Source organism: Diceros bicornis, chromosome 6, assembly GCF_020826845.1.
Source record: "Diceros bicornis minor isolate mBicDic1 chromosome 6, mDicBic1.mat.cur, whole genome shotgun sequence".
Lineage (NCBI taxonomy): Eukaryota > Metazoa > Chordata > Mammalia > Perissodactyla > Rhinocerotidae > Diceros > Diceros bicornis.
Window position 1 is genome coordinate 34,153,284 of NC_080745.1, and position 126,091 is coordinate 34,279,374.

The window sequence follows — 126,091 nt, forward strand, 5'->3', positions numbered from 1 at the left end:
ATTGTAACCACCAACTATTCGTTTTTTTCCATTCCTACTACCAGGTTGCTAGAAGCTGCTGGTGTACTTCCTCAAAGATTGGTGCCATTGCAAATTCAAGGACTCTAACTGCAACTGGTCCTAAATGTGCTTGGCAATCGTCTGACCCTGGTCAGCTCTCTCCCATTCTTCAAAGGAACTGTTCCCACTTCCTCCTGCCCCTTACCACAGGCAGTGGACCAACTTCCCTCCTCCTTCACAGAGAAAATAGAAGACATCTGATGGAACTCCCTCAACTTCCTGCCACCTTACCTTCACATTTACCCACATCAGCATTATCCTTTTTGCCCTCCCTCCAAGAGTAATCACTCCAACTGGGCTCTGGATCCCATCCCCTCCCACTTCCTCAGGGGCCCTACACCCTCAGTTATCGTCTTTCTCTTTGACCTCTCCCATCATAAAGGAAAAAACAAATGTCTTGTCTGTGTGTCTTCCTTTAACTGCCATCCTCTCTGTCCCTCATTGTTGCCTCCCCTTTCTGTTGAACTTCTTAAAAGTGTTGCCTAGGGGCTGGCCCGGTGGCACAAGCAGTTAAGTGCACGCTCTCCGCTGCGGGGCCGCCGGTTCAGATCCCGGGCGCGCACCGACGCACCGCTTGTCAAGCCATGCTGTGGCAGCGTCCCATATAAAGTAGAGGAAGACAGGCATGAATGTTAGCCCAGGGCCAGTCTTCCTCAGCAAAAAGAGGAGGATTGGCAGATGTTAGCTCAGGGCCGATCTTCCTCACAAAAAAAAAAAAGTGTTGCCTAGATTTCGCCCCACGTTTTCACCTTCCTCTCTCTCCCACCCACAGCAGTCTGGCTCTGTCTCCACTACACCACTAAGACGGCTGCTCTTGAGACAAGGTCACCAGCACTCTCCTTGGTAAAATCCAAAGGCCTTCTCCATCCCTTACTTCACTTAATTGCTTGGCTACCCCAGATACTGCTGTTTGCAGCCTCCTCAAACTGTCCTTTCCCCTTGGTTTCCATGATGCCACACTCTGGTTTTCTGGCTCTCTCTCTGGTGACTTCCTGCCAGTTGCTTGCGTGGGCTCCTCCTCCTATGCCTGTCCCTTACATGTTAGGGTTCCTCAGGGATCCCTTCTTGGTCCAATTCTCTTCTCACTCCATGGGCTCTTTCCTTGGCAATTCCATCCATACCCCACCTTTGGTTTCATAAACATCTCTAGGCTGGTGAGGCCCAAATCTAACTCCAGCCCAGCTCACTCTCCTGAGCTATAGAACCATAGAGTCATCCGCCTATTGGACATCTCCTTGAGCTTGCTCCTCTTTCTGTACCCCTGTCTCAGTGAATAGTACCACCAAGCCCTCAGCTACTGACACAAGAAACCTGAGTATTCTCCCTGAGTTCTCCAAGTTTGACCAGTTGCCAAGTCTTGTATATACTTCTTTTTTTTTTTTGTGAGGAAGACCAGCCCTGAGCTAACATCCGATGCCAGTCCTCCTCTTTTTTGCTGAGCAAGACTGGCCCTGGGCTAACATCCGAGCCCATCTTCCTCTACTTTATATGGGACGCCGCCACAGCATGGCTTGACAAGTGGTGCGTCGGTGTGCGCCTGGGATCCAAACCGGCGAACCCTGTGCCGCTGCAGCAGAGCATGTGCACTTAACCACTTGCGCCACTGGGCCAGCCCCTTCGTATATCCTTCTTAAGTAACTCTCAAATCCATTCTCTTATCTCCATATCTTTAATTCAGGTTGCAGTCATCTCTCACCTGGATTTCCACAACAGCTTCCTAAAGGATCTGGATCTTACTGCCACTGATTCGCCACCATTCCAACTAAAATTTCTGAAGTGAAACCAGATCTTGTCGTTCTCCTACTTCAAACCCTTTAGTGGTTCCCCACCGTCCTCTGGTTGAAGTTCAAATTCCTTAGCAAAACCCATCAGGTCCAATCCTCCGTCTCAACTCTTGCCCTTATGCTCTATGAACTAGCCATAACAAAGCACCAGCAGCCCTACAAAAGCATGATGCCCTTTCTCACCCTTGGGCCTTTGCATATTTTATTCCCTCCACCTAGAAAGTCCTTCCTTCCCACCCCACCTACTTGTTCTTCAGGTCTCAGCCTAAAGACCATCCTCCTAGGAAGCCTTCTCTGACCCCTTGCTCAGCTGGATTAGTTGTCTCTGATTTTACAGTATCTCATGCTTTCTCCTATCAGACAGTTTTTACACTTAAAATTACCCTTTTGTCTCTCTTAATATATTTATAACTCAAGGTTGCTGTGTCTTGTTTGACAGCACATCCTCAGCGTCTAGCACATGCTAGACACATAGTAAATGCTCAATAAACGTATGTCTAATGAATGAACGACATTTGGAAACGAACATTCCCTCTACTCTTGCTGGTAATAAACTGTATGTCGTTTCATTACCTGCCCTAAAGAGCTTATATTATGAAAATAAAATAAGCTGATTCTGGAAAACTCCTCTAGGGAAACTTGACTGGAGAAATTGAAGTATCTGGAGAGGTGGAGACTAGCTTGTGGATGCTGACACGTGGCACTGCCACCAGCCCATGTGCAGGAGCCCATGAGGAGGGGCAGGGAGCCACCAGCATCAGTCACCTTCATTCACGTGGATGGGATCATGGGAGACACGGCTGCTTTAGCACACACTTCCATTTGTCCCACAGCTTCCACCTGTCAGGGTAGCATTACAGAGAGCTCTGGGCTTAGATCTGGGTTATAGTCTTGGCTCTGCCCATGACCTATCTCAACTACCTTAGGCATTACTCCACTATGGATGTTGCACTGTAAATAGCACAGCTTCCAAAACAAAGTAAACATACAACAAATTAATACATTCATTCACTCAGTAAATACCTATAATATACCTACTGTGCGCTAGGTAGTGTTCTAAGTACTGAGTATATGGCAGTGAGTGAAACAGATGAGGTCTCAATGTCCTACTTGTAAACCAGGGGCATGAACTAGATGATCTCTAAGGTCTCTTGTAGCTCTAAAGTTCTGAGACTCCTTCTTTGACCAGATGCAAATAAATAAGGCAGGCTGGCGGCCAAGCATCATGCTCCAGCCTCCTTCCCCTGTTCTTCACCCTTGGTGTCACTTCCATCCCAAACTCAGCCCTGGGAAACAGGAAAAGGTCTGTACTTCAGGTAAAGTACATGTGTACTTTGCCTGCAACCCAAGCTTTAACTTTCCCAAGTATCTGTTATTTAAGGCTTTTCTCTCTTTTGTGGAAAGGTTTTGTCTTGGCTGGAACTTCAGGCAATTACAAGGAGGCCTGGCAAGATATTTTAGGCAGAGTTAGTTAGGTGCTTTGGCAAAAGGACAGGGAGAGGCACAGTAGCCTTCTCTTCCAAGTGTAGTATCTCTTAGGTTTGCCTGAAAGGGCACCACGTCCTTGGGCAGGTTCCTCCACTTCCTTCTGGATGACAGGCATCTCTTGGTCCTATCTGCTTTCTTCTACCTCTGACTTGGCCTCAAAGTCTGAAGTTTCTACCACTTCAGTATCTGGTGTTCTTATTGGGAACAAAGGATTCCAGGACTCCCAACCATGTTGGGGAAGGGAAGCCACAGGCTGCAAGTAAACAGAGAGCCAAGAGAGGTCCTTGACTCAGGAACCTGAGTTCCTGACCACTGTCATTCCAGGTGAGTTATCAGGCATGGGATGGCACTAATAAATAACACATTTAAATCTATCAGTGAAGGCCGGCCCCGTGGCTTAGCGGTTAAGTGCACGCGCTCCGCTGCTGGCGACCTGGGTTCAGATCCTGGGCGCGCACCAATGCACTGCTTCTCCGGCCATGCTGAGGCCACGTCCCACATACAGCAACTAGAAGGATGTGCAACTATGACATACAACTATCTACTGGGGCTTTGGGGGTAAAAATAAATAAATAAAACTCTGTGAGTCAGTGTGAAAAAAAAAAAAATAAATAAATAAATCTATCAGTGAAAACGCAGGATTTTAATGCTGACCCTGGATAATTAAATGTGAAGTCAAAAAATAAAATTTTTTACTATGTAGAAGTAAAACCAGCTTTATTTAAGTTTACTATGTCTCATTACCATGAGACAAAATAGTTATATGTAATTATGTATCAGATCAACATGAACGATTCTTTAACAGCAAATTCTGCCTTCAGATTTTCTAGTATATGATAAACTAGAAGGCATAGAGACACAGATTTGAAAGACCTAGCTCCCTTGCTTATTAACTATAATCTTGGTACCTTACCTTCTCTGTGCCTGTTGCCTCAACTGTGAAATAATACTTGCCTCATTTATCTCACAGGGTTGATGTGAGAATCAAGACATGACATATGTGAAAATGCTTTGTGTTTTATGCACAGAGGCACCATTACCATCAGCTTTCTTCAGATGGCTGTCTGTGCAGTCCTGGTCATTAGCTGCCATCTGCCCTCTTGCTTTCCTCCTTGCTCACTTAGGTGTGCCTCAAGCATCTAACTACATTTTCACCATACTGAACCTTAAAAGGCTATGTAGACACTAACGTATAGCTAATTCCTATCAGTTCCTAAAGAGGACGCTGTTCCTTCATTGTGCTTGAGACCCCTTGTCACCAAGCACTGGGAGGGAGAAGGGAGGGTAGTGACGAGGCTTATTTCCTCCAGGTAGTTAATTCATTTTATCATTAAAAAAATAAGGTTTTAGGATTTTTCTTTGTACAAGGCAGTGGGTTGGGCTCAGGGGGATGCAGCATGGTGCATCTAAAATAATCTCAGCTTTGGAGTCTGGCAGACTTGGAGTTAATATCCAGACTTGGCCATTTCCTTAGCTATGCAGGCTTGGCAAGTAATGTTTGCTCTAAGCTTCAAGTTCCTCTTCTGTTTTAGGGGGTATTACATATCTTGCAGCATTATTGAAAGGATTATAATTAATGCCTGTGAGTGACTGGCACATAAGTGCAGAGGAGATGACAGATGAGCAACAAGGTCCATCGTTAAGCCCAAAGCACGGTAACAGGAATTGTGGATGCTAAGACATAATGACCAACAGAAAGGTACAGAGAGGGAAGGGCTGTCTTCAAAAACAGTGGTCTTGTTCCTGGTAGCACTTAAGGAGCAGCTGATTGATCACTGTGAAAGGTGCTTCAGAAAGCACTTCTGTTCAGCCCTAGGATTTCTTCAACTTCTAAGACCATAAAAAGAAATGTCCAACTTAAAGAGAAAAATAGTCTACAAGTTCAAATACCAAAGGGTAAAGATGAAGGGATACAGTGTCTGTGTTGTACAGTTATACAAATGAAATGAATGAAAGTTAGTGATTGCTTCTAAACTGTCACTGAAAATATGATTTAAAGGTTTACTGCAGTCTAGGTATTTTTAATTTTTCCTTTGGTAATCATCAAGATGGTTGATGCTAAAAAATACAATGTTAGGAAACTCAATGGCTTTCAAATATGGAACTTGTTTGGGTTCGAGAAATATTAATGTGGAAATAGGTGAGTTTGCTTGTGGAAATAGGTGGTAATTTTTGTGCTCTGATGTGCTTTAGAGGCAACAATAGTGGGCTGAATTATCAACTGCAATCTATTCCAAGTTCCAAGATTTTCTTCTGCCTGGGCTATGTGACCATGAGCAGGTCTTTAACTTTCTTGTGCTCAGAATCCTTAATGACTCAATGAGGTCACCACCTCCCTCTCTGTCAGGTAGTACGTGTTAAATATTTTGAACTCCTGAGATTAAGGTCAACTGCTACTGGGATTATATTTATTCATAATTAAGCAACCCTAAGCACGTCAGGTAACAAGTTATTGCTGAGGAGAGAGGCAAATGTCATCTAAGGCAAAATTTGCATACAATCTAATAAAGGATTCTCCTAATTGTGCAGTGTGGACCCTGGGGTCCCATGAGAAAGAACGAAGGACACCTCTTAGCTTTTCAGGTTTTTCCCTATTATGGTATTAAAACCTACTCAGATATTGATAAGATAAATTCACATATTTCTGTAAGGACAAATATCCCTGAGATAAAAACAAATCTACCATTTGCTTAGGGGAAATGGTTTTTAGATTCCCTTCTTATAAAAAGTAATTTGACCTCTTCCCCCTATCCTAAATCCCTGAGACTTTGAAAGGATAAAGAAACTAATCTGGAGCTCTTTCAAAGGATTTATTTGCTATAGAATTGCTTGAGCCCACCAACAAGGTGAACTCAGGATTTCTGTTTAAAAGGATTTTGCTCACTGCTTTATTTTTACAAGTGCTTCAACATTCAAAAAGCAATTCTTTTTGCCAGCACTTGGCATGTCTGGAAGAGGTTAGAAAAAGTTAGAATCTATAGAATGTCTAAAAATAGAAAAAACCCCGAACATTTCAAAATTCCTCATTTGGACAGATCCTGAGTTGAAATCACATTCATCTGCAAAAAAGAACTGTTTTAGGTCAGAAATGCTGTATTTTATAAATCCAGGTGCTGACCTTGGACTTAACTGTGAGGATTCCAGGCACTGCATGAATGGCAAGAGAGACGCCATTCAGTTGGCCAATTCGGGTAGGTGTCCTCCCTGGCTTGTGAAGTATTATAAATATCTCTTAAACCCAAACCTCCTGGTTCTCTTATGCCGATTGTCTTAATATGATTCTCAATATTTTTTTTAACAAATAAAAAAAAATTTTCCCTGCAAGATCATACATAAGTATTTGTTGCTTTAGATACAGAGAAACCAAGTATGGATGTGAATTAACAATTCAGCAATGGAGCTGTGAATCTCTGGATGGCTATGTAAGCTGTAAGAAAAGTCCCTTGCTGGCCCTGCACTTGCTGTGCACCAGAGGCGACCATCCAGGCAAGGTCAACCTGAAGAGGGTGTGAACCCAAGCAGCTGCTCGATGGGTTTAAACCGCCACTCATCTGCCTCCAGCTCTTCTACCAAACCAGCTAGTTTTTCCATCCGAGCAACTTGCTGATCTGTAAAGAGTCAAGGAGGTAATATATAATACATGAGATATTCACCAACCACCAACATAATGATTGGTTTAAAAATAATTTCTAGAAGAATTTTTTCCCTCAATATTCTAGTAGTAATGGAGTCTTATTGTATGTTGGTCAGAAGACTTAATCTTAAAAAAAAACAAACGTAGTACTTATCCACCATGCCACAGTGATTTGTGTACTAAAATCCTATGGTTACAGGTAATTGTAGCCTTTCCCCCCATATTACGCTTTCAATGGAGAAATGGTCTGATGGGGGAACATAGTTCCCTGACGCATAAATGAAGGCCTGGTGAGGCATGATGGATGAGAAAAGGTGATATCAGGATATTAGAGTCGAGGCTTCTCAGAGTTCAGATAGACCATGAAGTATTACATAAATATTTGAAGATGAAGATGATGATGGTAAAACCAGTAGAGGAAAATAGTAAAAGAAGGTTTCAGAAAGGAGAGGAAAAAGTAACATAAGAGTAGGAAGCATTAACTCCCCTAGAAAACTAACCCTCTTGACTCAACTTTAAATCTCAATGTGGACATTATATCTGGATTAAGATCATAGAATGTTCTTGTTTGCAGGTAATTTAGAAAGTCCACTTAAATAGTTGAATTTCGGGAGTTTTTGTCACAGAGCACACTCACCTTTCTGAGTCCCCGTCTCCCACCTCCCCAGTAAACTTATTCTCATAGTTAAATACACAACACTCATGTGCTTACCATGTTTCACCTGTTTAAGGGTAGATGCCACTTGATAGCTGAAAACGGATTCGCAGAGGAATCTCTCAGATCCATCTACAAATAGAACAGGAAAAGTTTTAATCTGCTCTAAGGGTTTTATGGCTTCTGATAAACCAAGCAAATTTGTCTATTCTTTTCCCTGCTTTTACATTCAGGGTCTAGTTTTTAGTGTTTACAAAGAGGGCTTCTGTTTCATTTAGAACTAAACTGCTCTGTTATAAAAGCTATTTCTTCTATACCTAGAATATTAAAATAGTTCCTCTACTTATTTAAGAGGTTAAAAATAGTGTTTAAAAAAACAAAAACAAGAAACCTCAGTTTGACGTCCTGGTTAACATTTCCCCCCTCCCAACCTGACAGTTTCTTAATGTTCTCCTGTTCTGTATATCAGGCAAACACTGACAGCTGACGCATTTGGCTAGGTGGCCCCTGTGCTATCAACATACAAAGGTACACCAAAACTCTAAGTCATTTTCATTCTAAAAAGTAAAACTGAGGGAAAAATAGCTGTTGTTGATTTTTAATATATCAAATTACATCATACAACCATCACAAAACACTGCAGGGAAATTTCATTCTGTAAACGCAAACTGTAACCTTGATATTCCAACTGAACCAAAACACTGCAATTTGGATGGCGATAAAAGTATGGTGCAATTGCAGAACCTAGCATTGTACTGGTGCCAAGAACTGGCAACAAGAAGGTAGCTAACTCAGTCACCACAGTACTTGGAAGATGATTGTGAAACAGAAGCTAGTTCATGTTATGCCTTGTCAGGCAAGGTCTGATACAGCAAAACATACCCCAAGAGAGCTCATGTAGGAAAGTGTGACTTTTAGAAGGGTAACAGAAGCCATTTGGGGAAGGTATCTTATTGCAAAAATCCTAAAACAAATGGAGGGAGAGGACATGCTGTCTTTTTTTAGGCGGTGGTTCGTGCCAGCACTACTAGGTGTCAAGCACTCACCCATCAATCATGGGTTGGTGTGTCAGCCAGGTATTAAGTGACAAGGAGACAAGACTAATGCATTCTGGCTTCATGCTGAGTTTCACACAAGGCAGGCCTCATTTCAGAAGTCATGGTAAACAATAAGAAAAACTATAGATATTGTATCTAAATGGCTTGAATACACAACCAAGAAGGCTTCTAATATTATCTTCAAAACTGATGCAAAAAATGAAAATATTATTTTCATACATAATATATATCGACATATATATTATGTATTATTTTGAAATATAATTTATTTCATTTATAGTGTTACATAAAAAGGAGAGTGTTACATCCTTTAAATTCAACCTCTTTTGTACATATTGTGCTATATGGGATATGAGCCTATCCCCTCCTCCCACCCCAACTCCTCTGGCTGACTGTAAGTCATTTGTGAGCAGATTATCCAAACTGAGCAAAAAAAAATTTTATTTTCAATTAACTAAGTATTATACTGACTGTCCAGTTTAAAGATCTAGGTAAGCTAATGCTATCACTGAGTTTTTTAGATAAGGGCAAAGGGCAGCAAATAACTATGACTCCCACTATGGGAAGAGGAACTGTGTGAACATTTGACACCAATGACGCAATTTATTATGGCTCTTCTGCGTAAATATGCCAGTGTTCATTATCCTATTCATACTCTTGCTTAAAGAGTCAAATTGTAACTCAAGTTTTATTTTAGCAAGAGCAAAGCACAGAGAATTAGAGCTCACTTCTCAGGTGGTTTGATCCTGAACTTTAGGATCTCACACAAGGCAGCGTGGATTATAGGCCATAAGGATCAGGCCAAGACGTACCTGGAAGCTCTTGGAAGTGCTACCTCCCACTTACATTTAATCACGAGTGCTATTAGGATAAAATGCTTCAGTTATAACATTTGCATATTTCCCTTGGTAATGAACTTCAAAGCAAAAGCGTGTAAGATAATCTTTCAAAAAGGCACCTGCATATCACTTTGCCACTCTATATGCCTATGGAACACACTTTTGCTGATTTGCAGCTCTGTATTAACCACAAGTCCACTGCTTCTTAGCCACATCCTATTAGATGTAATATGTGTACTAATCTAAAGACTGGAATTTCTCCAGAGAGGAGTCAGCCTGGGGCAATCTGTCTTCCATTTAGAAATTGTAATCAATTGTAACACACCAAGTAGCAATGTATCAGCTTTCCTTTTAAGGGACAAGCAAAGGTTATAAATAGTGAAAAGTTCAGTAAATTGCCCAAATTTAACACCATTGCCAACTCCAATAAATAGGATGCTAACAAATTCATTTAAAAGAATATTACCTCACAGCAGGAAATTAGACAATGCCAGATAATTTAAGTTCAGTGGCCTACAATGTCACTAAAATTCAGCCACTTATGGGCTGGAAGGCAGTCTCTAATTTGCTCACTAATAACTAGGTGAGGACAATCTTAGCTAAGGGCAAGAGAACGCTGAAAACTGCTGTATACTGCTTATGTGAGGTGTCTGTTACCCGAGAGCAAATGCACGAAAAAGTTAATTCACAAGGTTAACTGTAAGTTATTTGGGTTTATTATCCTAGACTTAGGAGGATGCAAGATCAAGTTGAACCTGTTAAGATTATAAAGAGCATCCAACCTTGATCCCTGATCGCTTTTGTTCCTTACTCTGAACAGGCAACTCTTCCTACTGTACTTTTGTATTTGATTAAACTATGTACTGTATGGGCCGCCCCGGTGGCACAAGGGGTTAAGTGCGCGCACTCCACTGCGGCGGCCCGGGGTTCGCCGATTCGGATCCCGGGCACGCACTGACGCACTGCTTGGCAAGCCATGCTGTGGCAGCATGCCATATAAAGTTGAGGCAGATGGGCACAGATGTTAGCCTAGGGCCAGTCTTCCGCAGCAAAAAAGAGGAGGATTGGCACATGTGAGCACAGAGCTGATCTTCCTCACAAAAAAAAAAAACCTACGTACTGTAAGAAAAATGGTCAGGTACATGTGCATTAGATTAATTGCATAATAGTATCACCTATAAACATGGTAGAAGATGCTTCCAAATCTAACATCCTTATTAACTTACACTTAGGAGTATTCTCTTCAATTTAACATTCCTGATTTGACCAGGATAGCTCAGGCATTGCCAGCTCTAATTTTAGTCTGTCCTTAAGTGTAAGCAGCTTTAAAACATAGGTGACACTTTAAACCTAAGAAAGAGAATCAAAACTGTGCACTATGAATTTAAACTTAATAAATAAATTTATTCTACAATAGAAAGTGAACCCATTCCTCCATGAAGCACACTGGATGGAATAAAAATGGACAGAACTGTAACTTGTTAGAACATCAACATTCAGACTAATCTCAGAAGCCTTTCTTCTTTAATGTTCCCAAGTAGTCTGGTGTATACTGACCAAGAATGCTGACAGCTTTGAGATTAAGGAGGTACCTCCTGTATTAAATTCCTCCTGTAGCTAGAATTTAAATGACTTCAATCTTAAGAGTCCATTGTTAAACACTGATTCCTCTTCTGCTGCTATAAAATTCATTAAGCAATTTAAGTGCCTCCAACTTTTGATTTGTTTTGTGGGAAACTTCCTTAATACCAGGTCTCTGTTGCATATAATTCAAGTTATAATATATTTTTAGTGCCAAATATGGTAAACAAGGCCCCATTGTTCACTACCTCCAGACTCAGTGATACCAACTCCAGTATTGTCAACGCAAATGAAGCAAACAAAAAGGCAAAGACAGAAGTACACACACCTCAGATGTATCACTAACTATACTACCTGAGTCAACTTCACGAATCATGATTTGAACCAATTCTAGAGAGCCTTATGGTCCCAATCTTCCCATGTTTTCCTGTCACAAATGATTCTTCTGTTTGTCCCGGCTTAACCCCAAACTCTGCTTTTTATTATACCTGATATAAATGAATAAAGATCACCCAAAAAGCTGACTCCTAACTATAGCTTGTACATTTCTCAGAGACATTTCCAGATTAATTTTTAAATATACTTCCTGAAATTTGTAATATTTAAAGCCAAAAAGATCAATATACTATAATTAAACAGAAAAGTGCTAGAATCAAGTAGATATTGAATCATTAATAGGTTCTTTGTTGATTTTTTTTTTCAAAGTATGATGAATAGTTTAATAGTTAAAGACCACTTTCATGAGAATCCCCTGGATGTTAGTCAAAATGAAAATTCCTGTGCTGCACCCTAGACTAATTCAGAATCTCTAAGGTGGGCCAGAAATGTGCATTTTAAATAAGCTCTTCAGGTGATTTTTATGCTCCCTATTAAGAATTTATTGGTCTAGCTCCTAAAGTGACAAAAATCTGATGAATTCCAGGTACCAATGTTATTTCATGCTTACAGCCTGTGCCCTGATCTTGGCCAGTCAGTTTGCAAATGTGTACTGAATGATTTCATGCAAATCTAGCTCCAGTGCCAGAAAAACCACCCAGCACTCTCCTGCAGTAGGCCAGGAGAGTCATCTCCACATATAAGAGTAGTATATTAGTGCAGCTTTTATTTCTTCTTAGAACCTCTTTGATGAGGTTAATCTATCTGTAGATTAATTACATTAGAAAAATACATCAAACCTACTAACCATAGGGAGGCAGACTGGTGCCGGGATCAAGCAAACTGGAGCAGGAGAGCAAAAGAATTCCTGGTTCCAGTGCTGATTTTGTCTTTAATATGGTCAAATCACTTTTCTAGGTCTACATAACTCTAGATGACCTTCTTGATTTCCAAAGTCTTTTTCAGCTCCAAAATTCTGGTTCTGGAGAAAGATTTGTGTTTTAAAGACATTATTTTGAAATGGGGACAAGAGATGAAATGTGGAGCTGAAATCAGGGCAAATTTGTCTCTAATCCACTTAATAGCTTCTTTACAATTAATATTCATTGCAGGTCTGAATCCAATTATTCAGCACAAAGCAGCATGAGATCACCTTCTAACATCTCTCCAGCTCCTTTGGGGTAGGTGAAAAGGGCTTTCCGTGGCGGGGCAAGGTCTGAGACACTGAAACCAGATCCAGTGACAGAACTTCCACTGACCCCACCAGCTGAGGATGATGATGAAGAGGCAGCCATTTCCTCTCTAGTAGAATTCTCACTTCACTACAGAAAAAGAAAAACAGCAATTGGCAAGTTTATGGAAGTGAGATTGACAACATTTCATTCTAGCTGCCATAAAAGCCAGCATACAGTTTAGTCAAGAATTAGCTCCCCTTTTTTCTATCCTCTCTACTCCCACAATCTTTTATTGATGCCTCAGGCCAAAAAGTCACTCAGGATTTTAAGTGAAAATATGTTTATTCTTAGTTTTTCTACTTAAAATACTACTTCCTACCATTAGCAAACTGTTTATGTCACTTGGGATTGACGGTGGGTGATTTATGGGTTATGAAGAGGTGGTAAGGCAGTGCCAAGGTAGCAATTTGACTGAGGAAATAAATTATATGAGGATAAAACAACCATGCCTTATAGGACAGTTTGTCTTGGATACATCCTGACCAAGCCACACCAAGAAATTCACTTATAAAATTTTCCAAATAAAATTCCAGAATAACACTGTGTTCTGTTCCCAAGGAAGAGGAATTGGTTAGGAAATACATATTGGCCCTTTCATTAAAAATTTTTAAAAAATTTTTCATCCAAATGTAATACCCAAATTGATCACTTGGTGGCGTCCCAAGACTAGAACAAAATAGCTCAGGAAATGATCTTAGAATTCATGGTCTATTAGGAAGAGAGCAGCTGCCAGTGTTTAATCTTATGTCATATCAAAAAAATCCAAATGTAAATGAGAAAATCTGTACTGAATACATGTTCCTTACAAAAGTTCAAAACAAAAACACTACTTTTGCTATAGAAGCTTACACCACACATTTACAAAAGATTCAAAAAGTGTATGTTATCTAAAAAGACTGGTTTAGTACTGTGCTAATAGAACTTTCTGCCATTATGGAAATGTTCTAATGTTCTGTTTCTGTGCTGTCCAATATGGTAGCCACTAGCCTCATGTGACTATTAAATTAGTGTGGCTGAAGAACTGTATTTTTAATTTTACTTAACGTTAATTAAAATTTAAATAGTCACATGTGCCTAGTGATTACTGTATTGGAAAGTGCAGCTGTAGCATTTAGACAAAAAAATGACTTTACACTGAATTATACACTTTAAAATGGCTAAAGGTTACTTTTATGTTATGTGAATTTTAGCTCAATTTTAAAAAAAAGAAAAAAAATGACCTTACGAGGATTTTTACAATGAATTTCCCTCTTTAATGGCCAGAGAGAATTTTAGTTGAATTGTTTTTTTCTTGCTAGTTGCAAAATGAAAACATTTGTTATAAAAAGTTGAAACATTTTTGAATTTTAAAAATAGAAAAGATGAGGGAATGCTATGCAGATATAAATCCTATATATACATAATCCAGTTTCCTAGCAAGGAAAATGATACACTGTACATTTCTGAAATGCTGGCTGTTCTGTTTCCTTAATTTAGTGATGATGATTTAAGGCTGTCAGGGAAGCAGAGTTTAGTTTCTGATTTCATTATATGTCTATAAGTAATACTGATTAATACTGAAGTGGGATATGGTAACAGTAAGGCAACTGCTATAATTAGAATGTCAGCCTATTTAAAAATGCAAATTAATGACATTTTGAATCTTGCTATTATATCACTTTTTGTTTTTTCTCTGAGCTCTATAACTTTCCAAATTGTATTCATATTCATAGAGGCAACAACTTTTCAAGTTAGATTCATATCCAATCCTTTGGACTACACTAGCTTAAAATACAGCTTGACAAGTGTTTTTTTTTTTTTGAGGAAGATTAGCCCAGAGCTAACATCCGATGCTAATCCTCCTCTTTTTGCTGAGGAAGACTGGCCCTGGGCTAACATCTGTGCCCAGCTTCCTCTACTTTATATGGGACACCGCCACGGCATGGCTTGACAAGTGGTGCGTCGGTGTGCGCCCGGGAACCGAACCTGCCAACCCTGGGCCGCTGAAGTGGAGCACGGACACTTAACTGCTATGCCACCAGGTCGGCCCTTGACAAGTTTTTAAATCCTCTTTTAAAAAGAAAGTAAGCAGGGGCCAGTCTGGTGGCATAGTTGTTAAGTTCACATGCTCTGCTTCTGCGGCCCGGGGTTCCTGGGTTCGGATCCCAGGTGCAGACCTACATACGGCTTATCAAGCTATGCTGTGGTGGTGCTGCATATACAAAAGAGAGGAAGCCTGGCACAGATGTTAGCTCAGGGACAATCTTCCTTACCAAAAAATAAATAGATAAAATAAAATAAATAAATTAAGCAGTAATGGACCAGGTCCAAATTTCTAAGTGGACTCCTGTTGGGATTAAAATAAAGTATACAGCAACTTAGCTAGCTTTTGGAGTAGCTCAGTCTTATTTCCCATCAGTTCAGAGCAGAACCTACTGTGAACTGTTTATCTCACCTATGACTTAAAACTTGAATCTTTTCCCTTGATATATGCTCTACTCAGTTGCAAATGCAAGGAATACTTTATATTTTGAAATCAGTTGCTCAGCAGAGCACTCAAGCAACTGCCAGAGTGAGGACAGCTTCAAACGCTAGACACAATGCGACTTCTAAACCAAATAAAATCAAAGGAATTCCCTTTCATCCTATTTTCTTTCAAACTCAGAACTACTATCATTCAAAACACAAAACAGCCAGGGTTGAAAACTGGAGTGCAGAATTAGCACAAAGCTAACTTGAACATAAATAAGCAGTTTTCTGCTAAGGTGGAAAGATACACCTAAGTAATTTCTAGCTTTAAAGCTTTTAGGTTAAATTTTGAATGCTATCAAGAATTAAAGTGAAACTAACAATAAACTCCAGTTTGTAACTGCTCTAAGAAGGCAGGCATTCTGATCACCAGAACCAAACATAATGCTTGGCCTATATTAAGTAGCTGTTGATTTAAATAAACGTTTGCTAAATGAATTAAACGTTTCATAGTAATTAGAGGATTCCTTAAAGGTCATCTAATCCAACTCCCTCATTTTATAGATGACAAAACCAAACTGAAGTGTAGAGACTTGAGCTTATTTGCTGTGACTTTTTTCAAGCAATGGCTTTGTTGGCATGTCATGTGCCATGGGAAAGGTGACACAGCATAGTGGTTAAGAGCTCAGACTCTGAAGCCTCTCGGCCTGCGTTCATGTCCTAGTTTTGCTACTTAACTTGCTGTGTAACTTTGGACAAATCACTTAACCTCTCTGTTCCTCAGTTGCCTCACATTACCTACCTCATAGAAGTGTCACAAAGGTTAATATAACTAAAGCATTTGGAACAGTTACAGGCACAGTAAACACTTAATATTAGCTATCCAAAATCACTGATGGATATAAACTCCTGACTCTTTTTTTTCCTATGCAGATCCCAGTTTTCATACTTCTTATGTCCCAACACACTCATGGAGAAAGTTCTAATTCTCTCCATTTGACAAAGAGTCTGCTCAGGGAGAGGGAAAACGCTCTCCATTAATGCACTTCACACTTTCATTTTAAGGTTCATGATCTCAGGAAGAATCCTGAGATCTAGGAAAGAGAGAAGGCGTTGTCTTCCTACCCTCAAGGCCTCGCACACAACCTGGATCACAAGGTTTCCTGAATGAATGATGAACAAATGACAGCGCAGGGCTAGCAGCTCAGCAAAGGTTACGCAGAGGTTAGAGAAACTTGGCGTCATGAGGGTTAGTCCATTACTGTTTCCTCCCTCATTCTGCAGATCTATTTACACAACTCTCTCTCCCACTAGGCTGCCAGGCCCAAGGTAGGTGCTCAGTAAAATTTTGCTGCATGAATAAATATTGACGACGAAGTAACCTGGGGCTTGGCCCTCTCAGGGAAGCGGGGACTGCTGGCGGCAGAGATCCTCATAGGAGAGCAATGCTCTTTTGCGGCACACAGCATGGCTGTGTCCGCACTATGATGATTAAACATTTACTTCATTAAGACAGGGATGACCTAGTATTCATACTTTCCTTCCTAGCAGATATGTGCCTATTTTCTTAAAAAGAATTCTTCCTTTTGAAAAAGTCTCCTTATCAAAAAGACGCTGAAAGCAGCACCCTGGCACAATAGCGCCTTATTACAAGCAATCATTAAATTCCATCATCAACAAATCGTCCCACTGTGTTCCACTTAAATAGCTGATTACCACCCAAACAGATGCTGCAGCTAAAACGAGGTGGGGTGGAGAAAAGGGGCTGGAGACGGGAGGGGTCAGAAGGCCAGGATTCCCAACCTAACTCCAAGCCACATCTCCCCCACCTCCCCGCCCAGTCCCAAGGGGGCGACGCCACCGGCGCCGTCACACTGCGCAGGCGCCATCCCCCGGTCCGCATGCGCACTCAGTCCGGCGCGGCCTGAGGAAATTTCTTCTGACACGCCTTCTTCGGCAGGCTCCTGTCTCTCCTCCTACCTTCTGCATTTTACTAGTTCCTACAGGTAGGATCCCAGGGATCGACTCCCTGTTCATCAAGCTCCCGAGGGTCCCTGAGCCCTGGGCCACTTACCTCAATGGTTTTGGCACTTTCCCCTACAGCCCCGCCCTCCAGGGCCAGCCGGAGCGGCCGCGCTTCCAACGACCAGGACGGTGGCGTGCTCGCGCCCGTGCGGAGGGAGCCTGCGGCGGCGTGCGCGCGTCCGTGCTGTGGTCGGCGTGGCCGGGGCGGAGAGACGCGGAGGGCGCGCTCCCCGGGAGCACTTCCGGGTCCTTGGCCCCCTCGCGGTACCGTGGGTTATCGGCAGCAGAGGAGCGCTTTTCTCTTTCTTTGGCGTAGTGGTTTTTTGGTTCGCTTTTAAGATTCAGGGCTTCAGCTTCCTGCACGGCATTGCAGGCCTTCTGCTCTCCTCTCCCTCTCCAAACCACCACGAAGGAGGGTTAGATTGGCTATGCCCCCTTCCTTCTGAGTGGTCTCGCAGCCCAGGGCCGTGTAGGAAAGGCAGATGAAGAGTTTGCGGTTTCTGAGGCAGCTCTGCCTCCAGAACCTGTGGTCTGAAGGCCGTATGTTAACGCTGAAGTCTACTTTTGTGGAGAGCCTTGGTGCTTTTTTTTGAGAGGTCCTGGGGGAATAAGGCACTAGGATGTAATATCATTAAACTATTGCTAATTATGCCCCCTTTTTGTCCATTCAAGTCTGTTTACCTTCTATGTTGTTATTTCTCACAACGCGAAACCTCTCCTTGGTCTGTAAGCAAACTACCAATTAAAGTGACTTATTTGCGGAGGGTTGGATTGAACATCAGTGTATGTAGTAAGGATTGATCTGTTTTCTTTGGGACTTTTCACGTATTTTGGGCCTCAACACTATCCAGCCTATGTGGTAGGAACACTGGTTGAATTTAAACACAGCCAGCCGATAGGGAACCTTTGTTTCCCGAATTGCTGATTTATTATGTGGTGACTAGAAGCTTGGCTTCTCAGTGAGTCATGTACAGTTTGTTGGACAGTGGCGTATAGAAATTGGGTTCCTCCCCTCAGCAATGTATTGGTTTGAAGAACCATGTTGGTCAAGTCATATTTTAACTGTGTTTTCATAGGCAACTGGATCTAATCCTTGGCTGTCTATTTCAAGCACCTCTAAAAGTACTTAGGGCCTTTTTTTTCCCTTGAAGGATAAGTGTATTAAATATTCCTAATTCTCTTAAGTATTATGCTGCATAGAAAGGGTGAAACACTTTGCAAATGGTTAGATGAACACAGAAGGTTGTATTTTATTCCTTTTAGATTCAAGTAATAAACAGACCTATTCTCTCTTACAGAGTCGTGGACAGGCTGTATATAAAGGGCTCAGTATTTTTTAATCACCTTTTTTGGAGGACTGAATAGTTTATAAATTACTGTCTAGAGTGAGCCAGGAATGGAATAGTGTAGTGGAAAATGCAGCAATTGGCTTAAAACAGCTTACAGATGTTAGATTAGGGGAAATCTAATGGAGACAGTGCTGGTTTTGCTTAGGATGTACTATGAACAGATGTGCAATTATGTCTTTTCAGGCCTGCATAATGATCCATATAATAGAGATAGGGTTTTTATTTCTGATTAAAACAAAAGGTAGGATGGTCATTTATTTTTCAGGATTCCACAGGAATATTATTTGGAAGACATATGGAAGTTCTTCGCCCACAGCTTATAAAAATTGGTGGACGGATTTACAGGAAGAATCCCATCCAAGAACAGACTTATCAACATGAAGAAGAAGATGAAGACTTTTATCAAGGTAATCCTAGTTGCTCGTTGGTCAGATTAGAAGTAAAATGTTCTCTGTATTGTAAAAGCAATTCTTTGTTTTGTTTCGGTGTGTTTCTGTGTGAGTGCTGAAATTTGAGATGTTTGGTCTCTCATAGCTCCATTTGTGTTGATGTCTTGGGGACTGTTGAGTTTGGGTTTGATGGGGTGTTCTCACTTGCAGTTCATAACTCAGGTTATGTTTCTTCTTTGTGTAGAGGCTTAAATGTAATAGAGGTGATTTTAGTTAACTGTTAATATTAACCATTAATATTTTGTGACAATTAAGTTCTTTTATCTGAAAGTTGTGAATTAATATATATAAATTATTGAAATAAATTAACATATGTAAAGTATTTTCTCCAGTGCCCAATAATGTTAGTTGTTACTATTATTGTCGTGTTATTTTTTTCTTCTTTGCAGTTATGTACAGGCAGTTCCAAATACACAACTAACATAACTTTATTATTATGTAGGGATAATTTTTTTTTTTTTTTGCTTGAAGATTCACCGTGAGCTAACATCTGTGCCAGTCTTTCTCTATTTTGTATGTGGGTGGCTGCCACAGCATGGCTACCGATGAGTGGTGTAGGTCCGAAGGGGTTAGTCTTAGAGGGGTAGCGGTGGGGGTTGGTCTTCCCTGTGGTCCTCCGCATTGTTTCTGTTCCGCTTTGGGGCCTTGAGTTCCTTTATTTCACCTCTTCTTTTCTCTTTGTCTCGGCTATATGGAGTAAGTTCTCCTAGTATCGCTCCTACCTCATTCACTGAAGCAATTTTGTGTCTTAATACTAAAAAGCGCTGAGTTGTACATTTTAAGAGGATGAATTTTATGTTATGTGAATTATATCTCCATAAAAAAGTAGTAAAAAAATTTTTATTGTATCTTAGCTTCTGGGAGAAAACAGTTAAATAGTGGTACATATATACTACTTTTCCAAGGTTCCAAGACTCGGAGATTTAAAATAGTCATGTGTTTTTTATTGTTCTAAGAGCAGGTCAGATGGAATGTCAGAGCAGTGTTCTGCAATGTGAAGTGTTGGGCTGTTCTTTTTGTTTGTGTATTGCTTTTTTTGTGGGGAGGAAGATTTGCCCTGAGCTAACATCTGTGCCAGTCTTCCTCTATTTTGTATGTGGGTCACTGCCATAGCATGGCTTGATGAATGGTGTAGGTCCGTGCCTGGGACCTGAACCCGTGAACCTGGGCCACCGAAGCAGAGCATGCCTGACTTAACTACTATGCCATGGGGTCAGCGCCTGTATTCCTTTTTTTAAACCTTGAGACTGATTGACAGCTGGAGAGAAGACTATTTGTCCACAGAGCAGCAGCTCTGAGTGGGATGTTTTGGTTTCTGTGCAGGCTTCATGGAGTGTGCAGAAGAGCCCTGTGATGCCTACGAGGTGGTGCAGACCCAGCAAGGCTTCCGGTGTACCGTAAAGGCCCCCAGCCTGCTCTACAAGTGAGTGAGGCCCTTGGCAGCTTCCCGGGGAGGAACTTCCAGGAAGCTCAGTGGGAAGCTGACTCTTCTCTTTTCCACACTTTTTGCAATGCTTGATTACTAATGACAAAGTAGTTTAGTGTTTTATGTCCTAGAATTTCTAAGGACAGATTGCAGGTTAGTTTCATCATTCCACATGTATCACCAAGTTCTGTTGATTTTACCTCTTAAATATCTTATGAATCCAACACTTCTCTTTCTTTACTGCCACTCCGCTGTCTCTTCTGTAGCTTACTTCCAATAGCCTACTTACTGGTCTCTCCACATTGATTCTTGCTGTGCTCCCAGTCAGTTCTTCACATTGAGGGTGGAATGATATAGTTTTTTTTTTTGGTGAGGAAGATCAGCCCTGATTTAATATCCATTGCCAATCTTCCTCTTTTTGCTGAGGAAGATTAGCGCTGAGCTAACATCTTTGCCCGTCTTCTTCCGCTTTGTATATGGGATGCCACCACAGCATGGCCCAATGAGCAGTGCACAGGTCTGTGCCTGGAATCCGAACCTGCAAACCCTGTGCTGCTGAAGTGGAGCATGCAAACTTAACCACTACACCACCGGGCCACCCCTGGAATTATTTTTTTAAGAGGCAAATCTGGTTATTTTACTACCTCTCCTTAAAATCCGTTAATGTCTTTCCATTGAAGATGGAATTCTATTCCATTAGTAATGACCAAACTCTTGAACATGACTTAGCCAGCCTTGTGTTTTTCAGTCTCAGCTAACACCACCCTTCCCCGGCTTTGCACTTAAGCCCAACTGGGCTTTTCTTCAGTTCCTCAAATATGCTGTGCTCCTTCCTGCCTTAGAGCTTTGGCATATACTGTTCCCTTTGCCGTATCATCTCTCCTCTTCCTTACGTAGTTATATTCTTCTTCCTCAGGGAAGCTTGCTTAGATACCATCATACCCAACACCCACATTGATTACCCTACTATATGTTTCCATAATACCCTCTGCTTTTCCTTTGTAGGATTACTCAGTTTTGTGTTTATATTTATTTGTGTGCTATTTGATATTTCCTTCATTGGATGGGAAGCTTCTTGAAGGCAGGAATGTGTCTGTTCTATTAATCTTCAATGCGTGTCAAAGACTGATATGCTTTTTCCAGTGTCATCTTTATGAATTGCTTGGAAACTTGGATCACTTCAATCTGTTCTTGCTTGCGTAATTGCCCACATTCTGTCCCATATTAACCACTAATGTGATTAGCTTCTGTGGCTAACTGGCTTCTGCCTTTGAAGACAGGCTGGTCTAGGAAGTCCATAAATTGTTTTCTGTATTGTACTGAATTAAGTCTGTCCAAGCTCCTCTATGAGAGGAGATCTACAAATATGGAATCATATACCTTGAAGCTCCAAGAGGCAAATAGTTTCATTTTCATCAACCTTGAGAGTATTGTGAAACGCCTATTATTGATGAAATCCTTCTCCTGGAATGTGGCCAAATGGGAAATCAAAGGCTAACCCTGACAGCTCACTTTCCTCTCAGGCTCCAGTGACATTTTCTTCTAAGAAACATGATTTTAGGAAGTCATGGCTTTGTTTCCTGGTAAAATCAATGTAACTTGTCTTCCTTGATGTGTAATTTGCTACTGCTAAGGTGTGTAAAAATTCCTTAGACGTCTGAGTCTAACTTGATGATCTTTTGAATTCTATATATTCTAAGTACTTATTATGTTCCAGATGACTTGCATGTTAGATTAGGTATTAGTTCTGCTAAATTCTAATTAATAGACGGTATTTACTAGAAAGATTGATTTCTTGTGAATCATTTCTGTAGGCTTATTTGGATCAAGGAAGAAATTATTTGGCCAAACTAATTTACAGTCAAAGCCTAATAGTGGTAACACCTGTCCGTGGACAAGATCTAATACTGTGGTTCTCAACCTCATGTGCACATTAGAGTCACCTGGGAGGCTTTTAAAACTTCTGATTCCTGGGTGCACCCCAGACCAATAAATCAGAATCTCTGAGAGCTGGACCCAGGCATCTTTAGTTTTTGAAGCCCCTCGGGTGATTCCAACGTGTAGCCAAGATTGAGAACCACTCGATCTGGTAGGAATTTCCACTCAGAAATTCAATAAGGAAGTCACCCTTTCACTATGTATCTGTATTATTGTAGTGGATGTTTTAGACTTCCCATGTAAACCTCTTTTGAGTCTGCCTCACTCTTAACTGGAAGGATGCCATCATGGGCTTAATGAGAATAGCATGGACTGTACTGAGTTATGTGCCAGTCACTGGGAAGCCCTTTTATATATGAGCACATTTAATCCTTAAGAACAACCTTATGATACTTAGTTATTATTCACTCCATTTTTATAAGTAAGGAAGTAGGCTTAGAGTGGTTAAATGACTTGCCCAAGGTTTGTTTGATTCTAAAGACTCTTTAACCTCAACCACTTCCTTTTCTAAGGTGCCTAGACTATTGATGACACTTTGAGCCCACTACTTTTTGTGATAGGCTTGTCCACTAGCCACATACTAACAGGCCAGAGGCTGGTTGAAAGCACCGCTTACTGATAAGGCCTGGAAAGACAAAGGCCTGACAGAGTTGGTGTGATAGAATCTCTAGCCCAACACGGAGGAAAACCACATGGAAATTGTGGACTTCTAATCCTCTTCTAAACATCTTTTTTAAAAAAAACTGGCTTACTACAATAGATCTTAATGGAAATAATCAGGCTTGGTAATCCCATAAAAAACCAAATGCACAATTTAAGACATAGTCATCCATGCTATTGGGTACTGTAATTGAAATCATAGAAGCCAAAATATTGTTGATGATGGGGAAGTTTATTCTCTTAACTTTATAGTCTTGTGATGGTCTCTTAGTGGTTTTTGGATTCTGAAACTTCTCTCCTGGAATCCGGTAGTCTCATTTACTTACACATCTAATTACTATGGGTTCCAGAAGATAACCTTGGATTGTCAGAATTGTTTATACTAGGAGGCATAGGCAAGTAATGTAAATGAGTCAATAGATGATTGAAGTGGAGCAGATGAAAGACAGTAGGGAGTGATGGGGACTGTGGTGAACTCTTGTTCCATTTTTAGAGATGAGAATAGGCTCTAGCCTATTGTTGCCATGAGTTGTCAGATCTTCTAATTTTTCTAAAGAACCTACAGATCTATATTTTTAGGTGAAATTTCCCAATTTTTAGGTGAAATCTTCCAAATAAAACATGTCTAAGTGCTGAATCCAGCCTGAGGGTTACTTGTTTACTTGCTGTGCTTTTGAATCTATCCTGAATAGTGGACCCTGCTCTTTGCTAAGCTCTTCAGTCTTATTGATCAAGGATAATTCCCTTAGGACGAACTCATTATATAGTTAATTTGCTCTCCAAAGGACAAGGTGTTCCCTCCTCGTACTGTAGACCCATTGGTTGCTGGAAGTGCCCTTTGAGAGCATGCCAGTTTTCCTTTTACTGAACTGCAGACCCAGATTTTGAATCTAATTTTGAGAAGCAAACAGGTGTTGGACATAGTTACCCTATCTATATATTGAAGTGGCTGTAGGGCGTCATTTTGCCAGTGAGTGTAATGCAGCATGTTTTATAAAGCTGTATGACTTGTAATTTCCTCTGCAAAAATTGAGCTTTTACTGAAGCGCTTTTCTGTAAGGGAGTATCTCTGGCCGCATATGATTTAAATAGAATTCTTTATTCTGGTACGTTTTGACTTAACATCCTTCCATTAATTAATTTTTCTTTATATTATAGGCATATAGTTGGAAAGAGAGGGGACACTAGGAAGAAACTAGAAGTGGAGACCAAAACTTCTATTAGCATTCCTAAGCCTGGACAAGAAGGAGAAATTGGTAAGACTCAGTATATATATAAGTTGTATTTGCAAACACTTTTGCATGTGTATGGAATAATGTGACCCAGCTGAGGTGTTGAGTGACTGTATTCTTTATGGGGTTCTACAGCTATTGGCCTTTTTATAATATATCAGTATCAACCTCCCAAATGAGGGAAGATGTAGTTAGACAACCTTATCTTGATTGAGTACCTGGGCCTTCATTTTATGCTTCACCATGCGCTGATGGAATAAAGCTTCCAGATCTCATTGAGCACTAGCAGATTTCTTTTATGCTTTAGTAGCTTGAAATAGAGTTTGTGAGTTATTTCAAGTTAGAATTAGAGAAAATCAATGAGATCAGCGAATTCGAAATAAAGTTTAGCCCTTTCCATAAGTGTTCTCTTGTTTTTACCTTGCTTTGTAGACTGGAAAGAAAATTATGAGAGTAATGATTAAAATAACCTGCTTCAAATAACTGCTCAGGTGAGGAAAAATAGTTTAGCAATGTAAATCAAGTCAGAAATTGTCTGTCCCAAGCATCAGTGTGAACCAAGGGCACAGGCTTGTGTTGTAAAATGGCTTTGAGTGAGGGGCACTGTAGGGATAAAATTTTTAAAAACCCATTCTAAAATGATAGGACTTTTTCAAAGTCAAATAAGTGCAGCAGCCTCCAATAATTCATTTTCCATAAACACCCAAAGATTGTATTAAGTTTTAGGAGAAAAAAGTTACAAGTACTCTTCTCATTTTGTGCTGTGTAAGAATAATCACTGTGACAGATAAGCAGCAGTGGACTTTAGAGCGGTGCTGTCCAAAAGGACTTTCTGTGATAATGGGAATGTTCTGTATCTGCACTGTCTGGTACGGGAGCCAACAACCACGTGTGACTATGAGTGCTTGAAATGTAGCTAGCGTGACTGAGAAACTGAATTTTTAATTCTGTTTAATTCTAATTTATTTTACTTTTAATGTAACTAGCTACATGTGGGCTCCTATATTGGACAGCAAAGTGTTCGAGTTTTCCCCAGCCCTTTGGTAACTTCAGCAAACTCTAGCATATGAACTTTAATGACATTTTTGAAGGACTTTCGTTAAAATAAATATTCAGTTCGTTAAAATTACAGATACAAAAACTTGGGTCTTTCCTTAAGTTTAAAGGTTCAAGTTACAAATATTGAAGTAATTTTATAATTGTATTAAAGGTTATTTCTTTATCTAGTTTTTTTCTGATGATAAAATTAATACATGCTTTCAAAAAACGAAAGCTTGCAGAAATTGTATATAAAGTGTAAAGGGATGTCTCTCTCTCTCTCTCTTTTTTTTTTTTGTGAGGAAGATCAGCCCTGAGCTAACATCCATGCCAAGTCTCCTTTTTTTGCTGAGGAAGACCAGCCCTGAGCTAACATCTATTGCCAATCCTCCTCCTTTTTTTTTTTTCCCCTTTTTCTCCCCAAAGCCCCAGTAGATAGTTGTATGTCATAGTTGCACATCCTTCTAGTTGCTGTATGTGGGACGAGGCCTCAGCATGGCTGGAGAAGCAGTGCGTCGGTGCGCACCCAGGATCCGAACCTGGGCCGCCAGTAGTGGAGCGCGCGCACTTAACCACTAAGCCACGGGGCAGGCCCAAGGGATGTCTCTTGTAATATAACCTCAGACATAATCACTATTAACAGTTGAATGTGTTCCCCATTTTTTCTATCCATATAGTAACATAATTTTTATTGCAGTAAAAAGTATGACATGGTATAAATGTGGAGACCTTAGCCATTTTACAATACTGGAGTCATTCCAAAGTTTATCCAGAAAAGGGGAGGCAGGTTGTAAATTCCATTTTGACTTAGCACATATATTTCAATGTGAAAAACGAGTGTGTCTAATTGTTAAAAGTAAGAATTTATTGGAACTAATTTAATTGAAAAACAAGAAGATAAACTGGCTTATTGATCTTGTAGGGAAGTAAAGTATATAGGAAAATCAGATTTACTGGTTAGAGTAAATTGAGTTGTGATGTGAAATCAAAACTGCAGTTGCATTGGTGTGGTATTTGCTGTCATTTATTCATTTTCTTTTGCCTCTCCTAAATTAGACTAGAGAAGGAAATGATTTAGTAGGTTTTAATTTGTCCTCTAGTCAAGGATCTGGTCTACTCTGTTTTGAAGTCTCAGGCAATGGGGTAGAAAAAGATGCTTTTAAAATGGTACTGTCATTGTAGTTAGGGAATTGGTTTTTTAAAATTTAACATCAGTGCCTTTAATAATTTTCTTCCTATATTTTCCTTGTAGTCCTTAGACCCATGCCACGTAAGTTCTGGTCTCAGATATTTGTAGTTGTAGAATATTTCTAACCTCATCATATTTGCTCTTTAGTCATTGTTTAATGAGCTTGGAATCTTTTTTTGAAATCAGTCTGTCTGAGCACCTTTCAAGTGCCCTTTTCAATTTTCTGTGTTACAAAAATGAAAACATCTTATTAGTCTTATTCTTTACCAAACCACCTCCTGAATGAAAAAGAACAGATTTAGCATTTTGTACCAAACTTTTACAGATATAAAACATAAACGTGAGTTTTAAGCTTCCCTTCCCTCCACCCCTTTTTCTTTTAGTTTCTCACTGTATTTTTGATCTCTGGCAGAGATAATTATAATTTCTACTTTCCTTCAATTTTGCCCCAGTTTGCCTTTGAACCCTCCTATATCAGTACTTCTCTAGCACAATATTTGGGTGCCTGCTATGGATACTTCCTTTCACTGGGCATTTGAGTCTTTTGGATTCTTAAAATATTCTATTTGATAGTATAAATAATGTCATTAGAAAACACTGTCTCTCTACTTCTTACATTTTTAGGTTATTATTTATGTCAATTTTTTACTTAGGCAAACAGTTCTCAGGCTTTCTGTTCATTCATTCATTCACAATTTACTTCTTTTCCTAGAAATTTCCATCTTGTTTCTCTACAACAAAATGGATATGATATCTTCATTCTTATTAAGAAGTAGAAAGGTTGTTCTTATAGCAAATTTCAAGTGCTTTAATGGAAAATATTAGGACAAATAAATGGGATTATTTCTTTAACTTCTGCAGTTGCCTGGAAGGAACAAGCTTTGTGCTCTTTAAAGTACGTAGCACATATTGCTGCTATTGCAGCTAATACGTCAATATTTTATGTCATATTCAGAAGTCTGTCTTTTACTCTTTAATAAATAGTCTGTTGAAATGCCAGTTTTGTTCATTGTTCATATCTTCTGCACCTTTCCTTAGTTTCTGTTTTGAAACAAGCCTTGCCAGTTCTGGAACCTAGAAGTTCAATACCTGCTTAAACAGAGATTGTATAATCCCTAAACGGTTTTGTTTTTTGCAGACAATGGTCTATGCTTTGTGGCTTTTTTCCCCCTACTGTCATTTATGTATGCTTAAAGACATAGTCCAGATCAAAGAAGGCCAAATTACACCAAAATGTAGAAATTTGGTATCCATCCATGCAATATAGATGTAGATAAACATTTTTACTTTGTTTTTGTTTTCATACTTATAGAATAGGATTGTATATGTTGTAGTAGACTTGCCTTTGTTCTTTTACTATCATGGAGCACTAATAATTTTTGCCACAGTGTTTTTTTTAATTGAGGTAAAATTTATGACAGAAAATTCTATTTTTTTGTTCTTAATTTTTTATCGTTATTTGAATTTTTGTGTGTGGTATTGTTCTTACTTTTTTTGTTGTTGTGGTAAAATATACACAACATACAATTCACCATTTTGACCATTTTGAAGTGTTGAATTCATTTAGCACATTTACAATGTTGTGCAACCATCACCATTATCTAGTTCCAGAACATTTTTTTAAATTATTATTTTATTGAGGTCATATTGGCTTATAACAGAATATTTTTATTATCTTAAAAGGAAACCCCATACCCATTAAGCAGTTACTCCCCATTCCTCCCTACCCCTAGTCCTTGGCTACCACTAATCTTCTTTCTGTCTCTATGAATTTGCCAGTTCTGGATATTTCCTATAAATGGAAACATACAGTATGTGGCTTTTTGTGTCTGGCATCTTTCCCTTAGCATAATGTTTTCAAGATTCATCCATATTTTTGCATGTATCAGTACTTCATTCCTTTTTTTTGGCTGAATAATATTCCATTGTATGGAGATACTACATTTTGTTTATCTGTTTATCAGTTGATGGACATTTGTGTTGTTTCTACCTTTTGGTATTGTGACTAGAGCTGCTATGAAGATTTGTCTACAAGTTTTTTTTTTGATCACCTTTTTTACTTCTTGTGGCTTTCTATCTAGGAGTGGAATTGCTGGGTCATATGGTAATTCTCTCTTTAATTCTTTAAGGAATTGCCAGACTTTTCCATAGCAGCTGCACCATTTTACATTCCCACCAACAAGCTATGAGGGTTTGCTTTGTAGCTTTTGAACTAATTTTTCTCTTCATCAGCTGGTCTTAAGGATATTCTGTTTTTAGATCTTATTCTGCTTACAATTGAATTCATTGGTAACTTTCTTACCCCTGGTACTGTCCCCTGTTCAGAATTATGTACCCGTTCAGGATTGCTTTAGCTCCCCAGAGATGACGGTATTAGGAGGTCCCTATCTTATAAGCACTTGATGATCCTTGAACATGTTAACTCTTTTTTTTTTTTTTTGCTTACAGTAATCACTGGCCAGCATCGAAGTGGTGTAATTTCAGCCCGAACTCGGATTGATGTTCTTTTGCTCACTTTTAGAAGAAAGCAGCCCTTCACTCACTTCCTTGCCTTTTTCCTCAATGAAGTTGAAGTTCAGGAGCGATTCCTGAAGTTCCAGGAAGAGGTACTGGAGAAATGCTCCATGGTAAGCAGCAAACAAAACAAAAAGCTAAAAAGGAAAATGAAGAGTACAAAAATGATTCGTAATTCAAACAGTAGATACAAATCTCTCCTCCTACCAAAATAGGTAATCATTTGTGGTGGTTTCTTTTAATTCTGAATTGACATAAGTCTCTATATATTATTGAGATATTCTTTAAAAATTTCAAGACACAAAAGGATCATCCTAATGGGCACACTATTCTGCACCTCGTGGGTGGCAATGTTAATGAGATGCCATTATCTGTAGGTCTTCTGCCTCTGGGTAGTCATGGCTTATTTGGGGTTAGTAACTAAAAGACAAATTTGCATATAGAATTGTCATACTTATGTAAGAGTGAAATGCTTGTGACTAGGGTAATAGCAGATGAGTTTAGTTTTCAAACTCCTTTTGGATATAACTTTAGGTGATTTAAAGAAATATTTATTGATTTTTTAAAATATTTATGAAGGTAATATATATTTATTATAGAAAATTTAGAAAATACAGAAAAGATTAATAAAAAGTCACCCATCATCTCACCACTGAGAGATAATGATGTGGCTTATTTGTGTGTGTGTACACACACATACATTTAAAAAATAAAATGTGACTTGTATATGGTTTTATATCTTGCTTTCTTTGAAATTTAGCATTATACCTTGATCATTGTTTTGTCATTGAACAAAAACGTTAAGTCTTTTTACCTTTGCTTTGGAGACCAGAAAGGAAATTATAGCAGTGATGACTGAAATAGCATAATCTGTTTCAGTAAATCTTCAAGTGACTTAATTTTTAATGGCTGCTTACTATTCAGTCATATGGATATATAATTATTTAACCTTTTTTTCTGTTTTTTCATTATTATAACTAATGATGTTATGAGTATTCTTCTGCATATATTTTTCTGCACTACTCTAATTAGTTTCTTACTCAGTAAATTGCTGAAAGTGGAAAGAGAGTATTTGTGTGTTTGAGGTTTTTGATATATATATATCCAAATTACCTTCAGGAAATGTTATAGCACTTTATATTCCAAATTGTAGGTTTCTTTAAGTTTCTTTTCCTACCCTTGCCAGTATTAGGTGTTATCATTCTTTTAAGTTTTTTTTGTAGTCCAATTGATAAAAAATACTAGCTCATTGCTTTACTGTTCATTTATTTGATTATTGGTGAGGTAAGACTTTTTCATATGTTTAACTCTTGTTTCTTCATGTCTTGGCTGATTTTTCTCTGAGAGTGTTAATTTTTTAATTTATTTGTAAGAACCTCATGTATATTAAGAAGATCAATATTACTTCATAATTTACATTTAACTTTTTAGTTCATTTGGAATGTATTGGATATATAGTCAGTGGTAAGACTGTAACATTTTTTTTAAACTCCTATTTAGTTAACCAGTTATCCCCAGGAGAATTAAAATTTTTTATTTTACCTTAAAAATTATCGTACAGTAAAATGGACTTTTTTGGGCGTACATTTCTATGAATTTTAACATGTGTAGAGTTGTGTAACCACCTACCACACCAAAATAAAGAACAATTCTACCACTCGAGAAACTCCCTCATGCTGTCCCTCTATAGTCACCTCTTCCCCACCTCAAACCCTGGCAATCACTGATCTCTTCTTGGTTAGTATAGTTTTGTCTTTCTGAGACTGCCATATAAATGGGATCAACAGTATGTAACCTTTTGAGACTGGCTTTTTTCACTCAGCATAATGCCTTTGAGATTCATCCATGTCGTTCTATGTATCAGTGGTTTCTTTGTATTGCTGAGTAGTATTCCACTATATAGATGCACCAGAGTTTGTTTATCCATCCCCCCATTGGAGGACATTTGAATTGTTTCCAGTTTTTGGCAATTATGAATAGAACTGCTATAAACATTTGTGTACAGGTTTTTTATGTGAACGTAATTTCCATTTCTTTAAATACCCAGGAGTGGGATTGCTGGAATATATGGTGGGTGTATGTTAACTTTATAAGAAACTGCCCAACTGTTTTTCAGAGTGCCTGTACCGTTTTGCATTCCCACCAGAAACATAAGAGAATTCCACTTGCTCTACATCCTTGTCACCATTTGGTGTTGTTGGCATTTTTATTTTAGCCATTCTAATAGGTGTATAGTGGTATCTTATTGTGGTTTTAATTTACATTTCTCTAATAGCTGATGATGATAAACATCTTTTTATGTGCTTTTTTGCCATCCTTATATCTTCTTTGGTGAGGTGTCCACATCTTTTGCTCATTTAAAAATTGATTGTTTTCTTACTGTTGAGTTTTGAGGGTTCTTTTATATCTATTCTGGATACAAGTCCTTTCAAGGATATGTGATTTCCAAATCTTTTCTCCCAGGCTGTAGCTTGTCTTCTCATTCTCTTATCAGTGTCTTTTGCAGAGCAAAGTTTTTAAATTTTGATGAAGTCCAAAATTATTAATTTTTCTTTTACAGATTGTACTATTTTTTTTTTGCTGTGAAAGATTTGCCCTGAGATAACATCTGTTGCCAATCTTCTTCTCTTTTTTTTTCCCCTCTCCAAAGCCCCAGTACATATTTGTATATTCTAGTTGTAAGTCCTTCTAGTTCTTCTATGTGAGCTGCTGCCACAGCATGGCTACTGACAGATGAGTAGTGTGGTTTTGCACCCGGGAACTTTAACTGCTAGGCCATTTTACTTTTGATGTCATGTTTGAGAACTCTTTGCCTAACCCTAAGTCATGAAGATTTTCTCTTAGAATTTTTATAGTTCTGCTTTTTTATATTTAGATCTGTGATCCAGTTAATTTTTTTATTGATGTCTTAATAATTTATAACATTGTGAAATTTTGGTTGTACATTATTGTTTGTCAGTCACCATATACATGTCTCCCTTGACCCCCTGTGCCCTCCCCCCACCCCCTTGCCCCTGGTAAACACTATACAGTTCTCTCTGTCTGTGTGTTGGTTTATATTCCAGATATGAGTGAGATCATGTGGTGTTTGTCTTTCTCTCTGGCTTATTTCACTTAACATAATACCCTCCAGGTCCATCCATGTTGTTGCAAATGGGACAATTTTGTCTTTTTTATGGCTAAGTAGTATTCCATTGTATATATATACCACAACTTCTTTATCTAATCATCAGTCAAGGGACGTTTGTGTTGCTTCCACTTCTTGGCTATAATGGATAATGCTGCAGTGAACTTAGGGGTGCATAAGCCTCTTGGGATTGTTGATTTCAATTTCGTTGGATAGATTCCCAGTAGTGGGATAGCTGTGATCCAGTTAATTTTTGTATAAGGTGTAAAGTTTAGGTTGAGGTTCTTTTTTTTTGCTTATGGATGTCCATACTGTGTTTTCTCAGTCTTGTAGCAAAGAGAGGAATAAAAGCATGTGGAATAAAATAGAACAATGGTTAATATCTTTGGTTCTTGAAACAGATGGACCTAGGTCTGATTCTGGGTTCCTCGATCTGTGTAGACTTGGGCGAGTGAACATCTCCAAATCTTTACAGCTTGCTTTGGAGAGTTGCAGGAAGGATTAAATGAGATAACATAAAGTACTCAGCATGGTGCTTGATACATAATAAGCATTTAATAAGTGGTAGCAGCTACTTCTGCTATTTTTACGGCTGGTTAGGTTAAAGTTATTACAATTACTTGGAGTATTAGGAGTAGATGAGAGCTGTCTTTGATAGTCGTGGGCAAGGTCAGGGAAAACGTTTTGGGTGAAAATATTTACAAGATCCTTCCTCCTCTCCTTTTCCCTTTTTCTTTTTGCTTTCTCCTGTCCTGCCCATATTGTGCAAGCTGGTTCTTAGGTGTTAGAATATGATGATAAAGATATGCAGATATAGAAATATTAGAATCCAAGAACGTTTTGGGGCCGGGGGTGAGAATTGATTATTTAAGAAGGAGGCTGTGAAGGTGAACAGAGTCATACTGTCTATTCTGTATGAATAGACAGTGTAGAATTGTATAACCCATTTTTAAGTGACATTGTAACTTGGCATTTATGTACCTGAATGAGGGCACATCTATAAGTCAAATACTCAAATACTATATATATATATTGTATGTAAAATTAGTTAACCATGAGAATATCTTTTTTTCCCTTAACATTTCGTAGCAAGATGATTTCATTCTCACTGGGAGTGGAGGTGGGGTAGGAGAAGATCAGGAACGCTGAAGTTTCCATATGGGCTGGTAAATTTTTTTGGTGGAGGAGGGGCTGCTAAGTTTTGAAGTTATTTTACCTTGTAAATACCATACCAACTTACTGAAGCTTAGTGATTATTTATTTTTTGGAGTGTTACTAATACTTGGTATGGGACAAGCAGATTGTAATAAATTAGCCTTTTTTTCTCTTTGTGTGTGTATACATTGTCTCACTTTTCTTTTGGCTCCTGACATGGGCTGACAGGAAACAAATATTGGAATGATTACTTTAACTCTGCCAGAACGAGGTTGGCTGCTATGAATGTCATGCTGGCCTTAATCAGTCCGAAGTACTTCCTTCCTGCTTTCAGGGAGACTCCATACTGATATTGCCTTCTTCCTGCTTTTAAATCAGGTCCTGATAACAACAGGGAGATAAGCACAGCATAAAAGAGTAAATAAGTAAGGGACCATTATCTACCTATCATATGGAAGAAATTTTTAGTGAATTTCATTCTGATGTTAGAACAACGGATGGGCAGATGGCTATAAAAGCCTGTAAGCGTTTTCCGGTAGTACTCTGCATTTGTTACCCCAACTTAGGTGAGTTCCCTTCTAGGAACTTTAAAGAACATATACGTGTTCACTGATATAGCAGTTGTTCCCTGAAAGACTGTGGCATTCAGTCTTTTGGTTTCTCTGAGACTCAGTTGACATCTCTGATAGAATTTCTTCATCTCCAAAATAGGAATGATCTCAACATTCTCTTACAGGAAAAAGATGACAGCTTTTTATATAATGTTGGCTTATAAATTTTTTAAATTTATATATGTATTTGTTATATACATTTATTAAAATAAAATTATGGTATACACACTGTTTTGTAACTATGTTTTTGATTTAACAACATATTTCAGGTCAATACATATAAGTGTAATTACTGTTTTTAATTGCTTTGAAGTATTCTATTCTGTGAATGTACCTTAACATATTTAATCAATCTCCTATTGATGGAACAATAAAGGAAATTATTTCTATTAAATAATGCTGTAATGAACATTTTTGTACATGTGTCTTTATGTCCTTGGCTGATGGTTTGTTTGGGATACATTTTGGGGTAAATTCTTAGAAGTAGAATACGTGGGTTAAGGGAATGTAAACTTTAAATTTTTGATAGTTTTTTTCCATTTTATTTAAAAAATCAACTTTATTCTGTTACAACTTACATACAATGTAATGCACCTGTTTTAAGAGTACACTTTGATGAGTTTTGACAAACGTATACAACAGTTTAACAACCATCACAAACAAGACATAGAACATTTCCATCACCCCACAAAGTTCCCTTGTACCTCTTTGTGGTCAGTCCCCCTGCCATCTCATCTCCAACCAGCGATTCCAGGCAACCACTTATCTGCTGCTTGTTACTATTAGATTTCCCCTTACTAGAATTTCATATAAATGGAATTATACAGTATATAGTTTAGTTTTATAGGCAACTGTCAGAACTATTACCAAAGTGGTTGTGCCTCTTCTACTGCAAATAATACATGAGAGTTTAGGATGTTCCACATTCTTGTCAACATTTGGTGTCTGTCTTGTTTTGATTTTGGCCCCCCTGGTAGGCATGCTGTGGTGTCTTGTGGGTTTAGAATACATTTCCCTGATGGCTAATGCTGCTGAGCATCTTTTCATGTGCTTTCTGGCCTTTTATGTATGTGCCTTTGCGAAGTGTCAGTTCAAATCTTTTGTCCATTTTGGTGGTTGTTGGTGGTGGTGCTTTAACTTTTCTCTTTATTTTTTTATTGTGGTAAAGTGTACATAACATAAAATTTACCATTTTAACCATTTTTAAGTGTACACGTTTGCCTATTTTTAAGTGTTTTTTTGTTTGTTTCTTACTACTGAGTTGTAAGAGTTCTTGCATGTTGTAGAAACACATCCTTTATCAGATACATGTTTTACATCTATTTTGTCCCAGTCTGTGGTTTGTCTTTTCATTTTGTTAGTGTTTTTTAAAAAGCAGAAATTTTTAATATGATAGTCTAATTTTTTTATAGTTTATGCTTTTTGTGTTGTCTCTAAAAATCGCTGCCTACCCCAAGATGTCAAAGTTTTCTTCTATAAACTACAAACTATAAAACTATGTTTTATATTTTAGCTTTTATGTTTAGGTCAGTGATTCATTTTGAGTTAATTTTTATGTACAGTGAGAGGTAAGGATTGAGATTCATTTTTTCTCATATAGATATCTAGTTGTTCAAGCACCATTTGTTGAAAAGATTATCCTTTTCCTGTTGAATGACCTTGATACCTTTGTGAAAAGTCAAATGACTGTATACGTCTGGGTCTGTTTCTGGACTATGTTCTGTGCGTTTATCTATATGTCTATTCTTGCACCAATACTATACAGTCTTGGTTACTATAGCTTTATAATCAGTCGTGTAACAGATAGTGTAAGTTCTCCAACTTTGTTCGTTTTCAAGATTGTTTTGTCTATTCACAATGCTTTGTATTTCCATATAAATTTTAGAATCATCTTGTAATTGATACCATAATGCCTGCTGGGATTTTGATTAGAATTGTATTGAATCTATAGATCAGTTTGGGGAGAATTATCGTCTTAACAATATTGAGTTTTCTAATCCATAAACATGGTATATGTTTATTGTTTAGGTCTTCTTTAATTTCTCTTAGTAATGTCTTATAGTTTTCAGTGTACAGGTTGCACATATCGCTTGTTAAAGTTTATTCCTAATTTTTATTTTTTGATGCTATTATAAATGAAACTGCTTTTTAATTTCATTTTCTAATTGTATGCTGCTTGTGTTATTATTATTATTATTTTTTAGCTTTGTAATATAGTTTATTTATTGTGGTAACATTGGTTTATAACATTGTATAAATTTCAGGTGTACATCATTATACTTCTATTTCTGCATAGATTATATCATGTTCTCATGTTCACCACCCAAATACTAATTACAATCCATCACCCCACACATGTGCCTAATTATCCCTTTCACCCTCCTCCCTCCCTTCTTCCCCTCTGGTAACCACCAATCCAGTCTCTGTCTCTATGTGTTTGTTGTTTTTATCTACTACTTAATGAGTGAGATCATACGGTATTTGACCTTCTCCCTCTGACTTATTTTGCTTAGCGTAATACCCTCAATGTCCATCCATGTTGTCACAAATGGCTGGATTTCATCGTTTCTTATGGCTGAGTAGTATTCCATTGTGTATATATATCACATCTTCTTCATCCATTCATCCCTTGATGGGCACTTAGGCTGCTTCCAAATCTTGGCTATTGTGAATAATGCTGCAGTGAACACAGGGGTGCATGTATCTTTACGCATTGGTGTTTTCGTGTTCTTTGGATAAATATATGCTGCTTGTATTAAAATTGCCCTAGGTTTTTCATGTTTGGGGATGGTACTGTAAATGGTATCTTTTATTTTCAGCTTTCAGGGGTGCATTATTACTTTATAGAAATACAGTTGATTTTTGTATGTTGACCTTGTATCCTGTGACCTTGCTAAATTCACTTATTAGTCCTAGTAATTGTGTATTAGTTTGCTAGGGCTGCTATAACAAAGTACCACAGACTGGGTGGCTTAAACAATAAAAATTTATTTTCTCACAATTCTGGAGGCTAGAAGTCCAAGATCTAGATATTAACAGGGTTGGTTTCTTCCAAGTCCTCTCTCCTTGGCTTGTAGATGGCCATCTTCTTCTGGTATTGTCAATTGGTCTTCCCTATGTGTGTGTCTGTGTCCTAGTCTCCTCTTTTTATAAGAACACCAGTCATACTGGATTAGGGCCCACCTCTTTGACCTCATTTTACCTTAATTACCTCTTTAAAGACCTTTGTGCAGTCCAGTCACATTCTGAGTTAATGGGGGTTAGGACTTCAACATGTGAATTTTGGGGAGACAAAATTCAGCCCATAACAAATTGTTCTGTAGTTTACTTATAACTTTCTACTTATATAATCATTTCATCTGTGAATAAAGATAGTTTTATTTCTTTCATTTCAATCTGTGTGCCTAGTATTTCTTTTTCTTGCCTTATTGCATTCAATAGGACCGCCAATACAGTGTTGAATAGAAAAGATGAGAGAGGACATTCTTTCCTTGTTCTTGATCACAGGAGGAAAGAATTCAGTCTTTTATTATTATTATTATTTTTTTATACTTTTATTTATTTATTTTTCCCCCAAAGCCCCAGTGATAGTTGTATGTCATAGCTGCACATCCTTCTAGTTGCTGTATGTGGGACGTGGCCTCAGCATGGCCGGAGAAGCGGTGCGTCGGTGCGCGCCCGGGATCCGAACCCGGGTCGCCAGTAGCAGAGTGCGCACACTTAACCGCTAAGCCACGGGGCCGGCCCCAGTCTTTTATTATTAAGTTTAATGTAAGCTGTAGGTTTTTTCACAGACGCCCTTCGTCTGGTTGAGGAAATTCCATTCTGTTCCTAGTTTGCTAAGAATTTTTTAAAAACATCATGACTGTTAAACTTTGTCAGTTACTTTTTCAATATCTATAAGATTTACATATTTTTTTCTTCATAGTGTAAATATGCTTTATTACATTAATTGGTTTTTTAATTTTAAACCAGTCTTGCTCCTTAGATAACCTCACTTGGTTTTGATGTATTATCATTTTATATATTGTTAGATTTGATTTACTAGAGCTTATTAAGGAGTTTTATATCTATGTTCATGAGAAGTTATTGGTTTTAGTTTTCTTTTCTTGTGATGTCTTCATCTGGTTTTGATATTAGGGTAATACTGACTATCTAATTCAAAACCAGAGAGTAAAATGAGTTGGGAAGTGTTCTCTTCTTTATTTTCTGAGTTCGTGTAGATATTATTTCTTCCTTAAAGGTTTAGTAGAATTCACCAGTGAAGCCATCTAGATTGGGAGTTTTCTGAGAAAGTTTTACGTTATGAATTCTGTTTCTTTAGCCAAGTTAGGACTATTTAGGTTTATCTACTTCTTCTTGAGTGTGTTTCGGTGTTTTGTGTCTTTCAAGGAATTTGTGTATTTCATCTTATGTTTTTGAATTTTATTGGAATAAAAGTGTTGATATATTTTATTTTTTTAATGGCTGCAAGTTCTGTAGTGATATTCCCTCTTTTATTGCTGATATTGATAATTTGTGCCTTTTCTGTTTTATTTCTGATCTGTCTAGCCAGAGGTTTATCAATTGTATTGGTCCTTTTAAAAAAAACCTAGCTTTTGGTTCCATTGATTTTTCTCTATTGTCTATTTTCTATTTCATTGATTTCTGCTTTTATCTTTATTATTGTATTTCTTATGCATAGCTTTGGGTTTAATTTCATCTTTCCTTTTTTGGCTTCTTAATGTAGAAACTTATATCTTTGATATGAGACTTTTCTAAGAAAGAAGCACTTAAAGATGTTAATTTCCCTCTACACATTACTTTATCTGCATCCCCTCAAACTTGATATGTGTACTTTCATTTTCATTTAGTTCAAAATATTTTCTTATTTCCCGTGTGATTTTTTTTTTAGTATTTTAATTAAACTTTTTATTTTAAGATAATTATAGATTCACATGCATTGTAAGCCTCATGATTTCTTATTTGACCCATATGTTACTTAGAAGTATGTTGTTTACTTTTCTACATTTGAGGATTTTCCAAATATCTTTTTATTACTGATTTCTAATTTAATTCTTTTGGTCAGATAACATATTCAGTATGATTCCAGTTCTTTTAAATGCATTTATACCTGTTTTCTGTTCCAGAATTTGGTCTATCTTGGTAAATGTTCTATGTACAGTTGAAAAAGGTGTGTATTCCGATGTTTTGTGGTTGATTGTTTTATAAATGTTTTATGTCATCTGGTCATTAGTGATCTTTATGTCTTCTATATCCATACTGATGTTCTATCTACTTGTACTGTTAATTACTGAGAGAGGACTGTTGAAATCTCCAACTATAATTGTGGATTCACCTCTTTCTCCTTTCAGTTCTGTCATTGTTTTCATATCTTCTTTTTTTTGTTTGGAGTATGGAAAATTTATGATTAGCCAGCATAATCAGAAGGTGATAGACTAGTGTCCTAAAAAACCATCTTAAAATCATACAGAATCTTGAGGCAGTTATATAGGGGAAATGAGCAGGAAAGGAGGGAATTTAGGGACGTCGACCATCTGGTGTGATGCAATTCAAAGGTGCCATATTATCTCTTTCTTCTGTCATTCATGATGGGTACCAACGTAGAGTTTTTCTTTCTGGAGGTCATCATGTTCCTTGGGAATTCAGAGAACAAAATTATCGTCTTATCACAGCTGGGAGATATACGTAAGCAAGAGTCATAGAACTAGCAGATCGTGTATTTTGCAGAAGTGAAAGGTGCTTAGTCATCTAGGCTATGTACAGGCTAGAGTGCATTCTCAGTGACTAGTGAGTCAGGATCACAGTTACAATATTGCTTCCTTTCCCTAAGGTGGCTTCCCTCATGCTAACTTAAAATGTAGCTGTTACACCAGTGCTTCAGATCAGACTTACTGTTCAGCTTTTAAGGGCTGATCACATGGGCCCATCTGAATAATTCAACATCGTGTCACTATTTTTTTTTTACTTTTAAAAATTTTATTGTGGTCACATTGGTTTATACCATTGTATAAATTTAAGGTGTACATCATTATACTTCTGTTTATGCATAGATTACATCATGTTCACCACCCAAAGACTAATTACAGTCCATCACCACACACATGTGCCTAATCATGCCTTTTGCCCTCCTCCCTCCCCCCCTTCCTCTCTGGTAACCTTCAATCCAATCTCTGTCTCTGTGTGTTTGTTTGTTGTTGTTATCTTCTACTTATGAGTGAGATCGTACGGTATTTGACCTTCTCCCTCTGACTTATTTTGCTTAGCATAATACCCTCAATGTCCATCTTGTTGTCACAAATGGCTGGATTTCATCATTTCTTATGGCTGAGTAGTATTCCATTGTGTATATATCGTATCTTCTTGATGAATTGATCCCTTTATAATTATGAAATGTCCCTTTTTATCCCTAATAGCATTCCTTGTTCTGAGATCTACTTTTTCTGATGTTAATATAGTCATTCTGGTTTTCTTTTGATTAGTATTTGCATTGTATATCTATTTCCATCCTTTCACTTTTAGCATATTTGTATCTTTATATTCAAAATAAGTTTCTTAAAGGCAGCATATAGTTGGATATTGTTTTTTATTTTATTTTTATTTTTTAATTTTTTTAATTTTTATTTTTTTTCCCCCAAAGCCCCAGTAGATAATTGTATGTCATAGTTGCACAGCCTTCTAGTTGCTGTATGTGGGATGCGGCCTCAGCATGGCCGGAGAAGCGGTGCGTCGGTGCACGCCCGGGATCCGAACCTGGGCCACTAGCAGCGGAGCGCGCGCACCTAACTGCCAAGCCATGGGGCCAGCCCAGGATATTGTTTTTTTTAATCTGGTCTGACATCTCTGCCTTTTAACTGGAGTGATTAGGCCATTTACTTTTAATGTAATTATAGATATGGGTGAGTTTAAATCTACCATTTTGCAGTTTTTTTGGCCCCATCTTTTGTTTGTTTTTTTTTTCTTACTATTTTTTGGATCGAGGATTTTTTTAAAATTTCATTTTATCCACACTAGTGGCTTATTAGCTACACCTGTTGGTTTTATTTTTTAAGTAAAAGCTCTAAGGCTTACAAAAATGTCTTTAATTCATCACCTTCGAATAATAATATACCACTTTATTTATAAGAACCTTACAATATATCGTCTGTTTTCTTCCTCCTATCCTTTGTCTAGTTGTCATTAATTTTGCTTCTATATATAAATAACTTTCTGTAAGATTTCTTATAGTTCAGGTTTGCTGGAAACACTTTCTCTGAGCTCTTATTTGTCTGAAAAAAATCTTTAATTCATCTTCTTTTTTGAAAGATAATTTTTACTGGTTTTAGGATTCTAAGTTGATAGTTTTTTCTTTCAGCATTAGAAAGACATCATTCTGTTGTCTTTTGCTTGTATAATTTCTAATAAGAAATCTGTTGTAATTCCTTGTTCCTTTATGTGTAATATGTTTAGCTGCCTTTTTTTTCTCTTATGGGAAATAATTTTAAATTTATAAAAATTGTGAAAAAAATAATACAAGGAATACCTATATGCTCTAATGCTATATGATCTAATAATGTTCTTTGTAACATTTGCAATACAAGTTCCAGGGTAAGGTCAGGAATTGCATTTAACTTTCACTCCTTTAACCTCTTTTAATTGGAACATTTCATAGTCTTTCTGACTTTTATGTCATTGACATATTTGAAGTAGAGCGTTCTTTTTTGCGTTTGTCTTATGTTTCCTCATGGTTAGCTTGGTGTTACGCTTTCTCCGAGTGTTGCATAGGTGGTGGTGTGTCCTTCTGAGGATATCACATCTAGGGACATATATTGTTCATCTGTCTTTCATAGGTGATGTTATATTCAGTCAAGATGTTGCCCAATTTCTCCTAAGTATAATAACTATATTTTATATTTCCCTTGTGACTAATAAGCAACCTGTGGGGAGATACTCTAGGATTGTGCAAGTATCCTGCTCCTCATCAACATTTCTCCTGAGCTTAGCATCCATTGATGATTCTGGCCTCATTCAATCTTTACCATGATGGTTGCAAAATGATCATTTTCCAACTCTAGCGCTCACTTTACATTTAGTATTCAGCCTTCTACATTCTACTGTAAGCAGGAGACCTTCCTTCTCCCTTTACTTTTACATTTATTTATTATGTGTATGGTTTCATGAATTTTAATTTTTTTCGAGGGCTCACAATTTACTGCTGTGCTTAATTATTTGGTGCTTAAAATATCTCAGATTTGTCTCAGGGTCTCCTCAAACCTTTTTTGGGTATACGTCTTCCTTGGCCTGTGCGTGTGCTTTTGTTCCAGTTCTCCCATATACATGGCTGCTTTTAAATGTCTTAATTTCTCTAAGGTCTTACCCCTGCTTCCTTTTGGAGCCTTAGATGTTCTGTTGTATCCCTGTGCCTCTAATCTCTTGTCCCCAGGTGCCCACAGGTCTGCTGTCTTCTGCAGCTCCCTTGCTGTGCGGGCACTACTTACAGTGGCCTCCACCCTGATATCCAGACTATGGCACTGTTCACAGTAGCACTCAGAGTCAGGCAAGACAGAAGCCAGTTCCTCAGGCAACCTCCTAAGACGCCAGAACATTGCAGTCTACTTTCATTCTTTTCCTTCTGCCGTAATGGAGGAGTGGAAATTGGGTTGCTTTCTCCTGACGTGTTGTGCTGCACTGGGGAAGGAGTGGGGCAAGGGGTGGAGAGAAAACATGACATTTCGTACTATTTTGAATGCAGTTTTCTCTTGGTTAGGCATTTGCTTGGTTGTTGCAGCTTCTTAACTGGTTTCTAGTGTTCTCCTAAAGCTATTTTGGTCTGTATGTTGTTTATTTGCTGTTTCTGTGGTGAAATGAGGGCCTGGATCTTCTTGGTTTGCCATCTTGTTGATGTTGCTCCAAATTTGGATAATTTTGAGGCATTATTTCCTCAAATATCTTTTCTCTTCTCTTTTTCTTTTCTCCCTCTGGAACTCTGATTACACATATATTAGACCAGTTGCTATTGGTGTACAGGTTACTGAAGCTCTGTTCATTTGTTTTCCAGACTTTTTTTTTCTCTCTCTCTGCTTCAGTTTGGATAGTTTCTGTAGCTATGTCAAGTTCACTGATTTTCTTTTGAAGTGTTTAGTCTGTTGTTAATCCCATCCAATGGGATTTTCATTTTTGCTCTTATTTTTTATCTCTTGAAGTTCCATTTGTTTCTTCTTTTTATATCCTCCTTTTCTCAGTATCTTCATGTTTTCCTTAAAATAGTTGAGCTTACTTATAAAAGCTATTTTAAAGTCATTGTCTGCTAATTTCATTAGCATGATAGCATTCTAGTTCTATTTTTATTGACCAATTTTTTACCTGCTTATGGGTCACATTTTTCTGTTTCTTGCATGTCTGGTAATTTTTTATTGGATGCTGAACATTGTGATTTTACTTTGTAGAGAGCAAACTTTTTTTTCTCTTTAGAGAATCTTAAACTTTGTTGGAAGATAGTTATTTGTGAATTGGCATAATCATTCCAAAGCTTGTTTTTAAGCCTTTTAAGGACATATCTAGAGTATTCTTTACTCTAGGGCTAATTTAGCCTCACTACTAAGATGTGTCCCTCCTGGAATCTCTGTTCAATGCTCTGTGTATTCAGGAGTGGTCTCTCCACTCTGGCGAGAACTTGAGTGTTTCCCTGCTATTTGAGCTTTGGGTGTTGTTTGGCTTATAATTCCCCAAAAGTTGTTCTTTATCTGGTCTTGTAGATTTCACCCTATGCATGTGCAGATTGTTGTTCAGCCAAAGTCTCAGAGACATTTATGCAAATTTATGGAGCCCTTCCTCTTCAGTGCTTGGCCCTGCATATTTTATTTACCTCGGCATCCCCAAATTCCAGTTTTTGCCACTTTAACTCATTGGGATCACAGCACTCTGTTTGGATTCCCAACTCTGGGTTGCTGTCTGGAAATTGTCTCCAGTCAGAAACCCAGGATGGGGCTCAGTCAGCCCAGCACCATCTGTTATCCAATGTCTGAAAACATCTGTTTTATATATTTTATCTAGTTTTTTAGTTATTGGTGGCAGGAGGGCAAGTCCTGTAGGAGTTAATACTTCATGTGCAAAAGGAGACATTCTCATACATTTTTTAATTGAGATATAATTCATACAACATAAAATTCCCATTTTTAAAGTACACAGTTCATTGGTTTTTAGTATATTCACTGTTATGCAACTGTTGCTGCTGTCTAATTCCAGAGTATTTCCATCACCTCAAAAAAGAAACCCCATACCCTTTAAGCTGTCACTACCCATTGCCCCCTTCCCCTAGCCCCTGACAACCACTAATCTACTTTCTGTCTCTGCAGATTTGCCTATTCTGAATATTTCATATAAATTGAATTACTTAATATGTGGTCTTTTGTGTCTGGCATCTTTCACTTATAATGTTTTCAGGGTTTATTCATATTTTATCATGTAACACTGTTGCTTTTTTTTTTTTTTGAGGAAGATTAGCCCTGAGCTGACATCTATTGCCAATCCTCCTCTTTTTGCTGAGGAAGATTGGCCTGTGGTAATATCCGTGCCCATCTTCCTCTACTTTATATGTGGATGCTGCCATAGCATGGCTTGATAAGTGGTGTGTAGGTCCCCACCTGGGATCCGAACCTGTGAACCCTGGGCTGCTGAAGTGGAGCACATGAACTTAGCCACTATGCCATCGGGCTGGCCCTGGTGCTTCATTTCTTTTTATGGCCAAATAATATTCCATTGTATAGATATATATACCATATATTGTTTATGCATTCATCACTTAATGGACATTTGAGTTGTTTCCACTTGTGGGCTATTATGAATAATGCTGCTATTCGTACTTTTTTTCTAATAATTTGTAATATTGTAAATAGGACTGAGTTTACCACTATTTTTATTCAATTAACACTGAGTGATATATAAAATAGCAAATAATTATTGAGCTCTTACATTGTGCTAGACAGTGTTCTGAGTGCCTCTTATGTTTATTCTGTTTAATCTTCAGTCCATCCGTATGAGGTAGATATTGATTTTCCATTTTACTGGTGAAGCAGTGGAAGTTCAGAGTGGGTAACTTGCTCAAGGTACCACAGCTAGTGGGTACCACCGGGCTAAGTAGAGTGGATGATACAGAATTGCAAAGGACCTAGTAACTGTTGAAATTTATACAATCCAATAGAACAAATATAGGAAATTAGTCCTAGGAGCTGCTGTGGGAAATTATTTGAACGGAAAAAAAAAAGTCCGGTTTAAATTGAAGATTTTTTTATGGTTGCTTGTCTGTTAACCAGTTGCACCAGTCTTTCAGCTGGTATTTTCATTGGGACCAGTCTTGGTTAGAATTGGGTAGTAGTTTGCACAGTATTTGAGGATTTGAAAAAGAGCAGCAGAGCCTTCCTGGTTATGCTTGGGTTTTTCAACTCTGAATCATATCCTATTCCCTAATTGTTTGTTTTTTTTTGATAATTTTATTTATTTATTTTTTTCCCCCAAAGCCCCAGTAGATAGTTGTATGTCATAGCTGCACATCCTTCTAGTTGCTGTATGTGGGACGTGGCCTCAGCATGGCCAGAGAAGCGGTGCGTCGGTGCGCGCCCGGGATCCGAACCCGGGCCGCCGGCGCGTGCACTTAACCGCTAAGCCACGGGGCCAGCCCAACTATTCCCTAATTGTTAAAAAAACGATGTTAGGACTGAATCAGGACTGAAGGAAGTAAGACTCTTTATCTTCTTAAAAAAATTCATTAATATTATTAATTTTTTGTTTCCTGTCTTTCTTTTTTTGAGGTGAATTTATCTTCCTTTACAGCTTACGTCAAATATATCAAGTCCTTTTGACTTGGAATCTCTGGGGTGAAAGATACTGTTGAAATATGAGTTTATTAGTTTACATTTGTACCCTACCCTATTGTGTTAGTTTTCTATTGCTGCGTAGTAAATTACCGCAATCTTAGCAACTTAAAACAACACCCATTTATCATCTCATAGTACTGCAGTAGTTCTGTAGATTAGAAGACCTGGTGGGCTCAGCTGGGTTCTCTGCTTGGAGTTTTATAAGGCTGAAATCAAGGTGTTGGCCAGACTGGTCTCTTATCTGGAGGCCCTGGGGAAGAATCCATTTTTAGGTTCATTCAGATTGTTGGCAGAATTCGGGTCCTTGTGGCTGTAGGTCTGAAGTTCCCGTTTCCTGGGCACGTGTTCTCTCTAGCTTCTTTCAGATCCTTCTTGTGCTTCAGATCTCTGACTTCTGCCATCAGCCAGAGAAAACTCTGCTTTTTAAAGAGCCCCTGTGTATAGATCAGGCTCACCGGGATAATCGCCCTGTCTGAGAAGGTCAGCTGTGCCATATAACATAGCATAATCACAGCAGTGACATCTCATCACGTTCACAGGTTCCTCCCACAATCAAAGGAGAGGGGATTACACAAGGGTGAGGGTCATTGAGGGTCGTTCTTAGAATTCTGCCTACCACAGCTATTAATTTTCATTTTTAGACATTGTTGTGAAGGTGACATATTTGATACAACAGACGACTTTTCTACTCCCAGGTCTCATCCTGTCCTTCTCTCACTCTTCCTTGAACGTCTCTTTTCTTCCTTTAAAATAATTGGCCTCTTTTCTCTCTTTATTTGGTGGCAGACTTGTCCTTGACCTCACCCTTGACTCTCCAAGGAAACTGTGAATTTATGTTTTAGAATAAATTCCTTTGTGCTGATCAATTATATAAGAAATGTTGTTTGACTGCAGACATTATCACCATCATCCCTGTGGCTTCAGCTCCCTAAGCCTGAGTATTTCATGTAGGATTTAGCTGCTCACAGACATTGGCAAGGTATTTTTCATCTATGTGATCTGCAGATAAACTACACCTTATTTTTTCATTCTCTCCTCTCTTGCATTAAGATTCAAAGATGTCTCACTGTCTGAGAGTTCAAGAAGTATATTAAAACCCTGTATATCTCTCAGTCATTCTATAGCTGGTAATGCTGCTATAATTCCATTTTATCTCACAGCAGTGTCCAGTAGAAAGCACATCAGTAATGAAAAACAGTAATTCAAAACTGTGTTTGGTTGAGCATTCTGAAGGCTTATAGATCTGTCTGGGCAACAGGGGATTTCTTAGGCTGCCTGGAGAACCCAAATAGGTTATAGTTCTAGAAACTACATAATTCTGCTCATGTTGTAGTGTGAAGGCTGACACTGGGAAGAAATGGCTAATGGATCTGGCCTCCCTCACCCCCCACCAGTAGGATTATTTTTTTCCATTTAGTATTATTCACTGAAGAAGAAAATTTATATATAAAAGCTTTAGTGTGTAATTTAGGATTCTTCATGTATAAGGGGAGTTGGCAGGATTTGTAATTATCTTGTGAATTAATTTAGAATGAAGGTGGGATAGTTGTCTTTGGTTGTAATAAAAGTTGTAAACTCCTGAGTTCTGATGTTTGGTAAGAAAGTAAGAAAAGGAGATGTTTACAAGATTCATGTATTTCACCATTTGGATGGATATGGTTGTTGTGACAAGTGTTTATGTTTTATTCATTCATTCTCTATTTATTAAATATCTACAATTTGCCAGGCTATATAATATGTACTAACAATGGACTCTACATTTATGGATCCCGTACTCTAGGGGAGGAAATAGTGTTCTTACAGAAATATAGTACTGTGAGATAAGTGCTATTAGAGGGGGGAATACAGAAATATAGTACTGTGAGATAAGTGCTATTAGAGGGGGGAATACAGTTGGTACCCAGGGGAGAGGTTCTCCCGTGGTCGGAAACTAAGGGAGGTGACACTTGAACAGAGTCTTGAAGGAAGAACAAGCGTTTGTGCCAGGCTGGCAAGCGGAGGATGAGCATTCTGGGCAGAGGAAATGGCACTTGCAAGATATGGAGGTGTTTAGTCTTCTGTGTTCAGGGGAGAGTGAGGAGTTTGTTAAGACTGGAGCCTAGAAAGTGGGTAGGGTAGGGAAGAGGTAGGAGTTAAGAGTGGAAAGGTGAATGGTGTTCAGTTTGTGAAAGGTCTTGTGTGGGTTAAAGATTTTGAATGTATCCTATATATAGGCAGGAACTAGTAAAGATTTTAAGTAGAGACTAATGTGATTAACTTAGCATTGTAGAAAAATAGTTCTGAAGGCAGTGTGGAGGCTGGGTTGCGAGTTAGGCAGTAGGGTACAGAGGCAGCTACCAGTTAGAGACTATTGATACAGTCTGTTGAAAAAAAGGCTAGGGTCTGTGGCATATTCAGGAGGCAATATATTCCAGAGATATTTCGGAGGTCTTCTTTAAAGTGGGGATAATAACAGTACCTACCTTTAGTGTTGATATGAAGAGTAAATGAGTTAATAAATTTAAGGTGTTTAGAGCAGAGCATGGCACATCGCTAGGTCCATATAGGTGTTAGCTGCTGTTGTAATAATACTGTGGGTTACCATGCGGGACATGAGGGAAAGTGTGGCATCAGGAAGAAGCTGAGGGTCTGGCTTGAACAGGTGTATCATTAATCCATTATTGGTGTTTGAGTGATCAGTGTCTGTCTTTGGGAATAAATGTAGGTTGGTAGATGGACTGCTAACTAGTGCTTTCAAGTAACTATCGAGGAATAGTTAAGCTTTTAGAAAAGTAGGTTTAACTATTCATTGTGTTCATCAAAGGTAAGAGAGATACATCCTTTTGTGAAGGGGAGATGCTCTTTGCTCCTTTTTAATGGGTAAGGATATTTAGACAATGCATGAGAAAGATCTTTTTTTCTAGTCAGTATAAAAGCTGATGCTTGGGGGCCGGCCCCGTGGCTTAGCGGTTAAGTGCGCGCGCTCCGCTGCTGGCGGCCTTGGTTCGGATCCCGGGCGAGCACCGACACACCGCTTCTCCGGCCATGCTGAGGCCGCGTCCCACATACAGCAACTAGAATGGTTGTGCAACTACGACATACAACTACCGGGGCTTTGGGGGAAAAATAAATAAATAAAATCTTAAAAAAAAAAAAAAAAAGCTGATGCTTGAATATTTGTCCTTTGTTTTTAAGAATCTCTCCCCTTTCCTGTACTTATGTCTGGATAGAATTTATAAGCCAGGAGAATCAAAACTCTGTTTTCTGAAACTTATTCAACTTAACAAGGTATTTTATTAATAACATATAGAGGCTCTCAAATCAAAGACAGCTTTTGTGAACATTCTTAAAGAATAATAGAAATGACTCAGCAGATCCTAATTTAGCTCTTGATGGTGCTTTAAAAGGGAGAACAAAGGTGGAATTTGTTTCGAGTGTTGCATAGTCACGTAAAAAGCAAGAAGAGGGGAAAGCCTGTATGTCTTCCATATTGCTGTGTGCCAGAGGCTTCACACATATTTCATTTACTCCTCAGAACAACCCTGAGAAGGAAATGTCTGTTTTGTAGATGATGAAATTGAGTTTCAGAGCGATTGAGTAACTCACCTCAGGTCACACTGCTGATAGGTGGCAGAATTGGAATTTGAACCCAGGCCTGTCTGGTTGCAAAGCCAAATGATCTTTTCACCAGTCTGCTTTGTTTCAATAACTTTCCTATGTAAATGAGGTTTATATCACCTGCCCAGAAGTGGTTTTATGGGATTTGGCCATTAAAAAAAAGAAAGAAAATATAGTGAGCGTAGAAGAAGGCTTCCATGCTTATTTCCTCTTTTTCTTTGCACAGAATATCAGGAAGTGAATTGATCCTTTACACATACCTATTTTGTACTTATTTGTGGGTTTTGTGGGAGCACGTAAAAAATTTATAAGACCTTTGATTTCAGGGTAAACTAGGCCATCTCCCTTATCTTGCAGAGGAGGAAACCGAGGTCTAGAGAAGTGAAATGGTTTGCCCAGTTACAGCTGGTTCATAACAGAGTTGGAATTAGAATCCTAGACTCTGTATTCCAGGTTAAAGGCCTTTTATAACTAAATCACAAACCTTTGTTATGCCTGGAGTTCCTGGAAGATGATATTTATGAATATAATTTGAGGATTGTTTTTTATCTCTGGCTCTCAGCATGTACTGTCAACACAGAGTAATTATAAATTATTTACATTCTGGGTGCTACACATTTGGATCAGATTCATAGATGTCCTTTTCTTTTTTTTTAAGATTTTATTTATTTATTTGTTTTCCCCCCAAAGCCCCAGTAGATAGTTGTATGTCATAGTTGCACATCCTTCTAGTTGCTGTATGTGGGACGCTGCCTCAGCATAGCCAGAGAAGCGGTGTGTCGGTGCGCGCCCGGGATCCGAACCTGCGCCGCCAGCAGCGGAGCGTCCGCACTTAACCGCTAAGCCACGGGGCCGGCCCTAGATGTTCTTTTCTTAACTCGAATGTAAGGAAGACCTTTGGGATCTGAGTCTGAAGCGAGGCTTCCCTTCTGCTAGCTGACAGCTCTGGCAGATGCACCTGTGTTATATCCCATCTGTGTGGAAAGAAGTTCTAACCAGGACTTCAAGGAAGCAGAGAGAATGCTCCCTGGTGGGCTAATCCATACTTTTCTCTACTGTCCTCTTCCCCAAGCTTGACGTTTTTAGCTTTCACTGTTCCTTTTTCATTGTTCCTGCTACCAGCAGTTCTGCCCCAGTGGAGCCCGAGTGCTGGATTAAAAGTGAAATCAATGAAGGGCCTGTGACAATGTGGTGATGGCTAGTGGTAAATCATGGAGCTACAGTTTGAATTGAGAGTGTTGAAGTCTTGCACTGGCAACTGCTGAGTTAGAACATGACTTTGAATTCTGAACTATGGGTTAGGCTTGCACGTAAGCTTTCTGTGGAGGTAGCCTTTGCATGCATTTTTTTCTTGGATGAGACCTTATTTAACAAATAAAGAAACTGAGGCTCATAGATGTGACTTAGCCGTAAAGAAACACTGTTTTTTTTCATCTAGACAAAACTGCCTCAGGGAATTCCTGTTACTTCACCCTTTGCTTCTCTTTGCTGGGTGGAAGATCACCACCATTAGAATTTTCAGGCGCCAGCCTGGATGGCCAACCTAATGGAATAAAACAGTTCTGGTTCCTAGTAATGGTAAACTTGGAGCAGGGCCCAGTGTAATTAAACCCCTGGGGTAAGGAATTTGATGTTGGTCTTGATTCATTTCAGTGAAGAAGCTTGTGGGTGGGAATATGATATATTCCAAGCAAAGAAAAATAGTGGCTCTAGAGATTTATGCCATTGCGTCGAAGATTGTGTGGTTTCACATTAAATGTAGATAATTCAGTAAGAGAAAAGTTTTTCTTGGTAGATGGCATTGCTAGGCAGGGTAAAATTTAGAGTATTTCTCCATTTATCAAAAGATTGTGCAGTAGGGTTACATATAAATTATATAATCTCCAATACAGTTAAAGACTATTTGAACTCGTATAACTCAGAATTCCTGAAAAGACTTCAGATTATGTGGCCTTTAGGTATTCCATCTGTTCCTTTTCCTGCTCTTTTGCATTCTCTCTGTTTGGTTTCCAAGTATTCAGTGTTTTCTTGGCAAGTGAACTCAAGTCGCTAAAGTGGTAGGCTCCCAAAGAGTAAGGTAAGGGAAACAAAGTTCTAGGGCTTCCTTTTTCCAGATAGTAAGATAATACATTTGTGTTGTTTTAAACCACTAAGTTTGTAGTAATTTGTTACAGCAGCAATGGGATACTAATAATTTTAAATTCATAGAAAAGTTGTAAGACTAAGGATAGTTCCCTTTACTCAGATTCACTTATTGTTAGTATTTGACTCTCTTTGTTTTATCATTCTCTCTCTCTCTCTTTCTTTCTTTCTTTCTGAACTGCTTTAGAGTGCGTTGCGTATGTCACGGCCCTTTACCCCTAAATACTTCAATATATATTTGTTAAGAATGGGAATTTTTTTTTACATAATAACCATATAATTCTCAAGTTCAATACATTTAACATTGATGCTTTTATCTGATTTACCATCCACATTCTAATTTTGTCAATTATAGCATTTTTTCCCCTCTAGTCCAGGATCCAGCCTAGGATTAGGTGTTATATTAAGTTGTCATGTCTTTTTAGTCTCTTTGGATCTAGAACATTTCCACAGCCTTTCTTTGTCTTTCTTGACATTGATTTTTTTTTTTAGTAGAATACTTCTCATTTGAAGTCTATCTGATATTTCGTCATGAATAGACTCATGTTCTGCCTTCCTGGCTGGAGCATTGTGTAAGTGATGATATGTCTTTCTTAGTGTATCGCATCTAGATGCGATAACTTTCATTGGTAACATTAATTTTTACACCATCCAGTCAAGGTGTTGATTAATACCTTCGTTGTATAGTTGTTATTATTTTTCCTTACAACCAGTAAGCAGTTTGTGGGGAGATATTTTAAGACTATGCAAATATTCTGCCTCTCAACAAAATTTCTCCTTATATTTAGCATCCTTTGGTGATTCTTGCCTGAACCAATCTTTGGTATGATGGTTGCAAAATTATGATTTTTCCAACTCTCCTGTTTTCTCTTTATTTACCAGTTGACATTCAGTATTCTACTGGAAGAAAAGCTCTCTGTTCTCATCTATCAATCTGTCATTAATATAGAATCGTATATTCCTATTTTTTCAATAGTTTATAAATTATTACTTTTCTTAATTATTTTAGTGCTCAAATTGTCCCCGATTTAACCAGTGGGGGGGCCCTTCAAGTTGGTTCCTCTGTTAGTGACATGCTTCCCTCCCACCCCCTGGTATTCCCATACTTTCTAGCATAACAAGATGTTCCAGGCTTATCTTGTACTTCCCTGTCCCAGTCCTGGAATCAGCCATTTCTCTAAGGAACCCTGGTTCCTTTTAGTGGGAAATGGTATTAGAGACCAAACGCCAGTGGTGGATATGCTCTGGATGTCTTTGGTTCTAGGGCCTTTCAGTGGCCAGAGCTGGGAAGTAGATGCATGTATATATGCACGCATATATACACACACGTACATACATATACATGTATATACATAGTTTAGAAATCAGAGTTCACAAAGATACCTCTGATTGCAGTCATCCCCACAGGGTTCTTTCTTGCCCTCCACCATTCCATGTTTTTATGTTCCTCCTTCCACAGTAAGAATCCTGGCTTCCAACATGAAAATCTTTACTCATTTGCTCAACCCTATAATACATCTAAAATAGTTGTTGATTTGCTTTGCCTATGCATCTATGAGAAATAAACCTACTAAAAGAATTCAGGATTTGTTTGCAGTTCTCTTCTCCCCTACCAAATACTGAGATATAAAGTCAAATATTGGGTTCATAAGTTACTTGGATTAGTTCTTCCTTTTTCAGCCCCCTCAAGTATGGATTTGATAGTCATTTGAAATGCAGTTGGGTTCATTTTTAGTTTGCTTTCAAACTTAGGATTTTTTCCCCTCTTCTCATCCTTGTTGATTTAATTTTATTTTGAATATGTAGAGCATCAACATGCTTCCAAAAGTCAAAGCTATACAAAAGGGCATACTCAGAAGAAGTCGCACATTCCTGTATCCTATCCACCCCATACCCCTCATCCTTTGTAGGTAACCAGATTCATTGCTTTCTGGTTTATTTGTGCTGTGTTCCTTTTTTATAAAAATAAGTAGATGTCTGTGTGTTTTCTTATTTTCCCTTCTTTCTTACACAAATGGTAGCAAACTATATGCTCTTCTGCACTTTGCTTTTTTCATTTAATGTTATGTCCTGAGAAATCACTCCATATCACTTTATACATGTGTTTATGTGTAGTTTTCAACCAATCTTCTATACTTGGACATTTAAATATTTTCCAGTATTTTGCAATAATGCTGAAGTGACTAACCTTGTGCACATGTATTTTATATTGTTGGAAATGTATCTTCAGGATAAATTCCTAGAAGTAGCATTGCTGGGTGAATTAGACTGCTTGGGCTGCTATAATAGAATACCACAGACTGAGTGGCTTAAGCAACAGAAATTGATTTTCTCAGTTCTGGAGTCTGGAAGTCCAAGATCATGGTGCTGGCGAGTTGGTTTCTGGTGAAGCCTTTCTTCCTGGCTTGCAGACAGCTGCCTTCTTGCTGTGTCCTCACATGGCCTTTTCTCTGTGCATGTGCTCCTGATATCTCTTTCTCTTTTTATAAGGACACAAGTCCTGTTGGATTAGGGCCCCACCCTTATGACTTCATTTAACCTTAATTCCATCCTTAAAGGCCCCGTCTTCAAATACAGTCACATTGGGGGTTAGGGCTTCAACATAAGGATTTTGGGTAGACACAATTTACTCCACAACAGTAGGTCAAAGGGTAAATAAATACTTATGTACTTTTTGTTTTGTTAGGTATTGCCAAATTTCCCTCCATAGAGGTTATATCATATTGCATTTCCACTAGCAATATATGCAACTGCCTCTTTCCTCACAGCCTCTCCAATAAAGTACATTGTCAAGCTTTTGAATTTTTGTCAGTTTGATGGGTAAGAAAGGGTTTTCAGTGTAATTTGAATTTGCATTTCTCTTTTTTTATGAGTGAAATTGTACATCTTTCCCATATGTTTGAGTCATTTTTATATCTATTTTTGCGAAGTATCTGTTTATGTCTTTTGCTCCTGCTCAATAGCACTTTTAACCATTTTTCCTTTGATTTTTAAAAGTTCTTTATATATTAGAGATATTAACCTTTTGTCTGTGCAATATATGTATTGCAAATACTTTCTTCTAGTGCATTGTTTGTCTTTTGACTTTGCTTATGTTTTTTTGCCATGTAAAAGTTTTCTGTTATAGGTACTCAAATTTATCAGTCTTTTCTTTTATCGCATCTGAATTTCCAGTCTTAGTTTGAAAGTCTTTTTCTACATTCGGGTTCAAGAGGAATTCACTCATGTTTTCTTTTTGTATAGTTTTGTTTTTTACATGTCAGTCTTTAATTTGGAGTTTATTCTTGTGTGTGGTGCAAAGAATGGAATAATTGTATTCTTTTTTCAAATGGCTGTCCAATTGCCCCAACATAATTTATTAACAAAAACCATATTTTCCCCAGTGATTTGAGATATCAGCTTTGTCATCTGCAAAGATTTTGTGTGTACATGGTGTTTTTAACATTATAGATTGAAAGACCTTTGGGAAGTCATCAAATAAGAAAGGTCAAGTAAGAGATGACCACTCTTTTTTTTTTTTATAATTTTATTTATTTATTTATTTTTCCCCCCAAAGCCCCAGTAGATAGTTGTATGTCATAGCTGCACATCCTTCTAGTTGCTGTATATGGGACGCGGCCTCAGCATGGCATGAGAAGCGGTGCGTCGGTGTGCGCCCGGGATCCGAACCCGAGCCGCCGGCAGCGGAGCGTGCACACTTAACCACTAAGCCATGGGGCCAGCCCAAGAGATGACCACTCTTAAACTATTCCACGAGGATAGCTGTCAGCAGGTTGAGTTGTATGTAAAAATTTGCTTCAGGGTTGCTAGGATGCTCTTAAAAAGAAAAGGCATACATACCATATTTATGTTTAACAACTTTATGGAGGTATAGTTTACACCGAAAAAATGCACCTATTTTAAATGTACAATCTCATCATTTTTAGTAAATTTATAGAGTTGTGCAACCATTACCACAATCCATCACTCCAAAAAGATCCCTCATCCCTGTTTGCAGTCCCGTTCCTAACCCCAGGCAGCCATTTATCTTTCAGTCTCTATAGATTTGCCTTTTCTGAACATTTCACATAAATGGAATCATATAGTATGTAGTTTTTGCATCTGGCTTCTTTTACTTAGCTAATGTTTTTGAGGTTTATCCATATTGTTGTGTGTATTAGTATTTCATTACTTTTTATTGCCCAATAGTATTTCATTGTATGACTATACTACATTTTGTTTATCCATTCACCAGTCGATGGACATTTGGATTGTTTCCACTTTTTGTTTTTTTGTTTTTTTTAAATGTATTTATTTATTTATTTTTTTCCCCCAAAGCCCCAGCAGATAGTTGTATGTCATAGTTGCACAGCCTTCTAGTTGCTGTATGTGGGACGTGCCCTCAGCACGGCCGGAGAAGTGGCGCGTCGGTGCGCGCCCAGGATCCGAACCCGGGCCGCATGTTTCCACTTTTTGGCTAATATAAATAATACTGCTGTGAAGTTTGCTTACAAGAGTTTATGTAGACCTATGTTTTCATTTCTCTTGAGTAGAATCCTAGGAGTGAAATGACTGGGTTGTATTGAAAATTCATGTTTAACTTTCTGAGTTAAAAAAGTTAAATTGTTTTCCAAAGTGGCTGTGCCATTTTACATTCCCCCTAGCAATGTATGAGCAGTTCACTTTCTCCATATCCTCACCAACAGTTGTTATTGTCTGTCTTTTTGAGTATAGTCATTCTGGTGGATGTGAAGTGATATCTCATTTTGGTTTTGATTTGCAGTTCCTAAATGACTAATGATGTTGAGCATCTTTTCCTATGTTTATTAGCCAATAGTATATCCTCTTTGAGCCAGCCCTGGTGGTCTAGTGGTTAAGATTCAGTGCTCTCACTGCCATGGCCCAGGTTCCTTTTCCAGCCAGACAACCACACTACCCATCTGTTGGTTGTCATACTGTGGCGGGTGCGTGTTCCTGTGATGCTGAAAGCTATGTCCCTGGTATTTCAAATACTAACAGGGTCACCCATGGTGGACAGGTTTCAGTAGAGCTTCTAGACTAAGACAGATGAGGAAGAAGGACCTGGCAACCCATTTCTGAAAAAGTTGGCCATGTAAACCATATGAAGAGCAGCAGAGCATTGTCTGATGTAGTGACGGAAGGTGAGAGGATGGTGCAAAAAGACTGGGCAGGATTTCGTTCTGCTGTACACACGGTTGCTAGGAATTGGAATCAACTTGACGGCACTAACATCTTCTTTGGTGAAATGTCTATTCAAATCCTTTGCTCATTTTTAAATTGGATTGTATATCTTCTTCTTATTGACTTTAAAGAATTGAAAAAATATATTTATCAGATATATGATTTGCAAATATTTTTTTTTCAAATATTTTTCTCTGAGGCTTGTTTTTTCATTTTCTTAATGGTGTCTTTTGAAGCACAAGTTTTTAATTTTGATCAAGTTAAATTAATCCTTTTTTTCTTCTTTTTGGATCATGCTTTTTTTTTTTTTTTTTTTTTTTTTTTTTGTGAGGAGATCAGCCCTGAGCTAACATCCGCCAATCCTCCTCTTTTTTTGCTGAGGAAGACGGCCCTGGGCTAACATCTGTGCCTATCTTCCTCCACTTTATATGGGACGCCGCCACAGCATGGCTTACCAAGCAGTGCGTCGGTGCGCGCCCGGGATCCGAACCAGCGAACCCCGGGCCGCCGCAGCGGAGCGCGCGCACTTAACCGCTTGCGCCACCGGGCCGGCCCCCTGGATCATGCTTTTGATGTATCAATATAATAGTGATCAGAAGTACAGGCTTTGGGTCGGGCCGGCCCCGTGGCTTAGCGGTTAAGTGCGTGCGCTCTGCTGCTGGCGGCCCGGGTTCGGATCCCGGGTGTGCACCGACGCACCGCTTCTCCGGCCACGCTGAGGCCGCGTCCCACATACAGCAACTAGAAGGATGTGCAACTATGACATACAACTATCTACTGGGGCTTTGGGGGAAAAAATAAATAAAAAAATTAAAAAAAAAAAAAAAAGAAGTACAGGCTTTGGGGCCTGACTGCCTGAATTTGAATTTTAGCTTCATCCCTTCCTCGCAGTGTTACTTTGGAAAAATGGCTTTATTTCTCTGTGTCTGTTTCCTCATCTGTAAAATGTGGATAATAATAGTTCTCTCATAGAGTATTTGTCTATATATAGTGCTTAGGAAATGCCTACAGCAGAGTAAGGGCTCAAAAATAATATTAGCTCTTATCATTAAGGAAGCACTTCTCAGCTTAGTTTGGGATGGAGTTGTGCATATTGGAATCATTTGGGGGGGCTTTTTAACATTTTGTATGACTTTCTAAAGTGGCAGGTTCTGCTGAGGGTTAGAACAGCTGGGGTGCTAAGCATTGCACTTAGCCTTCCTTGACACATTTAAAGCTGATTGTTCCTTAAAATCACTTTCATTAAATGAAGCAATTTGGGTTGATGTGTAGAACCACAAAACTCTTCATAGATGTAAAAATAGCTCAAGCTCTATTATCACTTAGAGGATGAATACTCTATTAACTCCTGTTGCCAAGGCAAAAATTAGGCAGTCTTAGACAAACCAAGAACAGGATATAGGCTGTCTGCATTTGATAAATAAATAAATTAGTCCAGCGATCAGATTATGGGATAAGAACTTGTAATTCAAAGATAGAATTCCTGGGCCGGCCCCGTGACTTAGCGGTTAAGTGCGCACACTCCGCTGCTGGTGGCCCGGGTTTGGATCCCAGGCGCGCACGGCTGCACCACTTCTCCGGCCATGCTGAGGCCGCGTCCCACATACAGCAACTAGAAGGATGTGCAACTATGACATACAACTATCTACTGGGGCTTTGGGGGAAAAAAAAATAAATAAAAATAAAAAATAAAAAAAAACTATGAAAACAAAACAAAAACAAAAACAAAAAAAAAAGATAGAATTCCTGCTTTGCTCCTGTTGGTGGAGAAGATTCTCAACTTTTTTTCTTGTCTTCATTCGCAGAATGAGTTTAATGAAATTTGAGACCTACTTACCTTCAAAAAGGATTCATGATCTGATGTGGGATTATCATGTAAAGAATTCTTACAACTCAACAATAAGAAGAAAATGGGCAAAGGATTTGAATAGGCATTTCTCCAAAGGAGACGTGCAAATGTCCAATAAGGACATGAAAAGATGTTCAACGGGGAAATGCAAATCAAAACCACAATGAGATACCACTTCATGCCTACTAGGATGGGTATAATAAAATAAATAAAGGAAAATATTAAGTGTTGATGAATGGGTGGAGAAATAACCTTGGTACATTGCTGCTAGGAATGTAAAATGGTTTAGCTGCTGTGGAAAACAGTTTGGTGGTTCCTCAAAAAGTTAAATATACAATTACCATATGACCCAGCAATTCCACTCCTAGGTATATGTTCAAAAGAATTGAAAACATATGTCAACACAGAAACTTGTACAGGAATGTTTTATTTATTTATTTATTTATTTATTTATGAGGAAGATCAGCCCTGAGCTAACATCCATGCTAATCCTCCTCTTTGTGCTGAGGAAGACCGGCTCTGAGCTAACATCTATTGCCAATCCTCCTCCTTTTTTCCCCCAAAGCCCCAGTAAATCGTTGTATGTCATAGTTGCACATCCTTCTAGTTGCTGTATGTGGGACGTGGCCTCAGCATGGCCAGAGAAGCGGTGCGTCGGTGCGCGCCTGAGATCCGAACCCGGGCCACTGGTAGCGGAGCTCGCGCACTTAACTGCTAAGCCACGGGGCCAGCCCCCAGGAATGTTGTTATAGCAGCATTATTCACAATAGCCAAAAGATGGAAACAACCCAAATGGCCATCAGGGGTTGAATGGATAAACAAATTGTGTTATATATGTACAATAGAATATTATTCAGGCGTAGAAAGGAATGAAGTACCAATATATGCTACAACTTGAATGGAGTTCGAGAACATGCTAAGTGAAAAAACCAGGCACAAAGGTCGTATATTATATGATTCCTTTACATGCTATTTCCAGAATAGGCAAAATCCAAAGAGACAGAAAGCAAATTAGAGATTACCAGGGGAGAGGAAATGGGGAGTGATTATTTAATGGGTATGGGATGTTTTTATCAGGTAATGGAAAAATTTTGAAACTAGAGAGAGCTGGTGGTTGTGCAACATTGTGAATACACTAAATACCACTGAATTGTACACTTTAAAAGGATTAATTGCATGTTAAGTGAATTTCACATCAGTTTTTAAAAAGGGGGATTCATCAGTATATTTACCTTTTCTGCTTCCCAGAGACAAAAGTTTTAAAGTGCAAAGACTGATGGTGGAAGAAGAAAAGGATGACCATATTTGATGTGGCAACTCCCGTGTCTGGATATCTCTCCAAATTAATTTTTCACTCATCTCTTTGCATGGAAGAATTTATTCTTAACACACAATATTTTGCCTGAAAATACTGCAGTGTCTGCTAAAATAGAAACAGTGTTTTTTTTATAAAGAGTATATTATTCTTTGGGGAAGCCCATAAACGGCCCAGTTGCTCTGGAACTAATAAAGCTGATAACGAACAAAAGGATATTTTTAGAACCTACATTTAGATGGCGTTCTGTTTTTCCTGGGCACACCATTCTGTCAAGCTACCAGTTGCTTTTTTAAAAAAAATTTTTTTATCAAGGTGAAATTCATGTAACATAAAATTAACCATTTTGAAATGAATGATTCAGTGGTATTTAGTGCATTTGCAGTTGTGTAACTACTAGCTCTATATCATTCCAAAATACTTTCATCACCCCAAAAGGAAAATTCAGTACCTGTTAAGCACATCCTCATAGCACTTATTTTCTACTTTTTTGATTATAGCCAGCCTAATGGGTGTGAAATGGTACCTCATTGTGGTTTTGATTTGCAGTCCCCTAAATGACTAATGAAATTGAACATCTTCAAGTGCTTGTTAGACATTTGTATTTCTTCTTTGGAGAAATGTCTACTCAAGTTTTTTTCTATTTTTTAAATTGGGTTCTTTAGTTGTTGAGTTGTAAGTATTCTTTATATATTATGGATACTAGACCCTTGTCAGATATATGGTTTGCAAATATTTCTCCCATTCTGTAGATTGTCTTTTCACGTTTTTGATAGTGCCCTTTGATACACAAAAGTTCTTAATTTTTTTTCTTAAGGAAAAGTACTATCTTCTTTTTTTGAGGACGATTGGCCCTGAGCTAACATCTGTTGCCAATCTTCCTCTTTTTCTTTTTTCTCCCCAAAGGCCCAGTACATATACCCCAGTTGTAGGTCCTTCTAGCTCCTCTATGTGGGACACTGCCTCAGCATGGCTTGATGAGCGGTAAGTAGGTCTGCCCCCAGGATCTGAACCAGCGAACCCTGGGCTGCCAAAGCAGAGCGTGTGAACTTAACCACTACACCACCAGGCTGACCCCAAAAGTTTTTAATTTTGATGAAGTCTAATTTATCTGTTTTTCTTTTGTTGCCCATACTATAAGTGTCATACCTAAGAATCCATTGCCAAATCCAAGGTCATAAACACTTTCGCCTATTTTTGTTTGAAGAGTTTTATGGTTTTAGCTCTTATATTTGTGTCATTGATCCATTTTGATATAATTTTTATATATAGTATGAGGTGAAGGGTCCAACTTCATTCTTTTGCATGTGGATATTCAGTTGTCCCAGCGTTGTTTGTTGAAGAGACGCTTCTTTCCGTGTTAAGTTGTCTTGGCACCCTGGTTGAAAATCAGTTAGTCATAGATGTGTGGGTTTATTTCTGGACTCTCAGTTCTATTCCTACCATTTACTTTTGTATAGGCTGAGTTTTTTGTTTTTCTCCCTTTGATAACAGGATCATGGAGTTGATAGCACCATTTTCCAGAATCCCAAAAAGCTTCACCTAACTATTGGGATGTTGGTGCTTTTGAGTGAGCAAGAGATCCAGCAGACATGTGAGATGCTACAGCAGTGTAAAGAGGAATTCATTGAGTGAGTAATTCACAGGAGTGGGGAAGGGTGGTCACCCAGTACTGGCTTCTTTTTGGTGTTGCAGACTTGCTTTTGGACTAGGGAACTGGATGACATGGGAACAAGGTGTGTTGACTCACCCGTATATAACACATAACATTGGATCATTGTCTGAAAGATTTAAAATGGATTTAAAGCATGTATTTACACATTTGTATGGAAAGACTCTATCTTAAATTATATCAGTTCAGTTGGCAAAATTTGTTCTTTAACAGAACATCCCATTATTTTCTCTAAGTGGAAATTCTCTTCATGTCTATTGAAGTGTATAGGCTACTGTATTAGTTTTCTGTGCTGCTGTAACATGTTACTACAAGCGTGGTGGCTTAAAACAATGCAAATTTATTGTCTCATAGTTCTGTGGGGCGGAAGTCTGACATGGATTCACTGGGCTAAAATCAAGGTGTCAGCAGGGTTGTGTTCCTTTCTGGAGGCTCTAGGGGAGAATCCATTTCATTGCCTTTCAAGTCCAGCTTCTAGAGGCCACCCACATTCCTTGGCTAGTGGTCCCCTTCTTCAACACTAGCAATGCTGCATCTCTCTGACCCTTAATCTGTTGTCACATCCCTCTCTCTGGCCACAGCGGGGACAGGTTCTCTGCTTAAGGACTGCATGATTGATTGAGCCACCCCGCCTCCCCCAAGGTAATCCAGGATAATCTCCCTACCTCATACTCCTTAACTTTAATCACATCTGCAAAAGTCTCTTTGTTTTTTAAAAATTTTTTTTTTTTAATTTTTATTTATTTATTTTTCCCCCAAAGCCCCAGTAGATAGTTGTATGTCATAGCTGCACATCCTTCTAGTTGCTGTATGTGGGATGCGGCCTCAGCATGGCCGGAGAAGCGGTGCGTTGGTGCGCGCCCGGGATCCGAACCCGGGCTGCCAGCATCGGAGCGCACGCACTTAACCGCTAAGCCACAGGGCCGGCCCTGCAAAAGTCTCTTTGGCACGCAAGGTAGCATGTATACAAATTCCAGAGAGCAGGACGTGGGCATCTTTGGACGGCTGTTACCCTGCTTACCCCAGTAACTCAGACATTATAACATGATTCCTTAGGAAAGTCTTCATTGTATTTCAGAAATGCAGACTTTAATTTTCTTTTTTTAATACAGATAATTTTGTTTGAGTCAGTAAGGATACCAAAAACTGTCCAAGCAATCTGTTTTGGCTCAGGGAAAACAAACATTGCTGTTCTAGGGGCAGAGTTGTTATTCTTTTTACTGTAAAATTTTAGTTTACACATACATCTGACCTAACAGCTTTATTTCAAAGAATCATCTCTTCCCCCTTCTCCCTTTACTCCTTTTATCTAAGATTGATGAAGAACAAGAGAAATTTGAAAACTGACTCACTCGAATAGTTTTGTTTTTACTCACCTATAATATACAGATCCTATACTGTTCTGACATGGCCTTATAGAAATGTTGCCTGGTTCATTGGGTAAAAGAAGGCAAAAGGATTTAGAATTTTTTTTAGTTATATTGTATGTGAAACTGTGTAATATGATGACTTATTTGTGGGCCAGTTCTCTTTTTTCATTAATTGTTTTGAAGACAAGATTTTTTTCTTTTTTTTGGTGAGGAGGATTAGCCCTGAGCTAACATCTGTTGCCGATCCTCCTCTTTTTGCTGAGGAAGATTGGCCCTGGGCTAACATCCGTGCCCATCTTTCTCTACTTTTATGTGGGATGCCGCCACAGCATGGGTTGACAAGTGGTGCGTTGGTGCATACCCGGGATCCAAACTCCAGGCCGCTGCAGCGGAGCGCGTGTGCTTAACCACTACGCCACTGGGCCGGCCCCAAAGACAAGATGTTTTTCTTGAGCAAAATTCTAAGCTGATTAGGCTTGCAGTCTGCCTATTCTTTCTGAATCTTAAACAGCAAAAAATACTTCTTTGTCTTGTTCTGTGCTCAGTGATGGACATAACTGTATTCTGTGAATCTTACCTAAATTCAAAATAATTTGGTGTTTGTAATTAGATATTTATAATTTTCCTTGCATAAAATAAAACTTTATGCTTTACCTTACAAAGCAGAGCAATTTTACCTGGTTTAAGAATCAGTTCCAATACCTTATTTTGAGATTATTTTTTCCTAAATGAAACTGAAAACAGCTGCATTTTTTTGGCTGCCATTAGATAATCCTGCTAAGAAGAAGCTTAAAGGTAGATAAAATATTTGTTTAGAGAAATATTTGGGTTTTTTTACCTTATGAAAATCAGGTCACAGGTTTTTAATCACTGAGGCTTTATCCTGAGCTCTGTGAGGATTTAGCTGAGTTCCTCTCTTTTATGTCTCTTGGTGCCTTTTATGACTAAATGCCAAATCTGAGCCCTTTAAGCGTGTCAGGGTTGGTGTGCATAGGAAATGAAGAGCAGCCTTAATGGTTCCTAAGAATTTTTGACATGACAAGATGAAAACAGTAATTGTAGTTTTTCAAATTCAGCAAAGCTTTTGAAATAGGACAGCTTTACCCTGCCAGAAATCTGCAGTACAGGCAAAAATTTTTTTGAGAATGCTCTTTTCAGAAAGCTGGAAAGATTTGAAACCAGCAAGTAAAGCAAGCCTCCCCAACCCTTTCCTCCCACCTTCCCCTCTGCCATACACACTTGTTTAAAAAGTATGTAGTGCAAAATTAGTTTACTTCTGAGAAGAAGGGTGAGAATTAGAATTGGTTGTTTGCGTTGGTTAGAAGTGCCTTGTTTTTCTAAAAGGAAGAAACTGTCTCCTTAAGTAAAAAAAGATAATAAAGCCCTGGTGAGTAAAATATATCATCTAACTGTTTTTCCCCCTTATCTTGATCTTTGATTTCAGCCTTTGTGTTTGGTATACTTATAAAGAATGTCAATAAATAATGGCATTTCTAACTTGAACCTTTTATGATGTAAAGATCCCAAATTAAAATTTAAAAATGGAAAACATCAGAAGTGAGTAGATTAGTATATAATGTGCTGTAGTTTAATTTGGTGGCTTTTTAAATTGAGGTGTTAAATAAATGTGGCTATATTGGAATTTAACTAAAACTGTAGCAATATATAGATATTTTAAAGAAATGGGTAGTTGAATATTTGGTTTAAATTTTGGCATGGTTTTGAGTTTAAGGGATGTTACCTGACCAGAAAGAGAACTTTGATTTCAATTCTTAGGCTAAAGGCTCATGTAGCTGTATGGATTTTGAATGAATTATGCACAGTGTTCAGTGAACGCTGAAGCTCTAAATGTGTCTCCTGTGACTGTTCTTTGTGAGCTGCAGAACACAAGCAGTGCAGTGGCTGAGGAACTGTATCGTCTGACAAACAGGCAGCACTTCTTTAGCTCCACTGCCACTCTCTTTGTACCTGAGCGTTCCCAACAGTCCTGAGGTAAAACCAAGTAAGAAGTTAAAAAGGAACAATAATGAAGAGAGAAGAAGAGGAGGAAAAATACCCATGGACAGATGTTAGTTCCTAATTATTGCCTCAGCTGTCTCTCAGTTGAGAAGTATGATCACTGGTGTCCTAGATGGAATGAATAGTTTGGTCACTAAGACAAAGAGCATTGATCAGGCAAACTGTTGGATTTCTCTCCTGCTCTCTAATGTCCCTCTTGATAAATCCTAGGGATAGATTGAAAGAGTTTCTGGTTCTACTCTTTTTTTTTTTTTTTTTAATAATTTTATTTATTTATTTATTTTCCCCCAAAGCCCCAGTAGATAGTTGTATGTCATAGTTGCACATTTTCTAGTTGCTGTATGTGGGACGCGGCCTCAGCATGGCCGGAGAAGCAGTGTGTCTGTGCGCGCCCGGGATCTGAACCCGGGCCGCCTGCATCGGAGCGCACGCACTTAACCGCTAAGCCACGGGGCCGGCCCTCTGGTTCTACTCTTAAGACAGGGTTTGGATCCTGTTTCATTTTTTTGTTATTGATACCCCATCTAATTCCAAGGATTCGAGGTAGTTTGTAGTGAGGACATATATACAAAAGAAATGTTAAACTCAGATCAGAAACCATAAAGATGGAATAGGGAGAAGATTCTACCTGAAAACCAAGGTTAAGATAATAGTTGTACTTGAGCATTAAAATTTAGTACTGTTTTCAAGCACCAGTATACTTGAACTAAATTCCAAAAAGAAACACACCAATTATTATAGTTTTCGTCTGGTAAAAAGCAGCATAACAGTTCTTGAGGAGAGAATCCTTTTCTGGTTCTCAGTCCAAGAAAAACTTGTCGTGTAAATCTGAACAATAAGAACTCAGAATGAGGATAAGCATCGTCTTCAAGAGGAGTTTTGCAGAAGATACCAAAACATTGTTCACATGGCTCTTTCTTATATTGACCCCTAGAAATTGAGGATATAACTTTAAATATAAACCAGTAAAAACATTTTAGTGGGAAACTAAACCAATGTTATGGTGCTTTCTGGTGATCTAACTTTGCAGGGTTAGAGCTGAAAAAGTGTGGAGGAATGTATGGTTAGTATTAAACTTTTTTTTTCAAATAAGTTTTGTTGACTGTACTTTGATAGGATTGAATGGCAGTCTTTCATACTGACTTCTTTGGCTAGTACTTGGAATGGAGATACACTGTATTGTTGATTGAAGCTACAGGCCTCAGATAATAGTTCAGACCTTGGCTTGTGTTTTGAAATATCCCACATAGAGGTGGTTATAGGGATACTTATGATCAAGGCCGTCATTTTTCTCGATCAAGTGTCTGTCTAAAATAGTTGAGTTCTTTAGTTTCTTACTGAGAAAAATTCTAGTCTTGTGCAATAATATGGCCTTGAACTTTTAAGGGAATCTTTACCATAGGATTCCTAGGCTACAGAAGAGTCTCCCTATGGCCTCGATTCAATATCAAGAGAACTTTTTTGTAGTTGTCTTTTGATGAATCCTAACATCCTTTTCTCTTTGAGCCAGTACCACATTTTATTCAATGACAATGTAGGCATGTGTCTACATTCTTCTCAAAATTTTCCAGAACAGCTTCTCCCTTTCTAGTAGAGCATCCAATCAATGTTTACCAGAGATTTATGGAGTACTCATTTTGTATATGGTAGTGTGACAAGTGCTGGGGATATAGGAGTGGACAAGATGGATAGAGTCCCTGGCTCATGGGGCTTCAAGACGGCTCTGTGTGGTGAGCTGATTTTTAGCTGGGTTTCAGCTTGGCACAGCAAGGCCTTTTCTGGTTGAAGTAGAAGTCTGTTTAAGGGGTCTGAGAAGAAAGCAGGATGTTGGGGTTTCACTTAACCCCATGTATAAGTAATACATGTTAGTTTTAGAAAAGCCAAAAATTGCAGATAAACAAAAATATCACTTGTAATCTTACCACTTAAAGATAATTACCATTAACACTTCAAAGTATATACTCCCACACTTTTTTTTATTGTATATATGTTATTGTTTCTTTGAAGTGTAATTTACTTAGAGTAAAATGCACAGATCTTAAGTGTAGTTGATGAGTTTTGACAAATGTATACACTCATGTAACCTTACAGAACACTGTTCTCACCCTATGCAGTTCCTTCATGCCCTTTTCCAGTAAATTCACTTCTTCCAGAAGTAACTGCTGTTATGATTTCTATTACCATTGATTAATTTTGCTTGTTCTTTAATGTCATGTAAATAGAATCATTCAATTTATACACTTTTGTGTTTGGCTTCTTTTGCATATATATTTTTTAACTTTTTAACGGATAATCCATTTACATGGTTCAAAATTTTAAAGGTATAAAGGGTATGCAGTGAAGAGTTTCCTTTCCACCGCTCTCCCACCAAGCACCCTGCTCTCCTCTCTGAAGGCAACAGATGTTAGCAGTTTCTTTATATCCTTCCAAAGATTTTATGTATGTACAAGCAAATATATATATATATATAAGTTTTCTTACCCTCATCTTTTGCACAAATAGTAGTATAGCATGTACATTCTTTTTTTTTTTTTTTTTTTTTGTGAGGAAGATCAGCCCTGAGCTAACATCCATGCTAATCCTCCTCTTTTTGCTGAGGAAGACTGGCTCTGAGCTAACATCTATTGCCAATCCTCCGCCTTTTTCTCCCCCGAAAGCCCCAGTAGATAGTTGTATGTCATAGTTGCACGTCCTTCTAGTTGCTGGATGTGGGACGCTGCCTCAGCATGGCTGGAGAAGCGGTGTGTCGGTGCGCGCCCGGCATCCGAACCCGGACCGCCAGTAGCGGAGCGTGCGCGCTTAACTACTAAGCCATGGGGCCGGCCCTAGCATGTACATTCTTGTGCACCTTTTTTTAAACCTAAAAAGGTAGTCATTATGTATCAGTGTCTGAAAAGCTTTCTTAGTGTGTATGGCTTATTAATGGCTCATAGTATTCTGATTTATTTAATCAGTCCCATGTTACTGGATACTTAGTCTGTTGCCAATTTTTTTTTTTTTTTTGTGAGGAATATCGGCCCTGAGCTAACATCTGCCAATCCTCCTCTTTTTTTGCTGAGGAAGACTGGCCCTGGGCTAACATCCATGCCCATCTTCCTCCACTTTATATGGGACGCCGCCACAGCATGGCTTGCCAAGTGGTGCATCGGTGCACGCCCAGGATCCGAACCAGCAAACCACAGGCCGCCGCAGCAGAGCGCGTGCACCCAACCGCCTGTGCCACCGGGCCGGCCCCCTGTTGCCAGTCTTTTGCTGCTCCAAACAGTGCCTCAGTCAAAACCCTTTGCACAAATTATTTCTCATGAGTATGAGTATATTCCTGTTCCATCATATCAGAAGGTGCACATACTGTCTGGTTCTTTCTTTTTTGTGTGTGTGATAAACTTGATTGATGGGTTCAGGTGTGGTCAGCCTGATCCATTTTTATGGAGCTCTCCTTTTAAAGGGATCTCTTTATATTTTCTCCAACCTTTTGCCTAAGTTTTAGCAGCCGTTTGTGATCTTCCCTAGGTCCATTATTTCATCAGGGGTTGTAAAATGGTGATACTCTAATTCCATCATTACTTCTGCATTGATCAGTTGGAATTCTTCTGTAAAGAAGAACTTTCCTTTCTCAAGGAAAGGTTGGATATGTAGCTGAATTCATAAATATCTTTTTCCCTTAGATTTGCCTTCTAGAAATTGAATTCCTTGGGCAAAGGGTTTCTATTCTTGAAGGCTTTTTATAAGTATTTCCAGATTGCTCTTAAAGATGTGATACCAGTTTACACCTCCACTATTGTTATAATGAGTAAAATACTGTTTGCAACTTGTAGAAATAATGAAGTAAGATCTGCGAGATGGATAACACAGTAAATGTCTTTGTCAATCAGAACTGTCGTCGCTTGGCTTTCTCTTAGTACTAATAAATTAGCATTGGGATAAATATAGTGTGATTTTGGAAATACTTGTGTTTCTAGTTTGTGTGCATTGAATGTGTATTAATTTTGGAATTAGAAGGATGGTTAGATAACGTTGTTACTAAACAGAAGCCTTCATTTTGTAATATTTGTATACTAACCATGTTTCAAAATATAATAGCCTTCTTAGCTTAAACAATTATAAAAATCTGTTTTTTCATTTGCAGCAAAATTTCTGGGGGCAAACCCCTGGAAGTAGAGATGGCAGGGATAGAATACATGAATGATGATCCTGGCATGGTAGATGTTCTTTACGCCAAAGTCCATATGAAAGATGGCTCCAACAGGTATGTTTCTGGAATACTTCCTTGGTTCAATCAAGAGGTGCCTAAAAGCATCCCGGTAACTAGTTTTGATTCCTTTTCTTTGAGATTTTATTGTTGTAAAGAGTATGTCAAATCTTTTTCTTTTTTTTAAATGGTAAGCCAGTATCTTGAAAGAGAAATTTGTTTTAGGAAAAAGGATCAGACTTTTAGTCTGATAATTATTGGGTTACTTGGATGGTGGATATTGATAGTAGCAACCTAGTTTTTATGGAATTCAGTGTACCTTCATGTTTTCCAGGGTAATAGGAGGCACGGAGGATGGCATTTTAGGATGATAGTTTCAAAAGTGACATATTGCAGATCTAGTGAATACCAGGACAAAATGGGGATGGTAACTATACAAACTTCATAGTATTATTAAGATTACATTAATCTACATAAAATGCTTAGAACAGTGCTTGGCATATATTAACATTATCAAAACATACATCAAAAAATGTTGGCTATCTTTTACTTTTGTTATTACCACACCTAGATCTCTTCTAATTCTCTTTTATTTCTGAGGCTAGCCTAGGCGTCCAGAGCCATTTCCAATGTTAATACTATTTATTAGTTTACTCAAGGTCTTTGGTGAACAGAGGAGCCCAACTTGAATTGGAAGTTTGTTTTCGTGTGGTCTTCTCATTAGGGCAGGATAGAACACAGCTCACACTGAACCAGAAACCCTCTAGAGAAAATCTGTATCTCTAGGTAGGCCCCCAAATTGATTTACTTTCCTGGAGGATCTCTGCTAAGGTTTCTCTTATCTCAATTAGAATTGATAATTTCAATTATCTTCTGTCTCAGTTCCATTGGAAGTGAATTTTGAGGGGAAGAGAGAAAAAAATGATATAAAATCAGTTTTTTTATATGTTCTAGACCAGATTTTTCTTTTCCAGGTACCTGGCATGTACCTAAAGAGCATACTAATGACCCTGCCGTAATAACTAGGGGCTTATTGCTACTTAATAGGAGATCATGTGCTAGGACATCCCAAAACATTTCTACCAGGTTAGAATTTGATGTTTGGTATAGATCATTTACTTTGTGTTCTAAGTCATAACTATCCAAATGCCTTCACCGTGTTGTAGAACTGCTATGTATGGGATAGATTACTTTTTAACTTTGTGAACAGAAACGGTGAATGATAAGATAGCAGTTCTCAAACATTTTGGTCTCATAATCTCTTTAATTTCTTAAAAATTATTGAGGACCCCGAAGAACTTTTGTTTATATGGGTTATATCTATCAGTATTTACCTTATTAGAAATTAAAACTGAGAAATTTAATATTTGTTAATTTATTAAAAATAATAGTAATAAAATAATTTCTTGTTTATATAAATAGCATAATTTTCATGAAAAATCACTCTGTTTTCCAAACCAAAATCATTTAGTGAGAAGATATGCGTTGTTTTACATTTTTGTGAATTTCTTTACTAGAAGACAGCTGAATTCACATACCTACTTCTCTATTCAATTTATTGTGATATGTTGTTTTGATCAAAGTGTATAAGAAAATCTGGACTCACACAAAAGTGTAGTTGGAAAAGTGAGGAGTACTTTAATAGCCTTTTTAGGTAATCGTGGATATTTGGTACTACTGTAAAATTTGATAAGTCATAGTTTCTTAAAGGTCAGTTGTAATGTGAAATCTGAAACGACATTAATGAACATTTCATACCCAGTTACATTAAAATCCATTGGTCTATCTTGTGTTTTGACTGGATCTTTAACATACGCACAATTTTGTAACATTTGGAAACTATCAGTTCACTGAGTTACGCAGATATTCCAAATGTTGACAGACTTCATTATGCAGTATTAAAAATATGTACAATCAAAATAGTGTGGTACTGCCATAAAAACAGACAAATGGACCAATGGAACAGAATCGAGAGCATAGAAATAAATCCAAGTGTATACAGTCAACTGATATTTGACAAGAGAGCCAAGAATACTAATAGAGAAAAGAGAGGTGCTGGGAAAATTGGATATTCACATATAAAAGAATGAAACTAGACCCCTATCTTATGCTACCCACAAAAATTAACTTGAAATGGATTAAAGACTTAGATGTAAGACATGAGACCATGAGACTGCTAGAATAAAGTATAGGGAAAAAGCTCCTTGACATGGATCTTGGCAATGATTTTTTGGATATGACCTAAAGCAAAAGCAACAGAATAAAAAATAAACAAGCAGGACTACATCAAACTAAAAAGCTTCTGCACAGCAAAAAGAAACAAGCAAGAAAGTGAAAAGACAGCCTACGGAATGGGAAAAAATATTTGTAAACCATATATCTGATAAGGGGTTAATATAAGATACAAAGAACTCATAAAACCCAATAGCAAAAAACCAAATAATCCAATTAAAAAATGGGCAAAGGACTCAAGTAGACATTTTTGCAAAGAAGATTTATGAATGGCCAACAAGTATGTGAAAATATGCTCAGCATCACTGTCATTAGGGAAATGCAAATCAAAACCACAATGAGATATCACCTCACACCTGTTAGAATAGCCATCATCAAAAAGACAAGTGATAACAAATGCTGGCGAGGGTGTGGAGAAAAGGGAATCCTTGTGCACTGTTGGTGGGAATTAAAGTTGGTACAGCCACTATGGAAAACAGTATGGAGGATCCTCAAAAAATTAAAAATAGAACTACCATATGATCCAGCCGTTCTACTTCTGGGAATATATCCAAAGGAAACGAAAACACTAACTTGAAAAGATATCTGCACCCCCTTGTTCATAGCAGCATTATTTACAATAGCCAAGACATGGAAACAACCTAAGTGTCCATCGACAGACGAATGGATAAAGAGGTTGATATCTGCAGTGAGTTATTCAGCCACAAAAAATGAGGAAATCCTGCTATTTTGTGACAACATAGATGGACCTCAAAGGATTTATGCTAAGTGAAACAAGTCAGACAAAGACAGATAATGTATGATCTCACTTATATGTGGAAGCTAAAAAAAAAAACAACCAAACTTATAGAGAAAGAGATCAGATTTGTTGTTAGCAGATGAGGAGGTGGGGGTGGGGGAGAGGGAATTGGAGGAAGGTGGTCAAAAGATACAAACTTCAAGTTATAACATAAATAAATACTACGGATGTAATGTACCAAATGATGAATATAGTTACCACTGCTGTATGATGTATATGAAAGAGAGAAAATCCTAAGAGTTCTTATTACAAGGAGAAAAATTTGTTTTCTTTTTTTTTTTCCATTTCTTTTTATCCTATCTATGAGATGATGGATGTTAACTAAACTTATTGTGGTAATCATTTCAAATATATGTAAGTCAAACCTTCATGTTGTATACCTGAAACCCCATACAGTGATGTCAATTATCTATCAATAAAACTGGAGAAAAAATAAATATATGTGTTAATGTGACTACTAATTTCATCAGAATCTTTAAGTATTAAGAAGCCGTCAAGCTCATGGTGGCAGATACATGTTTTCTAAAATTCTGATTTTCACTTGAAAGCTTGAATTTTATTATTGGCAAAAAACACTGGTAATTGTTTTCCTTGAAGTTCTTTTTTCAGAAAATGTCTGCCAAATAGCCAAGTCTGAATAACCATGATTTGTCAGTTGTTCTTTCAAGCAAAAATGGTGTTCCATGGGCAAAGAGGCTAGGTCAGCGCTCAAGTGCTTTTCCTCCAGACAGCCATCTACGTCCATATACAGCCCAGGTGCTTTATACATACTGCCAGGTTCATCACACAGAATATTCAAAAGACGTACTCAAGATTTAATAAAACTGATCATTTTTACTGCTTCATCGAGGATAAATGAAACAGGCTTTTAAAATTTTTTTTTTTAATTTTAATTTTTTTTGATGTCATAATAGTTTATAACATTGTGAGATTCCAGTTGTACATTATTATTTGTCAGTCACCATATAAATGCACCCCTTCACCCCTTGTGCCCACCCCCCAACTGCCTTCCTCCTGGTAACCACCAAACTGTTCTCTCTGTCCGTGTGTTAGTTTATATTCCACATGTGAGTGAAGTCGTACAGTGTTTGTCTTTCCCTGTCTGGCTTATTTCACTTAACATAATACCCTCCAGGTCCATGCATGTTGTTGCAAATGGGACAATTTTGTCTTTTTTTTTACGGCTGAGTAGTATTCTATTGTATATATATACACCACATCTTCTTTATCCATTCATCAGTTGGTGGACGCTTGGGTTGCTTCCACATCTTGACTATTGTGAATAATGCTACAGTGAACATAGAGATACATATATCCTTCGGAATTGTTGATTTCACGTTCTTTGGATAAATACCCAGTGGTGGGATAGCTGTTGTATGGTATTTCTATTTTTAATTTTTTGAGAAATCTCCTTACTGTTTTCTATAGTGGCTGCATCAGTTTGAATTCCCACCAGCACTGGATGAGGGTTTTCTTCACATCCTCTCTAACATTTGTTATTTTTTGTCTTGGTAATTGTAGCCATTCTGACAGGCGAAAGGCGATATCTCATTGTAGTTTTGATTTGCATTTCCCTAATAATTAGTGATGGTAAACATCTTTTCATGTGCCTGTTGGCCATCTGTATATCTTCTTTGGAAAAATGTCTGTTCATATCCTCTGCCCATTTTTTGATCACGTTGTTTGCTTTTTTGTTGTTGAGTTGCATGAGTTCTTTATATATTTTGGAGATTAACCCCTTGTTGGGTATATGATTTGCAAATATTTTCTCCCAGTTAGTGGGTTGTCTTTTTGTTTAGATCATGGTTTGCTTTGCCTTGCAGAAGCTCTTTGGTCTGGTGAAGTGGCATTTGTTTATTTTTTCTTTTGTTTTCCTTGCCTGAGTAGACAAGGTATTCGAAAAGATCCTTCTAAGACTAGTGTCAAAGAGTGTACTGCCTATGTTTTCTTCGGGGAGTTTTATGCTTTCACATCTTACCTTCAAGTCTTTAATCCATTGTGAGTTAATTTTTGTGTTTGGCCAAGGATAATGGTCTACTTTTGCATGTGGCTGTCCAGTTTTCCCAACACCAATTTTTTTTTTTTGTGAGGAAGATTGGCCATGAGCTAACATCTGTTGTCAATCTTTCTCTTTTTGCTGAGGAATATTGGCCCTAAGCTAACATCCGTGCCTGTCTTCCTCTATTTTTTGTACATGGGACACCGCTACAGCGTGGCTTGATGAGCAGTGCGTAGGTTCTCAGGGATCCAAACCTGCGAACCCTGGGCCGCTGAAGCGGAGTGCATGAACTTAACCACTGTGCTATTGGGCTGGCCCCCCAACACCATTTGTTTAAGAGACTTTCCTTTCTCCATTGTATGTTCTTGGCTCCTTTGTCGAAGATTAGCTGTCCACAGGTGTGTGGGTTTATTTCTTGGCTTTCGATTCTATTGATTTGTGTGTCTGTTTTTGTACCAATACCATCCTGTTTTGATTACTATAGCTTTGTAGTACATTTTGAAGTCAGGGATTGTGATGCCTCCAGCTTTGTTCTTTTTTCTGAGGATTGCTTTAGCTATTCAGGTCTTTTGTTGCCCCATATGAATTTTAAGATTCTTTGTGCTATTTCCTTGAAGAATGTCTTTGGGATTCTGATTGGGATTGCACTGAATCCGTAGATTGCTTTCGGTAGTATGGACATTTTAACTGTGTTGATTCTTCCAATCCATGTGCATGGAATATCTTTCCATTTCTTTATGTCATTATCAATTTCTTTCAATAATGTCTTATAGTTTTCATTGTATAGGTCTTTCACCTCCTTGGTTAAATTTATTCCTAGATATTTTATTCTTTTTGTTGTGATAGTAAAAGGGATTGTATTCTTGACTTCTCTTTCTGCTAGTTCCTTATTCAAGTATAGAAATGCAACTGATATTTGCAAGTTGATTTTGTACCCTGCAACTTTGCTGTAGATGTTAATTATTTCTAATAGTTTTCTGATGGATTCTTTAGAGTTGTGTATATATAAAATCATGTCATCTGCAAACAGGTAGAGTCTCACTTCTTCCTTTCCCATTTGGATGCCTTCTATTTCTTTTTCTTGCCTAATTGCTCTGGCCAAAACTTCCAATACTATGTTGAATAAGAGTGGTGAGAGTGGGCAACCTTTGTCTAGTTCCTGTTCCTTCAGAGGCTTTCAGTTTTTCCCCGTTGAGTATGATGTTGGCTGTGGGTTTGTCATATGTGGCCTTTATTATGTTGAGATACTTTCCTTCTATACCCATTTTATTGAGAGTTTTTAATCATAAATGGATGTTAGATCTTGTCAAATGCTTTCTATGTGTCTATTGAAATGATCATGTGGTTTTTATTCCTCATTTTGTTAATGTGGTGTATCACATTGATTGATTTGCAGATGTTGAAGCATCCCTGCATCCCTAATATAAATCCCACTTGATCATGGTGTGTGATCCTTTTAATGTATTGCTGTATTTGATTTGCCAAGCTTTTCTTGAGAATTTTTGCATCTATGTTCATCAGTGATATTGGCCTGTAATTTTCCTTCTTTGTGTTGTCCTTGTCCTGGCTTTGGGATCGGGGTAATGTTGACCTTGTAAAGTGTGTTAGGAAACATTCCATCTTCTTCAATTTTTTGGAATAGTTTGAGAAGGATAGGTGCTAAATCTTCTTTGAATGTTTGGTGGAATTCTCCAGAGAAGCCATCTGGTCCTGGACTTTTATTTTTTGGGAGATTTTTGATTACTGTTTCAATCTCTTTACTTGTGATTGGTCTATTTAGATTCTCTATTTCTTCTTGGTTCAGTTTTGGGAGGTTGGATGAGTCTAAGAATTTATTCATTTATTCTAGACTGTCCTATTTGTTGGCATATAGTTTTTCATAGTATTCTCTTATAATCCTTTGTATTTCTATGGTATCCATTGTAATTTCTCTTTTATTTCTAATTTTATTTTTTTGAGCCTTCTCTCTTTTTTTCTTAGTGAGTGTGGCTAAGGTTTTGTCAGTTTTGTTTATCTTCTCAAAGAACCAACTCTTAGTTTCATTGATCCTTTCTACTGTTTTTTTGGTTTCAATGTCATTTATTTCTACTCATTTTTATTATTTCCCTCCTTCTGCTGACTTTGGGATTTGTTTGTTCTTCTTTTTCTAGTTCTGTTAGGTGTAGTTTAAGATTGTTTATTTGAGGTTTTTCTTGTTTGGTAGGGTAGGCCTGTATTGCTATGAATTTCCCTCTTAGGATCACTTTTGCTGCATCCCATATGAGTTTGTATGGTGTATTTTCCTTTTCATTTGTCTCCAGGTATTTTTTGATTTCTCCTTTAATTTCTTCAGGGATCCATTTCTTGTTCCGTACTGTGTTGTTTAGTCTTCACACGTTTGTCTCTTTCCCAGCTTTTTTCTTATAATTGATTTCTAGTTTCATAGCATTATGGTTGGAAAAGATGCTTGATATGATTTCAATCTTCTTAAATTTATTGAGGCTTGCTTTGTTTCCCAACTTGGTCTGTCCTTGAGAATGTTCCATGTGCACTTGAGAAGAATGTGTATTCTGCTGTTTTTGGAGTGCTCTCTATATATCTATTAAGTCCATCTGGTCTAGTTTTTCATTTAGTTTCACTATTTCCTTGTTGACTTTCTGTCTAGATGACCTATGCATTGATGTAAGTGGGGTGTTAAGGTCCCCTACTATTACTGTTTTGTTGTAATATCTCCTTTTAGGTTTGTTAATAGTTGCTTTATGTACTTTGGTGCTCCTGTGTTGGGTGCATTTATATTTATAAGTGTTATGTCTTCTTGGTGGAGTGTCCCTTTTATCATTATATATTGCCCCCCTTTGTCTCTCATTGCTTTTTTTATCTTTAAGTCTACTTTGTCTGATATAAATATGGAAACACCTGCTTTCTTTTGTTTGCCATTAGCTTGGAGTATCATCTACCATCCCTTCACTCTAAGCCTGTGTTTGTCTTTAGAGCTGAGATGTGTTTCCTGGAGGCAGCATATTGTTGGGTCTTGTTTTTTAATCCATCTAGCCACTCTGTGTATTTTGATTGGAGAATTCAGTCCATTTACATTTAGAGTGATTATTGATATATGAGGGCTTAATGCTGCCATTTTATCACTTCTCTTCCAGTTGTTCAGTATTTCTCTTATTTCTCATCCCGTGTAGTTTGGACTGCTAATTCAGTTTAGTGGTTCTCTGATGGTTTTCTCAGTTTTCTCTTTATTTATCATTTGTGTCTCTTGTTCTGATTTTTTCTTTAGTGGTTACTGTGATATAAAAGATCTTGTAAATGAGATAGTCCGTTTTCTGATGGCCTCTTATTTCCTTAGTCTAAGCAGTTTCCATCCCTTTCCTCTTCCCCATCTAAGTTATTGTTGTCACAAATTACTCTGTTTTGTGTTGTGATTTGCTAGTTAAAATGGAGTGATTATATTTATTCTTGATGTTTTCCTTCCCTTTATCTTTAATGTTATAATGGTTTGCTAATCTGTTCTGATAGAGGGTTGTAATTTTCTGGTTTTGTCTGCTTATTTATCTCCTTGCTCAAGGCTTTGTAAACCCTTTCTTTTTTTTCCTGATATGAGGGCCTTCTTGATCATTTCTTGTAGGGGGGGTCTTGTGGTGATGAACTCCCTTAGCTTTTGCTTATCTGGGAGGGTTTTTATTTCTCCATCATATCTGAAGGATATTTTCACTGGATAGACTATTCTTGGCTGAAGGTTTTTGTCTTTCAGAATTTTGATTATTTCCTTCCACTCTCTCCTAGCCTGTAAGGTTTCTGCTGAGAAATCCACTGAAAGCCTGATAGGGGTTCCTTTGTAGGTTATTTTCTTCTGCCTTGCTGCCCTTAATATTTTTTCTTTGTCATTGATTTGTGCCAGTTTTACTAATATATGCCTTGGAGAAGTTCTTTTTACCTTGATGTAATTAGGAGTTTTATTAGCTTCTTTTACTTGTAATTCCAGCTCTTTCCCCAGGTTTGGGACATTCTCAGCTATTATTTCTTCGAACAAGTTCTCTGCTCCTTTTTCCCTCTCTTCTCCCTCTAGAATACCTGTAGTCCATATGTTGCATTGCCTAATTGAGTTGGATATTTCTTGGAGATTTCTTCATTTATTTTTAGTCTTAGTTCTCTCTCCTCCTCCATCTGAAGCATTTCTATATTTTTATCTTCTAAATTGCTAATTCTGTTCTCCATAATATCAGCTCTGTTATTTAAGGACTCTAGATTTTTCTTTATCTCATTCACTGTGTTTTTCATCTGCAACTTTTTGATTGGTTTTTCTCTATAGTTTCTGGCTCTTTTGTGAAGAATTCCCTCTGTTCATTAATTTTATTCCTGATTTCATTGAACTGTCCTGAGTTTTCTTGTAACTTATTGAGTTTTTTTATGATAGCTATTTTGCATTCTCTGTCATTTAGATTGTAAATTTCTGTGCCTTCAGGATTGATTTCTGGGTGTTTGTCATTTTCCTTCTGGTCTGGACTATTGATATATCTTCATACTATTTGATGGTGTGGATTTGTGCCTTTGCATAGTGATAGTATCTCATCTCAAGTTCCACCTGCCACCACTGGCAGGGGGGCAGGAGCTGTTTGTTATGAGCCTGCTGCGATACCTGTCAGCTGTCCCTGTCCGAACCTGGGCCACTCCTTGGGACCACAGCAGCCCTGTGGGCTCTCCCACCAAATGGGAAAGTGTCACGTGGGGGCTCAGGGCTGCCATCGCATACTCCCACAATCCTGCCAAAGTGCACTCCCCGCTTCGGAGCCACGGTGGTACTATGTGCGTTTGTGGCAACTGGGAACTTGTTCGCCCAGGCATGCAGAACCGCCGCCATCTCCTACTAGGTTGCACCAGCTGTCTTGCTTGGTGCGTGGGGCCTCCCCACTGGATTCGGGCTTGGGCCACTCCCTGGAGGCTGTGGCGGCACTGTGAGCTCTCCCACCAGACTGGGGAAAGTGATCATGCAGGGGCAGGGATGCTGCCAGCTGCTCCCACAGTCCTGCTGAGATGCGCTCTCCCCTTTGGGACTGCGGCAATACTATGGGCATTCATGGTAGCCGGGTACTCATTCGCCAGGGCATGCAGATCTGCTGCCATCTCCTCCTAGGTCGCACTAGCTGTTGTGGTTGGTAGGCGGGGCTTCCCCACTGAGTCCGAGCCTGGGCCACTCCCTGGGACTGCGGTGGCACTGTGGGCTCTCCCACTGGACGAGAAAGTGATCACGCAGGGACTCAGGGCTGCTGTCACCTGTTCCAGCAGTTGCACCAAGGCGTGCTCCCACCCTCGAGGCCGCAGCTGTGCTATGGGCGTTCCAGCCAGGAGAGCAGTCGCACGCATGCACAGGGCTGCCAGGGGACCGGATAGTGCTCACCTGTCTCTGCCACTTCCCTGGGGGTAGTCCATCCACCTTCAGATGTATAGCTGCGCAGGTCTCTCAGGTGTCCTGTTATGTTGTTGGGATATCCTCCGTTGATCAATGAATGTCCATTTAGTTTTAGTTCGAAGGGGGAGAGAGAAAGAGAACAACTCACTCTGCCATATTGCTGACATCTGAGACTTATTTAATTTTTGTCACTACTAGTTTAAACCTTACTGTTGTCAGACTGAAATCTGTGATAGCTTATGGACATGCAGTTAACTTGAAGCTATATGGAAAATTTACGTAGGATTACAGTGTTTCATTAAATAAAATAGGGAATTTTTCCTAATTTAGGGCTTCAGTCTGTTTTAACATACATATGTCATAGACTCCACAGTTTTGATTTACCCTATTCCTGGTGGCCCCCAGAGGGAAAAAGAGTGGCCATTAGGAAGGGATGATAAAATCGTTACTTTGAGTGTTTCCATTGGCTATGTTTACCTTTTGCTTTCAAGGTTAGATCCTTATTTCTATAGGAGGTCTTCAAGTATAGAGAATAATAGGTTTTTTGAGATAGGAAGAAAAATAAGAGCTATAGAAGCTAGATGTCTTTTGAAGACAGTGCTCAGGCATAATTTGTATCCATACTAATGGAAGGGTCAGGGTTCAGAAGGTGAATACACCATTTATTTTCCCACAGCCCTTACAAATTTTGCACACTTCCTGTTGTCAAGACCTTGTAAGTTGAATGTTCTTATGAAATGTCCACTGAATCCACTAATGTGATCAACCAAGAACTTTTTTGAGTAATTCCCATCTCTTACTGCTGTGTTGTCTTTTTTCTATTGTCCATTCCTCCTTCACAAGAAGAGACATGTTTGTGTTATTTCAAAAAGATTTGTAAATTCCCCTCCTCAAATATACAGTGTCTGAGGGACTTGCACACCTCTTATTTAATTCACTATTAAAACTATTTGAATGCTTCCTTTGTGCAAGGTCTTTTGCAAGACTATATGAATTGATGTGGAATTGAGTAAGACATGGCCCTGTTTTTAAGAAACACTCAATCCTTTGTTTCTTTATGTGAAGAGATAGTGCTGAATACAGGAGGCAAGGGGGAGAGGCCATGTCTTAAAAGTACACTCAGCTTTCTTTGTATGATTTCATATATTTAAAATCAAAGATTCCCTTAAAACAATTGACTGTGAAGTGCCTGACCTTTAAAAGGGTGGAACCATTTAGATCAGATTTTTCCTCTGGAAACAGAGAGCTGGGACAGTGTAGCTACACTTATTGATGCATCCTTGGGTTTGGTAAAACCTGACTGGGTAAGGAATTTTCATTCAGCCTTTTACCAATTACAGTCATGCGTCATTTAATGATGGGGACACGTTCTGAGAAATGTGTTGTTAGACAATTTCGTCATTGTGCGAACATCGTAGAGTCTTCTTAGACAAACCTGGATGCATTGTATAGCCTTCTATACACCTAGGCTACATGGTACTAATCTAATGGGACCACTGTCATATATGTGGTTTGTCATTCACCGAAACATTGTTATGCGGTGCATAACAGTACTTGGTAGTCACCTGTTACTAAGACTTAACTGTTGAACACGGTGTCTCTTCTGTTCTAACTGTTATTCTTGCAAGGCTCCATGTTTACCCCTCTCAGAAGAATGGCTTCCTCACATTATACTGAGAACATGAAGCCAACCCATCAACTTCCTTCTTTTTCCCCTCACAATCTACCTATTTTCATCACACCTACCCCACTCGATTTCACTCTCTTTCTGACGAGTGGCATATGTTCTCTCTGATGAGGCTGATCCCTTTACTTATTCTCATGGCCTCATTTCTTCTTATCTCCTCAAAGACCTGGCACCATCAGTTATTCCACCGTCAGGGCATTTCCAATTCCCTTTTCCCTCAGGCAATTTTGAATGCCCAATATGTGAGGTGCAGTAGACCCTAGGACTTCTTGTCAGTAATTAGAGTTCACTAGGATGAGGGCTATGATTGAGGTCCTAGGGGTGCATAGATGGGCAGCAAAACTATGCCCATGTGTGGGCAAATTTTGTAAAAGAAGCTTCGGAGATGAGGTTTCTTTGCTGAATAAGGAGTTTGCCTGCTGGGGGAGTAGCATTTTAGGAAAAGGGAATAAATAGCAAGTGCAGATCTAGAAGCACTGTTATATGGCGTGTAAAGGAAGTTGGATTTTCATTTGGTCGTTTGTTTATTCAATGAAAATTTATTAAATGCCTGCTGTGTGCTAGGCACTGTGCTAGGCTGTGAATGGAATGGTGAATAAAGCCAGACATAGTCATTGCCCCCATGTAGTTTACAGACTAACGAAGAAAACAGACAGTAACAAATAACACCTAAGTATATAATTGCCAAGTGTGATAAAGACAAAGCAGGGAGGAAATGGTGCTCTGTTGAAGAGAGAAAATGTCTGGCAGTTTAGGCTGGGGAGGGCAAGGTCAAGGAAAGCTTCTCTAAGGAATTGATACTGAATTGAGATCTAAAGGTGTGGCAATTTCCAGGCCCTACATCATTTGCAAGGAGTGATCGGAAGGTTCTTCCCATCTTTTGTTCTAGGCAAAAATAAATGCAGAGCAAAAGCCCAGAGGCAAGAAAAAGCCTAGAAAATTCCAGTTATGGATGAGGGATAATGAGGGAGAGGTAGGGTGACATGAGATGGCCATGTGAAGAAATTAGAGTGGCTTGGGTTGAGGTACTAGCAATAGATAAGAGAAAAAAGGTGAAATACAAGCAGAATAAATTTAAAAAAATCCATATCAAGATAAATCATAATGGAACTGCAGAACACTAAAGACAGAGAGATCTTAGATGTTACCTACAAAGGATTGACAACTATTAGGACAGCAGACTTCTCAGTAGCAATAATGGAAGCCAAAAGACAGCAGAACCTTTTCTAGAGAAAATGACTGTCAACCTGGAATTGTGTACTCAGAAAAGAAAAACTTTAAAGAACAAAGGTGAAATAAAGAAATAAAGTTTTTGTTTATAGGTGAACAAAAACTCAGAGAATTTATCACTATGAGACATCTGCAGTAAAGTAACTTCTAAGGAATATATTTCAGGAAAAGGAAAATGAATCTAGGAAGTCTGAGATATAAGAAGGATAGTATGAGAAGCAGAAAGGAATGGTAAATATATATAAAATGGCAAACATTGTCTATATATAATTTTTTATTTGGGTGAGTTTTAAAAAATGATAGAACTAAAATTGTTCAGCTGACATAAATGTCAGCTAACAACCTGTAAGTCAGGACTAAGGGGAATTATGGAGTTGAAGTATTCTAGAGTTTTTTTTATCGGGGGGGAGGTTAAGATATTACTTAACTTTGTTAAGTTAAATGTGCATAGTAAAATTTTAAAAGTAAGTCTAATCTATGCAGAAATAGAAGTACAATGATGTACACCTGAAATTTTTACAATGTTATAAACCAATGTTACTGCAATAAACAAAAAATTAAAAAAAATAAAAAATAAAAAAAAATAAATAAAAGTAAGTCTAAAAATAGTGTGTACAGTTTCCAAACAAATAGAAAAAGGAAAAAGGAACAAATACAAATTCAATTCAAAAAGGGGCAAGAAGTAGAAAAAAGTGGAATGACTTGAAATTAAAATGTAAGGTGGTATGAAGAAGTCCAGACATATAATATATGTTAATGGAATAAACTCAGCAATTAAGAAAGATATTATAAGATTAGATATAAACAAAATTCACTTATATGCTCTTTACAAGAGATACATCCAGAATATAAGGTTGAAGTAATAAAAAAGAAAAAGGTATACTAAGCAAATACCAAAAGAAAGGTGACATAACAGAATTAATAGCAAACATGATAGGCTTAAAGAAAAAAATGCATGATTGGCAATAGAGAGGACTGTTACATAATGATAAAAGGTTCAATTTACCAGGAAGATAAAATAGTTCTAAACTTGTATGAACCTAGTAGAACAGCCTCAAAGTAGATTAAGCAAAATTTATATAATTAATTTTTTATTAGGGAGAAATCGAGAAATCCGTCATCATAGGAGGAGATTGCAACATATCTTCCAATTATTGGTAGGTCAAGCAGATATAAAATCAGTAAAGATACAGAAGATTTTGACAATTAGCAAGTTTAATGTAATAATCATCTCTGGAATTATATACTCACCAATTAGAGAATTCATGTTCTTTTCAAGCACGTGGAACAGTTGAAAAAAACTGATTACATAGTAGATCATAAAGTAAGGCTTAATAAATTTCAATGAGTTAGTATCTTACAAATTACATTTTCTGACCAGAAATAAGACAAGGTTATCTACAATTACCAAGTTATTAGAAATAATAAGAGAGTTTAGCAAAGTGATTGGCTATAAAATTAGTATAATAAAATCAGTTGCTTTTCTATATACCAGCAACAAACAGAAAACATCATTTAAAAAAGACACCATCCATTTATAGTAGGAACAAAAACTATAAAGTACTTAGGAATAAATATAACCAACTATGTGTAAGATCTTTTTGCAGGAAATTATAAATTATAAATAAATTGAGAGACTGCCCGTGTTCAGTGATAGGCTTAGTTTCATAAAGATGTCAGTCTTCCCCAGATGGTTCATATAAATTTAATGCAATTGTATGCTACCTATGTAATTTAAATGAAGAGCCAGGAACAGGAGGGGGAAGTATTTAAAAGCCATTACAGTAATCCACGTGAGAAGCAAAGAAGGCCTAAACTAGAATAGTAGCAATGAGAATTGATAAATGGATGCAAGAATAGTAAAATCTACTTGATTTGGCAATTTTCTGAAAGTGGAGTGTAGGAGTCAGATGAATATGATCCATTATGATTAAGCTGGTTTATCTCAGGAATACAAAGATGTATTAAGACCAGGAAATCTAATAATATCCTACTCATTTGATCAAATGAAAAAATAGTATCTAAATACATGCCTAAAAGGCTTTTGACGAAATTCAACCCATTTTTTAATTAAAAGCTTTCAGAAAATAGAATAGAAAGGTATTGCCTAATACAATAAATACTGATTTTAAAGCAAAAATCGACAATCATATTGAGTGATAATTGAATAATGTTTATAAACAGAAGTCAAACATGGTTGCCTACAATAACCATTAATCTTAAACACGTTGTTCTGAAAGTTCTGGCTTATAACTAAGCTATAAAAGAGAGACAATTGAAAAGAAGACAAAAATTGTCATTATTTGCAGATAACAGTTTAAAGAAGCTTTAAAATTAATAAGAGATCAGTAAAAGTGCTAACAAGTGGTTGGAGAAAAGATAAATACCCCGAAACAAATAGTTTAGTACTAACAAGGTACCAGGCCCTGTATTAGACATCATAAAAGATACAAAAATGTATAAAATGACCATTACCTTAAGGAGCTTAAATCTATTTAAGAACTAATCTATTCAAACACACAATTTTTTTTTTTTGGCTGAGGAAGATCCGCACTGAGCTAACATCTGCTGTCAATCCCCCTCTCTTTGCTTGAGGAGGATCTGCCCTGAGCTATCATCTGCTCCCAATCCCCCTCTCTTTGCTTGAGGAAGATTTACCCTGAGCTAACGTCTGTGTCAGTCTTCCTCTATTTTGTATGTAAGCTGCCACCACAGCATGGCTGCCGACAAGTGGTGTAGGTCGGCACCCAGGAACTGAACCCCAGCCGCCGAAGTGGAGCACGCTGAACCCGACCGCTAGGTTGTGGGGTTGGCCCCCAAAACACACAAATTTTAAAAGTAGAAGAAAACTAAGTAGCTGTTTGGTAACTGACATAAGAAGGTCACTGCTAGTTAAAGTATAAATTAGTACAAGCTTTCCAGAAAGCAAGTTGGCACTTCATACCAAGAGTTTTATTTTGTGCTTCTTGGACTTGCTAATTCTCCCTATACGAATTTATCCAATAGTATTAATCAGATATGTTGACAAATATCTATATGTGGAGATATCTTTTACTGTATTGTGTATAACAGTAAATACTGGAAAGAATTTCATCAAAATCAGATTGGTGGGAAATAAACTGTAGAACATCTGTAGAATAGAAAATACTATGTATTGGCTAAAAATTATGTCTTGTGAAAATGAAAAATATTCACTGTAGAGTATTATGTGATAAAAACAGGTTACAAAACAATTTGTAAATATACATTTACTTTTTCCCCCCTTAAAAGTAGGAAAAGGGAGTATGAGAGAAATAAATCAGTTAATCTGAATACATAAAAAATCTTATCAGTAGCTATTTCCAGATAGTACGTAATTTTTTTTTCTTTTAGCTTATGTGATTTTTTTTTTTCTTTTTTTTTTGGTATAACTGGCAAATGTTGTTCAGGTATACTTGGTGTACTTGGTCAGGTCAAGGGCAGTAGTAGTTAGTATGTGTTTGTATGTGGTAGAATTATCGTTTGATCCAGTTTTGTTTGATTGTAAAGCCTGTGCTCATGATGGGGCAGAAAAAGGGGATTAAGAATAATTGGAGACTGTCTACTTTTTCGAAAACTTTGGTGTAAAGAAGATGAGCAAGGTGTGTGTATGTAGATACGTAATTCGAGTTAAAGTCCACAACTATGCAGCCCAGCATCACCGTACTATCTTCCAGTTTGCCGTCTTCCTTTCACAGCCAAGCTGCTTCTTTTTACATTGTTTTCCTTATAAAAATAAAGCCTTGGGCCAGCCCTGGTGGCCTAGTGGTTAAGTTCGGTGCACTCCGCTTTTGCAGCCCGGGTTTGGTTCCCAGGTGTGGACCTACACCACTCCTCTGTCAGTGGCCATGCTGTGGTGGTGGCTCACATACAAAAAGAGGAAGATTGGCAACAGATGTTAGCTCAGGGCGAATCTTCCTCAGCAGATAAGGAAGGGAGGGAGCAAGAGAGGAAGGGAGGGAGGGAGGAAGCCTTACAGATGGTGAAGTGAAAATTAAATGGCTCCCTTTCTCCCTGCCCTGACTCTCCCGGTTTTCCTCCCCAGTAGGTTGTAAGCAGAAAAAATACTGCTGAGAGTCATTTTCTATGTATATTATTTTACACAAACGGGATCACATTACACTTATTGTTCACAGTTCATTCTTATGAAATATAACCTAGACATTACTTTTACTCATTTTACTTTTACTCAGACATTACTATGTACTCAGTGTATATAGATCCTATGGAATACTACTACATCAGTCTTTCTAAGCTATAGGCTATATACCATAGGACTTCTTTGCTTAAAAATCTATCATTTCACATCATCTTTTGAGTTAATTCATGTTCCTCAGTCTAGCATTCAAGATATTCCGGTATGAAAACTACTTAATATTTCAATTTGATTTTCCACTATCTTGTACTTGCCCCAAGCCCCAGCCAGCCTCACTGCTTGTCAAGGATCCTTTGTGTCTTTGTTAATATTATTCCTTGTCACTAAAGTTTCTCTCATGTTACTCTTCATCTTTTTGTGTCCAAATGCTGTCTTTTCTTCTTGCTGTCCTTTCTTCTTCTTTTTCTCAAGTAGACTATTAAGATTCTTGGGGGCAAGGAGTATGTCTTATTCAGCATTGTCTGTCCAGTTCCTTTTTTAATGTATGGCTTATGGTAGCTGCTCAGTGAATGTTTGCTGTTTATTTCAGTCATTTACTCAAGTTCACCTAGTATACAAAGATGAATTGGGTACAGTTAGCTTCCTGTCCTAAGCCCTCCTAGTAGCCTGTTCTGGTCCCAACCCAGCTATAATCTCTTCCACCTTTAAATTACCCAAAGCACATTGCTGGTGTCATTACCAAAGTCTTCTTTATGGTTCTCTTAATAGATTGTAAGCTCCTTAATAACAAGGACTATGTTTGCTTAGTTTTTTATTCTTGTAGTGACTAGCATAATGCCTGTATACAGTAAGCACTCAGGAAATATTAATTGGATAGAACTTTATTAAATTGGGGGGAAAAAAGCACAAACAAAAGCCTGGAATTTGCACTTTCAAGGGAGTCAGTAATCATTCTGCAGTACAACTCACTATCTGTAAAGATGGCTCTGGAGTGCTTGAACTTTGTAGCACTAAGAGGCCTTTAAACTAAAGAGCTTAGATTTAAGACATTAGTAACTGGCTTCTGTTTTTAAACCCAAAGCACTAAATGATAAAACTGCTTAAAAATAATTTATTTTTTTTCTCATAGCATCCCTATATTATTTTTAGTTCACTTATGAGGAAGCAAAGGCACAGAGAAGCTTGGTGACTCATTCATAGTCAAACAGGAAAGGATCGATGAAGTAAGGATTGAAAGACTATGCTGTTGGAAATATACTGATGTATTGTCAAATGTAGTATCCATGACATCAACGTGAAGTTTAGTGATTGTACCCAAATACCCTTAAGTTCTCTTAATAAAACTCCAAAATATTTGTCATCTGTGAATTCATGCATGCATGCATGCAACAACTGTTTATTGAGCACTGCTTATGTGTCAGTTAGGCGTTAATGTAGGTGCCAGGGTAAAGCAGTGAATAAGATAAAGAGCCAGGGGCCGGCCCGGTGGCGCAAGCGGTTAAGTGCGCGCGCTCCGCTGCGGCGGCCCGGGGTTCGCTGGTTCGGATCCCGGGCGCGCACCGACGCACCGCTTGGTAAGCCATGCTGTGGCGGCGTCCCATATAAAGTGGAGGAAGATGGGCACCGATGTTAGCCCAGGGCCGTCTTCCTCAGCAAAAAAAAAAAAAGAGGAGGATTGGCGGATGTTAGCACAGGGCTGATCTCCTCACAAAAAAAAAAAAAAAAAAGATAAAGAGCCAGCCTTTGTGAAGTGCAGAGCAAAACTGGCTGCCAGGAGATGGGATTCTGGTCTCTCTGTCCTGACTTTGAGCAACTCATCCTGTCTGTGTTTCATTTCCTCTTGTGTAAGATGAGTAGGTTAGACTAGAACTTTTTAAAGGATGTTGGTCCCTTCAAAGTTCTGAGTCTGTAAATTGGACAGAAATCATAATTTTCCAGAAAGACAAAACTGGAAGCTGGTTTCTTTCGGTCTATTTAATTCCCTTTTTCTGGTATTTCTTGCTCCCTGTTTCCACATGGCTGGACTTTAATAGAGGAGAGAGAAGTGAGGCATCCTTCTGTTGTGATTTGTAATTGAAGTGGATTTTGCAGTGCTTGGTTATGTTTAGACTTAAGTTTATGTTGTAATATTTAGAAATATTTCAAAACTTTGTGGTTCTTTGATGGTGTTAGTTAATCAGAAACTTTAGACCCATTATAATATAGATCTTTGCTTGGAGATCCACATGCACAATTAATTAAATCAATTAACTACAAAATCAGAGTTATGTGCAGGGTGAATGTATTTTATTTTCCTCTTAGGAATGGAGGGATAAAGTTGTTTTCTTGAATCAGTCCTCTTTCTCCATCCTTACCAATATTTTATTGGTTAGCTCTTCTCATTGCTGGTTTAAACTCCTCAAAAAGGTATCTGAAATGATATTTTAGAAAAATATTTCATGACATGGAAAAATATTCAGGGTATATTCAATGCAAAATCAGGTTATAGAAAAATGGTTTGTCTTTTAAAAATTGATGTATATCTGTAGAAAAAGATGGTAAAAATTATATAACAAAAAGTTAAGTGTTCATCTATGGATGGTGAGGTCATGTTTTCTTTTTTATACTTTTCTTCATTTTCCATTTTTTCTATAATGAGCATGTATCATTTTGAAATCAGAAAAAAAATAACTATATAAGGAAGCACAACACCTCTCTTAACTGGCTTCCATGCCCTTAGTTTTCCCCTGTGTATCTTGCTTCTTACAAACCCCATTGGTTTCCTACGGCCTACCAAAGAAGGTTCCAGCCCTGCCTGACGCGTACACAGGAGCCTTCTCAGCATGGCTTCAGCCTGCCTCTCTATGTCATTGCTGCCCTTCTCGCTCTGCAGGATTTCTCCTGAATCCTTGAGTGTGCTGTGTTCTTTGAGATTCAATCTTTCCGTTGTTCAGGACAAAAATTCTTTTAGAATCAACTTTAACTCTTGATTCTCGCATATCAGGAAAGCTCCCACTTCTCGCCACCTCCTCCACCACCGCCCCAGCCACCTGGGTTTTTGCGACAGCCTCCTAACCGTCTTCCTGTTTCCGTCCTTGCCTCCATCACTGTCTGTACTCCACATGGCAGCTAGAGGTTTTCTTTTAAAATGTCAGTCAGATCATGTCATTCTTCTGCTAAAAACTCTCCAAAAGCTCCCCACCTCACTCAGAGTAAAAGCCAAAGTCCTTACAAGGGCCTAAGAGCCCTGTATAAGCCCGTGTGACCTGGTCCTCTCTACCTTCCAACCTTGTCACCTCTCTCCTCAGTTTCACTCCATACACTGGCTTCTTACTGTTCCTCAGTCATACCATGCGTATGCTGCCTCGGATGTCTGTACTTGCTCTTCTCTTTCTCTGGAATGCTGTTCCCTCAAGTCTCAGCTCAAATGTCAATTTATAGGGAAACCTTCCCTAATCACCCTATCTAAAATAGTACACTTACCCTCAATCGCTTTCTCCTCCCTCTTTTCCATTTCATTTTCTTCATGGGGCTTAGTACCACCTGATGTAGTATATGTGTATTTGTTTACTGTCTGTCTACTTTCACTGAAGTGTAAGCTGCTCAAGGGGAGGGACTTTTTTTTTTTACCTCTGTATTCCTGTCACCTATGAGCACATCAGCCCTCCTGTCTCCTTTGAGATCTTGTTCTGTTAATTCTCTTCATTACCTCGTTTCATCTCCCTTCTCTATTGGATAATTTCTTATTGTCAATAAGCATTTTCAACTTATTCTCCTCATTGAAAACACATGAACAACCTGCCCTCAATTCTGTATCTTCTCATTATCAAGGCATTAGTTGCCTTCCTTTCAAGTTTCTTGAAAGAGTTTATGTGCACTTATCCCTTCGCTCTCCCTCTGGTTTCTCCCTTGGTCCTCTGTGACAAGGCTTCCGTCTCTGGTTTGCCAGCGACACTGCTTTGGCAAAGTTCTCTAATAACCTTCTGATTGGGAGAAATAAGTAGGCACATTTTGCTCCTTTCTATAGCTTTGTACTGTACTGATTATTCCTTTTTTTCCCCTTATAATTCTTTCAGCCTTGCTGAAGTCTTCCTTTTCGATTGTCTCTGCTGGTTCCTTCTCTGCCCCTTCCGTAGGAGTGTCCTACAGGGCTCTGTCTTCAGCTCTCTTCTTCTGGCTCTGAGTCCCCCTCCCCCCATGACTGCATCTATCCCATGCTTTTAACTACTGTTTTTGCACTGATGACTCCTAAATCTGTATCTTTGGCCTGGATTTTTCTCTTGAGCTTGAGGCTTATATCTCCATCTCTCTCCTGGACCTGTCCTACTTGATATCCCGTGCCACATATGCAGAAGCATACACGCTATTAACCTCTGCCAGAAGAGCACAACTTCACTATAGCAGTTGCTTCTCCACAGCTCGCCATCTTGGTCAGTGATCCACCTGGTTGTTCCAGGCAGACTCTTGGGAGTCACTCTCAGCTGCTCCCTCTCACTTAGCACTGCCCTGTCAGAGTGGGCACCAGCTTCTCTCTCACATAGCTCTTCCGAGTCCATTCCCTTGTCTCAGTTCTCATTGCCCCTGTCATAGTTTAGATCTTCATCCTTTTCTCCTTTGTAGCATGGTCCTTAAGAGCATGAACTCTGAAGCTAGACTGCGTGGGTTCTTATTTTGGATCTGCCACTTATTATGTGACCTTGGTCAAGTTTTGTAACTTCTCTGTGCCTCAGTTTCCTCATTGGTAAACTAGGGATAATAGTTTCTTATGAGGATTAAATAACTGAACAGATATAAAGTGCTTAGAACAGTACCTGACACTTCCTCTTTGTTGTTATTTCTACTGTTATAGTACCACCCAGCTGACCTCTGTACCTCTGGTATTTTCTACTCTGCCACAGGGTCAGCTTTCAGAAATGGACATCTGACCACATCATTCCATTTTTAAAAATTTCTGTGGCTTTCAGTGGTGTGACCACTACTTATGTCCAGTTCGTCTCCACTGTCCCTCTTCTCTCACTCTCTATCACAGCTATATTAGATAATTGGCAGTTTTCCAAATAAGCTCTGGTCGTGCATGCCTCGGCATCTTTGCACATGCTATTTCTTCTGCTTGAAGTGTCTTTCCCTGGTTTTATCTACGAATCTTTAATGATCTTTCAAGACCATGTCTGTTTTTTACATTCAAGTCTCACTTTTTAATCAGTCGAGTCCATCAGTTAACCAATCACAGCCAATAGTTACTGAAAGTCAAGTATAAGGGTGCTCTGGCGGATATAAGACAAATATAACATGCTTTTAAGGAGCATACAATCTTGTCAGGGAAGGGTACAGACAGACTTGAAACATTAAGGGACCATCCCTGAGAATGCTAAGGAGAGCACGCATTATAAGAGGGGGCAGCATCTCAGAGAAGGGCAAAATCACTGCTCACGGATATGGGGGAGTGGGGGTTTTAGGGTTGTTAGAAAGATTTCATGGAAGAGTGGGATTTGAGTTGGGCCTGGAAGGATGGTACGATTTGCATAGGTAGAGGGAGGGAGTGGATACTGCGGCCCAGGGAACAGAAAGCGCAGAGCTGAGGCAGTTGGCAGGTTGCTAAGTAGAGGAAGCCTGATAAGAAAATGTGTGTGTTAAAGAGCGCTGAGGTCATGAGGCTGCCCCAACACATGCTGTGGCAGGGAGCATGGAGTCACTGGTGTCACTGGAGCAGGGAGCATCCTGAGGAACTGTGTGTTGTAATGTTCTATCCCACGCCAAGCCGCATTGGAGCCTGAGGCAAAATGAGAACTCGGTAATACTAATCCCGTCTTCATTCAAAATTTTGGTGTTCTGTTCATCAGAATATGATTTCTTTTTGTGTTAATTTTGATTCTTAAAAATATTGCTTTAAAACATGATTTATCTTGATTACTGCGATTTTGGCATCCCCTTAAATTTTGTGCCCAAGGCAAGTGCCTCACTTGTCCCAGTCCTTTATTTCTGAAGTTTGGTCGGGGGGGACATGGGTATTTATTTTCTTATTATTAATTATGGCTTACTCATGTTATAAATATTCTTTGGTTAGTAGACAGTATTTTATAAAAAACAAGATAAAGAAATTAGAATTTTAAGAAGATTAATTTGGAACTTTGGAACCTGAAAACCATGAAGGGGAAAAGAATCGTTGGGCTCCTGAGTTAATCTCTAGGGGAGAATAACTCCCTCTTGCTGCCACGTATGCAGTGGGAGCAGAAGAAGGTTGTTTTGCCCACGTTTAAGTGGATGAAAGATAACTGGGGGAGTAGAGATACCAGAGGCTGCTGTCCTCTTGGAGATAGGCTTCCAGCAACTCAGCTGCTGCAGCCACAGCAACTCTGCCTGAGGCAAGCTCCCACAAATGGGCCACACAAGATGGGCTTGGCCCACATCTCAGTAAAACAAGTCCCTCCAGCCCTGCTCCAGGGGAAGCTGCTGGCTGCTGGCCACAGTGCTTATCACAGGGCCATGGCCCAAGAAGCAATGGAAGATTCATAAAGTCTGTAAATGTCTCAGGGCTACTTTCATCCAGGAGAAGAGGTAGTGTGTGACACAAAGAGTATTACTAGTACATCTAAAAAAGTGAAATCTAAAAACTGTGAAATCTATTGCTGATTAGTACACAAGTGAATAATGAAAGATTCTTTTGAGCCAGGGAAGTCAATTAGCATGCAGCACAGATCTCAAAAAAGGCCAAGGGAAAAGTTGAAAGGTGCAGGCTTCTCCCTGTACTCGTCACCAGGTGCACTGCTCTGTCATTTGATGCGGACCTCCCTGTCAGCGCAAGCGTTTAGTAAGAGCTTCTCCAAGCTCAGGGTAGACATTTTGACATAATATGTGAAAGCCACAGGGTGAATTTTACCATCAGATAAGTGAGTGGTCACAAAAAATGGCTATTTCCTGAGGCCTAGGACCAAAGTCTTCTCCACCACACGCTTGCTGGGATAATGATCCCTCTTGTTGGCACAACTGGCAAAGTAGTTCTTCAGAATTGAAGGAGAGAGAAAGAGTTTTCCAGACAAACAAAAACCGAGTTCATCACCACAGACTGGTCTTACGAGAAATATTAAAGGGAGTTCTTGAAGCTGTTGAGCCAAACACCTGAACAGAATGAAAACTTCCTGTTCAATAATAGCTTCTGGTGGAGGTAGGAGAATGAATAGCCATCACTGAGTTAGAACTCAGCCACTGCAAAACTCTTAGTGCTTAGAGCTACCCGGAGTCCATATGGGGAATCAATCAAGCAGCCTTTTCCTATAGTGGATTTTCCTATAGTTGTCTTTCTTGGTACTATACTTCCACCTCATTGAAACACTGGTGTAGGGTCCAGGGCTATTGGGATCTTCACAGTGCATGCTCCTTACCAATGAGCAAATGTCTTAGAGTCATACCAGACCCTGTTTGATCCTGGCAGAAACATGTCAGTCACAGTAGCTTTTGGTTCTGTGACCAGATGAACCAATAAAGCACTTCCTTTTAGGCAGCTCTCTGTTGAGCCTGGCTTCTTGAGCCCCATCCTCAAGATGATAAACTTCCGTGTTCCTTCAAGACCATGTTTAATCCGCATGTGAAAACCTGGCCCTCTCCATGGACAGGTGATCACTCCCTTAGCACTAACTATGATGTATTACAGTTATTTGTTCTTTGTCTGTCTACTTCACAAGGCTGTGAGCTTCATGATGGTGGGGACTGCAACCTTTTATTCTTCCTCTTCTTACACAGGGCCTTGTACAGTGATTGGCTCAGAGCAGATGCTCTGGAAACGTTGTTGAATTAGTAATCAGGGGTCCAGGAGACTACTGAGATTTCTGTACTTCTTTCTTCAATTTCTCCAGGCTGCAGGAATTAGTTGATCGAGTGCTGGAACGTTTTCAGGCATCTGGACTAATAGTGAAAGAGTGGAATAGTGTGAAACTCCATGCTACAGTCATGAATACTCTATTCAGGAAAGACCCCAATGGTAAGTCCTCCATAGAACTGGAGCACAGTTTGTGATCAGCAAGGCCTTATGATATCCCTGGGGTTTGAATAGAATGGGCTATCAAAGAATCTCTGATATATCTTCTTTTTTAGGTCTGTTAGCTTGCTTTGATAAGCACAGTGGAAGTGGGCAGGGACATATCTAGCATGGGAGTGTGACATTCCAAATCTTGTCTTTCTGTCACACATAGGGATGCCAGATTTAGCAAATAGAAATACAGGATGCCCGGGTAAATTTCAGGTAAACAATGAATAATTATTTTAGTGTAAGTATGTTCAATGCAATACTTGGTGGCTTTTTTTTTGAAAAGAAGAAAGGAAGATTAGCTAGTAAAAATAAATGTTAGACCAGTGGTTCTCAACTATGGGCAATTTTGCCCCCCCAGAGGAAATTTGGGATTGTCTGGAAACATTTTTGATTGTCACATTTAGGAGATTGGAGGTGGGCTGCTACTGGCATCGAGTGTGTAGAGGCCAGGGATGCTGCTTAACCCTCTGCAGTGCACAGGACAGCCCCTCACAACAAAGAATTATTCAGCCCAAAATGTCAATAGCACCAAAGTTGAGAAATGTTGTGTTAGAGTGATGATTTTTTTGCCCTCATGGAATCGGAGTCTTCATATAAAAATGCCTTGTTTTAACCCTTGATGTGGAATAATAAACTACATTTCAAAAAGGATTCTTCTTTTCTTCCCATTCCCACCACCAAAGTGAAATCTTCTCTAGCACATTCAGCATCTATCTGATCAGGAGCCACAAATTCAAATTATATGCAGCTTCTGCTTCCAAAACCTGTTGTTTAAAATATACCGGCACCAAAATCCCATATTCAGGTGTTATTTCCTTTGTTAGAACCATGATCTTGGTTTTAGAAAGTCTAGGTTGTAAGGGAACTCCATCAGGACTCAAACCCATAAACTATTTGTAGATTTATACTTTAGGACAGTTTGTGTCTCCTTTTTGTCAAAGTACAGCTTTTTATTTCTCTCAGATATATACCAAGGATCCCATCTGGAAGTCATTTAATATTAACCCCACTTGCTTAGAGCCATCGTAGAAAGAAGAGAGAGGTAGCTAGGCAATTTTTAGTTCTAGTGTAAATGTTTTGTGCTTCTAGATTGTATTTTACTTAAGACTTTTCTAAATAAACCACTATTTTACCTTTGGGAGCACTGAGATCAAAAACGTTCAAATGACTCAGTCAAAACCTATAGGCTCTTGTTTGGGGAGTTAATAGAATCCAAAACTCTATACGTGTTCTTGTTCTGAGGGAATGCATTTCTATCATTTGAATAGTAGTATTGCAGAAGAATATTTGGAATTCCAGAAAAAAGAATATTTTCTGGAATATTTACTATATATATTATGATGTAGCTTGTCCAATGGAAACAGTTAAAAAAGTTTATAGTATTTATTTTGTTCTGGACAATTTCAATTTTGGAAAACAGAGATCCCCTGAGGTGATGTCCATTTTAATATTATTCATATAGAGACAGAATTTCAGGACTCTAGAGTACACTCTAAATTTATTTGTTCAGAGGATGTATTGTATCCAGTACCATCCAATAGAACTTTCTGGATGATAGAAATATTCTGTGTCTGTGATATCCAGTGTGGTAGCCACTATCCACATTATTGAGCACTTGAAAGTGGCTAGTGAGACTGAGAAAGTGGACTTTTAATTTTTGCTAGTGGCTACTATTTTGTACAGTGCAAGTATAGACAGTATTTTATTAGACATATAATACTATCAACAGTACATTGTGTATCTGTCCTAGTCCTTAAATCTTAGTTCAGAGCTCCTGCATCTATCCATGCCCCATTATTAACTAGCCTCTTGACGTAAAAGAGTTGAATTATGTAGGAATTTGTATCTTTAAATTGTATGGATTCAGATTTATATTCTGTTAGCACTAGAGCTTCATATAAGAAAATGTCCTATGTTCACGGTTTAGCTATCTTTTCCTAGTTACAGATATTTTAAATATAACAGCTTTGAGATTATACTGTATAATTTGCCTACTTAAAGTATATAACTCGAGGTACAAACTTCCAGTTATAAAATAAATAAGTTATGGGGAAGTAATGTACGGCATAGGGAATATAGTAAATAATATTGTAATTACTTTGTATGGTGACAGATGGTGACTAGACTTGCCGTGGTGATCATTTTGTAGTGTATATAAATGTCGAATCACTATGTTGTACACCTGAAACTAAGAAAATAAATAAAAAAATAAAGTATGATTTTTAGTATATTCAGAGTTATGCAACCATTAACACAATCAATTTTAGAACATGTTCATCATCCCCCCAAAAAATCCCATACCCATTGGCAGTGACTCCCATTTCCCCCTAACCCTCCAGTCCTAGGCACCGCCAGTCTACTTTCTGTTGTATGAATTTGCCTTTTCTGGATATTACATATAAATAGAATCATGCAGCATGTGATCTTCTGTGACTGGCTTCTTTCACTTAGCATAATGTTTGCAACATTCATCCATGTAACATGTATCATACTTCATTCTTTTTTATTGCCAAATAATATTCTGTTGTATGGATATACCACATTTTATTTATCCATTCATCAATTGATGAAGATTTGTGTCATTTCTACTTTTTGGCTGTTATGAATAATGCTGCTGTCAACATTCATGTACACATTTTTGTGTAGGCATATATTTTCATTTCTCTTGGGTATATACTTAAGAGTGAAATTGCTCTCTATTAAACATATGATAACTCTGTGTTAACTTTTTGAAAAACTGTCAGACTGTTTTCCAAAGTGGCTGCACCATTTTACATTTCTACCAGCAATATACGAGGATTTTAATTTCTTTGCATCTTTACTAACACTTGTGATTATCTGTCTTTTTGATTACTGCCATCCTTGTGGGTATGAAGTGGTATCTCATTGTGGTTTTGATTTGCATTTCCTTAACGGCTAGTGCTACTTATAGATTTTGAACCTATCATTAAACATTTCAGTCTTCAGATATGATTACTGGTTTTTTATTGGTATTTCTTTAGTGTGATTTAGAGTTTCACATCTCCTCTTAACAGGGGACCTATTTTTAAGTTGTGAAATATACTTGGAATTGGGATCTTTGATTAACAGAATAGCTCTCATTAGAGAAATAGTCTCATAGTTACCCATGTGTAATTCCAGTGGACTAGCTAAAATATATTGTGTTCATGGAATTAGCACTCTGGATATATTTTATCAGTTCTGACTTGGTTATCTCCAAACTTATATACAGTAAAAGAGCATACTCAAAAGTGGAAATACAAATATTTTTGAGAATCTGTCGGTGGGCAGGAAAGGGTTGATATTTCAGAAAATATTCTGAGAGTTAAATAATCTTTGAGGAGACTTTGAATATTCTATACTCTGTGTTGAATTTTTACTTGAAAAGGACATAGAATAAGGTGTTTCACTTTTTCTTTCCTGTTATCCCTTCCCTTTGATATCCTTTTTCTTGCTATACTTTAAGGACACCTTTTGGACAAGCTAAATTAACTCAAGGAGTTATAGCACAGCTTTGATAAAGCTAAGGTCATGGATTTGCTGCATTTCTGTGTAGAATGTCTGTAAGGATACCTTTGATTGCAGCTAAAGGGGTCTTTCTCATTTGGGGCGAGTCTTCAAATCAACCCAAAGCATGGTTGCCAGCATTTTTGACTAGTTAATGTGTGAACTTTTGTGTATTTTTACATATTTAAAAATGCATATGGCCTTTACAAAATCTTGGGTTTTTAGACTGCAAGTAACCTTTGGAGATCACCTAGTCTTACCCCCTAACTTTGTAAATGAGGAACTGAGGTCCATAGAGCAGACATAATTTGCCTAAGAATATAGCTAGTTACATAGTTAATGTACAGTGAGTACAGTCATGTGCTGCATAATGACGTTTCAGTCAACAACAGACCGTATATATAACAGTGGTCCCATAAGATTAGTACCATGTAGCCTAGGTGTGTAATAGGCTGCACCATCTAGGTTTGTGTAAGTACACTCTATGATGTTCACACAATGACGAAAAAGTCATCTAATGACACATTTCTCAGAACGTAACCCCCTTGTTAAGCAACATGTAACTATACTCAGACAGTACTGAATGAATAAGTGTATACTGAATGAATCCATGACAGAAACTGAGACTAGACACTGGCTCTCTTGACTTATAGCCTGATGTTTTTCCCTCCATATTATGCCACTTTCCAGGTAGTACATGAAGATTTTGTTAGTTGTACCTATAGAAATCCAAGAGAAAATGACAGATAAATAATCCAAGTGTCTCTTCTAACATTATCTTTGGAATGTTTACAGCTGAAGGCAGGTACAATCTCTACACAGCGGATGGCAAATATATCTTCAAGGAAAGAGAATCATTTGATGGCCGAAACATTTTAAAGGTCAGTATGAAGTAGAGTGAATTGGAAATCCTTTGGCGTGTGTCCTAAATAAGCAAGGAAAACAAGTCATTTTTTTTTTTTTTGTGAGGAAGGTCAGCCCTGAGCTAACATCCATGCTAATCCTCCTCTTTTTCCTGAGGAAGACGGGCTCTGAGCTAACATCTATTGCCAATCCTCCTCCTTTTTTTTTCCCCAAAGCCCCAGTAGATAGTTGTATGTCATAGTTGCACATCCTTCTAGTTGCTGTATGTGGAACGCGGCCTCAGCATGGCCAGGGAAGCGGGGGGTCCGTGCACGCCCAGGATCCGAACCCGGGCCGCCAGTAGCGGAGCACGTGCACTTAACCGCTAAGCCACCGGGCCAACAAGTCATTTTTTTAACAATAAACTGTATTTTTCTCAGGCTTCTCATGAGGCTCATTGATTGAAAGTGTTGTTTAAAAAATTTTTTTCTTAATGTCCTAGAAGAAAAGAGAAATCTTTTTGACTCTGTTAAGGCTGTGGTATATCTAGAGTACTTGAAATTGACTTAAGAAACAAGTATCCCAACTACTTGGATCCGTAGGAATAAGTTGATTTTAACCTGTTGAGTTTTACTCTGTAGTTTACGTCTGGAGGTCTGAGTTTGCATTTTTTTAAGTGAAAAAATAGTTGTCTTGTTCTAGTAGATTTTTCTCTTCACTCACAAAGTCACTTTTCAAAGTTGTTTTATAATCTGTTTTTACTCAGAACTGCCCTTGTCCTAAAAAGTAGGTGGTCCAGTTCTGACTGTTGAGGCTTTGCTTTCTGAGTGTTAAATTAATCTATGAAATTTAAATGAGAGGTTCTTCAGGATTGCATTTATCGTTCTCCCACAGACCACATTATGTAATGTCCATGATTTATGCTCTCTCTTTTAGGTTAACATGCCTTTGTGTTTCTGGGCAAAGAGAAACATGACTTGATACCAATGGAGCGCTTCTTCATTCTTCATTTCACTTGTTCTGTTATGGTGTAGGTCGTACGTTTTCCAGGCCATGGGTGTTTTTTGGAGCTGGGAGAGAGAGTATGTATATAATAACTTCAGAATAAGCTTTAGCTTTGGAAATGCTTTTTCTTTTTCCTTCGCTACCTCATCCTCCATTCCGTTATCTTGTCACTTGACAGTTTTCTTGCCAAATGCCTAATGTGACCCCGTTGCTACAATAATGACATCACTCTTCAGCAGCTGCAAGCTTCCTACCCAGCAGGGCAATGACAGCCTTCACCTAGGCAGGCGTTCCAGCTCCCACACTGCAGAGCTGTGTTGATTCTTTCTTTTCCTTTATAGCTTTCCTCTTTTCGAGATGTTTTCTTGTTTTCAAAGTAGCTCTGGTAGCTTTGGGTTTGAGTGGCAGGTTAGTAATGAATTCAGTTGCATTTAACTTGACTGATTGTCCCAGGCCACAGCTTCAATGTGACATGAATCTTTCTCCTCCTCTATCTCATTTCCTTGGGGCTTTTCCGATAATAGCATTAATTACTTTGCTTTTTTGTTGTAGTTAATTTGATTAAGAAGGAAAATAGACTGAACAGGGCAAGAAATCTGTAGGAATGACTCAAGCCAAGTTGATTCTTTTGGAATTACAATTAAAGCCCAAAAGATGTGTTGAAGCAAGTCAAGTGTGAGGTGCGTTGACATCTCTAAGAGGGAGGTGATGGCAGAGCGCCTGTGAGGTGGTTTTACAAACAATATGGATCTCTTACTTGATATTTAAAGTCAGTTTTCCATTTAAAGATGTTTTGCCTTGAAATCTTCCTAACCGCCCCAGTGATGACATGAATGTAGCTCCCTCTAGTGTTGACAAGGGCTTGCTATATCAATACTACCCTTACTGGTTCATGCCTAATGAGAGTTTTAGAGCTGGGCCCAGCTATGATACTTGGAGACCATTTATTTAATCCAGTTTTCCGCTTTAATCTCTAAGGACACAAGATCCGATGTGGTTAAAGTGACTTGCCAAGGGTTACCGCTAGTTAATAGCTGAGTCTGAATCAGAACAAAAAATTTCAAAACTCACATATTAGCATTGTTTCTGCTGCCTCTCATAAAGATGCTCATTGTTTCGGTAGAGATTGTTGATATTTGAAATTGGGCGTATCAATTTGAACAGATTAAACAAAGTTAATCTGTTTTTCAAACCTAGTTAAACCTGATTAAAACTCTTTTCATTAATGTTGGGGTGTCAGTTATGTCTGTGTGTGTCAGTCTAAAACTGTGGCTAATTAAGAATTAGACTTTTGTGCTGAATATCCTACTAACACCAAGAGAAATATTTATTGACTCTATACCATCTGCCAGGCCATGTGCCCTGCAGATAAGGCAGTCATTATGATACAATCCCTACCTTCCAGGAGCTTCCTGTCTTTGAGGGCTACGGACAGTTAATAGGCAATTACAATACACAGTGGTGGGGGCGAGTTATGAGTATGGAGGAGAAGTGCCTTTCAGCACAGATAGCTATAACAAAGTGTCCTTTGGTATAGCTTCCAATATTTTACTTTTTAATCATTAGTTCCAGAAAATATAATCTTTCACCTATGTTCAATCAAAGAAGTTAACTTTTATTTGAGAATAAAGGTAAAATATGGCCTCAACGATTACCTCCTAAACACACAAGAGGTAATAATTGTATTTGCAAAGTAGCTGTAGCAGCCCACCTGTTAGAATCACCACGAATGGACATGTCTTTCTCGATTAGAACAAGAGAACTTATGGCCCTGCCAAAAAAAAGATTCAGAAAACCAATGAGTTATATATATAGTTTTTGTACCAGATAATGTTATTCTGTTTAGAATGAAAAAAAATCAGTTTCACTAACAAGATAGGAAATGACTTGGAGTAAACAGACAGGTTAACTGCATTGGTTGTTAAGGAGCCCAAGCGTATGTGTGCTGCATATTAACAGCTATGTAGGTCCAGGATCAGGAATACTGGTGATGGGAAGCAGCCTTGGAAAAAAATCAACTTCATCTACTATTCAAAGAGAAACAAAACGAGAAGGCAAGTCATTGCTCATTGCTATAAGAATGTAATGAGTAATAGCCAATTGCTGTTCTCTTCCATGAAGAGAATTGCTCCTTGTGGCTTGGTGTAATATTACGTGTTCTGGGTGCCTTAATAAGAAAAAAAATCTCTAATGACTTTTGGAGGTGGAAGCCACATTTTTCTTTTGTACAGCTCTTTTGAGAGTGCTTGCAGCTGTAATAGACTAGTATTTGGTTATTCCTAGTTAAAATAAGAATTTTCTTACCCTAAGAGGGACTTTGAAAGAACAGACAACAAAAGAATCATTCTCCTGTGTTTTTCAAACCAGAAAAGGAACAAACATATTTAGGTATGGTGGTTTTGTATAGAAGACTGACAGATAGTTCTGAAAAGAGGATAGATGAGTGAAGAAGACCTAGGCCAAATTAATAGGATAGTGCCCCTCAGAGAGTTTCCATTTCTGGTCTAAGAGGTAGGGACAAAGATGCGGGTTTTTTTCCATAAGGCAGTGGTAAACTTAAATTGGAGAAATCATGCTGACCTAAAGCCAAACTGCCAGGAAATAACTGCTCCCTCACTAGCTAGAAGTAGAACGGTCATTAACTGCCAACTTCTGTAGAGAGAAGTTGTCTTAATGGCAGTCTGTTTGGGGGACTTATGTAATGGCCATAAGTAGTTTTCCAAGAGTTTGCTCTCAGCATACTGAATAGGGGTACAATATTAACAGTTCGAAAGCAGAGCTTCTAACTCCAGAGTGAAGAGGAAGCACTGGAGCCCTAGGTTGGACTCACCAGAGGTGATTTGGTACAAATAAAGGCACAGTGATGTATTTGGGAAGGAATAGAAAGTACTGTCGGTCCAAAATCAAAGGACACTATGAAATTACCATTTCTTTAGACACTTGAAAGTCCTGGAAAATATAACCCAAGTAAAAAGGAGGTACATTTGTGCCTTTTCCATTCTCTATATAAGAATCTTTAAATTTAGAGAAAGAGGGAATTTGCAGTATTAAACTAACTATATAGTTTTTAATACTTTACTTGAAAATATGTTTTAAATCTGTCTAGCCATATTGAGACTTTTATTGAAAGATGTAAACGAGAGTAGCTCAAGTATTTGATTCATTTTTCCTCTGCCCGTTAGTCTTTAAAAGGACAGTTAGAATGAATAAATTTAAATGAGATCTTTATTTAGTTTGCACTGCTTAGAGAAGTTTCTATAAAGGAAGCTGTTTAAAAATACATGCTATTTATTCTTTTTTGGTGAAACATATATATAGAAAAGTGTATAAAACATATATGTACTGTTTAACAAATAATCATAAAGTGAACAATGTAAGTGCTACCAAGGTAGCCAGCTCTTTAGTCTATTTGTCCTAAGGTAATGAAGGCACAATTAAATTCTTAAACATTCTCAGCAAAGAGGCTTGTTTTGTATGATTACTTTGTTTCGAAGTATTAGAAGAGTATCGAAAGATGAATTCATTTTTTTTTTCCTAGGGAAGAGAGGTGAGATTGAGAACTGTGTAGCAATTTTTTTTAAAAAGATACTAATAACTACAAAGAAAGACTAGCATTTGGAAAGTATATTATTTCTAAGGAAGAAAACATTATGTTTTTTATTATCCAATTCAATATTCAGTCGTATTATATACTGTTCTTGAAAATTACCTCTTAGCACACGGCTCTTCTTTAGATTTTTTTTTTCCCCCCAAAACTCAGCTTTTTCAGAAAGTCTTCCCTGAGAGTCTATCACCAAATGTTCCATTGCACTATTATATCAGGATAAATAATAGCAAGTTGAATGTAGAACAACATTACTATCTCTCATTAAGACCACAACTATGCTGTCATTTTTACTCTCTGATATTTCTGTGACTTGAAATTTTAATCTTATTTAAGTAAAATCACTAAGCAAGTATCACTTCCTCTCTAAGCTATTTATGCTTATAAATAGCTTATACACTGTTGACACTTATGAAATTCAGTTCACTTGGACATACTGATATTTTGTAATAGCTCTTATCCATAGCATTGAAAGCAATCACATCATTCTTGACAATCATGTGAAGTAGGTCACTTGTTAGAGGAGCAACATACAACTTTCTGAAGAATTTCACTTGGAAAATAAAAATGAGATGTGAAAAATTAGAGAATAAGAGAGTCTATGAAAATTACATATATACACACACATACATATATTTGATTAAGGATTGGAAGATAAAGTCAAGGAAATCTCTGGCAAAGGTGAAGAGAGAAAATATGAGAGAAAAATATGACAAAGATCCTCAGGCAATGCGGAAATTAACTATTAGAGTTCTAAAAGGAGAAAATAGACCGTGAGATCTTGAACTTGGATGAAGGAGGCTGTGGACTGGTAGTGCTCCCAGAGACTTGGCAGTAGCAAAGAAAATCCTCTGTGGAAGAAGGTTTCATCACTCTCTGCCTAAAATATTCCTCAAAGGAACTTTCCCCCCAAAATGGCCAGTACACAGTCAAAGATAAGTAGGCATGTGAGGAAACCACTCCCCATAAGCAAACAGACATCCAAAACTCATAAAGCCATGAGATACAGAGTTATCAGACTTAGGCTAAAAACAACTATGCTTATTATATTCAAATAAATAAAAGCCAAGCTTAAAATTTTTATTGGGTGATTGGGAACTATTACAGAAGAAAAATGATTAGCAGCTTTGAAAAAGAAGCAGATAGAAATGCTCAAACTGTACAGTGCAATAACTGAAATTAAGACTTAATTTCAATAGTGCAATAACTGAAATAACTCAGTGGATGGGTTTAGCAGAAAATTAGACATAGTTGAAAAGAGAAATAGTGAACTAGAAGTTAGGTCAGAAGAAATTATCCAAAATGTTGCATGGACAGAGGAAAAGGTAAAAATTACAGATGAGAGAATGAGAGACATATTAGGATAGAGTGAGAAGATCTAACATACATTTAATTGAAGTCCCAGGAGGAGAGAGAGAGAGAATGGGGCATAGCTGATGAAAGACATCAATCTACAGATTAAAGAAGCCAAATGAATTCCAAACAAGAGTTCTGTTAATTGAGATTATGTTGTGCTTTTCTTTTCTACAACTTACGACTGAATCATGGATGCCATTAACTAAACTACTTGGGTGCCAACAGTTTTTAAACTGAATGGCCTTAGTTTGTTGGCAATATCCACATTACAAAGAACAAAAAACAGGAAATTCAGCTAAAGAATGCTTTTGTTAAAACAGGTTGTAAAAAAAAGAAGAATAAAAGATGTCCAGGAATCCTTTTTATTATTTCCGTAACTTTTCTGTGAGTCTGAAACTGTGTCAAAATAAAAAATTTTTAAAAGAACAAAAGACAGACAGACATGCATGTAGGAGGGGAATAGGACACTAACCATTTGTTGTATGTGTGTGTGTGTTTTTTTAATAACCACCTTCCAGAAAAATTTGTTGAAGTCTTAGCTGTTTTGTTCCGTTGTTTAGGATAGATGCAGCTTTTATTAATTGCAGATCTTATCACAAAAATTGGGCCATTTGATTTCAAAGAGTATAAGAATTTAATATAAGGAACAACTTTCTGATTAGAATATTTCATATTAGAGAAAGCTGCTAAGAAGGTAGCTGCATCTTTCATTTGAATGTTTTTTGTTTTATTTTGTTTAAGAAATGAGAGTCCATTTCTCTGTAAAGCCTTTCCTCCTACCATCATCCATTTCAAACTAGTCCCTATTTAATTCCCTGAAACCTATCTCGCACCTAAATTGCTGTTCTAAAACAGCACTGTAAAAAGTCACTGGTAGCTCCTGTTTGTTCAGTGCCTTGACCTACTTTTACTTTTTCCCAGTAACCACCTTGGGAGTACTAAGCCCTTTTCTCCTTCAAATCTTCTCTTCTCTTGGCTTCAGTGGCAATTGGCTCTCCTGGTTTTTTCCTGCCTCTGGATCTACTTTTTTTTTTTTTTTTTTAAATTTACTGCCTTATATGGCTATTCCTTAAGGTTTTGTCCTTATCTCTCTGTTTTTGTTTTACTGCAATTTTCTTTTTCTTTTACTTTGAACTCATTTTTCAAAGTCCAGTACAGATATTACCTCCTCAATGGTAAGGCCATCCCAATTGATGACGCTCTTCCACCTCTCAGCTCTTCCTCCTCTCCTTACTTTGATTGTGCAGAGACCTGTTACAGCCCCACAGCGCTTGGCAATGTGTCTTGCACCTACAAGCACTCAGGAAACTTTTCTGGGTTGACTGAATAAAATAGTTTTCCATTTTGGAAGAGGAGAAGGAAAAGATTTTCTGTTTGCCAAAGGGGATATTTTTTGCCCCACCCTTGAGATTGTAAACTCTTAGAGCAGGGGCTGGCAAACTGCAGTCTAAGGGCCAAATATGACCTGCCACCTGTTTTTGTGTATGGCTCTCAAACTATGAATGGTTTTTATATTTTTTAATGGTTGAAAAAAATGAAAAGAAGAATCATGTTTCATGGCATGTGAAAATAATATGAAATTCAGATGTCAGGGTCCATAAGTAAAATTTTATTGGAACAGCCATCTTCATTTGTTTATGCACTGACTGCTTTTGCGCTACGGTGCCAGAGTTAAGTAGCTGTGATGGAGACTGTATGGCCACCTGGCCCTTTATGGAAAAAGTTTTACTGAATCCTCTCTTAAAGGTTAGAGTTTGGTTTGATTTTCTTTTATTTCACCCAACACAACTTCCTGCTTTATGATTAGATATGATGCTCATATTTAATAGACCCTCCAGATATACTAGTTATGTCCTAAATATTTAGTTAACAATAGTCAGTTCTGTTGGGTTTCTGTTTACTTGAATCTTTTCTTTTCTAGCATATGTTTATTTCTTCTTTAAAATAAGTTTACTAAATTCAAGAAAAAGAGAGCCCCAGATTAAATATACCTATGGCTCATACTCACAATCCTTCATTAATAAGTGAAATTCATTTTTCAATTAAATTTGATTGCAGCTTTATTACTCCACATAGCAAGATTCAGCTGATATGGATAATAATGAGCTTGAATTTACATTTAAGTTCCTTTTATTTCAAAATACATCCAAAACTAATTTTGTGTTTCCCGGTGGTATGCACTAATTAACTTGAAACATGAACAATGATTTCTTTTGCAGTTTCATTTATGCCTTATTACAGAATGTATTAATAAAAATTATTGAATGAATAATAAAGAACACTGAACTTGTAAGTAAATTGTGCTAATTTTATAATTAGCATGCATATCAGAAAAGAGTGGAATTTAGGAAGGAAACTGTGACAAGATATCTTGCCGATATATGGCTGCTGTTACTTTGTTAGGGATAAAATATGGCTCCACCTCCCTTCTTGATGATTAAAAAACAAAACTCATGAAAATGGAAAATTGCAGGAAACTATTAGGGGTTGTCCATATTTTGCTAGTGATAGAAGCAACATACTCTATGTTAAAAGATCTGAAAGCCTTCTGGCAGGTGATTGGGCAGCTTTTTAGAGCATCAGATATATAAGGAAAAGTACAGTTCGAAATGCTGCAGTTTGGTTTTGTACGTTCCTATTTTAGGCTATTGGGTTGGGGTGGGGGATGAGGGGAAGATTCAAATCCAGGCAATATTTCACCAAAACTCTTCCTCTGAGTTTGTTTTATGTGTAACTTTGCCTGGAAAGTGAAGTCTTAAAACACAAATGAGGGCAACCAAAGATGCCTGTCAGTGAAGGTGAAACCATCGTTAAAATAAAACTGGAAAACGAGCAACTGGCTGATTTTTGACAGAGCTACCATTTGTTCTAGAAGGATGCACCTTCTCTGGTCTGTTGCTGTCTGTTCATATGCAATGTTTTTTCTCCCTTCACTCTCTTTTGAATTTATGTTCATTGGTTATTCATCTTTGTAGTGGTGTTGGAACACTTCCATGAATTGTCTTGGCTCAGGCAGGGAATGATGGATTTGGAAGGGTCTAACCTACACAATGACAAGAAATAGGCTATGGTTTGGCAAAGACAATGAGAATGAGAGTACAGAAAAATTAAGAGACTTTTCTTAAAATCATTTCTGGTTCTTAATCAGGATGAAAAATAAATATTTTATTGAATACCTACTAAATATAAAGCACTAAGATGCTTGGTGTATTTGGAAGAGGGAGAATAAATAGTTGTCTTTGGTCCCTCTGATCCCGTTCCTAAGAACTCTGTGAACAGAGTGCCTGTTTTTATTGTGGGAAATAATAATCTCTTTTATATATTCATTTCTAGGGCGTCCAGTCATATCATTTTGGGTGTAGTTCACAAATGAAGTGAGTTGGGTTATGGTTCACTTTGGGTCCATTGTGTTTTTTTTTTAAGTGTGATAACATATACATAACATAAGGTTTCTTTCTTTTTTTTTTTTTTTTTTGGTGAGGAAGATCAGCCCTGAACTAACATCCAATGCCAATCCTCCTCTTTTTTGCTGAGGAAGATCGGCCCTGGGCTAACATCTGTGCCCATCTTCTTCTGCTTTATATGGGACGGCGCCACAGCATGGCTTGGTAAGCGGTGCATCAGCACACACCTGGGATCCGAACCTGAAACCCCCAGGCTGCCGAAGCATAGCGTGTGCACTTAACCGCTGCGCCATCGGGCCAGCCCCCATAAGGTTTCTCATTTTAACCGTTTTTAAATATACAATTCGTTGGCATTAAGTACATTCACGTTGTTGTGCGACCATCACCACTAGCCATCTCTAGAACTTTTTCATTGTTCCAAATTGAACTTGTGTCTGTTAAACAATAACTCCTCATTCTCCCCTTCCCTCAGCCCCTGGCAACCGCCATTCTGCTTACTGTCTCTATAAATTTGACTACTCTTGGGACCTCATATAAATGGAGTCATACAATATTGGTCCTTTTGTTTCTGGCTTATTTCAATTACATAATGTTTCCAAGGTTCATTTGTGTTGTAGCGTGTATCAGGATTTCATTCCTTTTTAGGGCTGAATGATATTCTGTTGTATGTATATACTCCATTGTGTGTTTTTAGCTACAGTGTAAACAAACTAGTAGCAGAATATAAATCTGTACCCGGAGACGGGACAGGGCACTGTCTTTTTTGAAGCAGCTTATTATTTAGAGACCAGACCAAATGAAACCATGTTAGTTTGAGTTGCTTGGTATCAACAGTGTTATTCCAAATGTTAGAGGACATTGGTGGAAGGAGATAGAAGAAACCAGAGTGAAGTCCACTCTGCCACAAACCTGTGATAACTTCTTAAGAAATGATGTCCTCTTTCCCAGATCCCAATGATGAAACAATTTCAGAATAAATGCTCAAATGTGAACAATATTATTGCAAATTAAAAGTGAAAAAACAGGATATAAGTCAACCAGAACTATAGTTCAAAGTTTACTCTCTCAGTTGTGGGTTAAAACATTGATACCATTTTCTTAAATTGTAAAGGTCTTGCAACTCCTGAGATGTGTGTGGGGATAGCACTCTCCCTCTTCCTAGGCCTTTTGCTTATTTGCCATTTAGCCCACACCTTTGCAGAGGGGAAGGAGGCCATCTGAACTGGGTTATAGGCAAGTAAGTTTGTGTGATAATATATAATGCTTTGGTAGTACTACGGAAGGCAGGTTTCCTGTGGTCATGACAGAGGACAAAGTCTTTCATGTCTAGTCGTCTAATAAGATGACTTAGTTGACAATCCAAGATACCATGTGGCAACTCCTCTCCCGTCTTCCAAGGAACCATTACAAACTCAGCTGTTATTTATATTTGTATATACTCTTGCTGTTGCCTGATGTTGCCGTGGGGCATCTGATAAGCTCTTCAACTTCTGGATGCTGTTCTCCTGTTGGAAAAGTGGGAGTGGAGGTGGCTGGCCTGGTGACTTTGTTTTCTCCTCTCTCACTTTGCTCTTTTTCTGAATTTGTTGCTTGGCACAATAGTCAGCCCCTTTATGCCCAGCCTCCCAAAAGCTACTTGCCGAGAGACCCCTGGGCCAAGAAGAAATCATCTCTGCCACTGTCCCCTGTCCTCCCTTTCAGAGATTCTTTTCTGGTGACTTGCACTTCCTTTCTAATATGTGTAATACAAAGATCAAACACTTATCTTCTGTTGCATGTGTTTGAGGGACCGTTATGAATAATACCTGAGGGAAGATGACCAAACCGAAAATAAAGAATGTTAACATATTTGAATGAGCAGTAAGAGGCATTCTTCTGAGGGAAGGAATTTATATGCAGAAACATTACCTAGATTAGTTCCGAAAGGGCACCTGCCTTTAGGGTTGGTGATCACAGGCTTGGGGCATTGAAGAGTCTCTGCCAGCCAGTAGCCACCAGGCAGTTTTGTGCTGATAAAGCAGTAATATCCATGCCCTGAGGCATGGCTTTGTCTGGAAGAAACTTTACAGCCCACTGATCTCCTGGTGGCCTATCTCTGATACTAATTCTGCGTGCTGCAGTAGACCCGGCAGCGTGTGTGCTGCTGTGTGCCAAGATTAGGTCTAGTTCCTCAGCCGTGTCAGCACAGCCTCTTCTCTCCTTCCTCCTAGCTCTACCCCACATTTTTTCTTGCTACTCTTTAAAATTGAAAGTCTCTGCGGGGGCGGGGGGAAAGTCCCGTGGCATTCTGAGTATTGAGGTGCTCAGCAGAGCTGCCTGGCGTCCTGTTTGTATATAGCGGTTTTAATTCACTCTAATAGGTCATTTGGCCTTACCAACAGAGTCTTAAACATAATAATCCTTACGTCAGCAGTGAGGCTCAGGCCAAGCATCCAGAAGTGCAACCCTGAGTGATTATTTGAAGGAAGTTTTAAAGCCTTCATTCCCTGGCTCTGTTGTCTGGCTTCTGCCTGGCGCCTCCTTAGGTCAGGCTCTGATATTCCTCATGCTCACTGCAGCCAAGATAGGCAGGTGGTTTGGGAGAACAGAATGAATGAGGGAAGTTCACGTTCCTATTCCGTGCAAGGAATCTGATAATGTTCATATGCCATTTCAGTCCATTGAGATGGGACTTACGTTCTGGTGACATGCAAGCTTTTTGGTCCTCTTTTAATGGAGAAGGGCAAAGCAGGAGTGACATGCTGATGGGTTGAAAAATTGCGGCTGTTCCACTGATTTACAGCCTTCTTGCTGCTTTCCTTATGGAGGCAACTGATGCTGTTAAGAACCACTCCTCCCACAGACTGGCCTTGACCTTGCTCCTTGGATCTGAGGTGCCCCAGGCCTTCTGGAAGTATATTATGTCCTCTTTTTATTGCCTGTTATTATTGGCTCTCTTACCAATGATCACTGCAGTTTGAGGTTTTAAATTAAAGTGGCATCTTGGGCAGAGTTAGGGTTGTATTTGGAGATGACTCTAGGGTAGTAACTACCTGCCAACCACATTGTCTTTTATTCTGAAGTAGATGTTCCTATTCCAGTCTTTAAAAATATTACGGCTCTATGAGACCACATAATGATTGCAGAGGCTGTAAGCTGTCAGGATTCCTACTAAACCTTTTCCTTTTTTCTTGTAAGGAAACTCTGCTTTTTGGTTCCTGTAATGATACATTGGTGGTTATAGTCAGTGAGTGACAATAATAATCAGAGCTCAAAATTCCATCTTATAATTTGTCTCACTGGAACTGCAGGACATCCTTGTGAAGTATTGTCCCTTTTAAAGATGGAGAAATTGGGGGAGAGAGTGGCTGTGTGGTCATTGATAGGAAAGCAGTTAAAGTCTAGTTTGCCCTTAGAACGGTTTTGACCTCTCTCTTCGGTAGAAAAGATGTTTCTATTTTTGGTTTCCAGGTGAAGTTGGGTGTGTTTGTGTGTGTGTAGAGGAACATGGCTTACCTTAGTGTGAATAGGCTCATCGTGTTCTTTTGTGATGATATTTAGAAAGAATCCATATGATTGCAGCTTATGTGAATATGTTTAAAGTAGATGGAAGGTTTTTTTGACCACTGGATGCGTTGAATTTCCATTTTCCTTCTTGTCTCTTCCTACCTCCCGCATTTGCTCTCTTCACAAGTAATGTCACATGTAGCCAGAAGAAAAATGCAAGGTACAGGAAGGCTTGCAAATCTGAATTGCATGGTACCTTGACAGAAACTCAGAATCATTTTTTTAGGTTTGGGGAATTTTAACAAACACAACTTTGAAACAAAACTTATTTGTGAAAAAAAAACTTATTTGTGATCCAAATTCTAAGTGAGATTAGCAATATGACATATGAAGAGCTGTGATGTTTTTCGTATCTATTATATTTTTAGTCCTGTATCCATATCTTTCTGTTTCCTATCTAAAATCTTATTAATTCTGTACCTAGAGGCCAATTTCGTGAAGAATGCTTCTGAAATATACCATTATTAGTTTTGTTGTTTTTCATTCAGGATCGTCCAAGGGCTGTGATTATAGTTTTTCACATTATTTGCTTCTCATTCGTGGCCACAAAACCAAGTGAACACTCACTTTGCTGTCTGATTGCATACGCATAGCCTAAGGATGGAACTTCTTCCCTACTTGGAATTCTTTGGTACACGTTTGTTATTTGAATTGAGAGGCACGTATACACTGCTTTGTGGACATGGCCTTCTGCTGGCCTGTGTTCTGGGCTTGGTCCCAGGAACTCTTAAGTTTATATCACAGTATTAGTGGTCCTACCGTGTTTCTGTTTCTTATCTTTTAAATGGGGATAATAATACTCAGTTCTGGTTTATATCACGGCAATTTTTTGAAGGGTTAATGAGCTGGACTTTGTAAGATACTTTTAGATCCCTAGGTGAAAGGTGTTGTTTAACCACAGCAAGACTTGTGCCTTCCCAAAGAGCTCAAAGTGCTTGTCAGACTGTCTTCTATTCATACTCATACATTCCTGGTAGGGAGGTAGGTGACTAAGCATTATTATTAAATATAGAATAGTGTTATTACTGTTACAATTATGAAGGCCCTGTTTACAGATAAAAGTGAGAAACAGAAGTTGGTAAAACAGATTATGGAAGAATAACACTGGGAAAACTTGAAAGTAACATGCATTTGCTATTCCTGTTTACTTTGGGTTTCAAAAGTCTAATTGCCATACATGAAAACAATAGAAAGCATCCTTTCTTGGGGATGAAATGGGACCCAGTACATCTTCTAAATACTTAATTGAACACCAGTACTTACTTTCAGTTGCACCAGATTATGTTCTAAGGGTTAGTTTAACTCACGTATACCAGGAATGACTACAAATTTCATAGGACTTAGATATTTTGAATCTTGATTTGGGCTTCAAAACTGAATTTCCTCTTATTAAAGTCATATTGGACAGCAAATAGGTCACTGAGGCTGCCCAGCACAAGAAGTAGGTAGGTTTCCTTAAGGGAGAGATCTTTGAAGAGAGCAACCACTACTTTGTCTGAGATTGAAGAAAGAGAATGAGCCTCATTTGGGAAGCTACATGGGCAGGGGTGCCCAACAGGTTTGTCACCATGCTGTTGAAGATTGGCCATTCATTCAGTTTATAGCGTGAGGTCTCAGATATGAGAAGGGTCCTCTCCATCCTCCTCTCCACCTCTGTCTGAGATTTTCAGTCTTGTCTTTGCGGCCTAGTCACATATGGAGTTATTTCTGGTCTTTCATGGTTGTGTCACAGGGCCTGGGAGGAACGAGTGGGAGGTTTGAAGTGAATCCAAGGAAAAGTGACCACAGTTAGCCCCTAACTCCTGCTGTTTGTTTTCTTTCAGTGTGTACCACTACCTTACTAGAAATCAATAATTCCCTCAGTCTTCTCCCTGGGAAACAAACGTGTACACACTAAAAAGAGTCGGCTTCACAGATCACGTGGACAGGGGACAGTAGGGTTATTGGATTTTATCTTGTGATTCTGTCAGGGAAGCCAAGGTTTTGACCAAAAAACTTTCATCTTGATGGTCCACAGTTCTCTCTTTACTTGGTATTAGGAAAAGTTTGTTTAATTTTCTGAAGATATTGTGAGTATTCAATAAATGGTAGCAGCTGTGTGCTTAACAGTTTTCAAATGTCATACTTAGACTTACTTAGGTTTTAAATTTTCTTCTCGAATTCTCCAAATCAGTAGTTATTACTTACAAATGATATCACAAATATTGGCAGTCTTAAATTCTATTTTTATTTCCTTATCAAATGCTTGTAGTTTTGTGTAGCTGTTCATTGTTATGTTCCTTTACAGCAGATTTTAAAAAATGCTCGCTGCCAGCACAACAAGGCTCTATGTGTGTGTGTCAGAGAGAAATGTTTTCAGAAAGAAAATGGTTTAGGTTTCAAAATGCCCAAGGGAATTGTTATAAAACAACAGTGAGGAGAAAAAAAACTCAACATGATTTAAATACCTTGATGTGGTTCTTTTTTAATTTAAATTTTTCTTGTTAGGTCTTTTATTTTCTAAACAAAAGACCATTTTGTTCTTCATGAACTACTTTGGGCTAGAAAGAGCAACCAAGTTTCTTTTTTCTTTTTTGAAACTTGTAGTTGAAGCTTTTTCCTTTTTCCCCCATTCAGGTACCTAATTAAATGGAGTCATTTAGTTGATTTGTACTTGTTTTCATCCAGAATTCAATTAAAATTCTTTTAGCTGAGCTAGAGCCATCCGATTCTTAAACTAGGTCCAGGATAAGAGGTGGTAGTGAAAGTAGGAATAACGAGTGAAAGAATGTATTCCGTTCAGTCTTTGGGAGTTGTGCGGGTCAGGCCTTCTCCGGGTGGCTTAAACAGGGCCCTGTGGTACCACCCACGGGAAGAGGCTGGAGAGTGCAGGGGCCAAAGAGCGCAGACTCTAGTTAGGCTGCCTGAGTTTGAATCTCAATTTTTTTTTCTTTTCCAGCTTTATGAATCTCAATTTTCCACCCTTTACTTGCTGTGTACACTTGGGCAAGTTACTTAAGCCTTTTAAACCTCAGGTTCAACTATAAAATGGAGATTAATAATAGTGTCTGCTTCTTGGGGTGTGAGGATACAGTCAGATAATCACATAGAGCGCACAGTATAATGCCTGGCGCACAGGCTTGCTCAATAAATTTTGGCCATTACTATCTTTATTTTATTAGGTTGTTGTCAATACTTACACATATATTGTTCATCTTGATCTTTTAATATATAACAATATTGACTTTAGGTAACTTTGTGTTAAAAATCTCCTGTTATGATATATTTGAGTTAATAAAAAAAATTTCTTTTTTTGAGGAAGATTGGCTCTGTGCTAACATCTGTTGCCAATCTTCCTCTTTTTCTTTTTCCTCCCCAAAGCCCCAGTACATCATTGTATATCACAGTTGTAGAGTTGTAGCTTTTCTGTGTGGGACCCTGCCTCAGCATGGCTTGATGAGTGGTGAGTAGGTCCGCGCCCAGGATCCGAACCAGCAGACCCTGGGCCGCCAAAGCAGAAGGCACAAACTTAATCACTGTGCCACCAGGCTGGCCCCTGAGTTAATAAAAATTGAAACTGACATGGTAGAAACCATCATAAGCAAAGACAAATGACAAACTGGGGAGAAAATATATTTGTAATTTATTACACAAAGGATTCATTTCCCTAATATATAAAGAACTACTACTCTATTAAAAAAATGGACAGTTGTAAAGCTTTTTATGGTGATATACTTCCACTTAACTGGGCTACAGATTTCATGTCTTTTATATATATATATATATATATATATATATATATCCACAGAGACTACCAGGAAAACCCTAGATTGGAGAAGGGCTTGGGACACATACAGCTAAAGACACAGCCAAGAGTGTGTAAACAGACCTGAATTTTTCTTCCCCCCATAAAATAGCTCCCTCTGAGAAATGATCGTTACTATCAATGGTACCCCCGCACACCCCACTTACCCTGTCATCCATGATTTTTCTTATTTTTTCCTCTCTCTTTCTCCTCATCCAGAAAGTCACTGAGTCTTTTCTTTGTTTCATTAGTAGTATTTCACATCTGCTCCAATCTTTCCAGGCCTACTACTACTGTTTTAGTCAAGAGACATTCAATATCTCTCTCATGACTAAACTGCTATCCTGGTCTCCTTTTCTTTGTTTCTCTTGTGCCCTTCTCCAGTCAGCACAATATTCCACACATAGATTAATTTCCCTAAAACATGGTTTTCATCTTGGGCCACCAGCCTACCCGGAAGCCTTCAGTGGTTCCCCACCATTAAAGTGAAGTCTAACTTCTGAACCTGACCCTCAGGGCCTCCCTTAATCTGACTCACCCTCCTATCTCTAGCCTTAGTCTTTCTCACTGTTTCTCTTTAGGAACTCCTCAAACATCTTACCTGGTCTACTTGGCCTGGCCCACCATGCCCGTTGCTGCCTTCATGCTGCCCTCCCTCCTCCTGTTTGCTAAGTCTTATACTTGCCACAGGCTCAGTTCCTGCCTCCTCCAGATGGCTTTCCTAGGTGCCCCAGCCCTCAGTGTCCATTGTTTTCTTACCTCCCACTGCATTTACTGATTGCCTGTACCTCTCCTCTCACACTTCACCTTTGCCACCTATATTGTTTTAGGTGAAATTTTTTTTTTTTCTTTTTTGCTGAGGAAGATTCACCCTGAGCTAACATCATGCTAGTCGTCCTCTGTTTTGTATGTGGGTCGCCACCACAGCATGGCTGCCAACGAGTGGTTTAGGTCTGCACCTGGGAACCAAACCTGGGCCACCGAAGCGGAGCACGTGCACTTAACCGCTGTGCCACTAGGCCCACCCCTACTATTTACTTTAAACCTAAAGCATGAGAATCTCCCTGACAAATCATGCTGTCTGGAGGTTATCTGCATGAGGCAAAGTGAAGTCAAAGTAAGTCACTTTCCAGCTCCTGCCTGTGATGTCTCCATCACTTGGAAACATAGGCACAAAGAGAAAAGTAGAGGCCCCATAGGCTGCTCATCCTTAAAAATTAACTTGTTCAAAGTATTATGAGTTCCCTTTTAGTTTTGTTTGGTCTCATTTTGTATTGCCCCTTTGGTTATGTCTGTTTTGTACCTAGAAGGCCTCAGTTTGCAATTCTATAACTCTGTCAGTCTCGTTGACGTGGCTTTCACTTAAAATTAATGTTCAGCAAAGGGATTAGCCGATAACTGTTTCGAGCTGTATTTCTTTATGCAAAAGGGTGGATATGGTTTGAACAGGCTGCCAAAGCCAGGAAGAGAAGTTAATTGTGTAAATCACTGCAGGCCAGAGCTGATCACCTTTCTGAAAGACAAGACAATGCAGCACACAACCTCTAAAGAGATCTTTGGGGTCAAGTTGATATCATGTTGAAGAATCAATATTTACTGGGCTTTATAAAGTTAGCCTTTAATGAACCCCAGGCATTTTGCTAAGCCATTAATTACAGGAAGAGGAAAGGCGGCGACAGTGACTGAAGTCCATGGCTGTGGAGGTTGTATAAAAATAAGTGAAGAGACAGTCTCTTGCTGATGTGCAAAGGTCCCACCTTTAGATTCTACTCAAGCGTTGTTGAGTATGGGTATTGAAAGGCTTTCTTGGGATCTTATTGACATTTTAAGAAAGATAAACTCTTGTATCCTAACAGAAGAAGGTCGGTCTTTTACTCTTTGACACTCCTTATTTAAGCAGTGTGGCTTAATTTTCCTGGGATGAATTCTAAGGTCATTTTGGATTCTGCCTTATAAATATGCTAATCACAAGAGCAAGTCCCTCTCAGAGTATGGCTCATCCCTCCCTCTGACATGCTTGAAAGCTTTTAAAGTGAAGAATTATAGTGAAGAGCACTTACTTTAGGATGATGGCTTGAATCCAAGTCTAATGAAAGGTTTTTGATAAATATTATCATTTGCATGTGTTATATCATCCAATAGAAGTATCTCTCTGGCTGTTTTGTGTGTATAAGTATTCCGTATTCCTCACTGGGTCGTCAGAATCATTTGTGGGTCAGGAACTTTATCTTCTGTTTATTTTAGTGTTTCTAAATAATGTTTCTAAGAAATGTTGTTGACTAGGTAGAGGGATATATTATATCAAATTTTATCCTGGCTGTAACAAAACTAGGACCCTACATGGTCAGTAAGTGAAAGTCATAGAAGCATCTTTGTTAGGCCCTGTGAATCAGTGTGTGGCCCCAGGACGTTTGTTACAAGTTCTTGGTTATAACTGCTCAATAGATAAATTCTGGGATTGACTTTTCAGACCTCTTTTTCTAGAGCATTTTGTCAGAGGAAACTTTAAAATTAATCAGAGAAGAGCTGCTGTTCTTTCTCACTCCTGCTCCCATCCCTCCTCTCCAGGATCACTTTTCAGAGTAAATACTGAAAAGAAAAAGCATGAGAGGTTTGTTGCGATTGTTGTGGTGTTTTTACAAGAGAATCTTTTTTTTTTTGTGAGGAGATCGGCCCTGTGCTAACATCTGCCAATCCTCCTCTTTTTTTGCTGAGGAAGACTGGCCCTGGGCTAACATCCGTGCCCATCTTCCTCCACTTTACATGGGATGTCGCCACAGCATGGCTTGCCAAGCAGTGCGTCAGTGCGCGCCAGGACCCGAACCGGCGAATCCCGGGCCGCCGCAGCAGAGCGCACACACTTAACCACTTGTGCCACCGGGCCTGCCCTTGACAAGAGAATCTAATGTTTAATATTTTCATCTGTAATTTTCTTTGGATGTTCATTCTGGGTTTTTATTTTTCCTTTTCAGCTATTTGAGAACTTCTACTTTGGTACCCTAAAGCTCAATTCAATTCACATCTCTCAGAGGTTCACAGTAGACAGCTTTGGAAACTACGCCTCCTGTGGACAAGTTGACTTCTCCTGAGGTGGATCTTGGGAAACACTAGATATTGAACATCCTCACAAGGTGCCAAGGAAGAGTATCTTCATCTTAATTGCCAAGGAGGGATATGGAAATTTGGATGGTGACTTTCCTGGTGGTTCCCCATGGACACCATGGTCTCTAAAGGTTGTCCACAGTCATCAGACTGTCAGCCAAGATGGTTGTGGGGACAAAGAGAACTTGTGCCTGTAACCCTCAGCTGGTTTATCTTGCACAGAGTCTACCATTCTTTCTAAAGCTCTTCTCTGGAAATGTACCTCTGAAGCCTGTTGGAGCTCAGATTCACATTATTTCTTATATACCTACTGTTTTTGCCACAACCGTTGAATTTGTGTTAATACTTTAAAAGAGAATTAAAGTTGTGTGCTCTTATAAATCTCTCCACCTAGATCAAATATCCATAATTTCTAGAAGGTTTGTATTTTTCCCTTCCCCTTGTACCCTAACTTTTAATCACTACCCAGAACTTCTTTTTTATTGTGGTAAAAAAATATAAAATTTACCGTCTTAACCATTTTTAAGTGTATAATTCAGTAGTGTTAAGTTTATTAACGTTGTTGTGAAATATCCCCAGAACTTTTTCATCTAGCAATTCTGAAACTCTATACCCATTAAACAACTCTCCTTTTCCCTTCCCCAAGCACCTGGGAACCACCATTCTACTTTCTGTTTCTATGGATTTGATGACTTGATACCTCATATAAGTGGAGTCATACAGTATTTGTCTTTTTGTGACTGGCTTATTCCATTTAGCATCATGTCCTCAAGGTTCATCCATGTTGTAGCATGTAACAGGATTTCCTTCCTTTTTAAGGCTGAATAATATTCCATCATATGTAGGTACCACATTTTGTTTATCCAGTCATCCATCAAGGGGAACTTGGGTTCCTTCTACCTTTTGGCTATGGTGAATAGTGCTCTCTGATTGTGGCTGTACAGATATCTCTTCAAGACCCTGCTTTCAATTCCTTTACTGCTAAGAATTTTATCTTTAGCAAAATAACTGTTAAAGTTTTTATCTTTTGCTTTGATCTGCCCTTTTTCTTCTGAAGTTGGTACCTTTCTCTGTTTGTTAGATTGCTGTTCCTTCACACTACCCTAACCCTCGCTTTCCCAGGCCACTGATGGAGTTGCAGTCTGCAGCTCTTTTCTGTTTACCTCTCAGAGCAGCAGCAAGAGAAACAGTGATGGGGCCGGCCCAGTGGCACAAGCGGTTAAGTGCGTGCGCTCCGCTGCAGCGGCCCGGGGTTCACCGGTTCGGATCCCGGGCGCCCACTGACACACCACTTGGCAAGCCATGGCAGCGTCCCATATAAAGTGGAGGAAGATGGGCATGGATGTTAGCCCAGGGCCAGTCTTCCTCAGCAAAAAAAAGAGGAGGATTGGCAGATGTTAGCACAGGGCTGATCTTCCTCACAAAAAAGAGAAACAGTGATATCAGCAGGACTGTGCAGAGTTCCCGGGGAGAATGTCAGCCGCAGACCCCACCCATCAGTCCTGCCACGTGCTCTGCTGGGGAGCTCCAGCCTCACTGTGACCTCTCATCTCCCCCTCCGCACATCCTTTCTCCCTCCAGGTCCTCTCTTTCTTTCTCTTTCCTTCATTCCTTATTCTTATCTTGATTCTTACTTCCTGTTTGAGAAATCTAATTCTGAACCCCGTGTATTAAGGTCACTACATAGTGAGGGCTGTGTATAATGCTCAGAGATTTGTTTATCAGTGTGACTGCACAGATCATTTGGGAATAAATGAATTTCCAAAGTAACTGTGTTTTTCTTTTAGTATTATCATGTAGTTTTAGTTTGATCCCCTTAGTAAGTGTGTGTTGGGATACAAGGTTGCCATTACTTATTCACTGGCATAGCTATATTATTCATCCAGGATTTACATATTGGTGCCTGCAGGATTGATTTTTCCCAAAAAAGCTTTCTACTGGTAATATTCATTTTTTATTTAAGTTGAGATTTTACCTCACTCACCTCCAATTGTTAGATGGCAGGTGGGAATGAGTGCTCCCAGGGATAGCACTGAAGAGCGAAGTCCACTGTGGAATTCAGTACCCTCATCTCATCTCCTCTCGGTGCTGCTTTTCCCTTCCTGGTTTCTTTCTGACAACTGCCATTGGGCAGTCTTGGCCAGGAAGTAAAGATGTCTTATTTGGGGTATCAGAGATTTATGACTCATGTTTTCAGTTAACTTTTCAGAAAGTTTTGTCTTTGGAAAATGTAACTTTTTATATCAAATGCTAAATTTTTAACAGAATTGGAAATTCTGTTATTTAGTATTTAGAGATAACTGTGCATTTAAGGACATAGCATATTGTTAAGTAATTTTACACAAGTTATTTGTCGTTTTCACTCTTATTCTCTCACAGTTATACAGTGGAGTTTTCCAGAGGCTATGTGACATGTTGATATTATCATTCTGATAGTTAGTGGAGCATGTGCTTGTGTATTTTTGTGTTTTCTAGGATTTCGTAAGTTGGTAGGTATTGGTAGAATTGGAAAATTTTTAAATTTATCTTTTAAATTCTCTTTCTAGAGGCCTAGAGACAAATTTTTGAGACAGTATAGCTCAAAAGAAACTACAGTTTTAGCTGCTGTTGTGGAAGAAGTAGTAACAGGTAGTTTTGATGTAGAACTTTTATCAAAGAGCAACAGTGGTAGAGAGCAAATAATTTTTGATGGAGCTAAAAGAATTTTTCAAGATTCAGGGTTCCCTCTCACCAAATTGTAAGGGGGTAAATGTTGGAGGATTTGCTACCGTGTCTATAATCAAATCTCTCTTCATGTTACCACTTGCAATTCATTCTGCACTGCAATAGAGTTAAATTGCACCTAACATTGCTCCAGTTGGTTTTTGAGGCACTGACTTCACCCTCAATTCATCTAAGAGGAGGAGGGGAAGAAATCTCTCACCACAATTATTACACAAGATCTGTGTGGTTATATGAGGAACTTTGTTATGGAGAAAATTTTGATTTTTTTTGGAGGGGGCACAATGAGTTTACCCCCAAATCAACTCGATACCCACGGTAGAGACGTGATAATTGTTACTTATAATGGTTATTTTGTAAGTGAGCTCCAGGGTTTACTAAATTGGACATTGGTGAGAATCCAGCTTCATAATGACACAAAGCTTGGTTCAGGTTGCTCTTGCACTGTGCTCTTTTCTGGAGCAAAAGGGAACCTGACGGCACCAGAAGTGTAGGCCAGAAGTGTAGTGAGTTAAGGAGCTTTTCTCAGACTCTACCTCGATGCTGACAGGAAGCATGGATATCAAAGCCCAAGGATGCTATTGGTGAGAAAAGGGCTGCTGTTAGGGTTTTTCTTTTTAAATTTTTTATTAATAGCTGTATTTTGTTAATAAAATGCTCTTTTTGGGGGGAGGGTTAAGGAAGATTAGCCCTGAGCTAACATCTGTTGCCAATCCTCTTTTTGCTGAAGAAGATTGGTCCTGGGCTAACATCCGTGCCCATCTTCCTCTACTTTATATGTGGGACGCCTGCCACAGCATGGCTTGCTAAGCGGTGCGTAGGTCTGTGCCCAGGATCCTAACCTGCAAACCCAGGCTGCTGAAGTGGAGCACGTGAACTTAACCACTACACCACTGGGCCAGCCCCAATAAAATGTTCTTTTAAAGAAAGATAAAATAAGATCACTTTGTGAAAAATCATCAAGCTTTATGCTTTTTTCAATGTATATGTTATACTTCAATTTAAATGTTTGTTTAAAAAATAAATTTCCTCGGGGCCAGCCCGGTGGCGCAAGTGGTTAAGTGCGCGCTCTCCGCTGCGGCGGCCCGGGGTTCGCTGGTTCGGATCCTGGGCGTGCACAGACGCACTGCTTGTCAAGCCATGCTGTGGCAGTGTCCCATATAAAGTAGAGGAAAGTGGGCACGGATGTTAGCTCAGGGCCAATCTTCCTCAGAAAAAAGAGGAGGATTGGCATCAGATGTTAGCTCAGGGCTGATCTTCCTCACAAAAAAAATAAAATAAAATAAAAAATAAATTCCCTCATCTGGAGGTTACTACTTCCTATGCATTTAAGCACATGTAATATCATTAAGTAGTTTTTCACAAATAATAACAGCTAATATTGGTGGAATGCTCACGTATGTCATTTATTTGTGTATTAACTCATTAGATCTTTTTTTTTCTTGTGAGGAAGATCAGCCCTGAGCTAACATCCATGCTAATCCTCCTCTTTTTGCTGAGGAAGACCGGCTCTGAGCTAACATCTATTGCCAATCCTCCTCCTTTTTTTCTTCCCCAAAGCCCCAGTAGATAGTTGTATGTCATAGTTGCACATCCTTCTAGTTGCTAGATGTGTGGGACGCAGCCTCAGCATGGCCGGAGAAGCAGTGCGTCGGTGCGCACCCGGAACCCGAACCCGGGCTGCCAGTCGCGGAGCGCGCACACTCAACTGCTAAGCCACGGGGCCAGCCCGACTCATTAAATCTTTATAACAGCTCACTTAAGTTGGTATTATCATTATCCTCATTTTAGAAACTGAGGCTTAACAAGGATAAGATATTTGCCCGAGGTCATACAGCTTGTACCAGTGGTTCTTAAAATGTGGTCTCAGGACCCCTGGGAACCCCTGAGAATGTTGGCAGGGGGTGCAGGGAGTGAGGTCCACACTATTTTCATAAAAATACTAAGGTAGTATTTACCTTTTTCACTCTAATTCTCTTGTGAGTGTACAGTGGAGTTTTCCAGAGGCTACATGACATAGTGACATCATTACTCTGATGGTTAATGGAATAATATGCTTGTGTATTTTTGTGTTTTCTGAAATTTTATATATTGGTAGGTTTAGGTTATAAATATGTGTTTTTAGAGATTAACTCAGTTTGATCTCAGTACTTCTACTGTGTTCTTACTAGCTGTTTTCAGTTATACCTGCTGCTGTTATGGGCTGAATTGTGTCCTCTGAGAATTTGTATGTTGAAGCCCTTAACCCCTTAGTACCTCAGAATGTAACTGAATTTGGAGATGGGGCCTTTAAAGGGGTGATTAAGTTAAGGTGAGGCTGAGGCAGTTAGGATGGGCCCTACTCCAATCTGAGTAGTGTCCTTATAAGAAGAGGGAATTCGGACACACAAACATTGGTCCCCTGGCCCCCAAGATCAGCCCCCTAGGTCTGTCTCCAAAAAAGTTTGGTGATGACATCACCAAGTAACTGGTGATTGGAAGGGTCTGAGGATTATAATGAAACTGACCATTCAGAACAGACAGGCCCAGACTGAGGTAGTTCCAGATCATCACAGCCCTCAAGGAACCAGCAGGAGACAGAAAGAAGCAGAAAAATATTAAGCACAATGGAAATACCACTTTTGATGAGATTGTCAACATTGCCTGACAGGTGCAGCGCCAATCTTTAGCTATGGAGCTCTCTGGAACCATTAAAGGGATCCTGGGGACTGTCCAGTCTTTGGGTTGCAATGCTGTTGGCTGCCACCCTCATGACATCATAGATGACTTCAACAGTGGTGTGGCGGAGTGCCCGGCTAGTTAAGAACGACAAAGGAGGGCCGGCCCCATGGCTTAGCAGTTGAGTGCGCGCGCTCCGCTACTGGCAGCCCGGGTTCGGATTCCGGGCGCGCACCGACGCACCGCTTCTCCAGCCATGCTGAGGCCGCGTCCCGCATCCAGCAACTAGAAGGATGTGCAACTATGACATACAACTATCTACTGGGGCTTCGGGGAAAAAAAAAAGAGGAGGATTGGCAATAGATGTTAGCTCAGAGCCGGTCTTCCTCAGCAAAAAGAGGAGGATTAGCATGGATGTTAGCTCAGGGCTGATCTTCCTCACAAAAAAAAAAAAAAAAGAATGACAAAGGAGGGGCTAGCCCGATGGCATAGTGGTTAAGTTCTTGCACTCAGCTTTGGGGGCTCAGGGTTTGCGTGTTCGGATCCCGGGCATGGACCTAGGCATTGCTTATCAAGCCATGCTGTGGCAGGTGTCGCACTGTCTTGACATGAGTACGGCCATGTTTGGCCGTTCCATTGACCTATAGCCACCAGCACACAAAGAAATATAAAGCTGCTTTCTGTGGTGGGAACTGGCCCTTCTCCCACGGAGAGAGTTGCAAGTTGTAACATTTCAAGGCTTTTTGGGCATCGTAGCTTGAGACGGACTGGCCATCTGTGCTGGGCTGGGACAATAGCCAGGGAGAACAATGCACGTGCACAACTGCTGGGCTGGGACAATAGCCAGGGGGCTCAGTGCACGTACACCACTGATAACCATTTGTGCATGGGAACACTAAACGCTTGCTCTGCAAACTCTGTAACTGCTTACTCTGGAAATTACTGATGCTATATCAACTGCTGGAAACTGAGGCCTGGTGATAGTCTCACCTGTGGAAGGGACGCCTTGCCCAGGACCTGTGATGATGGGATTCCCGCCCAGCCTTGTCAATTGAATGGACTCTCCCCAGCAGTGGGGCGTGGGTGTTATGAGTAACCGATCTGCTGTGTTCTCTTTTCGGTCAACCTGGTGTTTCTCTTTCCGGTTGATTTGTGTCATTTCCCTTCAGTTGATTTGGTGTTTCCCTTTCCGATCGATCTGATGTTTTTCCCTCTTATTATATGACCTATTCGAATCTGCTGCTATCTCAGTCGATCTGGTGTTTCTCTTTCTGATCGATCTGGTGTTTTTCCCTCTTATTATTTCACCTATCCAGATCTGTTTGCAGACTATCGCCTTTACTCTCCTCTATATAATCAAATATACCTTCAGTCCATTTGTTTGGAGTGGAAAGTTTCTTTCACATCTCCGAACGAATCCCCTGAACCTCTCAAAACACCCACATATAAAGTAGAGGAAGATGGGCACGATGTTAGCCCAGGGCCAATCTTCCTCAGCAAAAAGAGGAGGATTGGCAACAGATGTTAGCTCAGAGCTAATCTTCCTCATCAAGAAAAAAAAAAGAATGACAAAGGAAAGTATTTCAATAAAGTATCATTTGACAACCAAAAAAAAAAAATCAGACATGTACATGCACAGAGGAAAGACCATGTATGACACAGCAAGAAGGCAGCCATCTGCAAGATGAGACGAGAGACCTCAGGAGAAACTAAATCTCCTTAATCTTGGACTTCTAGCTCCAGAACTTTGAGAAAATGAATTTCTGTTGTTAAGTCACCCAGTCTGTGGTATTTTGTTATGGCAGCCCTAGCAAACTAATAGACTTGCTATAATGCAGAAGCTCATCTACCTGTCTGCTTTTGAGCCATACATTTAAAATATTTGCAAAAATGTACAACAATGCCACTCTTACTAATTTTTGGGGGGGAAATATAGTTGTTTTTCATAAAATATATTATTTTGTTAATATGTAATGGACTCAGTATTGTTATTTTTTTTCTTTTATTTTTGTGAGGAAGATTGGCCCTGAGCTAACATCTGTGGCAGTCT

The 126,091-nt window shown here is 38.6% G+C and overlaps 2 protein-coding genes across 7 annotated transcripts; one reads left to right on the forward strand and one right to left on the reverse strand.

Annotated features, from left to right (window-relative positions):
- Positions 1-4,032: 4,032 nt before the first annotated feature.
- Positions 4,033-17,337, reverse strand: ANAPC16 (anaphase promoting complex subunit 16). The gene is made up of 4 exons (XM_058543235.1): positions 17,232-17,337; positions 12,628-12,796; positions 7,679-7,753; positions 4,033-6,940 (listed from the first exon to the last, which is right to left on the reverse strand). The coding sequence occupies exons 2-4, from the start codon at positions 12,767-12,769 to the stop codon at positions 6,825-6,827; spliced, it is 333 nt and encodes a 110-aa protein (XP_058399218.1). The 5' UTR covers positions 12,770-12,796; positions 17,232-17,337; the 3' UTR covers positions 4,033-6,824.
- On the forward strand, positions 17,058-118,738 carry ASCC1 (activating signal cointegrator 1 complex subunit 1). Of its 6 annotated transcripts, none has more exons than XM_058543231.1 (10): positions 17,058-17,163; positions 18,797-18,938; positions 20,304-20,403; positions 24,163-24,260; positions 28,912-29,090; positions 61,301-61,437; positions 68,994-69,113; positions 94,339-94,463; positions 98,814-98,899; positions 118,533-118,738. In XM_058543231.1, the coding sequence occupies exons 2-10, from the start codon at positions 18,827-18,829 to the stop codon at positions 118,647-118,649; spliced, it is 1,074 nt and encodes a 357-aa protein (XP_058399214.1). In that variant the 5' UTR covers positions 17,058-17,163; positions 18,797-18,826; the 3' UTR covers positions 118,650-118,738. The 6 variants fall into 6 exon arrangements, with proteins under 6 accessions (XP_058399214.1, XP_058399216.1, XP_058399215.1 ...); XM_058543233.1 differs by having other exon boundaries at positions 17,085-17,163; positions 18,777-18,938; XM_058543232.1 differs by lacking the exon at positions 17,058-17,163 and adding an exon at positions 17,457-17,598.
- The last annotated feature ends 7,353 nt before the right edge of the window (positions 118,739-126,091 follow it).

Excerpts from the sequence above, each read along its gene's own strand:
- ANAPC16 (XM_058543235.1), bottom strand. The coding sequence starts at position 12,769 with ATGGCTGCCTCTTCATCATCATCCTCAGCTGGTGGGGTCAGTGGAAGT. Across the intron at positions 7,754-12,627 it reads AGCTGGAGAGATGTTAGAAG|ATGGATCTGAGAGATTCCTC; the intron begins GTGATCTCATGC and ends TTCTATTTGTAG. Across the intron at positions 6,941-7,678 it reads CCTTAAACAGGTGAAACATG|ATCAGCAAGTTGCTCGGATG; the intron begins GTAAGCACATGA and ends GACTCTTTACAG.
- ASCC1 (XM_058543228.1), top strand. The coding sequence starts at position 17,831 with ATGCCCCCTTTTTGTCCATTCAAGTCTGTTTACCTTCTATGTTGTTAT. Across the intron at positions 24,261-28,911 it reads TGGACAAGAAGGAGAAATTG|TAATCACTGGCCAGCATCGA; the intron begins GTAAGACTCAGT and ends TTTTGCTTACAG. Across the intron at positions 69,114-94,338 it reads ATGAAAGATGGCTCCAACAG|GCTGCAGGAATTAGTTGATC; the intron begins GTATGTTTCTGG and ends CAATTTCTCCAG.